We start from the raw sequence: 121,896 nt of genomic DNA, 5'->3' as shown, positions 1-121,896 counted from the left end.
GGTGAGTCAGACTGTGGCTCAAAGCAGAGTCTAGAGGCTCGCTTGAGGCGCATATGAATGTGCAGGGAGTTTCCCATCAACCCCTTCGGCTCGCCAGGTCTCCTAACAACACCTCCCACAGTCCTCCAGGGTTCCCTCGTCACGTGATAGGGGTGGTTCAGTCGAAGAGAGGAAAGCGGATGCGCAGTCCAGGTGGCGGGGGTTGCTACTCTTCTCTTCCATTTCCCAAACTCCCGGTCATGCGTGGTCTCGCGTGAGGTGGGCAGTATCTTCTCGCGAGAGCTAGGTCGGGATCCCTCCAGGTCCGCCTCCGTGGTGAGGAGGGGGAGGAGAAGAAGGAGGCGGAGGCGGAGGGAGGAGGAGGAGGCCCCGTCGCGGCCTCCGCCGCCGCCAACGGGGCTGTCCCTGTAGCTCCCGATGGAGTTTGAGGCCGTGAAGCCGCCGCCGAGCTCTGCCCCGGCGAGACGAGGCGCCTCCGTCGCCGAGCCGCGCGGTCGCGGGGCTCCCGGGAGCGGCCCTTAGCGACCCCGCCCGGGCCCCCTCAGGTAGGGCGGGGGCGGGCACGATGCGGCTCGGGCCCCAGCCTGGGTCCTCGGTCCCTGGCGGCCGGGCGGGAGACTGGTCTCAACCCGTGGCCTCTTGTGTTGTTGTCTCCGGTGCTCCGAGGGTTGGGAACTGAGGGCCGCACCTGACACCCGGACGGGGCCCGGAGTCCCTGGCCGGAGGAGGCCCCTCGCCCCGGTAGGGCTTTTCAGTACCGAGCGCCTGGCGCAAATGGCCACCTCCCGTCGACACCGGCCGGGGGGACGCTTCAGCCCCAAAAGAACCCATCCAAGCAAAGGGCAGGCTTCCCTCCCTTTTCTACACCAGTTAGTACGAGCGGGGTTGAAGGGGGGTCCTCTAAACCAAGTCCTCTCCTAGCTTTTCGGCTCTCTGCCCTGCGGCTTCCCGAGATGCAGGGATGGTGGAAGCGACTGAGTGTTAAATAGGGACCCCGGCCAAACAATGCCCTGGGAGGGCTTAACCTCCTGGGAGGTTGAGGGCCGGACCTGAGTGGTTGCGGAGTGGTGGTGACGGAGCAATGGCATGAAACAGCCAGAGAATTCTGCTATGGTTTTCTTCTTTCCCTCTTTCATTTTTCCTTCTTGGGGGAGCCTCTTAAGGAGACTCTTCCACCATCTTAGAAGAATGGTAGAAAGCATCTTTGTTTCTCAGAAGCAGCTTTACTTTTCTGTGTTCTCAGCTTTCAGGAAGGGAGAAGATGGGGGTAGGTAGCTGTCATTTCCATCCTTGGAACCACAGAACAGTTTACGATACCGGCAGACAGAACCTTGACATCAAAATAGTCTCAAGTAATCACTGACATAAAGTAGATCTCGTTTCATGATTCCTACCCTTCTTTTTTTAAAAAATAACCACCTAGGTTCCCTTTTAATTCCTACTCTCCCCTTGGCTAGGCCCCTTTTTAATTCCTATTCTCCTCCCACTAGCTGTGATTAGAATGACTGTATCCCAAATAAAGTGTTTAAGTAATCTTTTTTTTTTTTTTCCAGTTTTTGTATTTGTCAAACTTTTAAGTTCCGGTAGGAACTTTTGATTAACCTGAGAAAGTTAATGTTGCTACACTAAATTGATATACTCAAAAGCAGAGAAAGAAATATTTTAGTTCGCTTTTGTGTAGCCTGTTTATAGTTAAGCATATAAAATTTAGTTGTGGGTTCTTGAAACAGTAAGACGAGTTCATGGATTTTTTCAAATCTGTCGAAAGAGCTACACCACTGTTCTAGCATAACATCCTTTTCTTATGTTGTTTACTTCCACATTCAGTTCTTGAAGAAGTCGATACCATTATATCCTGTCAAAGACCATCTTTCAGTATTGCCGTTTTTGTTGATTTGGAAATTGACGTTTTCCAAATTTTGAGAGTTTGAGAAATAGCTGGAAGGATAAAACGTTAAACATATATTTTAGGCGTGTTTAGAAAAAGCAGATGTTATAATTCAAATTGGCACCTATTTGAGAATTTAATTGCAGTCATGTTCATTAGTGGATTCGTTGAGTTATTCTTGATCTGTTATTACTGTTGGGTTACCCTGACATGTAAAACTTATGTCCTTTGTTCATATGTTTTAATTATTTCACTTTGTGCTTTTGTAATTTGCTGTGTATTCCAGTTTGAGGAAAAAAAAAAATTCTTTTGGGAGGGAAAGCATTTTTGTTTCCCCAGAATTTTATATTCAGGAATACAGCTTCCACATTATATGCAATATCAAAGATCAGATCTCATACAATCAGATCTCATTATAATAAGTATTTGTTTATTGTTTTGTTTGAAATAGATTGAAATTTCATTTTCTGTTGATGGGAAAATGGAAGCACGTAGTAAAATAAAGCTAGCCGAAAATTTAAAATAATGTTGTAAACCTAGCCTCATAAATGTTAAGTAACATTTTTATGATCCTCAAGTTTTTTAGTTTTATGAAAACCTTCATAAGTGTAGATATCGCTTTAATCTCACATTTTTGATAAAAGTTAGTTTTGATTATTACTTTGTAAGTACTCTAGAGTTGCACTGTCCAGTACTAGCCAATAGCTACATGTGGCACTTGAACACTTGAAATGTGGCTGGTGTGAATTGAGATGTGCCATAAATGTAAAATACATGTTAGGTTTTGAGACTTGGTCCAAAAAAATAAAAATAATTTATAATTTCTTACAATGACTACATGTTGAAATGATATTTTGGATAAATTGGGTTAAATAAATTATCATTAAAATTAATTTCACGTGTTTTTCACTGCCTTATTGTGGCTACTAGATATTTTAAGTTACTTGTGATTCACATTGTATTTCTACTGGACAGTGCTGTTCTAGAGTATCCCTACTTTTCCAAGAAATAAATCATCTGAATAGAAGTAGACATATGAAAGCCAAAAGTTTCCTGGTAGATTATCTTCTTATAATCAGAATAACCAAAAGGCTAAAGACTTTGATGATGTGATGGATGAAGTTATCCAGTGGTCATTGTTTAATAGGCATAAGTGAGTAAGTTCTGTCTCAAGAAAGTATTTTTCAGGTTGTCATGACTAAAGTAGTAAAACTTTATTGGTTATATTAATTAAAATAGAAAATTATCCCTTTACTATTCTAATAGAAGGCATTGAAAGTGAAATGTCATACTGATTAAAAAACTGAGTTCAACAACATAGTGGATTTTAGAAATAAAACTTGGGTCATGTCTTTTCTAACATACACTAAAGCACATATAATAGCAGTCTTTAAAATGGTAATTCATTTCCTTTTTTCCAGTCCTTGTTGTATGTTTGAATGCTGAGTTTTAGAGCTTAGAGATTATTTTCATTGGTTTTGTTAGTTTTATAGAGTAAGATCTAAATTGTACCTATGATGCTTTAAATAAAATTTTTTAAGTCCAGAACTACTGTTCTTAAGGTTTCTGAATTGAGAAGTGCTGTTACAGTCCATTAAAGTAGCTTAAATTTCTCACATGGGTGAACTAAAATGAAAACAATGAATGTTTTAATTAACAGACCTGAGCCCTAATGTTTACATCTTCATAAAGAGAAATGTAAAATGCTTTATTTTTTTATTATACAGTAGTAAATGAGGCATAAACCTTAACCTGGTATTTTAAAATCAAGTTTCATAGACCTGGACTACTTGCATAATGTCATGGTAGACTAGTAACAGAAAATGAAAGTACTTAGCTGATTAGCAGTTTGCTTTTAATAAAGCAATTTCTAATTTGCATCATGTAAGAGATGTCTATTACTCTTCCTTTTTTATGAGTTTGTATTCATAGCAAGGAACTTATAGCCTGAAAACTTCAGTAAAAATCTGTTTAAGGTCTCTCTTAGTGTTTCTCACTCTTAGGCTTTATCTTGTTGTTCTTCAGTTTTAGTAACTGAAATTACTTAATACAAATAGTTTAATTTGAATTTAACTTGTTTTTCTTAAGTAGTCCCTTTATATATCTAGAGGTATGGGCTTTTAAAGCTATTTTATCTCAATTTGAGGTGTTTGGGCAGTATCTTTAGGCTGGATACTTACTTCACTATTACATATGAATGTTATTAGAAATTTAAATTTCTGCAGATTCAAAAAATTGCTATGTATGTCTTGTCATGATTCATTTAAATACTTTTAAAAAATAAATTATAAAAACAGGCTCTTTTCATTTTTGATAATTACAAAAATATTTTCTAGGTAGACATTTACTAAGTGCTTTTGAAAGGAATGAAAAGTCAATTTTGTCATCACTAAACATTTTAGTGTTTTAGACAAAATTTTGTCTATTGTAATCAAGGCATCTAGAATATATTTACAGTGGTACTAAGGAAAAACATTTTAAAAGGTCAAATCATTTCTTAAGGAAAGTTCAGTTTTAATTTTTCTGTCAGAAAGTTAGAATCTGACACATAACAGAAGGAGAATTTGGCATATTTTTTTCTTTTTCTTTCAAAGATATTAGTTTGATTTCTACTAGAAATTAAATTTCTCAGTATTAATTATATGAAAACATCTGGTGTTCTTAAACCTAGTAACACATATGGGATATTATAAAGTGTATTCTGGAATAATTTGAAACCTTCAAAATTAGGAGGTGAAAATATGCAAGATAGCATTTTTATGTTCAGTTCAAACTTAATGGCTTTTCATCCCTCACTGATTAACTTTAATGTAAAGCATTTCAGGATAATCTTGGAAAACTAAATAAGGAAAGAGTATTTGCTGCTAGTTTCCTATTACCCAGTGGCCCATGATACCCTCACCCACAGAATTAGCATTTCCAAACAGGTGGCCATTATGAAAAAAATAGATGCAGTGTCTTGCTTTGATAAACATTTTATCAGTTCAAGTTATTAGCTAGATTAGGACTCTCAGTACTAGATTTAACATAAAATTCATTGTTCCTTACAGGCCTTTTCCTTGTACAATTCCACAGTCCAGAACACTGAACATTAAAAACGTTGAATAGTTTGAAGGTGTGATGTGTTCACCTGCTTAGTCCTCATCTCTAAAGTTAAAAGCAAGCTGTTTTTAAGGTTGATGACATTCATAGATGTGGAAATGTGAGAGTGTAATGTGTAAAATAAAGTAAATATAACTTGCATGATTTGGCTAGTTTGAAAATAAAGTTATTAGATACTTTACATTGGAGCTGTTTGAGGAAAAGTTTGTGTAGGGTGATTTTTACTCAGCAACTTCAGTCTTTCATTTTTACCAAGATACATTTTAAAACCTTAGTTTTTGTGAACATAAAAGGCACAATAAAGGTTAATAGAATACTTCATTTGGGTGTGGGGTTGTTTGAGAATCAGTTACATACTTTTTTATCCTGAATCTTCCTACATTTTTAAGCATATAATTTCTGTGGTACTCATATATTTGTGTTGGTAAACATTCTTATGAAATAAAAGTCTTGGCTGTTTAATTGCCCTAAATACCTAGATTTCTTGTTCACCAGAAAGCCTCTGTTAGACTTATGTTAAACTTAAGTTAAACTTAAGTTTTGAATTGGAAGATGCAGAAAATTGGTGAATGTAGTGTTCAAGTTAGATATCTAAAGATTTTAAATTACATGTTTTGATACTGAATATTTTAGTTTATTAAAAGTTACAGAGCACTTTAATCTTAGGAATAAGAAAAGAATCACTGTCATTTTTTCCCCATGTACCTTTTAATCATATGCATATATAAAGATAGAAATTTATGCAGTTGACCCTTGAATAATGTTGGGATTAATCCACATATAAATTATATTTGTCCGTCCTATCCGTGGTTCCTCTGCATCTGTGGATTTAGTCAATGACGTACCATGTAGTACTGAGTCTTTACCGTTGAAAAATACCTATGTGTAAGTGGACCTGGGTAGTTCAAGCCTGTGTTGTTCAAGGGTCAACTGTATTTTGCTGTTTTTCTATTTAGAATTATCAAATAAGAATATTATTTTATTCTTCTACATCTTGCTTCTTGGACCTGATTGTTTTTGGTTTTGTGTGTGTGTGTGTGTGTATCACTGAATGGTATGTTTTGTCAAAAATACTATAGGGAACTACATTCAATTCACCAGGCTTCCCTGGTGGTTCATAGATGGTAACGTGTCTGCCTGCAGTGTGGGAGACCCGGGTTTGATCCCTGGGTTGGGAAGATCCCCTGGAGAAGGAAATGGCAACCCATTCCAGTATTCTTGCCTGAAAAATTCTATAGATGACAGAGCCTGGTAGGCTACAGTCCATGGGGTAGCAAAGAGTCAGACATGACTGAGCCACTTCACTTCACTTTCAATTCAAGATTTGTCATTTCTTCTTTTCTTTCCTATTTTTTTTTTTATAATTTGGTACTATTACTTTAAGGTTAGCATTATTCTTTCATTTGTGCACAAACAACTCTGTCATTACAGTTTTCTTTCATACTTTTTTAGTGCCTTAGCCTCATAGTGACGTCCTTACCAGAGAGTTCCTCTTTTGTGAAGCTGCCAACTTGAATCCTCCACTGATTTGGTCATTAAGGTGGCAAAGCTGTTCCTTCACTCCTGATTCATTGTGATTTTGTTTGGATCAATACTTCCAAAGTTCACTAACTCTTGGATCATAATACATTTGGTGGTAGTAGATATCCAAGGGAAACACTTAAAAAAATTAATTCTAAAAATGAAATTGTAAAAATTCTAAAAAATTCTAAAATTGTAAAATTTCATTTTTACAAAATGAAATTATAAAAGTGAAATTGTATGAATAGTTAATCTGCTTATTTGACGTGGTCATTAAGAAAAATACATGGAAGCTTTCATGAGCAACTGATATAAATATGTTTAGTTGAAAGGAACACTGTTAGGATATTGTTTCTAGCCACAGAGTTTTCAGAAATTTAATTAATCCAGCAAATAGATGTAAAGAAAAGATGTTAAAAGTGTATAGAATTATTCAGAAGTGTTCTACATTTTGAAGCTTGATGGTTGACTTAAGCAGTTAACCCTTGAAAGGTGAATGATGAGTATGTGGTTAATTCTTACTTTTGTCCATTTCCAGCTTACAAAACACTACACAGCAAAATAATGATCTGCTAGACTGCTAACCCGAGCATCCAGCTTCCACAATGCCTGTGCAGGCAGCTCAATGGACAGAATTTCTGTCCTGTCCAATCTGCTATAATGAATTTGATGAGAACGTGCACAAACCCATCAGTTTAGGTTGTTCACACACTGTTTGCAAGACCTGCTTGAATAAACTTCACCGAAAAGCTTGTCCTTTTGACCAGACTGCCATCAACACAGACATTGATGTGCTTCCTGTCAACTTCGCACTTCTCCAGTTGGTTGGAGCCCAGGTAACCTTTCAAGATTTTACTTATTTGATATACATAATAATAGAACTTTGTTCATTAGGGGATACAAAGTATGATTCGGGATATTCAAGGCATAAAAAATACTCCACATTTGCATTATTCTGCAAATGATTTTCTTTAGATAATGTCATAAATCTTTATGCAAAACTAGAAATTCCATTTAGTTATATATGTCTTTGTATTCACTACTGTGGTCAAAACTTATGTTTTTAAGTGATTTTGGTGGGTAAGAAACATTTTTGTATAAGCATGTATAAGTATTTAGTCATTAGGTGATATGAAAAGAAATATAATCAAAGCTTTAGCTGGAGATCGACCATCTAGATAAAACCCTTAAGTGGAGGTTTTTTGATGTTCCTTAAAACTTCGCCTGATTTTTAGGATGATATTATAATAAGAAAATAGATCTATGTAGGTATATGTACATATATAAGATGTATATATAGAAAACTAATTTCTAGAGTGTCAGTAACAAATTGTGCAGTTTCTGCTTTTGTGCATATGCTATAAAAAATAACATTTCTTATTTATCATTTTACTGAATCAGCAAGACCCTAGATTTATAAAAATTTCTATTTAATAAGGGCCTTCTTCATTTTAGGTATGCTGGTAAACAGTCCACATCTATTATTATCTTGTCATAGCTCTTCAGGTAGTTATCCCCATTTTACAGGTGAGGAGGAAGATGAAATTCTGTACATCATGTACTACATATTTTAATACTACAATTTTAGTACTACATATGAAAGCAAGAAAGTAAGGATTTTTCTGATTAATCACTTCTTAGAAAATTCAGTGAATTAGAATACTCCATTCTTTTAGTGTCTTGATATTTGAGGTTTTTCTTTTAAAGCAGTTTCTTTTCACTATTCATAATCCAGTTAGACTTTGTAAAATCAAGACAAATATATATTCAACAATGTGTCATAATTAGCAGTTTTTTTCTTAAGGGTGCATAAAATAATGGTGCCTCTTGCAGGCAGTGGCATCTTAGATCCAATAAATTACCACAGATTATTTGTAATAATACTAAGCTATCATTTAATTAGCATCTGCTATAGATCAGGTGGAGCTTCCCTGGTAAAGGATCCACCTGCAATTCAGAAGACCCGGCTCAATTCCTGGGTTGGGAAGTCCCCCTGGAGAAGGGATAGGCTACCCACTCCAGTATTCTTGGGCTTCCTTGGTGGCTCAATTGGTATCCACCTGCAATGTGGGAGACCTGGGTTCGATCCCTGGGTTGTGAAGATCCCCTGGAGGAGGGCATGGCAACCCACTCTAGTATTCTTGTCTGGAGGATCCCCATAGACAGAGGAGCCTGGCGGGCTGTAGTGCGTGGGGTTGCAAAGAGTTGGACATGAATGAGCTACTAAGCACATGGCACATAGGTCAGACACTGTGGTTTTCTTTTACTTAAACATGTTCTCTCAGTTGGTCCTTAAATTATTTTGCAGATCTTTACGTGACTTCCATTACCTTTTCAGCCTCAGCTCCTGCACTATCCTCAGTCTTTCTGCTTAAGCCACTCCAGCCTGCTAACCAGCTGTCACATACACCATACATATTCTCACCTGAGGGCTTTTGCTCTAAGTGCTGTTTTGCCTAAGATACTCACTTCTTTATTCAGATGTCATGATTCACAAGGAAACCTATCCTGACCACCCTTGTTCAAATTGTAGTCCCCCTCCAACACTCTCAAATCCCCCTTATCTTGGCTGTATAATTTTTGCTGATCATCTTCTATCATGCTATTTAATTATTTTTATTTATCAGCCATGTGTTCTCTTTACTAGAATGTAAGCTATGGCAAGAAATGTTTTGCCTGTTTTGCTCACTGATAGATGCCTAGTGCCTAGAACTGCTTGGCACGTGGTAAGCACTCCGTGAATATAAATACTTGTTGGATTAAACTGAGTTTTCATAATGGCACTATGAGATAGGGATTTTCATCTTCATATTTCAGGTAAAGAAACCATGACTTGGAACAGTTAAATAATTTATTAAAGATCACTTGTAGAAATTGCAGAGCTGCCCAGAATTTTACCCAAGCTTTGACCTTGCATTGAGAACAAGGTGGGACAGATCATAAAAAATATAGTAAGTTATATAGGAAGAAGGTGTTAAGGGGGGAAGTTCCCCCTTTTTTCCTACTTTTTATTTTGACATGCCTTTTTTTTTTAATTGCAGGAAGCAGTACACAGAGAACCTGTATGACTTTCTATAGCCTTTCCTAATGTTAGCACTTTTCTGAGTTATAGCATTGTTATCCCCAAGGAATAACATGGATACAGTACAATTAGTTACTGCCTTTTTTTCCCTCTCAGTAATTCACCGAATCCGTACTGTTAAGTATGATATCCTTGGTTCTTAGAAAGCAGTTTGGCTAGGTACTTGGCTTTAATTTTACTTAAACTTGTTTGATGTATTGTGTCTGTATTAGAAGTTTATACTCACCAAGATTATCATCAAATGTAAAGTTAACAGTTGCATGAATTAGATGAATGTATTTCTTCAGGTTTTTTTTTTGTTTTTAGGTACCAGATCATCAGTCAGTAAAGTTAAGTAATTTAGGTGAGAACAAACACTATGAGGTTGCAAAGAAATGTGTTGAAGATTTGGCGCTCTACTTAAAACCACTAAGTGGAGGTAAAGGTAAGTATTTTTATGGGTGAGTAGGCCTTGGTAATACATTAACTTTGAAATACTTGATGTTGATACCCTATTAAATAATTTTTAGTTTTGAAAAATGAGATTGCTTGGAGAGATCATGGACGTCGTTTTGATTGAGAACACTATACTATTTTCTGGAGATAATATTGCTATTAATTTAAGATTTCGTCAGATATGTTGAGATTTATACATTTTTTATATTAAACTAATGGTGCCATAGCAGAATTTTAGCTTTAATGAATCCTAAGACAATTTCATGTATTTATTCAGTCATTTATTAAATTTTATGGAGCACTTATAGTGGCTAGGGTCTTCCTGGACCTCATAGTCCATTGATTAGATGGGCAAAGAAGTGCAGTAAGTGCTGTGACAGAAATGGAATTCTGTCACTCCATCTTCAGTAACTGGCAAGTCATAGGTGCAATAAAAAGTTGAGTGAATGAATTAATCAAATATTTATTTTGAATGTGCTCTATGTTTTGCACTGTCGGATATTTTGGACATAGTGACTTCCTTGAGAAGTATATCCTATCTACCTCATTCATTCATGGAGCAGATACTTAAAGAGCATGTAGTCAGTACCAGGCACTTACTGAAAACATTTAGTAAAAATGTCTGCCCTTATAGCACTTACGTTTTGGAAAAAGAAAGTATAGTAAACAACAAGTATAGTAAAAACATTGCATAGTATGTTATAAATGATATTTGCTGTCGAAAGAAAACAATACAGTTAAATGGGTCAGAGATGTCAGAGTGAAAAAAAAAAGATGTCAGAGTGAGGGGAAAAGGGTGGGTTGCAATTTTAAACAAGGTGATTAGTATAGACCTTGTTAAGATGGTAGCTTCTGAACTTGAGATGAAAGAGATGAAGCGGTTAACCATGTAGGTTCCTGGGAAAAGACCGTTCCAGGCAGAGGAAATAGCAAAGTCCCCAAGACATGCCTATTATCTTCAAAAAACAACAACAGGAAAGTGTGCCTGGAGCAGAATGTGTGAGGGTATGGGGTAGATGAAAGCATTATGGGGTAGAAGAAAAATGGTGAGACCAGATGATGTACAGACTTGCAGCCCTTTTTAAAGTTGAGCTTTTATTCCGAGTGAAACTGGGGAATTACTCTAGAGTTTTGAGCAGAGGAGTGACATGATCTGACTAATGGTGAAATGGTCACCCTAGCTGCTCTGTTGAGAATTCAGTGCAGAAGGACAGGGTTGGGACCAGGTTATTGGTTAATAGGCTAATGGGACAGGGTTAGTAGCAGTGGAGGTAGTGGAAAGTAGACAGTCTGGATGATTTTTGAGGGTAGAGTCAGAAGGATTTCCTAAATTACTGGATGTGGGGCACGAGACAGAGAGCTGAGTCAAGTGTAATTCTTGAGTTTCGGGGCCTGAGCAGCTAGAAAGAGAAGTTACCATCAACTTAGACAAGGAGTTCTGTAGGTCAGTCAGGTTTAGGTAAGAAGATCAAGAGTTCAGTCTTAGTTATGTTGAATTTGGTTATATCAAGTCTTCACTCAGATGCTATTGGGTAACCAGTAAATGTATGTTAAGGAGTAGGTATAGGAGCTGTAATTTTGGGGAGTCATTAGCATAAATAGTATTTAAAGCAATAAGACTGATTGAGATTACATAAGTAGTGAGTATAGAAAACAATAACTGGGTCCTAGGCCGTTTAACATTAAGAAGTCAAGAAGAAAAGTTGAGATCAGCAAAGAAGACTGGAAAAGATGAAGGAAGGAAAAAATTAAGAGAAAGCGGTGTTCTGGAAGCCTGATAAAGAATGTTTTTAAAGAAGTTAGGAGTGATCTGTGTTGAGTGCTGTTGAAAGGTCAAATAAGATGAGGATTGAGAATTGACCACTGATGTAGCAAAGTGGAGGTAAGTCTTGTCATGAGGAACGGTTTTGGTCAAGTGATGGTTGCAAAAACTTGATTGCAGGTTTTAAAGATTGTAAAGCAAGGATTTGGAGATAGTGAATATAGGCAACACTAGAGGATTTGCTACAAAATGGAGGAAAGACATGGTGGAAAGGGGTGGTGGTAAAGGGATGAATGAAAAGATTTATTTTTAAGATGTATAAAATAACAGCATGCTCTTCTTACTGTATGTTGATGCAAATGATCAAGTAGAAAGGGAACAATTGATGTAGGAGAGAGGGAACAATTGCTGGAGCAGTATCTTTTAGTCAAAAAGGGAATTGGATTTAAGGTATTGTCCTGGAGCTATGTTATATATGTCTTGAATACAGTAAAACAGAACAAAAGTGTTGTTAATCGTTACTTTTAGATTTAACTTTTCATTTATTTATCTCCAAAATTATCTTCAGTGGTTTTAGTAAAGATGAAGAATAGACTTAAAAAAACCCAAATTGTTGTCTTTTGTGGGACACATATAACCCAGAGAAAAGAATACCCAAATAACATTTGAGGTAATTGAAAGTTAGATTCCAGTTACCGCAGAATAGTAATTAACAGGGACAGAACATTCATTGTCAAAAATGAAAGTACCTTATAAGGAACTCACTAGAAATTGTGGCTTAATAGTTGAATACTAGGTCTTTTTATTAAATAGATAATGAAATTGACTTTTTTAATTGAAAAAAACTGTAGTTTCCCTTTTCTTGAAGGTGTAGCTAGTTTGAACCAGAGTGCACTGAGCCGTCCAATGCAAAGGAAACTAGTGACACTTGTAAACTGTCAGCTGGTGGAGGAAGAAGGTCGTGTGAGAGCCATCCGAGCCGCCCGGTCGCTTGGAGAGAGGACGGTAACGGAGCTAATACTGCAGCACCAGAACCCTCAGCAGCTGTCTGCCAACCTGTGGGCTGCTGTCAGGGCTCGGGGATGCCAGTTTCTGGGGCCAGGTAAGATCGCTGTCTTACTGGCTGTCAGGGCTGGAGGGTGCCAGTTTCTAGGAGTAGGTAAGAATGCTCTGATTTATACATACAAATTTTAACATAATGAAAGATAAACTTTTTTTTTTTTAATTTTTATAATAACCACCCTACCTTGGGGTGCTTGACGTGTTTGTATTTGCCGCACTGGGTCTTCATTGCAGCACACAGGCTTTCTCTAGTTGCAGCATATGGGCTTTTCTTGTTGTGCAGCATGGGCTTAAGTTGCCCCACAGCATGTGGGATCTTAGTCCCCTTTTAGGGATCAAACCCATGTCTTCTGCACGGGAAGGTGGATTCTTAACCACTGGACTACCAGGGAAGTCCCAGCTAGTTTTTATTAATCATAACTTATATGATGAACAGTGCTATAGGATTTTTGAATAAATTTCTTGTCTAATTCTCAACAGTCTTTAAGTGACACAGATCCAACTTTACAAATTAGAAAACTGAATTAGAGAGAGGCCTGATATTGCACAGGTAGTAAGTAAAGGAAAAGTAAACTTTCTTTTTATGAAAAATATTAAAAGTTCATGATTGTCTTTAAAATTGGGGAACAGAAAAATTATTAGAAAAAATGAGAATCACCAGAGGATGTTTCTTTTTTTTTTTTTTTCTTTTTTCCATTTATTTTTATTAGTTGGAGGCTAATTACATCATTACAGTTTTTGTTATACATTGAAATGAATTAGCCGTGGATTTACATGTATTCCCCATCCCAGTCCCCCCTCCCACCTCCCTCTCCACCCGATCCCTCTGGGTCTTCCCAGTGCACCAGGCCCTAGCACTTGTCTCATGTACCCAACCTGGGCTGGTGATCTGTTTCACCCTAGATAATATAGATGTTGCAATGCTGTTCTCTTGAAACATCCCACCCTCGCCTTCTCCCAGAGTCCACAAGTCTGTTCTATACATGAGTCTCTTCTTCTGTTTTGCATATAGGGTTATTATTACCATATTTCTAAAGTCCATATATATGTGTTAGTATACTGTAATGGTCTTTATCTTTCTGGCTTACTTCGCTCTGTATAATGGGCTCCAGTTTCATCCATCTCATTAGAACTGATTCAAATGAATTCTTTTTAATGGCTGAGTAATATTCCATGGTGTATATGTACCACAGCTTCCTCATCCATTTGTCTGCTGATGGGCATCTGGGTTGCTTCCATGTCCTGGCTATTATAAACAGTGCTGTGATGAACATTGGGGTGCACGTGTCTCTTTCAGATCTGGTTTCCTTGGTGTGTATGCCCAGAAGTGGGATTGCTGGGTCATATGGCAGTTCTATTTCCAGCTTTTTAAGAAATCTCCACACTGTTTTCCATAGTGGCTGTACTAATTTGCATTCCCACCAACAGTGTAAGAGGGTTCCCTTTTCTCCACACCCTCTCCAGCATTTATTGCTTGTAGACTTTTGGATAGCAGCCAGAGGATGTTTCTTTTATAGTTACTATCAACTGCATTCTTTAAAAAAAAAAATCTTTACCTATACCCAGGTTATGAAGTACTTTTCTGTGATATCTTATTGTTTTACCTTTCTGATTTCGAACTATATAGGCTAGGAATAATTTATTTCTGTGAAGGAAACTTTTTAGGTGGCACTGGGACTACTGGATAGACATGTGGAAAAAGATAAAATTGGATGTATTTCTTTTTTTTGCATGAACGTATTTCTTACATTCCCTAGCTACATAAATTTTAAGTAGGTTAGAAATACTTATGATTAAAAAATAAATTATATAGGTAATAAAAACTTAAAACTCAACATTCAGAAAACTAAGATCTTGGCATCCAGTTCCATCACTTCATGATAGATAGATGGGGAAAAAGATGGAAACAGTGACAGACTTTATTTTCTTGGGCTCCAAAATCGCTGTGGAGGGTGACTGCAGCCATGAAATTAAAAGATGCTTGCTCCTTGTAAGAAAAGCTTTGACAAACCTAGACAGCGTATTGAAAATCAGAGACATCACTTAGCCGGCAAAGGTCCATATAGTCAAAGCTGTGGTTTTTCCAGTAGTGTATGGATGACTGTGAGAGTTGGACCATAAAGAAGACTGTGCACAAGAATTGATGCCTTCAAACATGGTACTGGAGAAGACTCTTGAGAGTCCTTGGACAGCAGGGAGATCAAACTAGTTAATCCTAAAGGAGATCAACCCTGAATTGGAAGGACTGATGCTGAAACTGAAACTCCAATACTTTGGCCACGTGATGAGAAGAGCCAACTCTGTGGAAAAGACCCTGATGCTGGGAAAGATTGAGGGCAGGAGGAGAATGGGATGACAGAGGATGAGATGGTTGGATGGCATCACCAACTCAGTGGACATGAGTTTGAGCAAACTCTAGGAGATGGTGAAGGACAGGGAAGCCTGATATGCTGCAGTCTGTGGGGTTGCAAAGAGTCAGGTGTAACGTGAGTGACTCAACAACAAGAAAAGTGAACATAAGAGTGAATTTCTTTATAACCTAGAAATAGGAAACACTCTTTTCTTTGACTCTGAATCCAGAAGCAATTACAGAAAAGATTGATATTTGACTATATAATTTTTTGAAATTATAATAAAGCCCCATAAGAAAACTAAAAAAAAAAAAGAGAAACTTGGGGAAATATTTATATAATATCACGTACAAGGGGCTTATATAACTAACACATAAGTGTGTTGTGCTTAGTTGCTCAGTCATGTCTGACTCTTTGCAACCCCATGGACCGTAGCCCGCCAGGCTCCTCTGTCCATGAGGATTATTCTCCAGTCAGGAATTCTGGAGTGGGTTGCCATGCTCTCCTTCAGGGGATGGGATCTTCCTGATCCAAGGGTTGATCCCAGGTCTTCTGTATTGCAGGCAGATTCTTTACCATCTGAGCCACCAGGAAAGCCCAATATATAATTAGGTACTTGTAAAAACTCAGAAGAAAAATACCAACAACCCAATTAAAAAATTGACAATCCTAGATTGTATTTACTAGTCATACTGTTATTGTTATTTTGAAGCCAATTAGGATACAGCATGGAAGTAGTTACATTAATGCCATCAGAAATGAAGATTTTTGACATTTAAAAAGAGATATAAGTATGAAATCAAATAATTTATGTAAAAAGCCTGCATCCTTAAATTTTAATTGGCAAATAAGTACAGACTCCTTTATTTTTCTTTTTCTAGAAAATAAGTATTTCCTAACTGTCCACTGTAAAGGCTTGAAAGGAATGAATAGCCCTAGCACCCAGATAGCATTTCATACTCAAAAGAAGTAGGGCTCTTTGAATAAATGTCTTATCCTAGTTCTAGGGTAGAAAAGTACAAGATGAGCCTGGGAAGTCTTGTGCTAAAAAGTAAAAAGCTGTTAAAGACCATCAGAATCTTGTCAAAAGGACACAGTTTGAAAAGGCTCCCACTGGACAAAAGTGGGACAATTTGAACTTCCAAATGAATAATGACTATAATAAATTAAAAAACATAAAATGTGTAAAAATTCATGATCTTGTAGTATTAGTACAGAAAAAATTAATTGGTTATCTTTGGCAGTTGCTACAGCACCAGCACATTATGCTAAAAATTGGAAAAGGAATAGAAAAAAATCATGCTTTATCTGCCTTTTTAAATTGCTTTCAAGACTCAGATGTATAGAACAGACTTGTGGACTCTGGGAGAAGGCGAGGGTGGGATGTTTCAAGAGAACAGCATTGAAACATGTATATTATCTAGGGTGAAACAGATCACCAGCCCAGGTTGGGTGCATGAGACAAGTGCTCGGGCCTGGTGCACTGGGAAGACCCAGAGGGATCGGGTGGAGAGGGAGGTGGGAAGGGAGACCGGGATGGGGAATACATGTAAATCCATGGCTAATTCATTTCAATGTATGACAAAAACTACTGTAATGATGTAAAGTAATTAGCCTCCAACTAATAAAATTAAATGGAAAAAATAAAAAAAATAAATTGCTTTCAAGGACAGTTTCTCAGAATTTTGAGGGTAAGTTTCTCTTTTAGCAGAGTTCTAGCTAATAAATTTAGGGAAAAAAATGTTAAAGTTAGAAAATTAATGGATCTAGGTAAGAATTACTATTGGCTGTTAAAACCAGTAGATGAAAGGTTAGTAAATGCAAAAGGCCTAAACCCAGTGATGAATCTTGATATTACTAAAAGTGAGACATCTAGGTCTTATATACATCTCTATATGATACACAGAATAAGAAGTATGCTTGACCCCCCAAAAAGCCCCGAAAAGCTAAAGGGAAAATCTAATCAAGTCTCTAGTTTACATGAAATAAGGAGGATAAAGGCATACCATAAAAAAAGCACAAAATTAAAATGAATTGAGAATGTGGGATATTGTTTAGAAAAATGATTGTTTCTGCAACCAGTTATTTTGTTCTAAATGGGAGGGTGGGAGAGTGGGGGGAAACTAGTACAGGTTTTTCTTGTTAAGCGTGAAGACATACGAACCAAAAGCTACATATGGACTTTGGCTGCATACTCAAAGAAACCAACTGTAAGAGGAAATTTTGAGACAGTGGGAGAAAATTCAGCATGGATTGGATATTAGATGATATCAAGGAAATACATTTCTTTTTTTAGACATGGTAATAGTGTTATGTTAATTTTTTAAAAGTGCTTACCTGTTAGAAATACATAATGAATTATTTAAGGATAAAGTGCTATGTTATCTTGGATTTACTTCAAACCACTCCAGCTAGAACAAACTAGAAAATTGAGTAATGAGTAGATGAACCCTTACTGAATGCATGTCATCTCTACTTTTGTATATGTTTTATTTTACATAATACAGTTAAATTGAAAAATAATTTTGAAAATTCAGATTTATATATAATTTGAGAATGCTGCCTATGGATATTTCCTCATGTTTATTTACCTTATCTAAGAAGCACTAGGTGGTGTGTTGGTTTAGTCGCTAAATTGTGTCCGACTCTTGTGACCCCATGGACTGTAGCCAGCTATCCTCCTCTGTCCATGGGATTCTCCAGGAAGAATAATGGAGTGGGTTGCCATTTCCTTCTCCAGATCTTCCTGACCCAAGGATCCACATCCTCTGCATTGCAGGCAGGTTCTGAACAGTGAGCTACCATGGAAGCCTAAGAAGCGCTAGACTAGTTATCAGATATCCTGTGTTCTGAAACTCAAAAAGATAATAAATAGCACAATTATAAAAATGGACCAAGGGCTTAAATAAATATTTCTACATAGAAGATACATAGATGGCGAAAAAGTACATGAAAAGTGCTCAGTGTCATCAGTCATCAAAGAAATGCAAATCAGAATCACAATGAGATAACCATTTCATATCCACTAGGCTGTCTGTAATTTAAAAAGTGGGGGAAAAAGTGTTAACTGAGGATGTTAGGGAACTTGGGAATGTAAAATGAGGCAGCCCCTGTGGAAAAACAATTTGGCGGTTCCTCAAAAAGTTAAATGTAGAATTACCTTATGATCCAGCATTTCCACCCCTAGATATATACCAAAGGAACTGAAAACAGGTATTCAAACTGATTTGTGCATGAATATTTATTTATAGCAGCGTTACTCAGAATAGTCAAAAGGTGGAAGCAATCCAGACATCCCATCAGTTCTTATGAATGGATAACCAGTATGTGGTATATTTATAAATACTGTATTATTTAGCCATAGAAAGGATTGAGATACCAATACATACCACATGTGGATGAACTTTGAAAATGTTACTTTACGTGAAGGAAGCCAGGGAACGGGTCACATATTCTGCATATGTAAACGTCAGTCCATAGAACTAGACATCAGGCTAGTAGTTGCTGGAGGCTGCAGGGGTCAGTGGTATGGGGAGCAACTGCTTAATGGTTATTGAGTTCCTGTCAGGTGATGAAGATGCCTTAGAACTAGATTGAGTTGATGGTTTTATAGCATTGTGAATTGTTTACTTTAAAATGGTTGATTTTATGTTATGTGAATTTTACCTCAATTTTTAAAAAGTCCTTGTTTCTAGTTAATAATTGTGTTGCTTACTGATTGTCAAACTTGGCCTAGTCACTTAACTTTTCTAAGCCTTGATGTCTCACTTGGAAAAAGAAGGGATTTGATTTTTAATTTAGATTCTCGGTAATCTTTCAGTTCCATTGTTTTCATTGAGGACCAGTATATTTTTCACTTTTTAATTCTAAAATAATTTCAAATTACCCAAAAAGTTACAAGAATAATGCAGAGAATTCCTTTGTACTCTTTATCCATATTCACTCCTTTGTAATATTTTGCTCTATTTGTTACATAGTTCACTTTCTTTCCTTTTTGAACCGTTTGAGAGTAGGGTGCCTATTTCATGCCCTCTTTACTGCTTACACTTAAGTCTTTTTCTTATTAAAAACAATACATTCATCAAATTCAGAAAATTTAACATTTGTTAAAACTCATATTCCAGTTTTGTTGGTTATTTCAGAAATATCTTTTATGGCATTAATTTTTTTCATTTTATGATTGAGTCTAAGATGATGTCATGTATTTATTTGTCACAGCCGTTATGTGACATGCAGGATCTTTATTTCCTCGACCAGGGATTGAACCCATACCCTCTGCAGTGGAAATGCAGAGTCTTAACTACTGGACTGCCAGGGAAGACACTATCATACCTCTTTTTACTTTCTTTAACAGTACCATTCCTCAGTCTCTCTTTGTCTAATGTTGCTGTTCTTAAAGATCACAGGCAGTTATTTTACAGAATGTTCTTAATTTGGGGTTTCTTGATGTCCTCTTATGATCATACCTCCCTGGCTGGGAAGCAGCACAAATTGATGCCTTTAGGTGTTGCATCATAAATCATATACAAAATACTTCTGACAGGCAAAGCAACAGTCTCAAGCATAAAAAAATTACCATTTATTTACTGTATGTCCTTCACATGTTATTTGTCAGAGTAGCTCTGTGAGTTTTATAAACAAGGGCCTTTTTCACTTCAACATTATGATTATCTAGTTAACTATTACAAAGCTGTAGAGGATATATTTTGTTTAAAATCTGTTTACGTGTATTCTGATTGGTTGTTTAGTAGGACATGTCTTTTCCTTGATTACTTTCTAAGTAAACTATATTTGTGTGTGTATGATGTTCTCTTTTTGTGCTAAGTATTTGCATATTGGAGATAGTGAACAACCATAAGCTAATATCCAAAGAAGTCTGTGTCAGGCATGATCTGCAGGGCTCCTCATTTATCATGAACTCATGTTCTTTACTTATAGCTATGCAAGAAGAGGCTTTGAAGTTGGTGTTGCTGGCATTAGAAGATGGTTCTGCTCTCTCAAGGAAAGTTCTGGTACTTTTTGTTGTGCAAAGACTAGAACCAAGATTTCCTCAGGCATCGAAAACAAGTATTGGTCATGTTGTGCAACTACTGTATCGAGCTTCTTGTTTTAAGGTAAGTAGCAAGCAACCATCTAAACATTGCATGCCTGGAATGGGTGTTACCTGGTCTAGAGGCTCCAGAAATGAAAGAGATAAAGGAGACTTTTCCTTCTGTATTTATCGCATCTGTTATATTGTAGATGTATATGGGTGTGCATGGGTGTAAGAGCACATAATGTAAAGGTGTCAGCAACACTATGAGGAAACAAGTTTGGTAAACTTGACTCTTAGAATAGTAAAAATGAACTGAAGAAGCCTAATTCATTTATATTTACCACCTTAAAAGAGATTCAGGAACCATACTGAAAACTTAATAAAAGAAGGCGAATGCTTTAGCTTCCCCATTATTATTTTTATCTCTTTCTCTGTTGTGATTAGATTAAAGCCTTTAAACTGAAAGTAGCCCATATGTTGTCGTAGGGACAATAGGAGTGTAACATTTGAGGATTGCCCACTATGCATTTAGATAATAGGGTTTTTGTCAAAGAGGGTCGGGGTGAACCCTAAGTTATTTCAAAATGTAGTTTCCTTGTCAGATAGGCTTATGGGTGATGACAGGTACTGAGAGGCCTGGAAAGAAGGCTGAATCCTTGAAGTTTCTTCATGATACAGGAATATAGGTTGCTGGTGAGGTCTTGAGCAAAGGGACCAAGGACTTGGAATAGAAAGGCCCATTGGCTTCTATAAAAGTAAAATTTCTGGATTTGAAACCAAGGCTTATTTAAGCTATTTTGCTGATTTTATAGCTCAAGAGTGATAACAATATAAGCAGAAGGAGGTTTTTTTTTGTGCACTGCTTAGTATGAGGTAACAGGTTATTGATGATGAAAATATGTTCAAATGAGTTATCTTCACAAATGAGAGTTGGACACACTCTGCCTGCTAGTTACAGTGCTTGATTGTGTCCTTAGGGAAACAATTGAAATGAATCTCTGGTTCTTCAATGTTTTTGGCTAAGCATCCAGATGACTGAGCTCATTTATCATCCTGAAGTGACCAGCTAGGTTCTTAAACTGTGCCTTATGGATTTAATGTTGTTTCTTTTCCTCAACAGTGTCATGCAGATTTATGGTTCATAATTGTCATCCATCTACAACTGCTCCTAATACCTGACATTTGAATAACACTCAGTTTAGAAAGAGATTTCAGTTTCATGCTCTCATTTCATCCTGTACTACTCCCCTATAGTTTAAAGTGTTAAAAGCAGTGTTTTGATGAATAAAAGGATATCATGCTGACATTTGCTCAAAGACCTCTCTCCAGGGACATTTACTCTAGTAAACTACAATGAGTGAGTCAGGGTCTTTTCCTTGACTCTAGACTTAGAGACCTGAATTTTGGGCATTCCTCAGAAGCAGAATCACAAATGAGGTCACATACTACATGTTATCAATTTTATTAACTTGCAATTAGAGGTTCAGCTCTTAAATGACTTTAATTCTCATGTTGTAGATATTTTCCAGTAGAAGATTATCAAACCTTTGCTTGCTTAGCATGGGGTCAGAGCAAGGGAAGTTGATGATTCCAGTGTTTAATGCACTGGTTCCAAAATGAAGATACACATCAGAATCGCCTGTGAGATTTTGCAGAGTGCACATACATTCCTGGTCCCATCCCTAGATGTTTTATGTGATACAAAAATACATCAATGCAACTTGAACATTCATACATACTTTTTAATTATGTGGTCTTCAAAGCCAGGGATTCTGGTTACTTGAAATTGTAGTTTTCAAAACTTCATGGGTGATTCTGATGGCTGTTATTAGAACTTGAATAGGCCAGGCTCTGCAAGCCACCTATAATACATACATCTTTACAGTTCAGGCGGACAGATGTTCATACTACCCAAGAGGCACCCTGTACCCTGCTGGTTGGATGAGTGTTACCACCCCCTGGTTTTTTAGGTTTCTTTTTTCTATGTTTTAGAGTAATAATTCTTTGTTTTGTTTCTTTAAGTAGATTATTTCGAGATTTCAAAGTTATACTCTGCTCTTTCCTAAGTAAAACGTAAGATCGTGTAGATTAGAATTTTGGGTCCCATACTTTTCTATAATATATTTATATATTCTCAAAGAGAATTGTGAATTGATACTATTAAGTTAACTCTCAGACTGATTTCTCAATCTTTATGTGCTAGAGGTCATATTACTGTTGTCTCCTGTGCCACCAGTAGCAACTGAGACAACCAGTGAGGTGGTCTGGGGATATTTTCGTTTTACTGATGAGGAAATCATCAATTTGAAGAGTTTGAACAATGTGTTCAGTCTTAAGTTTCAGAGCCTGTACTAGGCCTCAGTCAGTCAGTCAGTTCAGTCGCTCAGTCATGTCTGACTCTTTGTGACCCCACGAATCGCAGCACACCAGGCCTCCGTGTCCATCACCAACTCCCGGAGTTTACTCAGACTCATGTCCATCGAGTCAGTGATGCCATCCAGCCATCTCATCCTTTGTTGTCCCCTTCTCCTCCTGCCCCCAATCCCTCCCAGCATCAGGGTCTTTTCCAGTGAGTCAGCTCTTTGCATGAGGTGGCCAAAGTATTGGAGTTTCAGCTTCAGCATCAGTCCTTCCAGTGAACACCCAGGACTGATCTCCTTTAGGATGGACTGGTTGGATCTCCTTGTAGTCCAAGGGAATCTCAAGAGTCTTCTCCATCACCACAGTTCAAAAGCATCAATTTTTCGGCGCTCAGCTTTCTTCACCCTCCAACTCTCACATCCATACATGACCACTGGAAAAACCACAGCCTTGACTAGACAGACCTTTGTTGGCAAAGTAATGTCTCGGCTTTTTAATATGCTATCCAGGTTGGTCATAACTTTCCTTCCAAGGAGTAAGCGTCTTCTAATTTCATGGCTGCAGTCACCATCTGCAGTGATTTTGGAGCCCCGCCAAAATAAAGTCTGACACTGTTTCCACTGCTTCCCCATCTATTTCCCATGAAGTGAAGGGACCAGATGCCATGATCTTCGTTTTCTGAATGTTGAGCTTTAAGCCAACTTTTTCACTCTCCTCTTTCACTTTCATCAAGAGGCTTTTTAGTTCCTGTTCACTTACTGCCATAAGGGTGGTGTCATCTGCATATCTGAAGTTATTGGTATTTCTCCCGCAATCTTGATTCCAGCTTGTGCTTCCTCCAGCCCAGTGTTTCTCATGATGTACTCTGCATATAAGTTAAATAAGCAGGATGACAATACACAGCGCTGACGTACTCCTTTCCTATTTGGAACCAGTCTGTTTTTCCATGTCCAGTTCTAACTGTTGCTTCCTGACCTGCATATAGGTTTCTCAAGAGGCAGGTCAGGTAATCTGGTATGCCCATCCTTTTCAGAAGGTGGTCTGAATTCTAACCAAGTATCAGATTTCACATGGCCATTAGCAAATTTTATGGTTTAGGAATAAGTGTATCTTTTATTGTGAAAATTAACTAGCTACATACTTTTAGATAATTAGTTTCAGTAAGACATGTGAAACTCTACCTTTGAATTTGTTTTTTGTCACTTAAGTATAGATTAAAGCTGTAAAAATACCCTAATAATCTTTTTTGTGGTGCAGGAAATTTCTCAATTTCTTAATCATCAGCTGTAGTGCTAATATTTGCTTAACCATCATGTCCCTCTTCTCCTTAAAAGTTCTCAGTGATTTCCCATTCTCTACAGGATAATAGTCATACCTCAGAGATACTGCAGGCTCTGTTCCACAGCAGTGCAGTAAAGCAAATAATAAGAAAGCAAGTAATGAATATTTTGGCTTCCCAGTATATATAAAAGTTATGTTGCACTATACTGTAGTTTTTTAACTGTGCAATAGCATGGTGGGAAAAAAGTGTACATGTTTTAATTTTAAAATATTGCTAAAAATGCTTACTATTATCTGGGCCTTCAGCAAACCTTAGTCTTTTTGTTGGTGGAGGGTCTTATATCATTGTTGATGACTGACTGACTAGGGCAGTACTTGCTGAAAGTTGGAGTGCCTGTTGCAGTTTCTTAAAACAGCAGTGCAGCTTGCCCCATGAACTGAGTCTTCCTTTCACAGATGATTTCTCTCTGGCGTGCAGTTTACCCACAGCAGAACTTCTTTCAGAATTGAAGTGAATTCTCTCAAACCTTACTGCTGCTTTATCAACTAAATTTATGTATTATTCTAAATTCTTTATTATCATCTCAACAATCTTCACAGCATCTTCACCAGGAATAGCTTCTATCTCAAGAAACCACTTTCTTTGCTTATCTTAAGCAGCTCCATTAAAGTTTTGCCGTGAGATTGCAATAAATCAGTCACATATTTAGGCTCCACTTTAATTCTTGTTCTTTTGCTATTTCTACCATGTCTGCAGTTACTTCCTCCACTGAAGTCTTGGATCCTTCAGAGTCATCCATGAGAGCTGAAATCTTCTTCTAAGTTCCTGTTAATATTGATATTTTAACCTATTCCCGTGAATCACGAAATGTTCTTAGTGACATCTAGAATGGTGAATCCTTTCCAAGAGGTTGTCAGTCTACTTTTCCCTGATCCATCAAAAGAATTACTATCTATGGCTGTGATAGCCTTACAAAATGTATCTCCTAAATAATAAGGCTTGAAAGTCAGAATTACTACTTGATCCATGGGCTGCAGAGTGAAAGTTGTGTTATCAGGAAAGAAAACATTAGTCTTGTCATACATTTCCATCAGAGCTCTTGAGTTACCAGGAGCATTGTCAATGAGCAGTAATATTTGGAAAGAAATTTTTTTTCTAAGCAGTAGGTCTCATCAGTGGGCCTAAAATACCCAGTAAACCATATTGTAAACAGATGTGCTGTTATTTGGGTTTTGTTATTCCGTTTCTAGAGTACCAGCAGGGTAGATTTAGTGTAGTTCTTAAGGACCCTAGGGTTTGGGGGGAGGTAAATGAGGATTGGCTTCAACTTAATATCGCCAGTTACATTAGCCCCTCACGGAAGAGTCAGCTTGTCCTTTGAGCTTTGAAGACAGGCACTGACTTCTCTCCAACTGTGAAAGTCCCAGATAGTGTCTTTTAAGAATTTTTAGTAAGTAGATTATTTTTCTGTACCTTCTCCATGTTGTATCTGATAGGCTATAGGTACCTTCCCCTTCTAAAATAAAGAAAAAGTTGGTTGGGGGAGTGGTGAGAGCAAAGCAAATCTGGTGGGGTTTTTTTTTTTTCTCTTTTCTGTTTTTAGGTTACCAAAAGGGATGAAGACTCTTCCCTGATGCAGCTAAAGGAGGAATTCCGCAGTTATGAGGCTTTACGCAGAGAACATGATGCCCAAATTGTTCATATTGCTATGGAAGCAGGACTCCGTATTTCACCTGAGCAGTGGTCCTCACTTTTGTATGGTGACTTGGCGCATAAATCACACATGCAGTCGATCATTGATAAGGTTTGTGAAATTAGAGATGCTAATTTTATATCATTGTTGTTAATATTGATGAATATTTGAATCTTCTGAAGGAACTAAAGAGACAACCAGTTGGGAGATTCCTTACATATATCACAGATATCTTTTCTTTCTTTTTTGTTATTTTCTAACTTTCAAAATAAACTAAGGGAGGCAATAAGGTAGCAGATACGGGTATTGACATAAAAACAGCCTGGCTTACCAAGTCTGTCATTTATCTAGATTCTGACACCAGATAGCTAATAAATAAGTTTTCTATGTGTCTAATGATGAATTTCATAGGGCAGATTCTGAGGTGAAAATTTAATTCATCATTGATACTCCTACTATGGAATCTGAAGACACTTGAAAACCTGTTCAGTATGTTGACTGAATAAAAGCATTTGAATATAGATGTGTTATAAAAACCTTTTCATTTTCTTTTTGTGTTAGCTGCAGTCTCCAGAATCCTTTGCAAAGAGTGTTCAGGAATTGACAATTGTTTTGCAACGAACAGGTGACCCAGCTAACTTAAATAGATTAAGGCCTCACTTAGAGCTTCTTGCAAACATCGACCCTAATCCAGGTATGTGAGAATATAATTGCTTATGCTTTTTAAAAAATTATTTCCTATACACAAGAAATTTACTGCTAACGAATTTGTTTTCCTCATTTCATCTGCTTGGCGGACTATTTTAGATGCTGTTTCACCAACTTGGGAGCAGCTAGAAAATGCAATGGTAGCTGTTAAAACAGTGGTCCATGGCCTAGTGGACTTCATACAAAATTATAGTAGAAAAGGCCATGAGACACCTCAGGTAAGTAAAGTTATTTCTCTTCTGACTGCTCTTATTTCTAATGGAGCATGCTGAACATCTTAACAGGCTGTTTGGTTAATGGACTTCTTATGTGACAGCCCTGTCACATAAGTTTTTATTCTCTGTTCTTTTGAGAGAAACCTAAGTTTTAGTGTACCTGATAAATAATTCTAGTACAGCAGTAGTTTGGGGAGTGTCTTGAATATCAGTTCACCACAAGCTTTTTTGACTGGCTGTAGATCTGATTCCATCCAGATATTTTGCTTGATTTTTTCTTAATTTGGGGAAATTGTCACTTTTTTCTTATTTGCTGCCATTCCAGTGAGTTCATATTTGTAAATGTGTGGAAGTAAAGTATTTTCAATGTACTTTTGAAGGAGTTATTTAAGGTAAAACTCTTTATTCTAATAATAACATCCATTTATTAAATTATTATGAGACAGTCTCAGTACTTTACATAGATTATTTCTAATCCTCACAGCCACCTGCAAAGCAGCTGCTGTCCCCAAGTTGAAGTTGAAAGAGTTTAAATAACCTATCTAAGATCATGGTGGCAGTAAGTGACAGAATTGGGATCAAATCTACTCCAAAGTGATCTTTCCACTCTTGTGTCCTTATTCTATTAGAAAACATTATAATGTTCGAGTATTAGCTAAAAAATGAATATTTCATCTTAAGTTTACAGAAATAAAAATGATGTCTTAGAGTTTGAGGCAAATTGTAGCAGTCATGATGTTTTTATATTTTGCCTCATTATTTGTATGAACTTAGCTCCAACCCCTTGGAAGAAAGTTGTACTCTGAAGTTGACAAGTAAAATTGGTGTTTCTTAAATTTTAACTTCTAGGGTAATTTGTATTGTTCCTCTTGTTTAAGTAGACAAAGCTTACAGCTTTTTAAATACTTTTTGACATTGTTTGTTTGATTTGATAATTTTGAGAGATCAATGAGTTGATGAAAAAATCTTTTATTTTTGTGGGCGTTTTGTTGACAGATAAGTAATGCAACATTTGAGCTAGTTCCTGATGATCCTCAGAAGGAGTATCTAAAATGTCAGCTCATGAATATGTCACCTAACTCATAACAGGAAATAATGCAGTGGTAGTTATGTCAGCACAAGAATTATCTAATGTGAAAAAGAATTAAAGGTGTCATCATAAATTCTGACATCCCAAGGAGTGAGTAAGAACTGAAATCTTCATTTATCCGCATATTGATTTTCTTTTTGTAGCCTCAGCCAAACAGCAAATACAAGACCAGCATGTGTCGAGATTTGCGACAGCAAGGAGGGTGTCCACGAGGAACAAATTGTACTTTTGCCCATTCTCAGGAAGAGCTTGAAAAGTGAGTTAAGAGAACTCTATTTTATTTGGATTTAATTTTTGGTCATCATGAAAGTCATATAGAGTCAAAGTTTGTGATGAGTTTCAAAGATGCAGTTAAGTCCACATCATGGAATTCTTTAGATTGAAAAATAACCTCTTCTTTTGAAACCATACCTTGTTGCTTCTGGCAGCATAGTTAACAAGTGAACCTTTTTCAGGAATCTAATTTTAGACCATTGTAGAGCTAGAACCCATGTTTCCACTAAGCACCTGTGCAGAATGAAAATGTTCTTATGCTTAGAGTCTTATATACTCAGGTTCTATTGAAGGTAACAGCTGAGTCTCAGGTAAAATGGTAAAGCAGATACATTTTCTTTTTATGGCTTTTGGTCTTTTTAACATTTCTTTTCCCTTTCTCTTGTCCTATAGGTAATCCCTTTTCCTATGTGCAGTTACCCCAGACATAAAAGTAAATGGAGATAAACTGCAATAAATGTTGTCCAAGTTTTTGTTGTTTTTTAACCAAAACATTCATCATTGAGATCTCACCAAAAATTGATTCCAACCTTTCTACTGAATATCTGGCCTGCATATCAACTGTTAATGGACATCTCTCTTTTGTTTTTAGATACTTTAAATCCAATTTGAGCTAATTTTCTCCTCTCATATATTGATGTCTTCTCTTGTATACACCGTCTGTCTACTCTTCCCAGGTGTACCCTGTCTAGTCAGTTATATATGCCATGCTATTGGAATAATCTTTGTCAGCTTTCACTTGCTTGTCTTAGTCATCAAGTCTGTCAGTTCCTGTATATTTCTTGACTCTTACTTGTTTTTTCTGTCCTCATAGTCTAACCTGTCATCCCCTTTTCTTGATTCATAGTTGCCTCCTAATTATCTTATAGCTGTGGTTTTCTACCCTCAACCCCATTATTCCCGACAATAGGGACACTTGAAATAGGAATAGGAATTCCTGACAAAATAGGGGGCACTTTGCATTTAAGGCTCATTGCAGACAATTAGAAGCTTAGGAATCCCTGTGGATAAAGATAAAGTCTGCTCTGTGACCTGCAAGTCTCCGTGTCATCTACTTACGCCTGCTTTTTTGGGGGGTGGGTAGCCCCATAACGTGCTGTATGTAGGGTCTTAGTTCTCCAACCAGGGTTCAAACCTGTGCCTACTACATTGGAAGCAAGAGTTTTAACCACTGGACAGCCAGGGAAGTCCCCCGGCCTACCTTTTTTACCTTATCTCTCAATGCTCCCCATTTAGGAGACCACCTTTGGGAAGCACTTAAACTTAGAAAAGTTGGAGAAGAAATTATGTGATTTCATTGCCATTATACTTACAACTGGTGCCCAACTGAAAATCCCTTTTCCATCTTATATCTTCAAATTGGCTTCCTATTCTTTATCTCCAGTTCCTACTTTAGAACTTTATTATTTCTTGCCTGAACTTATAATAGTAGTAGTAAAAATAAGCCAAATTAATTGGTCAGATTTTGTGCCAGGTGCAGTATTTAATGTTTCATATGTGTGTGTTTACCCAGTTTGTCCATTTTACACTATGTAGCTTTTTACATGCATCTCCCTATGTCTCAACCAAGATTTTATTTTACAAGTAAGTGTCTAATCAGTCCATCTTCTGCTTTAAATTCTTAATTGGTTCTCAGTATATTATTGCTGGTTCTGGGCCCAGTCTTGGTTTCCAGCCATACTCCACCTTTTGTGTTACTTTTTTAAGATACATCCAGTTTACTACTATACACTTCGTTCTTCTTTCCTTTGTACGTGTATTCACTCTATATCATATACTCTCCTTTTCTCTGGAGACCTCCTTTTCCTGATTGTACTCAGATAGCATCTTCCATCTGAAAACCTCTGTGACTTCCAGGCAGTGGTTAGTTGCTACCTTCACTGTGCTGCGTAGTACCCTATACCTGGTAACTTTATAACTACCAGTTTGCTTACTGTGTTGCATTTATTTATTTACTGTGTGTATTTTCACTGTACTTCATTTATTTATGGGTTATTCATCTTTATATTTTCTGAACCTAGCAAGTATCTGACATGTAAACTCAGTATATTTATGTTGAAAGAACAGATAATCTACAGTTTATGTTTTCAACCAGTTTCATACTCTGTTGCTCTTAAATAAAAAGGAGGAGAAACGGGATAATACAAAGCATTGAGGAAGTGAAAGATGTCATTATCCTGTTGGTTAAAAAAAAATGCATGTTGCTACCCAACTCAGACTTTTTGAGGATGGATCCTTTTTCTTAACTCACGTAATGTACCAAGAGGAATTCGAATGCAAATGTTTGTTTAACTTAATTTTTTACCCCAGCCTACTTTCTCTACTGTACATATCTCTAACCAAGCAAATGCCCCAGATCTCTCTTAATATTTATATGAGTATATTTTAGAGTGTAGGGTATCAGAATCCTTTTCCCAAGGATTACTGCATTCTGGAGAGTGACAAAAGCCTGAGGTCAACCATCTCAACAAATATATTTAAAAATGATTGTTAAGTGCTAGGTACTTATTTGAGGTACTTCTAGTGGTGAAAGAGGAACATTAAACATGTAAACAGATAATTTCAGCTACTGATAAAATGCTATAGTCTGAGGTGGAAACAAGGTTGGCTTGAGGTGGAAACAAGTTCAGGAACTAGAAAGACAACCAGTGTGTTGGGAGGATGGAGAATGAGAAGAATGGAAAAAGATAATGTTGGAGAGGTTAGGCGAGGGCAGATCATACTGGCTTGGTGGACACTGGCAAAGAGTTTGCCTTTTATTTTGGAAGCCATTTTAGTGTTTTATTCAAATGGAACAATGGGATTTTAATTTTGTCTTACAAATGTTATTCTGGTAGCTACATGAGGGATTGCTGCAGTGGTTCAGGCATAAGATTAGTAGCTTGGTCCTAGGATTATAGTAATTGAGATGATGACAAATAGCCAGGCTTGGGATATATCTTAGAAGTAGAGCTGATTTGACTAATGGATTGAATGTGAGGTATAAAGAAAAAAGAAGCAAGGATGACTCCAAAGTTTGGGGTCTTTGTTACTAAGTGATGTCTTTTATTGAGATAGGAAATGCTTGGGGGTAGAAAATCAGTAGTCCTCTTGGCCATGTGAAGTTTAAGGATTACTACACATTCATATAGCAAATATTTATAGAACACCTAGCGTGCACCAGGCACTGTGCTAAAGACAGATGAATATAAAGGGCAAAATCCTTTCTCTCATGGGGCTTCCACTGAGGTAGAGAAGATAACGTAAAGTGAATAAATGGAAAACATACTCTCTGGTGCTGATTGTGCTATGAGGAAAAGTAACAAGGTAAGGGGAGAGAGTGACTGAAAAGGGGGGGTATTTTAGATGAGATTGTCTGGAAAGGGATCCCAGACACTATGACATTTAAGCAGACACCTGAATGAAGCGTTGATGGACTGGAGAAGAAAAGATGATTATAGGAGTGAAGTCTTTTGAGAAGGCAGATGGGCTTGGGCCTGGGGTGCGAGTGGAGATATTGACCTGAGTTCAGAACAGTAGCCCTTCATCCCTTATTTTAGGTGGAATGTGTAGTTACAGAAGCAGGAAGGTTGGTGGAATTAGTGATGGAAAGATAAGTAACTCTCCTCTGGTGTCATCTATTCTCTCTCTCAAGTGGGAGGCAGTATCATCAGCTTTGATGGGGCTATGGAGAGTGAAAGGGAAGAGGATGTTAGACATGAGAGTTAATTTAGTAAAGAAGTATATTAATGTATTGCTTGGCCATTTTAAGTGATTGATCATAATTTTGAAATGAATCTACTCAGCATGATTGCATGATTTTTCTCTAGCAACAGTCACCTACTTGAGCAGGCACAGAATAAGAGAATAAGTAACAAATTGGATTGGGGCTTTACCAGGTGAGTTCAACAAGGTAATTGGGCCAAGGGAGTTTAAGGTAGGGATTACTGGTAGATAATGGATTCTAAACTTGGTAAGGCAGGGAGCAAATGCTTGTGGGGGCTCCTTGATGACTTTAAAAGAATAGAGAGTAATTGACTTTTTCATCTGTGAGGTCCAGATTCCAAGTCTAAGTCGTTAGCTGCCTGGATGCCAGAAGTCCAGTATGCATCCCTATTTAACTTTTACTTTACTTTCTTTTGTTAAGGTTTTATTTCTCATCACTTCTTTCTTTTAAGAGACCCACAGTTAAAACTTTATTTTTCACCTGCAAGAGCAATCTTAAGGATATCTGAAGCTTTATCCTTTGAGAAAGGAAAGCAAGGAGCAGCTGGGCATTTTGTGCAGGAACCTTTGAGGTGAAGAATGCAAAGCAGGTTTCAGAGCAGTGTGTTAAGGAAAGCACAGACCCCTCCATGCCACCAAATTGCCTTTTTAAAATATAGGTCTGCCTGTTACCCTCCTTTTTCAAGAAGTAATCATTGGTTCCCCAGAGCTGTAAGGTGATATGTGTAAACTGGCTATAACCTATTGCTTTTTTTTAAAAATTTTATATTCTGTCACTCCACCTTTAGCCAGTCTGGTCTGGGAATACTTGTCTTTACTGAACTTTGCTTTATCTGTCAATGTGTGTGTATGGGAGAGATGGGGAGAAGGATTGAATAATGAAGCTGTTTATAGATACTGAAGGACTAAAAGGGAAACTATTGTGAAGGCATTGCTCATCACCAACACTGTTTATATTTAATTACCATATGTTTATGTATAACATTGGTATCAGATTAATTTAGTTATGTGTAATTACGACCCCATATGTGTATAGTCATCTTTCTATTCATATAACATAGTTGTTTACCATATTAAAGTATTGGTAGGAACATTCACTAGGACTATAATGAAATTTTTGTTGTATAAGTGGATATAAATTTTCTTAAATTGAATCCAGGATCAAATTGCTTTATGTATTAGAGTATTATATCAGCCCCAAATTTAATATCAGAAAAGCTTTTTTAAAGAAAGATCTTTAAAATCAGAAAAATCTTTAACCCAAATACTTTATACTTTAGTCATAGACTAATCTGAAAAATATAATACTAAATTTATATATCTTGGAGTTTAAGAATGAGTTTTGGGTTTTTTAATCTCTTTAAAATTATACGATGCTTTAACAACTTGGCAACAATAGAATTCTTTCAAATCTTGCATACTTTTTCATCTACATTCCCAACTAAGTTTGATGTTGGCTCTTTTCATTTTTCACATAGTCTACTTTGTATTCCAGTTATACAGGGTTTTTCAGAAAGATCTTTTTCTATTGCCTCAGAATGCTTTTTGAATACATGTGTACTTTTCTTGCTATATTAATTGTGTGCCTAAATACATGTGTTGTATGTATACATATGTGTATGAGAGAGACATTTTAATGTGCCAGCTATTATAGTTGTTTGATATTATTTGATATTTAGCTGAAAAAGTTTTTTTCAAAGCTATTCCTTCCTTGAAATTTTTTTCCCATTGCCCACCTCCCTCCGACCTTTTTTTAAACTTAGGGTAATAGTTAATGAAATATTTACTGATATGTTTATTGTTTTTGAAACAGGTATCGATTAAGGAACAAAAAGATCAATGCAACTGTAAGAACGTTTCCTCTTCTAAATAAAGTTGGTGTAAACAACACTGTCACAACCACAGCCGGAAATGTCATTTCTGTCATAGGAAGTACTGAAACAACGGGGAAAATTGTTCCAAGTACAAACGGAATTTCAAATGCAGAAAACAGTGTTTCCCAGCTAATTCCACGTAGTACTGACAGTACATTAAGAGCTCTGGAGACTGTGAAGAAGGTGGGGAAGGTTGGCACCAATGGTCAGAATGCTGCTGGGCCTTCTGCAGAGTCTGTAACTGAAAAGTAAGTAGTAGGTAAAAATGTTTACATGAGTAATTTAGCCTTTTTATAATTGCCTGAGTATTTTTATTTATCCTAAAAGAGAAAGCAGGTTATCAGAATTTTTATGCATATTATTTCATGTAGTAGAGATAGCACTAAATACCAAAAAAATTTGAGTTCTAGTCCTGGCTCTGCAATTGATTAGCCCTCTGACCTTGGAAATTCACTTCAACTATGGGTGTTTTCTTCAGCTATAAGTGAAGAAGTTGAACCAGAATTGAGTTTTTCACACCTTATTTCCTTGAACTTTAGGATTGAGTCCATAGAGGTGCCAGAAAGGAACTAAGTAGAAAACTAAGCAGGTGAGCTGCTTGAGCCTCCAGCCCCTGTTTCTATTAGAACAGTTCCACTCTGTGCTCTGTGATGGTGGGTAGTTGTTAAGAGAGACATCTTTGAAGCCGGATTCTGTGGGTTCATTTTGGCTCGCTCTTCTCTAGCTCTTTGATCTTAGGCCAGTTACTTAATCTGTCTTCTTCAGTTTACTCATCTATAAAATTGATATAATGATACTATCTACCTCGTATGTTGATTGTAAGAACTGAATGACTTAATACTGCAGTATGCTTTAATCAGTGCCTGCCACATAGCACTCACTAAATATCTGCGTCTATTATTATTATTATTGTTGTCGTTTGGGGTTTCAGCATAAGACTTACTTGGTAGAAAGGTTTTGGTTCTTTAAGAAAAAAGTTTTAAATTTTTCAAATTATCTAAAAAGTTACTTTCATCTCTAATGTCTCAGGCTTTTGTATTCTTTTAGTGTCTTAAAGTCTGAGGTAAAACATATTCAGATTATGTTGCCCATAAATATAGTCTGTCAGTATCTATTGTATGCCATATAAGGAAAAAGCATTATGCTGGGCACACAGTAAATTACTAATGATTTCAAATAATAAATGGATAGGTAGACATTTGTACTGTTTATTTCTGCAATTAGCTTGTGATAGGGAAATTTGTTTATTAAATGATTCTTATAGTCTTCCCTCAGAGAGGTCTTGGAAGAGATAGAGAACATTGTCTAGTTTAGCACATATTCCTTATACACTAATTCTGAGCTCTGCTTTTGGCACTCTTGAAAATGAGATGTATATCTGTGCCTTTAAGAAACTTATAACATAATGGGGGAGACAGCATTTACATAAGTGAAGCAATATTGGAGTTGGATCAAAGAACAGGAAAATATTATATTGCTGGGAGAAGTATGGGAAGCAGATTTAGATGTGTAGTTTGGCACCAGATTATGGAGACCTGTGTTAAAACATGCTTAGGAAATGATGAACTTTTGAAAGGTTTTGGCAAGGTAAAGTTGTAAAACCATAATGTCACTCACCATGAAAGAGTAAGGTACTAGTACATACTACAATATGGATGAACCTTAAAAACATTATGTTAAGTGAAAAGCTAGATACAAAAGCCATTATGGTAGAGTTCCATTTATGTGACTGTCCAGAAGAGGCAAATCCATAGGAGACAGAAAGTAGATAAGTAGTTGCTAGAGGCTGTGGCTGGGGGAACAAGGGAATGGGAAATAGATGCTAGTGAGAACAGCTTTCTTTGAGAGGTGATGAAAATGCTTCTGCAGAATAAGATAATGGTGATGGTTGCACAACCTTGGGAATACACCAGAAATCACTGAATTGTACACTTTGCAAGGGTAAATTATATCTCATTTCTTAAAAACTTTCAAAAATAAGAAAGTCTAAGTAAATAAATCATTTATTCATTGATTCAAAAATTATAAATCTTCTACTGTGTGCCAAATATCAGGCCAATTGGCATAGTTAATGAAAATGAACTAAATATACTCCCTACCTCTAAGTGTCTTCCAGTGTAGTTTGGGAAACACATATAAACAAATATAATATATTCTGAAAGGTACTGCAGTGGAGTTGTGTTCCAAATGTTACTGAAACAAAAAAAAAAAAATAGCAATAATTCTCTCTGAAGTTAATTGTGGAAAATTTTTTAGCAGTAAGGTGATGACACCTGAACCATTCCAAAAGTATGACTAGTTAGGAAGGAACGGTCTTGTCAATGGAAAAAGCAGCTCAGACAAAAGCATGTAGGTAAGAGGGTTGCAAGGAGATCAAACTGGTCAGTCCTGAAGGAAATCAGTCCTGAATATTCATTGGATGGACTGATGCTGAGCTGAAACTCCAATACTTTGGCCACATGATGTGAAGAACTGATTGATTGGAAAAGACCCTGATGCTGGGAAAGATTGAAGGCAGGGGAAGGGGATGACAGAGGATGAGATGGTTGGATGGCATCACTGACTCGATGGACATGAGTTTGAGCCAGCTCCTGGAGTTGGTAGTGGACAGGGAAGCCTGGCATGCTGCATTCCATGGAGTCGCAAAGAGTCAGACACGACTGAGTGACCGAACTGTACTGAAGAAGGTCTACTGTGAAGGAGAGCCTGGAATCCTGAAATTCATCTAGGATGTAGCTATAGTAATCTAGCTGTCTGGCCAGAATGAGTTTGAAAGTTAAATTTTCCCTTAAATCTGAATTTTTGGGATAGCTTGCATGATTTCACATGGCTTTGAACCTTGTCATCTAGAACCAGACATCCTGGAATGCGAAGTCAAGTGGGCCTTAGGAAGCATCACTATGAACAAAGCTAGTGGAGGTGATGGAATTCCAGTTGAGCTATTTTAAATCCTAAGAGATGATGCTGTGAAAGTGCTGCACTCAATATGCCAGCAAATTTGGAAAACTCAGCAGTGGCCACAGGACTGGAAAAGGTCAGTTTTCATTCTAATCCCCAAAAAAGACAATTCCAAAGAATGTTCAAACTAACACACAATTGTACTCATCTCACATGCTAGCAAAGTAATGCTCAAAATTCTCCAAGCCAGACTTCAACAGTATGTGAACTGTGGACTTCAAGATTTTCAAGTTGGATTTAGAAAAAGTAGAGGAACCAGAGATCAAACTGACAACATCCATTGGATCAGAAAAAGCAAGAGAATTTCAGATAAACATCTACTTCTGCTTCATTGACTACGTCAAAGCCTTTGACTGTGTGGATCCAACAAACTGGAAAATTCTTAAAGAGATGGGAATACCAGACCACCTTACCTGCCTCCTGAGAAATCTGTATGCAGGTCAAGAGGCAACAGTTAGAACTGGACATGGAACAACAGAGTGATTCAAAATTGGGAAAGGAGTATGTCAAGGCTGGATATTGTCACCCTGCTTATTTAACTTATATGCAGAGTACATCATGTGAAATGCCTGGCTGGATGAAGCACAAGCTGGGATCAAGATTGCCAGGAGAAATATAAATAACCTCAGATATGCAGATGACACCACCCTTATGGCAGAAAGCAAAGAACTAAAGAGCCTCTTGAAAGTGGAAGGAGCCTGAAAAAGCTGACTTAAAACTCAACATTCAAAAAACTAAGATTATGGCATCCGGTTCTATCACTTCATGGCAAATAGATGGGGAAACAATGGAAACAGTGTCAGACTATTTTTTTGGGCTCCAAAATCACTGCATGTGGTGATTGCAGCCATGAAATTAAAAGACACTTGCTCCTTGGAAGAAAAGTTAATGACCAACCTAGGCAGCATATTAAAAAGCAGAGACATTACTTTGCCAACGAAGGTCCGTCTAGTGAAAGCTATGGTTTTTCCAGTAGTCATGTATGGATGTGAGAGTTGGACTATAAAGAAAGCTGAGCGCCAAAGAATTGATGCTTTTGAACTGTGGTGTTGGAGAAGACTCTTGAGAACCCCTTGAACTGCAAGGAGATCCAACCACTCCATCCTAAAGGAGATCAGTCCTGGGTGTTCATTGGAAGGACTGATGCTGAAGCTGAAACTCCAATACTTTTGCCACCTGATGCGAAGAGCTGACTCATTTGAAAAGACTCTGATGCTGGGAAAGATTGAAGGCAGGAGGAGAAGGGTATGACAGAGGATGAGATAATTGGATGGTATTACTGACTCAATGGACATGAATTTTAGTAGGCTCTGGGAGTTGGTGATGGACAGGGAAGCCTGGTGTGCTGCAGTCCATGGGGTTGCAAAGAATCAGACCTGACTGAGTGACTGGTTTGACTTACTATTGTTATGAGGAAATCCTAATTAATTTCCTTCTTACCTTTATTGAACTTCAGAGTAAGCCCAGCACTGAAATACCTTTAACGTCTAAGCCGTTTGTACTTACTATTCTTATCTACAATTTCTTAGTTATTTTCTACATGTTGATACACAAATACACATGAGTAAGCATCTTCTAGATTAATCTCAGCTAGACTTAAAGGCTCTTAGTTATTTTCTACATGTTGATACACAAATACACATGAGTAAGCATCTTCTAGATTAATCTCAGCTAGACTTAAAGGCATCCCATATTCCTCATTGTTTATACTGTTGCTTTAATAGGGCTTCTCTAGTTTGAGAAGAACCCTCTAATCTAGTTGAGATGCAATGTATTGAATTCCTGCATCATTAACAAGATCTTTTTCTTCAGTTACCGCATATCTTCTTTCTGCCAGAGTTTGACTTCTTCAGAGGGTGTAAGAAGCCATGGTAAGATCCTCTGGAACTGATCGTGTGTGGTGACTCAACAAAAAAAATAATTTGTGTTTTCTTTTTTTTTGAATAAAAGAAAGCTTGTGTGTTTTGCATCAGTTTAATGAGTAACCATTTTATTGGTATTCTGTTTGTCCAGCAGATATTTACTGACTACCTACTATGTGGCAGGAACTTTTCCATTTATCCAACAAATATTTACTGAGTGCCTTCTATATGCCACAAACTGTTTACGGTCCTTGGGATCTAGCAGTTAACAAAATGGACAAAAATGGCCTTTCTTCATTGAGTTTACATTTCAGTTAATCTTAACTCTTAATAGAACAATCCTACCTGGAATTTGTTTGTGTTTTATGTTTTGTTTTTTATTTTTCACCCTCACCAAAATATGAGATCTTTTACTATAATCTTGTGAACTAACAGGGTAAGGTAGCAGTGAAATTCATTGCCTTATTTGTCACCTGAAAAACCTGAAGCGTTGTCTGTCAATGGTCACTATATAATTTTATGAAAAATTCCTACTGAGGAAGACTTAACAGACATAGGCAGTGATTTATCATTTTGCCTTTGTTAAATTTTCTTTCTAGTAAAATTGGCTCTCCACCTAAGACTCCTGTAAGTAATGTAGCGGCTACCTCAGCTGGGCCCACTAATGCTGGAACAGAGCTGAATTCTGTGCCTCCAAAATCCAGCCCATTTATCACTAGAGTACCAGTATATCCTCAGCATTCTGAAAACATTCAGTATTTTCAAGATCCAAGGACTCAGATACCCTTTGAAGTCCCACAGTACCCACAGACTGGTAAGTGATTTTAGATAAATCTATGAAAAAGAAACTACAATATAACATTTGTTGTAATAAATTAGTCATTTATTTCTATCTAGAATATCTACATTAAAAAATCAATCTTTTGGACTGCATGACCCTTAAGTTTTCTTCCTGTCTTAAGAATCTATGATTCTACATTCCAATAGTTTTAAGATTTCTCATTCCTATGAATCAAATATGGGGTTCATGGATGAGCATTAGTGAGTTTTATATATCCTCTGAAATAATATACTAAATGTTTGGTTTATATACACTTAAAGTATAATTTTGGAAAGACTGCACATAGCTTATATAGATTATGAAGGATGTCTTTAAAATGTGCTCCCCAAAAGGGTAAGAATCAATGATCTAACTAATTACTTAAACCAAAACCTGTGGCAGTACATGCCCTCGAAGGAAATTTACCAGGCATCTGTTAATAGTTCATTGTATGTTTTTAAGGAACAGTTTAACAAAATGTTGAATGTTAAGGATTTTCATATAGTGGTGTCTTGAAAGCATGTAGTATCTTTCTAATTCAGGGGTAACTAAAATTCAGAACTTATGTTATTTTCCCACATTAAAGGCTGCTTTAGACTTAAACCATTATAAGATGTTAAATTATACTAAAATTACATTAAATATTCCTCTTTCCAATTTTCAAGGATACTACCCACCACCTCCAACGGTACCAGCTGGTGTGGCTCCCTGTGTTCCTCGCTTTGTGAGGTCCAATAATGTTCCAGAGTCCTCCCTCCCACCTGCTTCCATGCCATATGCCGATCATTACAGTACATTTTCCCCTCGAGATCGAATGAATTCTTCTCCTTACCAACCTCCTCCTCCGCAGCCGTATGGACCAGTTCCTCCAGTACCTTCTGGAATGTATGCTCCTGTGTATGACAGCAGGCGCATCTGGCGCCCACCTATGTACCAACGAGATGACATTATTAGAAGCAATTCTTTACCTCCAATGGATGTGATGCACTCGTCTGTGTATCAGACGTCTTTGCGAGAAAGATATAACTCATTAGATGGGTATTATTCAGTGGCTTGTCAGCCACCAAGTGAGCCAAGGACAACTGTGCCTTTACCGAGGGTAAGTGATAATGGAACTAGGAATGCTAGTACAGCACAGTGGTTAAGAGTCTGTTGTCTGATGTTACAATATTTGGGTATATCCTGGCTCCTCCACTTACTAATTGTGTAACTTAATGGAATTTACTTGACTTCTCTCTGTCAGTTTTTTCACATTTGATGGAAATAATAGTAGTACCTACCTCATAAGGCTGTTGTGAGGATTAAATCAGAAAAAGCTCTTAGACTTGGACCTGATGCATATACATGCTCAATAAATGTTATGTTTGGATACGAAACTGATCAGAAAGTAAAAAAGAAATCTTCAAGATACAAAGACAGGGCCTATTTTTCCTATCCCCACATATATACATATGATTTTCCTAAACCAGAAAAGTGAGTGCTCAGATTTTAACATTATTTAAACCCTTTTGTTTAAGTGTATGGAGAATAGGCTAGGGAGACTTAACCTTCTGTATTCTTTTTTGTCCCAACAGTATAATAAATGTTCACATTATTTACACAGAGCATAGTTAAATTTATTTACTGCTCCCTAGATGATTAAGATTGTTTCTTTTATCCCCCCTTAGGAACCTTGTGGTCATTTGAAGACCAGTTGCGAGGAGCAGATAAGAAGAAAGCCAGAGCAGTGGGCACAGTACCACACTCAGAAAGCACCTCTTGTTTCTTCAGCTCTTCCTGTGGCAACACAGTCACCAACACCACCTTCTCCTCTATTCAGTGTAGACTTTCGCACTGATGTAAGAAAGAAAGGTTTTAATCACTTGATGTTGCAGGGACAGGTTAGACAACTGACTTCAGAGCACTCATTCAAGCTAGGGTTAGCTGTGTTGGATATTTTGCATTGGTTTGGTGGCAGTTGAGTTTAATTTAATAAACATTGAGTTTGTAAACTCTATGGCCAGGCATTGTGACACTGAAGACTGCTAACAAATCACGCTCCTTTTCCACAAAGAATTCAAGTCTTTCCAGCATTACAGTTCTCCTTATTTTTATAGATTTTATTTATAAATAAGATTTATACCCACCATTTATTGAGCACTTACTTGGCCAGGCACTGTGCTAAGCATTTCCATAATGTTATTTAATTCTTACAAAATCCTTAGGGGGCAGGTATTACCCATATTTTACAGGTTAGGAATCCTGCTCAGAGAAGTTAAGTAATTTGCCCAAGTAATAAATTCAGCCTATAAATAGCTTGGATTTGAATTTTGGTCTGTCTGAGGCATTTCTTCCTTACTTCACAAGAAGTACAGAAATGCCTACTATATTATTCATGGTGTTCTAAATCACTGTTAATTATTGTTCTTATCATTTCAAGACAGGTTTTGCACCAGGATTGTTTTAATGTACCCTGTTTTCCATATTGTGTATTTAGGACAAACCATTAATTTTTCTTTGAGTCATCTGGTTTATTCCCTATCCCTAGAGATACTAATATAAAAATTTTTTTTTCTAATCTTTTCATTAAACTCAAAAAATTTCAGCATATGCAAAAGGAGAATAGTAATAAACTCCATGTACCCATTATACAGTTATCAACTCAGCCAATCTTGTTTCATTTGTAGCCCCTCTTCCTACTGGATTATTTTGAAGTAATCCTAGACGTCATATTTTTCCATCCATAACTATTAGATTTTTAAAGTAGACATCATATTTTTAAAAAATCCTAAATAGCATATTTTTCCATCCATAAATTTGAATTTTTAAATTCATCTTCCCAGTCCCTTTGTCAGATCCCCAGGCTGGGAAGCCTGACCTGGGGCTCAGAATCTTCACAATAATGGGAGAACTTATTTGGTATTATTGTTAACCAGTTTGTGGGTCACTCATCTGGCTGGTATGGGATTTGATTTTATTGTGATTGTACCCTTCCTGCCACATCATTGTGGTTTCTTCTTTGTCTTTGGACATGTAAGGTATCTTTTTTTTCATGGGTTCTAGCATCCTCCAGTCGATGTTTGTTTAACACCTAGTTGCAATTTCAGTGCTCTCGCAGGAGGAGATGAGCGCATGTCCTTCTACTCTGCCATCTTGAACCAATCCCGATCCAAATTTATCTCATCAAAATTAGACTTCTTCAAAGCAGCTAACCATCTTGAGAAGAGTGTTGCCACTTGCTTAATACGAAAATGTATTTCTATGTATGTGTTTATGTATGTGTGTGTTTTCTTTTGCTTTTTTTCATTTTTTGGAGCACTTTGTACCATGTTAGAGGCATGCTGTAAATTGTTTATTGTTCTGGGTAGTGTCACTCCGGGGTTCCTTATGAGTTCTTAAAGGACAAACTGAAAAAAGAGAAGGCTTTCTGTTTCCTATTAAGACATAATATAAATACGTACTATTTGTAACTTATTACAGTTTTTGTGTTAGTTATTGAATGTTTAATTATTCACTATAAAGTGTTGTGAATTCTATAATAGTTACTTTATATTAGTTACAAGTTTGTAGTTTTAAATTTCTTACCAATTGCCTTTGTTTTTATTTTTCATTCTTTTTTTAACCAGTTCTCTGAAAGTGTGAGTGGCACAAAATTTGAAGAGGATCATCTTTCCCATTATTCTCCCTGGTCTTGTGGCACCATCGGTTCTTGTATAAATGCTATTGATTCAGAGCCCAGAGATGTTATTGCTAATTCAAATGCGGTATTAATGGTATGATTTGGGGGGCAAGGGTTATGCATGTTGATTCAAATTTTAGAATGATTGAAAGCTTTCGTCTTCATTTTGTTGCCATATACAGTAACTCATTTGTAAGCAGCAGTTATATTTAGGTAAGTCTGAAATAAATTGCACCTAGTGTTTAAATTATTTGAACATAGTGGAGTGTTTTAAAAATAGATGTTGGGTTTTCACTGAGATATACAGTTAATGTTAAATTTACCAGAGAACCTAATTTCATGTTTTTTGAAAACATTTACTTGTATTATTAGCTGAAGTAATTGCCCACGATCTATTTATTTTCTTTTATTTATACAGGACCTGGACAGTGGGGATGTTAAGAGAAGAGTGCATTTATTTGAAACTCAGAGAAGGACAAAAGAAGAAGATCCAATAATTCCTTTTAGTGATGGACCTATCATCTCAAAATGGGGTGCGATTTCTAGATCTTCCCGTACTGGTTACCATACCACGGACCCTGTCCAGGCCACTGCTTCCCAAGGAAGTGCAACCAAGCCCATCAGTGTATCAGGTAATCCGTATCATTAATACTTCACCTGGTATGTTCTAGCACTGTGCTTTATAATCCTCACTCTGTTAGGTATAGAACATGTCTCTCCATTTAACAACCACTGTAAACCTAGAGTTAAACGGCTTAGCCAGGAGAGCATGGCTAGTTAGATAATGTGGATTTTTTTTTTTTTGGAAAGTATACATTCAAATCTGTATCTAATTTTTCACTTTTCTGGTCATTGTTTCTTTCTACAGATTATGTCCCTTATGTCAATGCTGTTGATTCAAGGTGGAGTTCATATGGTAATGAGGCTACATCATCAGCACATTATATTGAACGGTAACATTGCTCTTAATTCTTTAGGATTCTCTATTCTCAGACTTGTCTATATTCCCAAAGTACAGATGGAAGTCCCAGTTATTCATGAACTGTGCTTTGCTAGTTTTAACTATATAACGAATTTCTGAAAGAAGTTTACATCTGGAATAATGATTGAAACTTTCAGGGTTGATCTGTTATGTAAAACATATATAGTATATAGCTATCATATAGTCATTACTTCTTTAGCTGCTTCATTTTGTAACAGTAAACATATTTCTCTTTAAAGGGACAGATTCATTGTTACCGATTTATCTGGTCATAGAAAGCATTCCAGTACTGGAGACCTTTTGAGCATTGAACTTCAGCAGGTAAGCTCTATGTCAGTCAGCTTTGAGTTTATTTTTTTAAAAAAGAATGACATTTAAAAGCTAAAGGCTGGAAGCTGACTCCTTTTTTTTTTCCCCTCTAGGCCAAGAGTAACTCATTGCTTCTTCAGAGGGAGGCCAATGCTCTGGCTATGCAACAAAAGTGGAATTCCCTGGATGAAGGCCGTCACCTCACGTTAAATCTTCTAAGCAAGGAAATTGAACTGAGAAATGGAGAGGTAAGGACACTGACCCGCTCAGCTTCATCTCTAGTATATGTGCTGTTTGCTGCTGCTGCATGCTGTTTTGTGCCATTGTTTAGTGCATTTTATGCCATTACTTAGCATGGCTTTTTCTGGTGGATGATTGCTTTTAAAATTTAACAGTAGCAATAAAATTGTAATCCCAGATTTCTTTTCTTATATCAGTCATTGAGATTCCAATTTTAATTTAAAAGGGAAGCCTGAGTTTCCACAGATGTGAAATCAGTGTTTTTCTTAATTACAGAGTGATTATACAGAAGATGCAGCTGATACTAAGCCTGATAGGGATATTGAGTTAGAGCTGTCAGCACTTGATACTGATGAACCTGATGGACAAGGTGAACAGATTGAAGTAAGTACCACAATTAGATATCCAGGAGGCTTTACTCCATTGGAAATTAAAGTACAGAACACGTTCCTCCTGAAGGATTAACATTTTATTTTCGTAGGAGATCCTGGACATACCGCTTGGTATCAGTTCTCAAAATGACCAGTTGCTGAATGGAACAGCAGTAGAGAATGGGCATCCAGTCCAGCAGCACCAAGAGGAGCCTCTGGAGCAGAGCAGACAGAGTTTAGGTGAAGACCGTGTGATTCTGTGAGTGTTAGACGTAAGATTCATAACCACTGGGCATAAGCCATGAATATTTAAAGAGAAATAGATACACTACTAAATTCATTTTTTATTTTATCCTATGAGGGGAAAACCTTACGTAATAAGGCAATGATTTGGTCATCTGGATTTCTAGGAGAGCAGAGGTAAATTTGAACTAGCAAAGTGCTTCATGTTAGTAGCCTGAAACTTGCTTTTTTATTGGGATCAATGTTTATTTTTATACTTGAGCATCAGGAGGATGAGATGGTTGGATGTCATCACTGACTCTGGACATGAGTTTGAGCAAACTCAGGGAGATAGTGACGGACAGGGAGGCCTGGTGTGCTGTAGCCCATGCGGTCACAAAGAGTCAGATATGACTTAGTGACTGAGCGATAATCAGGTTATACTTTCTCTGTCTGATAGGCAAGCATCAAAACTACAAAATGGAGAATTAAAACCTAAATAAAGGGTTTCCCTTTTTAAAAATCATGTTAGGATATTCTCGATCTTTAGTATAATTACTGCCAAAAATACGGGTTTATCTTGAATTGATAGTTTGTTGGCCTTAAATTAACCAATCTTCTAATTTTTTTTATTATAGTTTTTGGAAAATGGGATTTTTTTTTTTTTAGTGACCTCTGATTCGTTTTAGTGAAAAAGACATGCTGTTTCTAGGGTCTCTTAAAGTGTGTTATAGCTTTTATTCAGTATGCATGGTTACTCTTAAAAGTTTTCACTTAAAGCTGATTTGTTTTCAATGTCATTTATTTTCTCCCAGGGAAGAGCAAAAAACAATTCTGCCGGTAACTTCTTGCTTTAGCCAGCCACTCCCAGTGTCCATCAGCAATGCGAGTGGCCTACCCATCACCACATCTGTCAGTGTTGGCAACCTCATTCTGAAAACTCATGTTATGTCTGAAGATAAAAACGACTTTTTAAAATCTGTTGCAAATGGGAAGATGGTTAATAGCTGAAAGGAGGTTCATCTTTCAAATTTGTGACCATACCATGGAAGCATTTACACTAGCTTTTTATATATATAATATATATTATATAATGTATATTTTTTTTAAAAAAAAGATATTACTGGGGGCATCCATTTCCTGTGGACTCTTTGATACTTCAAGCCCTCTTGCATTAGCATTATGAAAAAAAAGAAAATTTACTTTACTAGGGTAACACGTTCACTTTCCAGAAGTGATTGGAATTTGGACATTTAACTTAAGCTTCAAGCAGCTTTTTATGAGTTTGTAGCAATCCGGTGCAGTAACTGAGCCATTTCCTATTTTAAATGGCTTGTATAGAAAATTAACAACTCAGTTATTAAACTAGCAGGATCCTACAATGATACATCTAGTGAAAGTAGACTTAATTAACTTATTTATTTCTATTTTATGTTTCACTGAGAGAAATTTCCATCTCATTCCAGCTGCTTTATTTATCTTTTTCATGGGACTTTGCATGGATTTTTTTTTCCTCTTATTTTTTTTTTAATTTTGAAGAGTGGAGTTAAACGTTCTTACCATAGAATTTTACAGGGTTATATACTAGCTTTCTTTACTGCATTATATGTAGGAGTGTGGTGCAGTGCTTTTATCTGTAGCATTTAACTTTTTTTTCAATTTTCCATTTTTCAAGAATAGTTTCTGCTTTGTTAATATTTATACACAGGCTACTTGTTGAAGTAAGTAATTAAATATATAACCAAGTGCCTAAGTCTTTCAGCTGATGTACTAGATATTAAATTCTCCTAAGTTATGCAGAATCGTTTTTACAATTTTGATAAATTATGCACTAATGTAATGGCAGTTTTTTAAAAATGCAGATTTAAGCCTGTACATTATTGAATCTGATGACTTGGCAAAAGAATCAGGTGCTTTCAGCTTTTTTGAGAAAACCCTGTATGTAGCGTTTGCACTGACTAACAAGATGGTATTGCTGGGTTTTTAATTTAATTAATTTGGATGTTCATTGCATTATCTTGGTTAAATATTGTTTATTGTTACTTCATGTTGGGGTTTAATTTTCCTTGTTTTCTGACTGTTAGGTTGATAAGACTATGAACCATGTAATAATAGAATATTGGCTAACCTTTATTCATACTTAAAAACATGAATGATTGCTGCCCTGCTAAAATGTGACTGAAAAGTGTTTTGACTTGGCATCTGAAAGTATGCAGTATGTTCAACAAGCTGTGCTCCAACTTTGTGGGAGATATTTTACAGAAACCTAAATTTCAGTCAACATTTGAAAACAAAAGCTGGGCATTCCTTCCTGGTGATCTTACCTATAGTTTGTGTCTTTGTTTTTCCCCCTCTTATTTCTTTAAGATTAGTTTGACTTTTATTGTTATTTTTTAATTAACTTCTGTGAAGTTGTTTACTCTGAAAATTGTACTGGAATATTTTAAGCCAAGCTGATCTTTCACCAGGTGTACTGTATGTAAGGGCTTTTCCTGCTAGCAAGATGCTTAAACAGGATCATGTTATTGGTCGTCTGAGCTATTTAGTTGTTTTACAAAACCACAGCATTGTATCAGATAAGATTTTGATAAAAAGTTTTGTGCACATTTCCAGGGGTGGGAGGGTTGACATTTCCCTGAAATTTCTTGATCAGAATGAGTAAATACTGGTGTTTGATACCTGTCTTAATGAACATGCTCATAAGGTGACTGATAAGTTGTAAATATACCTGAGAAACAAAGGGGTAGTTTTGATATTCTGGTGTCAGTATGGAAGATCTTACACATTTATTTAATACTCAGATGTATGAAGATGTTTGTTTGTAGCATAACAGCACAGTAGCCTTGACTTAGTTTCCTTTGGTTAGTACTGTATCTTTTTGCCATGGCCAGTGCCCCATCCCTACAAAGACATTTTATTTATTTCACTCTGTAACCTGAAATGAATAGGAACAAGAGTTTTAAACCATGTTACATTAACTTATTTCCGACATTATGAATTAGTCTAGGATATTACAGGAACATGATTGTTATATAATTTATATCAGAACCTTTCTATAAAATATGCGCTTATTACATTTGAAATGCTTCCAATGTACTTTATTTGCTGTTTGTATTTCCAAAAAGGATATGCAAACCAGTATGTCTATTTCATGGATATTTAAATAGTGAGATCTTCCATGTTGAAGGTAATGTATTTTTTTTTAAGATTTTAAAATTGCTATTTTGTTACAAAATAGAGACCTATTAACAGTTTGAGAGCTCCTTATGTGCCCTCAGGGAAAGAACCCTCTGTGCAACAGAACTACGCAAAACATCTTCAGCACGTTCTGAGGGTGAATATATACTACATAAATTGATCTTGTGTATTTAACCTTATCTTTTTAATTTTAAAATTGAAGTTTTGAAACTTGGTTGTGCTCTGCTGGAGGGGGTTGGGATAAACTGCTTAGGTGTTTGCCTACTTGTCCAGTGAAATTACATTTGCATCAGTGTATGTATATACCTGCCAACTTTATTGGTATGTCTCAGAACATTTATATTAAAATAATGCTTGTCTTGCAGCAGGTGATCCCATAAAACAATAATTCCCTGTTCTTAAAAACTTACTCTCTTCCTCACTAACAGCATAGGAATTGTTTCTGTGTAGGGATGATTCTGTATTGCATCCTCTATGTAGTGACCATCTTCTGTTTCTCATGGCCTGAAGTAAATTTGTAGTTAAAGACATTGGTTCTCTGCCACTTGAGAAGAAAGAGCAGTTTATCTGATCCTTCTTCTGAAAGGTACCTAATGGTATCATAGAGGAAAAAAATCACAAATCAGACCTAGAGTGTGACTTTTATATTGGGGGTATTCCCTGTCATTTGACCCTTTTACCAACATGTTTATGATGTACATATATTTGAAATCAAAAGATATAAAGCAGTAGGAGGGGAAGTTTGTAATGTCAACTAAACTGCATATGCAGTGTGGTCTTATTAGGAAAAAGTAGTCTGAGGTCTGGAAAGTGGGAAAATGGTGGGGGTTTTTTGTTTTGACTTTTGTGTTTTTTAAAACTTCTGGGTCACATTCTGAAGTTCATGTGCCTCATTCAGATACTATGATGTAGCATCAGTAGTTCTTTCCTTATGGTCCCATCTTATCTCACGAATCCTGAGAAAGTTACTGAAGTATTTTGTCTAGTTGGTACCTGAACAAAGTAGATTCCTTTACTTTCCTGCCATGACTTTCAATACCATCTAGTAAACCAGCGTCATGCGTGAAAGTTGTGCATCATAATTTTCAAGAGGAGGTACTTCGGTGAGTCAGTAGCACTGATACTTTTCCTAGTAGCTGTTTACTCTCAGAATGATAAACGAAACCTCCTGTACTAGAAATGAAATTTTCTATTTGTGTGGATCTGGTCACTTTCAACTCAAATTTCAAGTTGATTCTAAGTTTATAAAGCACATCTCAATTTTGTATGCTGCTTTGAGAAAATTAGAGGATGCACAATAATTTGTAGGAATTTAAAATGGGATCATTTAAACATTTGAAAATTTGTTTTAAAAAACCATCTAGCTTGCTTGTGCATTTTAGATGTTAAAGCCCATGTTGTCTTGTTAACAGGCGTGGAGTTTGTAATGATCAGATTGAGCATGTGATTTCAGCTTTGAATCTGAATATTTCTTCCCTAGTTGCTAGAGTCATTTTCTGAGCAGACTGTCACTAGTATTGGTGACTAATCATTCAAGGGGAAAGTTGCATTTGCAACTGTGTATTGCTTTCCTGGAAGAAATTTCCTTGTGTCTTAGTGAATGAAGAGTGTTGTTGGGATCACTTGCTGTAACTCCTACATAAGAACCCCTTCTGCAAGCAGAACACAAATGCACATGCTCAAGGAGTATCTCATCTTATGAATAAATCAAATAAATTTGCTAGTCATTCCTTTATACTAGCAGTTTCTTTGTATCCCTTTGCTGGCAAGGGAATACAAGGAGTCAAGGCCACCAATCAGAACACCCCACATTTGAGTGGAGTCCTATTTTTACTCCAAGAGCAGTTATTCCCCAAAGTCTGAAATTGGCAGTTTTTTCTTTTTTTAAATAAAAAAATTTTAAATCTCCTTAAACCAGTGGAACACAGACACTGGCTGCACTTAGTACTGCCAAAAGCCAAGGTCATTTGCATATATTCCATCAATCTGTCAAGAATTAGGCCTCACTTTATAACCCAAGGCATGGAAGTGCATGCATTCTCTTAGCTGGGCAAACAATTATACTGTAGTTGTGATACAACACATGTGGCTTTTATTTGTACTGCACATATCCACTGTACAGCCACTTGGGAGTATCGTGGTTAGCTTGCAGCAACTGCTGTCTGCATTTATACTGTTTATTGCATATTCTTTTCCCTGGAAGTGAAAGAGAAATGTTTTTTCTTGTTGCATTGATTACATTTTATAAATTTGCTTAGCTGGAAAGTTTGGGAAAAGAGGCCTGTTTGTCAATTGTACAACCGATTGTGAAGCTCTAGTGTGAATATTTTTACGTCTGTATTAGACATTTTCTTTGCAAATCTATTGTTCGATTGAAATGTAAATGAAATTAAAAGATGGTGTACACCCATCATGTAAAAAGCAGGCACCATCTCTAAGATGGATTTAATGCTCATTTTTAAGGCATATACTCAGCTTCTATTTAAAACTATAATTTAAAATAATTCTGTACAATGAAATGGGGAATATATATGGGAATAAATTCTATTCCATTTATTTCAATTTGAATTTCCAAATTGTACTGTTTCCCTTTGTGCTATAGAAATAGGATTAAACAGGGGAAGGCTAGGATTCATAAGGCCTGTATATGGGGGGAGGGCAGAGATGGATGAGGGTTGTGATGATAGTGAATAGCAAAGAGTGAATTCTGTGTGTTTTTGCTGTAGCACTGAAGTGAAGAGATATTAGCTTTGGCTGTTCACAGAATAGAGCATCATGATTTCCAGTGTTTGAGAGAAAATTGATGGAAAAAGTTTGCAGTACTTGACATGTATTTGCATGCACAAAATAAAATTATTTGTCCACCTTAAGAGTTGTTTGTTTAGTGTCGATATTAAGTTTGTAGTGCATTTTCGTTATCTTGACTTCCTTGGCAAAGTTTGCGGTTTCACCAAGCTACCAGGATACTCTTTGAGATTTAAATAATCACCTGCCTTATGCATTCATCACTGGTAAGGATCTGAAAGAAGTAGATAGGCCAGGGAGTTTGAAATACTCCTTAATTTAATCAGTCACTTTATTCATTCAATGTAGAGTATTTTCTATATGGAAGATGAAGACATAGATAATGCCAGCAGTTCACAATCTAATGGAGAAAATAGACTAAATACACAAATGATGAATCTGAAGTAGTATATTAAAGAAGTATGAAGACTGTCCAGGGGAACCTCAGAATGTAACAGAGAACCTCAGTGGATCTAGACACCATTTTTACTGGGCGTTGAATAGTTTTACTCATTGACTCAACTGATGAATTTTAACTCCCTGTCTCTGCTGGTCGGTAAGATTGAACGTCAGTGAAACAAACTAGCCCTTTCTTTTGAAGCTCTCAGCGTGCAACATGGGAAAAACAAATCTGAATAACCAGCTCAGTGAGCTGTTTTCTAGTATAAGGTATATGGAAACTCCAGAGGGGAAGTGATGGGGTGAATGGTAATGATAGTGAGCCAGAGGAATTGCTTCTTTGAGAAATTACCAAAGGCTAGACTTCATAGGCTGAATACATTTCACCATCCAGACCTAAATGGGAGAAAACACCCAAGTACCTACTCTACCTTCATACCAACCCACTCTGTATCCTAATAGTCCTTCACTGTAAATATTATGAGCCTTGTTTTATATTTGAGATGTTAAGAAACTTGCCCAAGACCTTATAACTAGAAAGTAATGGAGTCAGAATTCTGATTCAAGTCTTATTCTACCTTCCAGAGGTGGTGATGGTTGGAACCTATTTCAACCATAAGTGTTAAACAGTGGAAGGAGTGTTTGAGGAATAGCTTAACCAACTCTTAGAGCACTTAATATGTCCCAGACACAGTTCTAAGTGCTATAGGTATAATATCATCTCGGACCATTATTTTCACCATTTTACAGATGAGAAAACTGAGGCAGAGACCGTAGAGAATTTGCCCACGGTCACATAGTTAGATGAGGTAATTGGGGACCTCTGTGAAGGACACTGAATACTAAAGAGACTGTTAGGGAGTGTTGGAAGTTAGATGATGCGATCCATTTGAGGTTTTAGATCACTTTGGCAGTAGTGTTAGGTGAAGCTAGAGATTGACCAGCAGGGAAACAAGTCAGCAGTCTAGGTAAGAAGGGTTTAGACCATGGCCAAAGCAAGGATGGAAGGAAAGAGATGGATTTGAAAAGTAGGAGAACATCTTCACGTTATCATGGATTAAATCTGGCTTAGAATCCTGGACCTTATTGCTAAAAACGTCAATATTTGTGAAATAGGTGATTTTGTATAAGCCCTGGAGTGATCACTGAGATCAGGAAGAAGGGGAAGAACCATGGATAGTTGATGGAAAGGAGAGCAAACTTAGTGAAGGAAATAAAATTCCAAGAAAATTTATTTTCTTTATAATTGACATCTATTGAAGTAATTATTATGCAGTTTAACAAAGACTTTTTTTTTTATAATTGAGAAGTCCATAGTGCAGTGGTTCCAAACTTATGTGTATACTGCAGTCACCTGGGCGTCTTTAAATAAATCCCAAAGCTCAGAACACACCCCAGACCAAGTAAAACAATCTGAGGAGGTGGGATCAAGGCATTGGTACTTTTGAAGCTCCCCAGGTGTAGCCAATGTGCAGAACGGTTGGGAACCACTGCCATCCTGAATGGAGAAGGCAATGGCACCCCACTCTAGTATTCTTGCCTGGAGAATCCCAGGGACGGGAGCCTGGTGGGCTGCCGTCTATGGGGTCACACAGAGTCGGACACAACTGACGTGGTTTAGCAGCAGCAGCAGCAGCATCCATCATGAATGAAATGGGTTTGGAGCCTGTCTTAGCCCAAGTGCATTTGATAAATATCCATCATCAAGTGTTCAGGCTCAGGCAGTTTACAGATAGACTCATGCAACAAATATATTTTTGAGAATCTTCTAAAAACTGGGCATTAGGGATAGAGGATTGAACTAGTCCCTTACTTCATGAAACTTACATTATAGTCTAAGTACTGTGAACAGTTTTAGATAGGGCCATCTGCTGAACATCTTAACTAGATCTCTAGTAAATATCTCAGATGTATTAACATGTCCAAATCTAAAACCCCCAAACTGTACCTCCAAGTCTTCCCCATTTCAGTTATTTCTCCCTTGACTACTCGTCCTAGTCCAGCAGCAAAGCCTGTCAGTCCTACCTCCAAAAGAGATACCCAGAATTTGACCACTTCTCACCACTGAGGTCCAAGTCACAGTTATCGCTCCCCTGGACTGTGACAGCCTCCTGTTTTCCTGCTTCTTGCCTCCCTTCAGTTCTCCCCACAGCAGCCAGAGAGATCAGTTAAAATGTCAGCCTGATCTCTTCACCCTTGTGCCCCAAACCCTCCAAATGCTGCTCATCTCACTCAGGGTGAAAGCCAGAGCCTTTTCTTTGATATTTTACTCAAAGCCAGCTGCTTTGGCTACTGACTTCTTCAACAGGCCATCCAGGCCTGCTCCCATCATAGGGCCTTTACCCATGCTGTCCTCTGAGGTTAGATCGCTCGCTTTCTTCAGGTCTTTGCTTAAACGTCAACCTCACTGAAAATGAGATGAAGAGTAATGGGGGTGGAGGGCCAGAGTGCAATTTAAAACATATTTTTACCCAAGAGACTGGATGAGATCAACTGAAGTTTTTTGCTTGTTTGTTTTTAAACTTGATATACAGAAATAATTATAGATTCACAGGAATTTGCAAAAAATAATACAGAGAGGACCCATGTACTCTTCATACAGTTCCCTCAATGGTGGTCTCTTATGTAACTAGACTATAACACCAAAACCAGGAAATTGATATTAGTCACAATCTACGGAACTTTTTCAGATTTCACCAGTTTTCACATGCATTCATTTGTGTGTGTGTGTGTGTGTGTGTAGCTCTATTGTTTTATCACATGTAGGTCTGTGGAACCACCACAGCTGTCGATAACAGAACTGAAAAAAAACAATTGTTCTGTCATCTCATTGGTCCCTCATGTTACCTATCCCTTTATATTCATGTCTGGCCCCCTCCCTTACCCCATTCTCCTATTCCTATCCTTTGGTAACCACTGACCACTTTTCCACCTGTGTAATCTTGTCATTTTGAGAATGTTATATAAGTGAAATTACACAGAATATACCCTTTTGAGATTGGCCCTGTTCATGCAGCCTAATTCCCCTGAGATCCATCCAAATGGTTGCATGTCTTAGTAGTTTCTTCTCTTTATTGCCGAGTAGTATACCATGGTATGGACATGCCACATTTTGTTTAAACATTCACCCACTGAAGAGCATTTGGGTGATCTTTTGACTATTACAAATAAAGCTGCTATGAACATTTGTGTACGTGTCTTTGTGTGGACATTTTTTTTTTTTTTCTTCTGTTTCTAAAGTATTTCTTGAGCAAGTAGATTAGTGTACTTGGTCTACTTTGGAAGGAAATGAATAAACTAAATGGTTTTAACTTAAAAATAGACAAATTCCTGCAAAATACAATTTACCAAAACAGATACAGGATGAAAAAAGAAAACTGGAATAACTCTTTTACTAGTTAACCTTTTATCACATAACAAGAGTATCCTCAAATTTAGTGGCTTAACACAAAAACATTATTTCACAGTTTCTGTAGGTCAGGAGTCTGCACGTGGCTTAGAGGAGTACCCTGCTGTGGATCTATCTCACAACCTCGGTGTTGCAGTCTAGGTCTTAACTGGCTCTGTAGCCATCTCACGACTCTCCTGGTCAAGGGTCTGCTTCCAGGCTCCCTCCGCTTGCTGTTGTTAGGGTTCAGTTCCTCCTGAATGTTGGAATGACGCCTCAGCTTTTCATTGGCTGAAGCTTGCCCTCAGTTTTCCACCTCATGAGCCTCTCTGTAGGGGAGCTGACAATCAAATGGTAGCTTGGCTCAGCATACCAAAAGAGCCCGGAATGAGTAGGGGGTGGGGCCAGGTGGCATGAGCTATAAAGAAGTCACAATCTTTTTTCACAGGTAAGAAGTGGATTTATTTAGAAACACTTCACAGACACAGTGTGGGCCATTTCAGAAGGGCAAGAGGCCTCGAAATAAGGCATGGTTAGTTTTTATGGGGTGTGTAATTTCATAGGCTAATAATGAGTGGGAGCATTATTCCAACTATTTTGGGAGGAGCAGCGGGGTCACAATCTTTTATAACCTAAACTTGGAAGCTTATTTAACTTATATGCAGAGTACATCATGCAAAATGCCAGGCTGGATGAGACACAAACTGGAATCAAGATTGCCGGGAGAAAGCAATAACCTCAGATACGCAGATGACACCACCCTTATGGCAGAAAGTGAAGAGGAACTAAAGAGCCTCTTAATGTAAGTGAAAGAGGAGAGTGAAAAAGTTGCCTTAAAAACTCAACATTCAGAAAACTAAGATCATGGCATCTGGTCCCATCACTTCATGGGAAATAGATGGGGAAACAACAGAAAATAGTGACTTATTTTCTTGGGCTCCAAAATCATTGCAGATGGGGACTGCAGCCGTGAAATTAAAAGATGCTTGCTCCTTGGAAGAAAAGCTATGACCAACCTAGACAGCATATTAAAAAGCAGACACATTAAAGGTCTCTCTAGTCAAAGCTATGGTTTTTCCAGTAGTCATGTATGGATGTGAGAGTTGGACTACAAAGAAAGCTGAGTGCCGAAGAACTGGTGCTTTTGAACTGTGGTGTTGGAGAAGATTCTCGAGAGTCCCTTGGACTGCAAGGAGATCAATCCAATCCATGCTAAAGGAAATCAGTCCTGAATATTCACTGGAAGGACTGATGCTGAAGCTGAAGCTCCAGTACTTTGGCCACCTGATGTGAAGAACTGACTCCTCAGAAAAGACCCTGATGCTGGGAAAGATTGAAGGCAGGAGGAGAAGGGGACGACAGAAGATGAGATGGTTGTATGGCATCACTGACTTGATGGATGTGAGTTTGCACAAGCTCTGGGAGTTGGTGATGGACAGGGAAGCCTGGAGTGCTGCAATCCATGGGGTCGCAAGGACACGACTGAACTGACATGAATCTTCGAAGCAACATCCCATCAGTTTTGTCATTATTCCTTAGAAACAAATCACTAGGTCCAGACCATACTTAGGGACTGATATAGCTCCCAAAGACCCATACCTCCTGGTACTCATATTCTGGTGTGATCCCCTCACCTCTGTGTGGACCGGACCTGGTGACTTCTCTACTCCCATCAGGAGGTAAAAACCATAGAGGGGCTTTATGATACAAAAGAATTATTACAATCTAGTCAGTGAGTGACTAAAATATTAATGAAAATTCCATATGGTACCCTATGGCTTAGAGAGAGTAGCTAAGGAAGGACAAACTTGTCCTCCTAGTTTATTCTTACTTAGGTTTTCCAAATAGATTTTTAAAAAATGTTTATTCATGTATTTGGTTGCACTGGCTCTTAGTTGTGACACACGGTATCTTCAATCTTCGGGGTGGCATGCAAACTCTTAGTTCCAGCATGTGAAATCTGGTTCCCTGGCCAGGGATTAATCCCAGATCCCCTGCATTGGAAACACGGAGTCTTAGCCACTGGACCACCAGGGAAGTCCCAGTTTGTTTGTTTGTTTGTTTTTAGAATAAAACAGGGTGAGCATGTTTTGGTGGAAAAAAAGAAAGGAAGGACAAACTTGGAAAGGGGATCTCTTATGAAGACTTGGGGGCAGACCTCACTGGAGACCGTGAAGTTCAGCCCGCTGGGCAGAAGAGAAGTTTGCTGGTTTGCCCAACCTGGGACTGGTTAGGGACTGGTTACTGGCAAGCAAAAAGCAAGGTTCTGGACTGCAAGCAAGCCTGCAGAGGAAAATTGGCGCCAGTGCATACAGGAAGCCTTTGGCTGCCAAGGCAGGCAGGAGGAGCCCTTCAGGGCACTGGCTTCCCCGTTGAGAGCGCTGCAGGCCCCCTTAGTGCTAGACCAGAGGGAGGCTGCAGCATAACCACGTGTGCTGGGCCCGTGGCTGGGGAAGCCCTCCAGTGGATGTCCTTATGGCCGTACCACTGACCACAGCCCCTCCTCCTCCAGTGCCCACTACTGAGAACTTTATTGCGCTCACTGCAAAGGAGAGATGCATAAAGGAATTCTGTCCATTCTTACAAAGCAAGAAGAGTGAATTGAGAGCTGAGAGACAGATTATTTACTGCTACAGGAACCATTTTAGAAGCTGCCTGCCACAGCTGTGTTAGCTACTAAACAAGTGAAATTCATTATGAAAAGCTTCCCACAAAGGAAACTTCAGGCCCCCAGTGGTTTCCCAGGTGAATTCTATTAAACATTTAACGATGAAATAATGTCAGTTTCACAGAAGCTCTTTCAGAAAATGGAGGAGAGAACTTCCTAACTAGTTTCATTAGACCAATAAAACCCTGGTCTTGAAACCTGACAATAACTTCACAAAAAATTATAGCTCAATATCCCTTGTGAACACAGATGCAAAAATCCTTAAAATCTTAGCAAATCCAGATATTTATATATGTAAATTATGATCCATCATGTCCAAATAGGGTTTATCTCAGGAATGTAAGACTAGTTTAACACTTGAAAATCAATCAGTGTAATCCACCAATTTAATCAGAATACAGGTTTTATCTATTATTGCATGTGTGCTCAGTCGTGTCTGACTCTTTGAGATCCCATGGACTGTAGCCCACCAGGCTCCTCCATCCCTGGGATTCTCCAGGCAGGAATACTGGAGTGGGTTGCCATTTCCTACTCTAAAGGATCTTCCTGACCCAGGGATGGAACCTATGTCTCTTGCATCTCCTGCACTGGCAGGCATATTCTGTACCACCTGGGAAGCCCCGTATCTGTTATGACACACTCTCAAAATCTAATAAAGCTCTGTCTTGACTAGTTTATAGAGATTAAAAATGTATATGTAAATAAGAGAAACCCAAATATTTCTTTTAAAAAAGTATTTTGCTTCTTACATTTTAAATATGTGGGCTATTTAAAAAATATTGTTACTAAAATATTGTTGTCAAAGCTATGAAAGCAAAGAGTTTTCCTGATTTTCTCAGATGTTCTATCCAAAACCTTAAAAAGAAATTTAATTGCTTCTTAATGACAATCTAACATCTAAAGCAAATTTCAACTTATAAAATTAAAGCCTACACTAAAGATACCACTTTTAAAACTTAAAAAAGTATTATATAAGGAAGTAGCCCTCACTGGTTTTACATTCATTAATATAAAAACAAAAAGTTGCTTAGTCTAATTTCTAAATAAGAAAGACATATTCAATTGCCACAAATTGGCCCCACACTGACAGAGAAAGGTAAAGAGAAAGGTTATTTTAAACAATTCTCATACTGGTTGATGTTATCCAAAACTATTAATATTTCTCAACCTTTAATACTTTTATAACAAAAATAATCCAAACAACAGGGACAAATTTGTTCTAAATTTACAAAGATATTTATCTGGGAAGCTCAGTGGAGGACCAAGTCTTGTTTTATCTCCAGTTGATTATAATCTGGAAAAATGGTAAGGGTAGAGTAAGCCTGGGAACCCAGCCTCAAGACATTTAAGTATTTCAGTTACTTCAAAACTTTAAATATGTTTAATAATAGCTGGCAAATCTAGTTGGATCAAGATTTTTCCCTTGATAAAAGGCAAATGCTTTAACAGCTCATGGATTTTGTTTTTCCTACTAGCAAATACCTTCAATACTCTATGAATGAACAAAGACATTACAGGTAAAATGCTTCAAAAACTATAAATTACACATGATACTCTCGTTAAAAGGAAATGTCACTCTCCACATCACCCCTAAATACTGGTAAGATAAACTGAGTGGTCCTGGGGAATACCGTTCACTGACTCAGGTACACAGTCTTATTCCTGATGATGCAAACGACATCCCCAGCAAGCATACAACTGGATAACCCTCTATAATACAAAGAGGAGAACAAAAGAGATGAATGAAAATCAGTATTAAAACTGTACATTTACATTTATACTTAAACATTTTATTAGTTTTCTCTTACTCTTACCTTTTTACTTTTTGTTGATTCCTGTTTTCTGTCCGCTCAACTCTTTAACCTGTCTAATTTACTATTTGCAAAAAATTACAATGATAGCTATTCTTTCTGATTTTTAATTATGTTATCTAACTTTCAAAATCCTCTAAAATATTACCAACCTAAATATGTCTCCATACTTAACTGGCTTTCAGTCCCCCTAAGGAGAACTTTACAGGGTGGACCCTTCAGCCTCTTGGTATGGAATTCATGTTCTTGTATAATCCCTTCCCCTTGAGTATGGGCTGGATTCACTGGCTCACTTCAAATGAAAATAATATAGCCAAAGTGATGGGTGTAACTTCGAAGGTTAGGTTATAAAAGACTGATTTCTGTCTTAGTTTTGGATTCTCTGTTTCTCTCTCTCTCTCTGTCTTGGATTCTCTGTCCCCGACCCCCGCCTCCCCCCGCACTGTCCTCTCTCTCTCTCTCTCTCATAGATAACAAGGGCATTTAGAAAGCCAATGCAGGTGGAAAAGAAGGGGTCTGCCAGCAACCATGGAAGTCAGCTTGAAAGTGGATCTCTGTTGCCCCAACTCCCCACTTGAGAATAAGACCCCAGTCCTGGCCAACAGTTTGACTGCAACATTATAGGAGATCTTGACCCAGAGGCACCAAGCTAAGTCATGCCCAGAGCCCTGACTCACATACACTAGGAGATATGAATATTGTTCTGTCTCTCAATGTTGGGGTAATTTGTCCTACAGCAATAGATAACTACGCCGAAGCCTTTGACTGCATGAATCACAATAAACTGTGGAAAATTCTGAAAGAGATGGGAATACCAGAACACCTGACCTGCCTCTTGAGAAACCTGTATGCAGGTCAGGAAGCAACAGTTAGAACTGGATATGGAACAACAGACTGGTTCCAAATAGGAAAAGGAGTAGGTCAAGGCTGGATATTGTCACCCCGCTTATTTAACCTATATGCAGAGTACATCATGAGAGACGCGGGGCTGGAAGAAGCACAAGTTGGGATCAAGATTGCCAGGAGAAATATCAATAACCTCAGATATGCAGACGACACCACCCTTATGGCAGAAAGTGAAGAACTAAAGAGCCTCTTGATGAAAGTGAAAGAGGAGAGTGAAAAAGTTGGCTTAAAGCTCAACATTCAGATAACTAAGATCATGGCATCTGGTCCCATCACTTCATGGGAAATAGATGGGGAAACAGTTGCTGACTTTATTTTTCTGGGCTCCAAAATCACTGCAGATGGTGATTGCAGCCATGAAATTAAAAGGTGCTTACTCCTTGGAAGGAAAGTTATGATCAACCTAGACAGCATATTAAAAAGTGAGACATTACTTTGTCAACAAAGGTCTGTCTAGTCAAGGCTATGGTTTTTCCAGTAGTTATGTATGAACGTTAGAGTTGGACTATAAAGAAAGCTGAGCGCTGAAGAACTGATGCTTTTGAACTGTGGTATTGGAGAAGTCTCTTGAGAGTCCCTTGGACTGCAAGGAGATCCAACCACTCCATCCTAAAGTCCTGGGTGTTCATTGGAGAGACTGATGTTGAAGCTGAAGCTCCAATACTTTGGCCACCTGATATGAAAAGCTGACTCACTGGAAAAGACCCTGATGCTGGGAAAGATTAAGGGCAGGAGGAGAAGGGGATGACAGAGGATGAGATGGTTGGATGGCATCACCGACTCAATGGACATGGGTTTGGGTGAACTCTGGGAGTTGGTGATGAACAGGGAGGCCTGGTATGCTGCGGTTCATGGGGTCGCAAAGAGTCGGACACAACTGAGTGACTGAACTGAACTGAATAGATAATTAAGGCACTTACACTACACTTACTCACATTTCTTGGAACCTTAAAGAAACCCAAGGGATATTTTTTTAAAAAGGAATAAAATATGGGATTCATAATACAAACTATGGCCCTATTATTTTCTCATACATTTAGATAGGAATTGTTGCATGGTTTTAAAACTTAGACCAATTAAATTCAGGCAATAATTAATACTTACCAGCACATCCTCAGGACTAAAATTCTCATAAATGCAAGTACATGCTTACAACATCAGCATATGACCTGTATTTTGAACATATTTCTCTGGAAAATCCTGACATGAGAAGTTGAGAGAATTTTGATGAGGAAATTGGCTCAGCCAAGTAGAGGTGCTTACAATAGACAGAGACAACCTGTTCCCTGTACTTCACAGTTTTCTGTAGAATCTATAAATAGCTAACATTGTTTTCATTGATGCCTTGAGCCAGCCAGCTCCAGGGCAGGCTGCCTAGACTGACTGCTTTGCAAAATGCTAGCTTGTCAGTTTCCCTCTAGAAAAGCAGACAAGGCTCATGGTTTCCAGACATCCCACATCTCCCAGCTCTCTTTTATAAATCCTCCCTTTTAAAAGCTCTGTTGACAAGCACCTATTGATTCTCTTTCATATGAGTAAATCTGTTTGCATATAATTAACTTCTTCCATATTATTCTTTGACAGGGGTATACATACAAGGAGTCTATGAAAACGTGTCAAAAGGTTGAACCTGGGACATTCTCTTATTTAAAGGTCAGAAGCAAAGCAGTTAATGAGGGTATCAACGAAGTTGGAAAAACTAGAAGAAGGTATCCTTCAGAAAACCAAGAGAAGAAAGCCAGAATACTGGAGTGGGTAGCCTATCCCTTCTCCAGGGGATCTTCCTGACCCAGGAATCAAACCAGGATCTGCACTGCAGGTGGATTCTTTATCAACTGAGCTATCAGGGAAGCCCATCCTTCATGAAACCAAGAGAAGAAAGCGTTTCCAGAAGTAGGAATAACTGTCAAATGTTGCTGAGTGATTCTATCTAGGATTTGGCGACTTGGAAGTCACTAGTTACCCCCACAGGTGTGGTTTCAGTGAACTGGGGGCAACAAAAGCCTAACTGAAGTAGGATGAGGAGAGAATGAGGGATCTATTGGTTCTGGCTGTAAAGGAGATCAGAAATGAAATATGGTTGGAGCGGTATGGTGAAGGAGGAAAGTGAGGATTGATTTTCAAAAAAATATTAAGTTTTGGAGCATTATAGATAATACTTTCAGATGATTCAATTCAGTTCAGTTCAGTCGCTCAGTCATGTCCAACTCTTTGTGACCCCATGAATTGCAGCATGCCAGGCCTCCCTGTCCATCACCAACTCCCGGAGGCTACCCAAACCCATGTCCATCGAGTCAGTGATGCCATCCAGCCATCTCATCCTCTGTAGTACCCTTCTCCTACTGCCCTCAATCCTTCCCAGCATTAGGGTCTTTTCCAATGAGTCAACTCTTCGCATCAGGTGGCCAAAGTATTGGAGTTTCAGCTTCAGCATCAGTCCTTCCAATGAACACCCAGGACTGATCTCCTTTAGGATGGACTGGTTGAATCTCCTTGCAGTCCAAGGGACTCTCAAGAGTCTTCTCCAACACCACAGTTCAAAAGCATCAATTCTTTTGTGCTCAGCTTTCTTCACCCTCCAACTCTCACATCCATACATGACTACTGGAAAAAACATAGCCTTGACTAGACGGACATTTGTTGGCAAAGTAATGTCTCTGCTTTTAAATATGCTATCCAGGTTGGTCATAACTTGCCTTCCAAGGAGTAAGCGTCTTTTAATTTCATGGCTGCAGTCACCATCTGCAGTGACTTTGGAGCCCCCCAAAATAAAGACTGACACTGTTTCCACTGTTTCCCCATCTATTTCCCATGTAGTGATGGGGATGCCATGATCTTAGTTTTCTGAATGTTGAGCTTTAAGCCAACTTTTTCACCCTCCTCCTTCACTTTCATCAAGAGGCTTTTTAGTTCCTCTTCACTTTCTGCCATAAGGGTGGTGTTGTCTGCATATCTGAGGTTATTGATATTTCTCCCGGCAATCTTGATTCCAGCTTGTGCTTCTTCCAGCCCAGCGTTTCTCATGATTAAAAATTACAATAAAACATTATATATAAAAAGTCTCCCTCCCACTCCTGATTCCCATTTGAATTATTTCCTGTAAATTCTTCAATGCTTTTCTTCCTGCACACATAAGAAAATGGTATTATTTGTCCCTATTTTTATTGCAAAGGCAAGAAACTAATACATACATAATGTTCTCCATGTTTCTTTTTCTTTTTTTTTTTTTTTACAAACTAAACAATACATACATGCAACTGTATCGATAGGATAAACTTTCCAGAGTGGGATTGCATATGCTAAACGCACATTGATAGATATTTCTCAATTGCCATCCATAAGAGTTGTATCAACTTATACTCCTATCAGTCATGTATTTCCCACAGTCTCATTGAGTGCTATCAAACTTTTTTGATTTTTAACAATCTGAACAGTGGAAAATGGTATCCAAGAGGATTTTCTTTTAGAGATGAAAACTAGAAAAACAGAAAGAAAGCCTGAATATGCAGGGGAGAGGGAGAGGGAGAACCTGCAGAAGATTCCTTTTCTAGGTTGGAGGAGCAGAATCCACTGCATTGGTGATTCATTTCATAGACCCAGATGCAGGGGGTTGTTGGTACATTTTGAGGGTACAAGTCTCTACTGATTGCTTCTGTTTCTCACTTGAAATAAGAATTGAGGTCATAAGGTAATAAACCAGGACAGGGGAAGGAGTGTTGAAGATGTGAAAGACCAGGTGTAAACTGCTTTGCTTAGAGGGTAGGGGAATAGTCTGCCCAGGGTAACTAGGATTGTTGAGCAGCTCTGAAGACCCCCTTGAGATTTGCAGCCTTAAACTGAAAGTGAATTTTAAAGGAAAAGGAGCCTTCGTGAATGAAGAAGACCACTGCTTCAGGGAGATGTGAGAGAAAAAAAAAAAAAAGCAAAGCATTTATCTGGTGGCGGTTTAGTTGCTAAGTCGTGTCTGATTCTTGCGACCCCATGGACTGTAGCCCATCAGGCTCCTCTGTCCATGAGATTTTCCAGGTAAGAATACTGGAGTGGATTGCCATTTCCTTCTCCAGGGGATCTTCCCAACCTAGGAATCAAACCTGGGTGCCCTGCATTGTAGGCAGATTTTTTTACCAACTGAGCTATGAAGGAAGCCCAAGCATTTATCTAGTATTTAACAAATATTTTGGCGGACTCTCCTATATAGAGACTATTGCTGGGTGCTGGCTTGTCTCTTACTTTAAAATTTTTATTATCATTATTTTTGGCCACCAAGCAAAGTGTGGGATCTTAGTTAACTGACCAGAGAAGGAACCAGGGGTCCCCTGCATTGGGAGTGCAGATTCTTAATCACTGAACCACCAGGGAAGTCCCTGGCTTGTCACTTAAAGCATATCACAAGCATATTTAAGTTGGCTGTTCACAAAATCTGATTAAGGTAAGATTATTCACTCTGCAAACAAAAATACAAAAAGTTACCATAGGATCTCTTTATATGAACTTTTCCTAAATCTGGGGATGGGCGTTTTGACTTTTGATAGCCTGGACAAACAGCTTCTCATAAAAACACGCGCATATACAAATTTGCAGACAAATGCAGGTGGTTTAGAATCACAATCTCTCAAATTTTAGGGAAATAAAACTTACCTATATTTTAAACAGTGTACTGTTTTAGTATATTTTGAATGATTCAATTTACACAAAGCTTTCCAGGAGCTACTTCATGTTGTGTATTTGATGCCTCAGTAAGGGCTCAGAATCTGAAATGATTTTACGTTTCCAAAAAGTTTAAAAAATTGTATAGAGTTCCCCTATACTCTTCTCCCAGAACTCCCTGAAGTTTATATCTTACATAACTGTAGCTCAATTATCAAAACTATTGATAACAATACTATTGTTTCTTGATACACCTTATTCAAATTTCATCAGCTGTCTCATTCAAGTCCTTTTTCTGTTCCGGAATCCAATACAGGATTTCACTTTGCGTTTAGTTGTCTCGGACTTGACTTTCTTCTTTAATCCAAAGTGGCTGTGTGTTCTTGGGCAAAATTAATGTCCAAACCTTTCCTCTGTCTTACTAGACGTGATGTGATTAACAATCAGTAAAAATACATGTGGAGTGTTTTCGGACACGTCAAAGACAACGAAATTGTTCTAACTGCTCAAAGCTGGGCATATCTAGCGTGGCCTTTCGTTCAAATTAAAACAAAAATAAAGCAAATAGAAGAGTATCATGTTGTCGAGAAGTTTGTCCTAAAGTAGGACCCGTAGCTTCCCGCTCGACCGGCCAGGATGCGCTCCCTCTAATTGGGCAGCGTGTGTCCGCGCTGACGCAGAAAGGCTGCCCCATTGGTCCGCGCAGTCGGGACTCGGGCGGCTTTTCTCTTGGTGCTCAAGGTGCGGAGCCACTTCTCTTCCTCCAGCCGAGGGTTACCGTTCTTTCCGTAGTGCCATCCTGAAGGATCGGACTGAACTAGGCCAGGGAACTGCACTGAGGTCAGCCGGGAAGAAGCGGCGGGGATAGGGTCTGAGGTGGGAGGTGGCAGAGTACAGGTGGTCGGCAAGCCTGGACGAGATGGCCCGGTTGGCGCGGCCCCTAGACCCCTGGGGTCTTTGCCGCTTCCCGGCTCCCTCCGCTGGCCTCACTTCCCTCGGGATCCCCCAAGGTTCCGCGCCTCTCTGCCGCCCTTCTGCGGGCCCCGCCCTCGACTACTTCCTCCGAAGGGCCCCGCCTCCTCCGCGAGCCCTCCGGCGGGCCCCGCCCTCGGCCCCTCCCCTTAAGGGCACCGCCTCCTCCGTGAGACCTCCCGCGGGCCCCGCCTCTTCCCCACCCCCTCCGCTGGCACTGTCATCGCCGCCGCCTCCCCAAGGCACCGCCCTCATCGTTTACGCCTCCCGGCGGAGCCTCCTGTCTTTTCACCTTGCACCGCCTGGGCCCCTCTGGCTCTTTAAGTTAGGTTTGGTCCCATTTCTCTCACCGCCCCCCGCTCCCGGCTTTGCTCCTGCAGCCTTTTTTTCTCAGCCCTGCCACTTTGCACCCACCTCTTCGTCTGGCTGCCCGGGTCCCTGGGTATCCCCACAGATCTGGGCTGTCTCTGTGAACTTGGCAGATTGTGCAGAGGCCTCGTGCTGGGCATTGGCGATCTCTTGTTTTCAAGACCTCCCCGCCCGGTGGGAGAAGTCACTGTTACGGAGTCTTAACAGGGGCGTGGATGCCTGTAATCTAGGAAGCATGGTATTGCAGTATTTAAAGGAAGGCATTCTGGAGTTACAGCCCCTCCTGGTGAGATCCTCAGGCAGACCTGTGAGGGACTAAGCTGTACCTTTCTCCCCAAATGTCCCAGGCTTCTTCTGATGCAGAAGCTTGGCTCTCTCACCATGGTCCTTTAAACACTGGTGGTGTGGTTTAGTCGCCAAGTCGTGTGCAACTCTTGCGATCCTATAGACTGTGGCGCTCCAGGCTCCTCTGTCTATGGGATTTCCCAGGCAGGAATACTGGGATGGGTTGCCATTTCCTTCTCCAGGGGATCTTCCTGACCCAGTGTTGAACGGGCGTCTTCTGCATTGCAGGTGGTCTCTTTGCCAACCGAGCCACATTAGGACACTTAAACACTGGGGGGTTATTAAATCTTGCCATGGGCCCCTCTTTTAACCAAAGTTGGTAAGGCTTTCTAACCCTCACCGGGAAGTGGAAGGCAAGAGATGAATGAGTGATGGGCTTAGACAAGCAGTGTCTCAGCATCCCACTCTTGGTGCTGCTTTTTGGATTTTTTCCTGAGAATTCTTATGCAGTTTTTCAATTACAAGCAGTCTTGCTTGGTTGGTAAATCAAAAAGTATGTGGAGATAAAAATCTTGTCACTCTGTAGATTCCTCTGACCCACCACCCTCCTTCAGGGTGTCCTGTGTGTACACTGGTCAGAAGACAGTAACCCACACCTGCAGTCTCTTGGAGTTAGGAACCTCTGGGATCTGAGCCCAGCTCAACTGCTTGCTATAAACTTTTGGCAGTGAAACTTTACTCATCTGAGCCTCAGTTTTACCTTCTACAAAAAGAGCGTGATAAGCCCTGTCACAGGATCGTCGTGTGGATTTGCTGAGATCCTGCTTATGAAAACAGTCACTTTTAGGGTCTTATGAATAGTAGGATCTGAGCACAGGTGAGCCCCAACTCTTCAGATTCATGTCTGTCTGATCCAAACCAGCTCAGAGCCTGCTGTTGCCGCCCTCTCCCAGGCACGATGACGACCCTGGATGATAAGTTGCTGGGGGAGAAGCTGCAGTACTATTATAGCAGCAGTGAGGAGGAGGACAGCGACCACGAGGACAAGGACAGAGGCAGAGGTGCCCTGGCTGGCGGTTCCACGCCCGCAGACGCGGACTTGGCGGGCGAAGGCATCTCAGTTAACACAGGTACTGGAGATCCTGGGCTCTGGGAATAGGTTTAAAAAATGTCCATTAAATATGCATCAGAAGTCTCATGAACACGTCTCTAATTCCCGTTGCACATCTAGAGACAACCCAGTGTTACCATTTCACGGTGTTAGTATCTCACTGCGCGATATTAACAGTATGCATAGCAGTGTACTGATGATTCAATTAGCCTGGCCTGTGTTTTGAGTCTAGCTTCTCAAATGAATAGGTGTTTGATATCCCATAAATCATGGGTATGAGTATATTGGTAGTATAAATTCCTAGCCATTGCATATTTACACTTCTACATTTTATTATTTTCAAATTGCTGTCAGTTGAACTGGTACTGGTTTGTAGTTTAAGCAGGAGTGTGACAGTTCCCATATACATGACATTCTGCTGTGTTACCAAACTTTTTGGATAACCTGATGCCATCCTGATGGATGACAAATGGCACTTCACTGTAGTTTTAGTTTTTATCTTTTTAGAAGTGACAAGTCTTTTTAAAAAAATTTTATTTATTTTAATTGGAGGGTAGTTGCTTTACAATATTATGTTGGTTTCTGCTGTACATCAACATGAATCAACCACAGGTATACATATGTCCCCTCCCTCTTAAACCTCCATTCCACCCCTCTAGGTTCAGAGTGACGAGCCTGTTTTTCTAATTTTAAAGGATATGTTAATGTCCTCTGCTCATTTTCAAAATTGGGTACTTGGTCTTTTTCTTCTTAGGAATCTATATATTAAGGAAAATAATCTGTGGTTTGAGTTGCAAATATTTCTATTTTATTGTCTCTTGGTTTTTCTCTTTTCTTGGCAGAAAGTGGTTTTTTTTTTCAATTGTTATGTGCTTGAAAGCATTATTTTATAGTTTCTTAGTTTTATTTCTTATGTAAAAGGCCTTTCTCCACTCGAGGATTATTAAAAAAGACTCCCATGCCTTTTAAAAAAAGTATTTTTATGATTTTGTTTGTTTGTTTAACACTTAACTGTTGATTTATTTGGAATTCATTTTGTTAAGTGGTAGGACTCCAACTTAATTTTTTTCATATTGCTACCCAGTTATTTCAATATCACTTACTGAATAAGCCATCTTTTCTCCATTGTTTTTTGTTTGTTTGTTTGTTTTTATTTTATTGGGCTCTAGGGGATGGGATGGGGAATACCTCTGTAAGTTATGCCCCGCTAGGAAGATGTCCATTCTGACTTTCCTGGGATAGCTTTCAGAGCCTTTTTCTTGGAGCCGCTGCTCTTGCTGGCAGCAGCCTCTTCAGGTCCACTGCTGAGTGGCTCCTCCTTGGACAATTTCCGCTTTTTCTTGGGGACCCTCTTGTTTTCTGACTCATCAGGGTCAGTAACTGGTTCCTCTTTGGGAAAAGATTTCTTCCTCTTGGGAAGACTTCCAGTACCAGCTGTCTCTTCAAGATCACTACTAACTAGCTCTTCCTTGGAAAAAGATTTCTTTTTCTTGGGTTTGGAAAAAGAGACAGATGGGTCTTCCATTCCATTCTCCTGAAGAGCCTCCTGGGGCTTTTGCTTTTTCTTCTTTTTGGGTCTTTCATTTGTCTCCTCACACTCCTCCGGGGCACTGCTATTTTCTGAAGAAGCCAGGGCAGTTGCAGCCAGCCTTTTCTTTTCCTTCTTCAAGCATTTCTTCTCCTGTTTCTTGAGCTTCCTAGTAATCTCGGCAGCCGCTTCCTCTGCCTGAACCATCGCCTCCTTCATGACATCCAGATTCTTTCGGGGAATCTCTCCAGTCTCATAGAAGGACAGCCGCTCCTCAACTTGTTCTCGAAGCTTCTCCCCAAAAACACTGGTGGGCACCTCAGAGAAGCAATCGAGTCGTGAGGCAATACTACATTTTTTTTGCCAGGTATTGGGAGATGCGACCTTTATTCTTGACAGCTGCTCGGTCAATGAAGGTAGAGTGCAAAATGAGTCTGTATTTTGGGGTGTTACCCCTTGTCTTCAAGGCTCTGGAAACTTGGTCCCTTTGCTGGGCCCAGAGAGTCAATGGGTCAGACCCCAGGACTGGCCATTTCTCTGTTGTTTTGAAATGCCAGTTCTGTCTTGTACGAAATTTCTTCTTATATTTGCATCTTTGGCTGTACTTGGTAGCCTCTCCCACTGATTTGTCTTTTAACATCACAGTGTTGTTTTTCTGCTTTAATTACTCACCTGTTTATAACTGCACTGGGTCTTGGTTGCTTCGCAGGGGCTTCTAGTTGCGGTGCTCGGGCTTCTCACTGCAGTGGCGTCTCTGGTTGTGGAGCACAGGCTCTGGGGCCCATGGGCTTCAGTACTCGTGGCCCAGGGGCTTAGCTGCTCTACAGTCCGTGGAATCCTCCGGACCAGGGACTGAACCCCTATCCACCAGGGAAGTCCTCCCACACTGCTTTAGTTATTCCGTTATAATATGTTTTAGTATCTGGTAAGCCTGGGCCCCATACAGTACTCTTCTATGTCATTATTTTCTTAACTTCCGTTTCCTTACTTTTCCAAAGGAGCATGCACACGTGTGTAATCACATATTTTCATCAGAAATGCGTTAAATATATGGATGAATTTAGGGATAATGATGCCCTTGTGATGTTGTGTTCTCCTAGTCAGGAATATGGTGTTGATTTTCCATTTATTCAGGTCTTTCTTAGTGTTTCTTGGCAGCATTTTAAAGTTTTCTTCATACAGATATTTATATTTTTTTCCTGTGACGACAAATAAACCTTGACCTCCCAGTCTCAGTGTCTTGTGACAACAAAGGTTTATTTCTCAGTCATGTTACTTGTTGCCCTTCTGGATCACCAGCAGCCTTGCTTCTGCTTCACGTGTCCTGTCATCCCAGGAACTAGGCTGAAGGAGCAGCCTCTTTGGGGACACACTGTTCTCCTGACCAAGTGTGGAGAAAGAGGGCTGTTGGAGACATAGACGGCTTGTTAAGTTTTTGCTCAGAATTCAGTGGCCACAATAAGTCACATGGCCAAGCCTGCATCAGTGGGCTGGGGATACATGTTTTCACCCCAGAGGTGGTATTACAAGTCACGTGGTAAGGGGCCAGGCTATATAGCAGGGGGCCGGGAGGTTTGGGGTTAGTTTGAATAACAGGACAACCTGCCACAATCTTGTTATAAAAAGTCAGATAATACGGAAGTGTGGAAAGGAAAAAGTAAAAGTTCTCTCTCACCAGTCTCCTTAGATCTTACTTCCTGGATATACCCACTGTTAACAGTGGCCCTTTTTCTACATGCAAATATAGAGGTCATATAAATGTACATGCACATAGACAAATATATGTAAATATTTATACATGAACATGTAGTTCTTTTTCTAAAAATTGGAGGATCACACCGTGATATTGTTCTGCATTTTACTTTTTCTTTTTTGACCTAATATGTTTAGACACTTTTCATGGCAGGGAACCTATAGCTACTTTATTGTTTCCAAGAGTTGCTTTATTGTCCTTTGGGTAGATGAGTCTGAATTCATTTCACTCATCTCCTAAGATTGGGTCTTAGTGTGGCCCTTTAATTCTCACACACCGTCCTGCCATGGACATGCCTGTGTGAGCATCCCTGTGCTGTTGATGGAGCCAGCTCTGGACAGATGTGCCCTGGCCCCTAATTCCTTGCTCATCCTCGGTCACCTCCACGTTCACCCCCGACTCAGGTCCAAAAGGCGTGATCAATGACTGGCGCCGCTTCAAACAGCTGGAGACAGAGCAGCGGGAGGAGCAGTGCCGGGAGATGGAGAGGCTGATCAAGAAGCTGTCCCTGAGCTGCAGGTCCCATCTGGACGAAGAGGAGGAGCAGCAGAAGCAGAAGGCCCTCCAGGAGAAGATCAGCGGGAAGGTAATTAGCAGCGCCCAGGCCTCGCTCAGAAGCTACCCCTGATCTCCAGTATTATGAGCGCGGCACCTCCCACGTCTTGTGTAACATGTGTCGCTGTTGGGTTTACATCTCTTACGCTCACTGCTGGTCCCCCGCAGATGACTCTGAAGGACTTGGCGGTGATGAACGAGGACCAGGACGATGAGGAGTTCCTGCAGCAGTACCGGAAGCAGAGGATGGAAGAGATGCGGCAGCAGCTCTACCAGGGGCCCCAGTTCAAGCAGGTTTTTGAGATCCCCAGTGGAGAAGGGTTCCTGGACATGATCGACAAGGAGCAGAGGAGCACCCTCATCATGGTCCACATTTACGAGGATGGCATCCCGGGGACCGAGGCCATGAACGGTTGCATGCTCTGCCTGGCGGCCGAGTACCCGGCCGTCAAGTTCTGCCGGGTGAGGAGCTCGGTCATCGGGGCCAGCAGCCGCTTCACCAGGAATGCCCTCCCTGCTCTGCTCATCTACAAGGGGGGCGAACTGATTGGCAACTTTGTCCGTGTCACTGACCAGCTGGGGGAAGATTTTTTTGCTGTGGACCTTGAGGCTTTCCTCCAGGAGTTTGGATTGCTCCCGGAAAAGGAAGTTTTGTTGCTAACCTCTGTGCGTAACTCTGCCACCTGCCACAGTGAGGACAGTGATTTAGAAATTGATTGACCATCTGTGCTGGTGGCATAGACCTCTCATGGTTTGGGCTGGAAGACACATGTTCGCGTGTTTATTTTCATTCTTTTGTGTGATCTTCCGGCTTTTCCCCGTTCTTCATAGTCCCTTCTATGATATGTCAGGTCAAGAAATTCTCTGATCAAATCAGTGTGCTGAATCACCTTGTGGTTCGCCATGAAGTGACTTAACATGTATAAACAGGAAGCCAGGCTTTTGAACTGTTTACTTAAGATCCTCTAGCGTGACATCTCTGTTATTGTTTCCAGTCAATATTTACATAGCATCCTAAAGACAGTGTCCTGAAAATTGTCTTCAGATGGTCTCAGAGGTCTCTGCCAGGTCCGGGAGTATAATCCTATAGTTAGTGTGTTATTTGCAACATAAATACTACATTTTCCTTCATCAGTGATCATATTATATTCACATGTAATCAGACTCATCACCATAGAAGGCAGTTAAATTTTTTAACCCTAAGACCCTGTTCTCCCTAGGGTCTTGTTTAAAGGTTCTGGACCACATATGTTTGCCCCATCAACAGGGGTGACCTTTGCTGCTGGAGTCGATGTCCTGCTCAAGTGTTGTTAAGTCTACAGTAGGAGGAAGGATGGAGACGGGCTTCCCTCTTGATGCCAGAAGAACAGCTTGACTTAAAAATTAGAGCTGGGATGGAGCTGGGAAGCATTTTTAAAGAAAGATCTTTCAATAAGATACCCCTGCTCACCTTTTCTCTGTTTCTCTTTTATTTAACAAAGTAAAAAATTTTTTTTATTTGTTTAATGTAGCTTTTGTTAATTTTTTTAAATATTGGAAAAGTAACCAATATTTAAGAAAGGAAAATTTACCAAAATACAGAAGCAAAAAAATAAAATTAGAATACTCTCTAATCTTACTACCTAGGATAAAACACTATTAATATTTTGGGATATTTCCTTCCAAGGTGTTTTCTTTGTATACACAGACATTTTGTGTGTTTGTTGTTAAAGAAAACAGTGGGATCATTCTGAACATACTGTTTTATAGTATGGTCAGCTAATATATCAAATGTTTTTCTGTGTTACTAAATACTCTTTTACAACATTTTAAAGTTGCTGTTTATTCCAGTGTATAGATGTGCTGTAATTTGCTTGGTGGTTGTCTCTTAAAAACAACCTTTTAAGAGGTAGTTCCTCTTAAAAAGGAAAACAGCAAAGACTTTTTATTAAAAAAGTAATTGATGTTCATTGTAGAAAATGTAACAATAATTGTTAAACTAAAAAGATGTAAAAAGCCTTATAATTCCACCAACCAAAAATAATCCCTGTTATCATTTTACAGGTATCTTTCTGGTCTTCTTTCTGTGTGTTTATGATAATGATTGTCTTTTGAGTTTTTCTCCTCTTATTTTTTTACTTTGAACTATGTACATTGTAGGGTCAGGAAAAATATAATCTGTTAATTAAATGTTAATTTTAAAGTTCAGTTTTGCTTTTCCTGGCTTTTTAGGAATTGACTAACTGTAATAAGGTCTTGACAGTATCTCTTGTAGTTAACCAGAAAAAGAAATTGCATGGTTTTTTTTTTTTTAATTAAATAAGCTTATTGTAGAAAGTATTTGGGAAGTATAGAAATTAGAAACAGAGACAGCTGTTGTCAATGTTGTTGTTTATTTCCTTCCGGCTTTTTCAATATTTTTAGTAATATTGAGAGCTTATTGAATTTAGTTCTGTTTTGTTTAACTTAATGTGGTATCATAAATGCTTTGACACGTTAAATTCTAAATAAATAATTTTTAATGGCCTCATAATATTTCATCATTTGGATAGGCCATACTTTATTTAACCAGTTCCTTGATATTGGATATTTAGATTCTTAGCTTTTGGCTAAAACAAATAGCATCTTTGTATTTGGGGCTATATTTTGGATCATTTTCATAGTATAGACTTCTAGAAGAGGAATTATTGGGTAATAGAAATGTTTTAAAAGTTTTATAAGTCATCTTTGGTTCTCATTGGAAATGAAAACATGCTCTCCCAGCACCTTGACTTTGCCTTTCAAGAACAGAAATTCTGGGATAACGTGAATAGACATGGAATGGGGAAATCCTGTCCTAGGGGAAGTACAAACGGCACAGGCTTTGGAGCCAGACAGATCAAATCCTGTCTGTTCCTCACTGGTGTTGAAACTTCTGGTGAGGCACCTAGCCTTCTTGAAACTCAATTTCCTCACCTTGGCAATGGGAACAACAGTGCTTCATGGATTGTTCAGTTGTTTTCCATGTGTGATCCCAGAACTGCAGTGCCAGCTTCACTGGGGAACTTGTTAGAAATGCAAAATCTCAGGCTTCCCCCTGGACTAACTGCATCAGAAATTCTGGGAGTGGCCCAGCACACTTTTCACAAGCCCTCCAGGTGGTTCAAGTTTGAGGATCTCCAACCTGTTGATTAAGGTGAGTGACAGCAGCTGTCAAAACAAGGGCTCACTGCTGTTGTTTCCTTTTTTATTTGAGTAAGGGGCAGAAGGAGTTGAAACAGAAGAGCATTCAGGTCACTTCTCTTTGTTTACACTATCCTCCTTTTTGGTCATGGACTTGGGAGAAGGAATGAGAAACCAATACTTGTCTATTACAAATTGTCTCGGTAGTTTTCCAGATTGCACTTTCCTCTGGAATGAAAATCCCATGAAGGCATGAAATTTATTTTCCTCCCTGTGTATGGCATAGCCTCTATTCACTCTGGGACTAGGCTGACATTTAGAGGTTTGTGGGCAAGATAGAGAATCCTTCCATACCTCAGTTTCCTCATCTGAGAAGTGGGGATGAGTAACATGAGTCAATTCATAAAATACCTAGTCAACCTTCAAATAAGTGCTGTTTTTATGATCCCCAGCACCCACAACGGTGCCTGGCACTTGGTAAGAATTGAGTGTTTAATAATGAATATAAGGCACTGCAATGATGTAAAGTAATTAGACTCCAACTAATAAAAATAAATGGAAAAAAAAATAATATAAGGGCTCATTGAAGGCCACATCCTTTCATGGCAAGTAATATTTCAAAGATGAAACCAAGACTTTGCAGAGTTAAGTAACAATTCCAAGTTACACAGCTAGAGGGCAGGGCAAGGTTTAAACCCAGGCCTGTGGCATTCCGAAATGTATACTATTTCCATGATGCTTGTTCTTAGCAAAGAAAGCAAAATGATCAAATGTCAATAAAATGATCGATTAGAAAAAAAGAGTGGAGAGAACAGGTTGGAGGAGGAGAAACAGAATTTTTGGAAGCGAGAAAAAGATATGAAGCTGGGTGGAGACCTGGGCCTTCCAGGCCTACCTGTGTTTCACGTCAGAACCTTTTCTGTCTGGGGACTTCCCTGGTGGTCCAGTGGCTAAGACTCCATGATCCCAATGCAGAGAACCTGGGTTTGATCCCTGGTCAGGAAGCTAGATCCCACATGCCGCAACTAAAAATCCCACATGCCACAATTAAGACCTAGAGCAACCAAGTAAAAAACAAAAACAACCTTTCCATCTTGACTGTGACTATGACCAGCCATGTACCCCCTGAGGTGTCCCCCTTTCCTCCAAAAATTCCTTCTTCCCAAAGTCCCGTTACACCCCTGGCCACACTGCCACCCACATCTGGCTCTGAGTGGCAATGATCAGGAGTACCGTCAGCATGATCTCCAGTCCTCTCCCTGACCAGCTGTGTGCTGTTAGGTAAGTCTCTTCCTCTCCCTGGACTTCCGTTTCCCCTCTTGTAAGATGAGGTGTTGTGTTAGATGATTTTTTTTGAGATGTGTTGAGCTCTGAGATTTTATGAATCAATGAATTTTTAAGAAATCTACTGTCGTCATCATGCTATCATATTGCATTTGGTTTAATTTTATGAACAATGTAAAGTTTTTCCTAAGTTGTGAAATGTGAAAAGTCCCGGCGACTTAAATAACCTTGTCTCCTTTTCCCATAGGACAACCCCATCTTCAGTGTGGGTAGTTGCCTAAGTATTTGTTTACACATTAGACTATGAAGTCTCTGGGGACGGGGACTGCGTCTCATCATTTCTCTTGTCTGGTCTGAGATGACATAAGTGATGGCTGCTTAAGTGGGGAAAATCCCCATGGTTGTAATAGGCTGGAATTCACCACAGTAGGCTAGAAGACTATATGTTATATAACTTTTGGTGCAGACATGTTATATATTTTTGATCAGAGAGATTAAAATGTCTGCTCACTGAGACCCAGATAAGTTCAAATCAAGCCCTCAGCTCTGCTAAAGCCTGTAGAAATACTGGTTATAATCCAGTATGATCACACGGTGGCAGCAGAGAAAAGGGAACAAATAGTTTTTTTGTTTTCCTGTTTAATTAGAAGAGTACAGACTTTGGATTTGAGACATGTGGGTGATGTCTGGCACCATACACGAATCATTTTATTTTCTTTCTTTTTTTCGGAGGTGGGGCAGGCTGAGCAGCTTGTGGGATCTCAGTTTTCCCACCAGGGACTGAACCTGGACTGTAGCAGTGAAAAGTGGGAATCCTAACTGCCAGGTCACCAGGGGACTCTGTGAATCATTTTACAGAATTTGTTTTTAGGAAAGAGAATCAGTAAGTACTACATTCACATGATTTATTAATGAGTAATGAAGAAAACAAATATTGTCTCAGGAATAAACATACATACACTTAACTTTCCATTATGGTCAGTGAAGCCTGAGGGAAAGTTTGGCCAGGGAGAGAAGAGGGAGCACTGGTTTCCTGCCAGGCCCAAGTCCGGAGTCTCAAGGACCTGAGTTCAGGGGACAGCCTTCATGTCCAGATCCCAAAGCCCATGACTTCTTGTCTCTGCCTCCCTTGCCGGTAGAGATGAGAGTTACCAGCATGAGTTCTGACTTACTTTGTGCCAGGTCATTGTGCTAAACCCTTAGATAATTCTCATAACAACCCCAGGGAGATAGTATCACTCTCATTTTATAGCTAAGCAATTTGCCCAAAGTCAATCATCTAGTAAAGTCAGGACTTAAACCCAGAACTTGGAGTTCTAGAGTCAGGATCTTAGTACGCTCTAATAATGTTTACCCAAAAAGACTTCTGGAAAGAGATAAGGGGTGCTTGTCCAGCGACTGGTGTTAGGGGCTGAATTGTGTCCACCCCAAATTAGTATGTTGAAGTCCTAACCAAACCTCCCTACCCCCTGCCACCCCATGTGACTACAGCTGCAGACTATAGGAAGTAATCAAGGTTGAATGAGGTCATGAGGGTGGGGCCCTAGTCTGAGAGGACTGGTGTCCAAACCGGAAGAGAGCTCTCAGCAGAAACCAAACCTGATGGAACCTTGACCTTGGACTTCCAGCCTTTAAAACAGTGACAAATAAATGTCTGCTATTTAAGTCACCCACTCTATGGTATTTTGTTATAGTAGCCAAAACTAAGACACTGATCCCCGTGATTTTATTCAATAGTGAAGAGAAAAACAGGATTCCTCAGACTTATTTCAAAGGAGAGTTGGCAAGTATATGACTGTTATTAGCATAGCCAATACCATCTTACAGTTTTTCCTGCCCTTCAACTGACCCTACCCAGGACTCGATTGTTCAGTGAATCACTTCTCTGTTGTCAAGGGCTTTGTATGTAATAGATATTGTTTCATAATCATTAGGACCAGGTAGCCTCTGTGCTCTGTTAGTCCCCAAACAATGATGAAAATCTTCCTTGATGAGTTCCCAGGCCCTATGAAGCTAATTACTCATTCATAAATCAGAAAACTAAGATCATGGCATCCGGTCCCATCACTTCATGGCAGATAGATGGGGAAACAGTGGAAACAGTGGCTGACTTTATTTTGGGGGGCTCCAAAATCACTGCAGATGGTGATTGTAGTCATGAAATTTAAAGACGCTTACTCCTTGGAAGGAAAGTTATGACCAACCTAGACAGCATATTAAAAAGCAGAGACATTACTTTGCCAACAAAGGTCCATCTAGTCAAGGCTATGGTTTTTCCAGTGGTCATGTATGGATGTGAGAGCTGGACTATAAAGAAAGCTGAGCACCAAAGAATTGATGCTTTTGAACTGTGGTGTTGGAGAAGACTTTTGAGAGTCCCTTGGACTGCAAGGAGATCCAACCAGTCCATCCTAAAGGAGATCAGTCCTGGGTGTTCATTGGAGAGACTGATGTTGAAGCTGAAACTCCAGTACTTTGGCCACCTGATGTGAAGAGCTGACTCATTGGAAAAGCCCCTGATGCTGGGAGGGATTGGGGGAAGGAGGAGAAGGGGACGACAGAGGATAAGATGGTTGGATGGCATCACTGACTCGATGGACATGGGTTTGGGTGGACTGCAGGAGTTGGTGATGGACAGGGAGGCCTGGTGTGCTGCGGTTCATGGGGTCACAAAGAGTCGGACACAACTGAGCGACTGAACTACACTGAACTGAAATCCTAGGAATGCATGTCCTGTTTCCGAGCACCTGCTGGCATGCCCTATGTGCTTAGTCACTCAGTCATGTCTGACTTTTTGCAACCCCATGGACTGTAGCCCACTAGGTTCCTCTGTCCGTGGGGATTCTCTAGGCAAGAGTACTGGAGTAGGTTGCCATGCCCTCCTTCAGGGCTCCCATGCTCTAGGTTAACTATAAAATTGTCCCAATGCCCCCTTGATGATGCAGGGTTCAGCTTCGAGTGCTTCTGGATCCTTTTCTGCCAATCACACCTGGTGAGTAAGTTGCCCTACAATAAACTCATTTGTTGATTATTTGGAACTGCCTGCCTCACTTTTCAGTCTGAAGATGCCTTCTCAGTTTGGTGGGCACTTTTTGTTCCATCCGTGTCCTCCAACAGTAAGAACCACAGAAACCTCTTCTCTCCAGTGTTCCTCGTAACTGTCCATTGTTTCCAGAGTTGTATGTTTCCTTCAGCCTTTGAGTCACCTCTGAACATGTCCCAACCAGCTCTGACTTTTTTTTTTTCCATTTATTTTTATTAGTTGGAGGCTAATTACTTTACAGCATTGCAGTGATTTTTGTCATACATTGAATTAGCCATGGATTTACATGTATTCCCCATCCCGGTCCCCCCTCCCACCTCCCTCTCCACCCCATCCCTCTGGGTCTTCCCAGTGCACCAGGCCTGAGCACTTGTCTCATGCATCCAACCTGGTCTGGTGATCTGTTTCATCCTAGATATACATGTTTCGATGCTGTTCTCTTGAAACATCTCAGCCCCGCGTTCTCCCATAGAGCCCACAAGTCTGTTCTATACATCTGAGTCTCTTTTCCTGTTTTGCATATACGGTTATCGTTACCATCTTTCTAAATTCCATATATATGTGTTAGTATACTGTAATGGTCTTTATCTTTCTGGCTTACTTCGCTCTGTATAATGGGCTCCAGTTTCACCCATCTCGTTAGCACTGATTCAAATGAATTCTTTTTAACGGCTGAGTAATATTCCATGATGTATATGTACCACAGCTTCCTCATCCATTCATCTGCTGATGGGCATCTAGGTTGCTTCCATGTCCTGGCTATTATAAACAGTGCTGCGATGAACATTGGGGTGCACGTGTCCCTTTCGGATCTGGTTTCCTCAGTGTGTATGCCTAGAAGTGGTATTGCTGGGTCATATGGCAGTTCTATTTCCAGTTTTTTAAGAAATCTCCACACTGTTTTCCATAGCGGCTGTACTAGTTTGCATTCCCACCAACAGTGTAAGAGGGTTCCCTTTTCTCCACACCCTCTCCAGCATTTATTGCTTGTAGACTTTTGGATAGCAGCCATTCTGACTGGCATGTAATGGTACCTCATTGTGGTTTTGATTTGTATTTCTCTGATAATGAGTGATGTTGAACATCTTTTCATGTGTTTTTTTGCCATCCGTATGTCTTCTTTGGAGAAATGTCTGTTTAGTTCTTTGGCGCATTTTTTGATTGGGTCGTTTATTTTTCTGGAGTTGAGCTGGAGGAGTTGCTTGTATATTTTTGAAATTAATCCTTTGTCTGTTGCTTCATTTGCTATTATTTTCTCCCAATCTGAGGGCTGTCTTTTCACCTTGCTTATAGTTTCCTTTGTTGTGCAAAAGCTTTTAAGTTTCATTAGGTCCCATTTGTTTATTTTTGCTTTTGTTTCTAAAATTCTGGGATGTGGGTCATAGAGGATCCTGCTGTGATTTATGTCGGAGAGTGTTTTGCCTATGTTCTCTAGGAGTTTTATAGTTTCTGGTCTTACATTTAGATCTTTAATCCATTTTGAGTTTATATTTGTGTATGGTGTTAGAAAGTGTTCTAGTTTCATTCTTTTACAGGTGGTTGACCAGTCTTCCCAGCACCACTTGTTAAAGAGGTTATCTTTTTTCCATTGTATATCCTTGCCTCCTTTGTCGAAGATAAGGTGTCCGTAGGCTTGTGGATTTATCTCTGGGCTTTCTATTCTGTTCCATTGATCTATATTTCTGTCTTTGTGCCAGTACCATACTGTCTTGATGACTGTGGCTTTGTAGTATAGTCTGAAGTCAGGCAGGTTGATTCCTCCAGTTCCATTCTTCTTTCTCAAGGTTACTTTGGCTATTCGAGGTTTCTTGTATTTCCATACAAATTGTGAAATTATTTGTTCTAGTTCTGTGAAAAATACCGTTGGTAGTTTGATAGGGATTGCATTGAATCTATAGATTGCTTTGGGTAGTATAGCCATTTTGACAATATTGATTCTTCCAATCCATGAACACGGTATATTTCTCCATCTGTTTGTGTCCTCTTTGATTTCTTTCATCAGTGTTTTATAGTTTTCTATGTATAGGTCTTTTGTTTCTTTAGGTAGATATACTCCTAAGTATTTTATTCTTTTTGTTGCAATGGTGAATGGTATTGTTTCCTTAATTTTTCTTTCTGTTTTCTCATTGTTAGTGTATAGGAATGCAAGAGATTTCTGTGTGTTAATTTTATATCCTGCAACTTTACTGTATTCATTGATTAGCTCTAGTAATTTTCTGGTAGAGTCTTTAGGGTTTTCTATGTAGAGGATCATGTCATCTGCAAACAGAGAGAGTTTCACTTCTTCTCTTCCTATCTGGATTCCTTTTACTTCTTTTTCTGCCCTGATTGCTGTGGCCAACACTTCCAAAACTATGTTGAATAGTAGTGGTGAGAGTGGGCACCCTTGTCTTGTTCCTGATTTCAGGGGAAATGCTTTCAATTTTTCACCATTGAGGGTGATGCTTGCTGTGGGTTTGTCATATATAGCTTTTATTATGTTGAGGTATGTTCCTTCTATTCCTGCTTTCTGGAGAGTTTTAATCATAAATGGATGTTGAATTTTGTCAAAGGCTTTTTCTGCATCTATTGAGATAATAATATGGTTTTTATCTTTCAATTTGTTAATGTGGTGTATTACATTGATTGATTTGCAGATATTAAAGAATCCTTGCATTCCTGGGATAAAGCCCACTTGGTCATGGTGTATGATTTTTTTAATATGTTGTTGGATTCTGTTTGCTAGAATTTTGTTAAGGATTTTTGCATCTATGTTCATCAGTGATATTGGCCTGTAGTTCTCTTTTTTTGTGGCATCTTTGTCTGGTTTTGGAATTAGGGTGATGGTGGCCTCATAGAATGAGTTTGGAAGTTTACCTTCTTCTGCAATTTTCTGGAAGAGTTTGAGTAAGATAGGTGTTAGCTCTTCCCTAAATTTTTGGTAGAATTCAGCTGTGAAGCCATCTGGTCCTGGGCTTTTGTTTGCTGGAAGATTTCTGATTACAGTTTCGATTTCCTTGCTTGTGATGGGTTTGTTAAGATCTTCTATTTCTTCCTGGTTCAGTTTTGGAAAGTTATAGTTCTCTAAGAACTTGTCCATTTCTTCCAAGTTGTCCATTTTATTGGCATAGAGCTGCTGGTAGTAGTCTCTTATGATCCTTTGTATTTCAGTGTTGTCTGTTGTGATCTCTCCATTTTCATTTCTAATTTTGTTAATTTGGTTCTTCTCCCTTTGTTTCTTAATGAGTCTTGCTAATGGTGTGTCAATTTTGTTTATTTTTTCAAAAAACCAGCTTTTAGCTTTGTTGATTTTTGCTATGGTCTCTTTAGTTTCTTTTGCATTTATTTCTGCCATAATTTTTAAGATTTCTTTCCTTCTACTAATTTTGGGGTTCTTCATTTCTTCCTTCTCTAGTTGCTTTAGGTGTAGAGTTAGGTTATTTATTTGACTTTTTTCTTGTTTCTTGAGGTAGGCCTGTAATGCTATGAATCTTCCCCTTAGCACTGCTTTTACAGTGTCCCATAGGTTTTGGGTTGTTGTGTTTTCATTTTCATTCATTTCTATGCATATTTTGATTTCTTTTTTGATTTCTTCTATGATTTGTTGGTTATTCAGAAGTGTGTTGTTTAGCCTCCATATGTTTGAATTTTTAATAATTTTTTTCCTGTAATTGAGATCCAATCTTACTGCACTGTGGTCAGAAAAGATGACTGGAATGATTTCAATTTTTTTGAATTTACCAAGACTAGATTTATGGCCTAGGATGTGATCTATTCTGGAGAAGGTTCCGTGTGCACTTGAGAAAAAGGTGAAGTTGATTGTTTTGGGGTGAAACGTCCTATAGATGTCAATAAGGTCTAGCTGGTCCATTGTGTCCTTTAAAGTTTGTGTTTCCTTGTTCATTTTCTGTTTAGTTGATCTATCCATAGTTGTGAGTGGGGTATTAAAGTCTCCTACTATTAATGTGTTACTATTAATTTCCTCTTTCATACTCGTTAGCGTTTGCCTTACATATTGCGGTGCTCCTATGTTGGGTGCATATATATTTATAATTGTTATATATTCTTCTTGGATTGATCCTTTGATCATTATGTAGTGTCCATCTTTGTCTCTTTTCACAGCCTTTATTTGAAAGTCTATTTTATCTGATATGAGTATTGCGACTCCTGCTTTCTTTTGGTCTCCGTTTGCGTGGAATATTTTTTTCCAGCCCTTCACTTTTAGTCTGTATGTGTCCCTTGCTTTGAGGTGGGTCTCTTGTAGACAGCATATATAGGGGTCTTGCTTTTGTATCCATTCAGCCAGCCTTTGTCTTTTGGTTGGGGCATTCAACCCATTTACATTTAAGGTAATTATTGATAGGTATGGTCCCGTTGCCATTTATTTTGTTGTTTGGGGTTCACGTTTACACCACCTTTCTGTGTTTCCTGTCTAGAGAAGATCCTTTAGTATTTGTTGAAGAGCTGGTTTGGTGGTGCTGAATTCTCTCAGCTTTTGCTTGTCTGTAAAGCTTTTGAGTTCTCCTTCATATCGAATGAGATCCTTGCTGGGTAGAGTAATCTAGGTTGTAGGTTATTCTCTTTCATTACTTTAAGTATGTCCTGCCATTCCCTTCTGGCCAGCTCTGACTTTTAATTTAAATTTATTTTTGGCTGTGCTGGCTCTTTGTTGTGACGTGAGGACACCTCTCTAGTCGTGATGCGTGGGCTCCAGAGCATGGGCTCTGAAGTTGTGGCGTGAAGGCTTAGTTGCCCTGTGGAAGGTGGGATCTTAGACCCCTGACCAAGGATCGAACCCTTGTCTGCTGCATTGGTAGGCAGATTCTTAACCACTGACCGCCAGGGGAAGTCCTGGAAATCTCAAGTTTTATATGATTTAGGTCAGTGATCCTATCAATATGCCCCAAAGACCACCTGCCTCAAAATCATGTAGGGCGGTTATTCACAATGCAGGCCCTGCTGCTTCAGAAAGTTTGAGGGTGGAGAGTGGGATATACATTTTAATAAGCAGGCCATGTGATTCTAATGCATGGTCAGTAGATTTGGATAAGAAGCAGGTGAGGGGTTTTACTAGTCCTCATTTCAGCCTAGAGACAGATCTGTGCTAAAATAATGATTCCACCTCTTTCTAGTTTGGAGCCTTTGGCAAGTTACTCCTCATCTGTTAAATAGGCATCATAATGTGTGCTGCACAAAGTTTGTATGAGGATCAAGTGGTCCTCATAAAATGAGGATGAGCGCAAAGCCACCAGCCCCAAACCTGGCCTGTGTTTACTCAACCTCCTGCCTTGTTGTTGTGGCTTCCGAGGTCTGTGGTTACTCGATTTCGTGATATATGTGTGATGGTCATGATTTCACCAGCTGTCAGTTGTTCTGCGGTCCCTGGAGAGAGGAAGGGGTGGTGTCTGTATGTGTGTGGGGTCTGGCTACTTGCCAAATCGGCTGACTTGATCAATTTTGCTCATTTCATCTTTTCAGCCTTTGCCAATTTCAATTTCCCTTCCCACAAAGGAAGAGCCGAAAATGTTTCAGTGTTGAATCTAAGCTTGGGAGTGATTACGGAGTCCCTGAAAAGGGCAACCAAGAGATGACCCTGACTCGCTACAAAGAGAAAATGGGTCTGGTTGTGAGATCTAGAAGTGGGGGCCATGGCTTTTACTTCCAGGAGCTCTTCCTCCTATGACATAACTCATTCCCTCGAAGAATCCTGGTTAGATTGGCAGAGATGGTGGGGGTGGGGCAGAAACGTGCTCGGAACAAGAATGTAAATCCCCCAAAGCAAAGAGAGAAAGCAAGCATTCACTGGGAGCTCAGTCCTCAGGACATTAAAGGGGCTGGGATGTGCTCCGCTGGAGACAAAGACAAGTATCAGAAAACAGTTTTGGGAGCCTCATCAACTTGCTGTTACCATGTAGCACATCACCCCCAAAACTCAGTGGCTTAATGTCTTCATTCCTGGAAGCAACCTAAATGTCCATCCACAGAGTAATGGATAAAGAAGATGTGGTACATATGCACAATGGAAGATTACTTAGTCATAAAAAGGAGCGAAACTTGGTCATTTAGAGACGTGGATGGACCCAGAGACCATCATACAGGTTGAAGTAAGTCAGAAAGAGAAAACAAATATCATATATTAACAAATGCATGTGAGATCTAGAAAAATGGTATAGATGATCTTATTTGCAAAGAAGAGATAGAGACACAGGGTTTCCTTGGTGACTCAGTGGTAAAGACTCTGCCTGCCAGTGCTGGAGACACAGGTTCAATCCCTGATCTGGGAAGACTCGACATACCACGGAGCAACTAAGCCGTGTACCCAACTATTGAGCTCGTGCTCTAGAGCCTGAGAGCTGCAACTACTGAAGCCTAAGTGCTCTCGAGCCTGTGCCCAGCACCAAGAGAAGCCGCTGCAGTAAGAAGCCCACACACTGCAACTAGAGAGTAGCTCCCGCTTGCTGCAACTAGAGAAAAGCCCAGGCAGCAATGAAGATTCAGCACAGCCAAAAAATAAAATTTAAATAATAATAATAGTAATAATAATAAAGAGAAACAGAGTCACAGACATAGAGAACAAATGTGCATATACCAAGGGGAAAAGGGGAAGTGGTAGAATGAATTGGGAGATTGGGACTGATGTATATACACCATTGATACTATATATAAAATAGATAACTAATGAGAAGCTACTGTATAGCACAGCGAACTCTACTTAGGGCTCTGCGGTGACCTAAATGAGAAAGGAATCCAAAAGAGAAAGGATATATATATATATACACACACATATATATATATATATGTATATACATATAGCTGATTCACTTTGCTGTACAGAAGAAACTAACAATATTGTAAAGCAACTATACTGCAATAAAAATTAATTCAAAAAATATTTTCACTCTTGTGTCAATGGGACAGCCTGGGTTTGCTCTTGTGTTTGCAGGTCAGCAGGAGGCTCTGCGCTGCACTGGCTTCCTGAATCGCCTCGAGGACTGGAAAAGCTCTGCCCTGCGTGTCTTTCATTTTCTGCTGGGGGCCAGTGGGCTAGCTGGGCATGTCCTTCTCATGGCAAAGAGAAAAACACAAGAGAAAAAAACCAATATCTTAGCTTCTTTTCATGTCTATGTCATGCCTTCTGATATTTTGTTGGCCAAAACAAGTTGGATGGCTGAACCCAAAATCCCAGATGAAGGGCAAAGTTACATGGCCAAGGATTCAGGGATGGGTGAACTAGGGCCATTAATCACCAGTGTGATCCATCAGACTCACATCACCCTTCAGTGACTCCCCATCTCCATTCATTGCTCCCTCTTTGATGCTTCCATAGTACCCTGTACATCTCTCCTGGCTTTGATAATAATCTGTGTTCCTATTACGTATGTGAAGGCAAGGGCTGTCTATAGTCCTACTGCTCAATATATAATCATAACAGAGAAAGCAGAGAGCACAGACAGCAAAAAAAGGAAGAAAGTAGGAACACAAGCAACTGAAAGGAGAGAACGGGGCAGGCACAGAAGAGACATGAAAAGGATGAGTGGAGGAGACATCCCTGGTTTAGAGTGAGAGAAACTGCTGGCTGATAAACAGCTTCTTGAAATACTGATCCGTTCCTAGTATTCTAAAGCAGTCATTTTCACATTTAGAGAGTCTTCATGTTTTTATTTTTCAAGTCTAATAGTTGCATTTTCCCTGTGGCACCCTTGCATGAAAGAAGACTTGGATTATAGAAATTTTTTTGGTCTTTTCAAAGAAGTAATCAATTTGCCATTTATGATCAGAGCCTCTTTCACAACTAAGATCTCTCCAGTTGTTTTTTGAAACGAAGGTGGCCTTACATTATGATGCAGAAAGCCTGCACTGGAAGTGAGGCTGGAGAGGCAGACTCAATTCTTTTCTTGAAATGCAATTGTTTGTTTTTTCTGGATGACGTTGTTCCTAGCACTACCTATTATTGGCATAAAATGAAGGGTTAGTAATATCGATGCTAGGAGCATGAGCATCACTCAGTCGTCAAGGACTGTATCTCTATACATGGATTGAATAAGAATCCCGGAGTGGGTAGGCATACCCTTCTCCAGGTGATCTTTCTGACCCAAGAATCAAATCCAGGTCTCCTGCATTGCATGCAGATTCTTAAGCTTCTGAGCCACCAGGGAAAACCCACGCTAGGAGGGTGGGCTAGATTGATTCTGAAATGGCCAGAAGTCGTTTCTGGACAAAGTCAGGGAATAAGGTGGGTAAGGAGAAGTAGTTCAAAGTCCTTCTGAGGGGTGACCGCAAACCCACAAAGCTGAAGCAGCCTCCCTGGGTACCATCTCTTCCAAGGGAACTGCTTGGAAGTGAGTCAGTTTGTATACACTTATTTGCTTATGGTGTTAAAAACTGTTCTTTGTAGTTCATGTGAAAAAGATGCAGGGAAAATTCTTCAGTGGATTTTTGAACTCAGTGGTTTTTCTTGGCTGGGGATGGGAGAAGGTTTCATAGTTATCTCCCGGTCAATATCATCTTTTAGGGCTTCCTGAAGTAAAACAAGAAACCTGATCTAGGTGGGGGGTGGGGTGGGAATGGGGCCCAGGGACCCATAGGCCTATTGATTGAGGCTACTTATGTGCCCCCCACCCCCCTCTCTTGCCTGTTTTTCTGGGGGTCTGGAAGTAGATCAGGCATCATCTAGCCCAGCACCTGGCACATAGAGGATGGTCAATAACTATTTATTAACTTGAACTGAGTGGTGGTTTGTGGTGTGGTTGAAAGAGCCTGAGACTGAGTCAGGAGAACTGGGACTAAAATTGGCTGGTGGAGCCAACCAAGAGAAGCCTCCTCTCTTCTCTGAGCCTCAGTTTCCCTACAGGCATAGTGGGGGTTTCTCCCTGGGCTCTCATGAGACCTGAAAACACTTTTGACACTGGTTGTGGTCATCCTGTGGAAGGAACTGACCACGCTGGGGTAGAGATGGCATGCCTTGGTCAGAGACCAAGGTCAGAAGCTGGGCTGTGCTACAACATGGGCAGTGGAGACCACCCATCCAGGGATGGGGTCTCTTTGGGGGGTTGAGCAGGATAACCAGGTCAAGGCTGCTGGCCCAGAAAAAGCATTGATGATCCCTTGAGCCCCATAGGGCCCCTCTCTCCTTATGCTGAAGGAAAGAGACAAGAGGACAGATGAGATGACCTCAGAGCACGTGTATATCTCTGTGCCAGGTTCTCGAGACACCGGCAGAACTCAGGTGAGGTCCCTGATGGCCAGCAGATGACATACCTTATGTCATAGGGTGGGGCTGATGGTATGGACTGGGTGATGAGTATCACCACCAGTACTTTTCTGAAACTCCAGAGAAGAGTGAGGGGGAAGCAGGTTGTGGGGCTATTGATAGGGGAGCAAGGGTATGGCATCAAGTTGAGCCTTGGGGCGGGGGTGGGAGGATGGTGGATCAGGTAGACATGAGGATGGTCTCGTGTCCCTGCAGGGCCAAGTGGCAGGGTGCAGGAGGGCCAAGCTAGGAAGCCTGAAGGTCACCACTGACTCTGTGTGACCCGGGCAGGTCCCTTAAGCACTCTGGGCCTCAGCTTCCCAATTTACCAAAGTAAGGGTTTGGAATGGATCAGGGGCCCCTCGGGGCCGTGAGAAGGATGCATTGGGGAGGCTGAGAAGATGGGCTCCCTAGAGGGTCCCTCTGACCCTTACTCCTGCTTTCTCCCCTTCATTTTAGATAGTATGTTTCTGCATAAGATTTCATTGAAAAAAAAAAAAAAGAGTTGTGGTTTTTTGTTTTGTTTTCTAAAACCAGTGGTCCAAAGACCTTTAAGTTTTCTTTTAGATATAAATGGCATAGGATAGCAGTTCTAGGATCAGGTGGTGGCAGACTCATTAATGGGAAGTGGATGGGCCTGTGGATAACCCAGCCCTAGGACTGCTGTAGCCTGCAAATTCTTTCACTGAGGCCACCACATCGGGGATCTGGGTTCTGTGGGACCCAGTGAAGATACACCTGAAGGGCTTGAGCAGCAGAAGTGCTTGCTCTTGCTCTGACTCAAAGACTGAGCCTCCATTTCCTCATCTGTAAAGTGGCAATAAGAATACTTCCCTGGTGGTCCAGTGGTTAAGAATCCTCCTGCAAATGCAGGGGACATGGGTTCGATCCCGGGTACAGAAAGATCCCACATGTCAATGATCAACTAAGCCTGTGTGACACGACTACTAAGCCCATGCTGTAGAGCCTGTGCTCCTAAACGAGAGAAGCCAACGCAGTGAGAAGCCGGAGCTCTGCAGTGAAGAAGAGCCCCTGCTTACTGCAACTAGAGAAAGCCGGCATGCGGCAAGGAAGACCCAGCACAGTGAAAGCAAGGAGAAAGGAAACAAAACCTAGAATTAAAAAAAATATGTGTAGTGCTGACATATGATAAAAACTAAAAAAAAAAATACCCCTTCCATCTCTACCAATGCCTATGCCCTGTCTCTTCTCTATCTTGCTTAAGTTAATTTATCCATTTACACGGCATGCTGACTGCCTGCTCCCACTACAGAATGCCAGGGGGAGCTGAACAGACAGGATCATAGCAAACAAATACAAGAACAAAGGGTAAGAAAAATGGACAGCTTCAAAGTGCTCATGAACATAAAAAATACACTCATTTATTCATCTCAGATGCCCAGAGTATTTCCTCTGTGCCAAACTGGGTTCACCGGGTGAGGTCAGCCCTTGACATATGGGTACGTGAATTTTAGCCTCTGTCCCAGACAGATGAGAAGAAGTCAGTTTTTCGAGGAAACATGGTGATGTGATGGAAAACAAAGTGCCAGCACCACCCCCCCCCCCCCCCCCCCGCCCAGCAAGATCTGGGTAGCACAGCCTTCCTTATAGCTTTCAGCCCAAATACAACAAAAAATGGTGGAATGCAACCTCTAAGTGCCTGAAAGTGATTGTTAGAAGAGGGTATGGTATTGCTGAAAGGGCCTAGGTTTTGCCACCTAAAAATGGTGTAAACTTGGGAAAGTCAAATCTACTCTGAGCCCATTTCTTCATCTGTGAAACTAGGTCATAAAAATCTGCTTCACTGGTTGTTGTGGCATAACGTCAGGTCAGGCAAGGACCTGCACTACAATAGCCCTCAGAAAGGGATTGCCATTATCACAGTTTTGGAAGAAGCACAGAGCAGATGATGGCAGTCACGAGTGTTGCCGTGGGCAATGCAGTCCGTCCTTGGTGGGGTCCAGGCCTCAGGAATCACCTGCTGAGATCCTTCGCCGAGTGAAAAGGGCTCTGAGTGCCCCCTGCACATCCCGGTTCCGGAGGCTGTAGATGACCGGGTTCAGCATGGGCGTGACCACAGTGTACATGACGGTGGCCACACGTCCCCGCTCAGCCTCATACCGGGATGTGGGCCGGAGGTAGACTGCGATGACTGTCCCGTAGAAGAGGCCCACCACGGCCAGGTGGGAGCCACAGGTGGATACAGCCCGGAGCCTCCCCGTGGCGGATGGCAGCTGGAGCACCGCAGCTGCGATGGCCCCGTAGGAGGCGAGGATGAGCAGGAAGGGAGTCACCACCACTGCCGCGCCCTCAGTGAAGATGAGCAGCTGGATGTGCCGGGTGTCAGAGCATGAGAGCCTTAAGAGAGGCTGGTGGTCGCAGAAGAAGTGGGGCACTTGGTGGGAGGCACAGAAGGACAGGCGGGCCATAAGCAGGATATGCAAGAGGGAGTGGGTGTGGGACACGAGCCACGCCGTCCCCACCAGGGCTGTGCACATGGCCCGGGACATCCTTGTGGCATAGTAGAGGGGATGCCGGATGGCCACGTAGCGGTCATAGGCCATGGCAGCCAGGAGGCAGCTGTCAGTTACACCCAGGGCAAAGAAGAAGTACATCTGGGTCAGGCAGCCAGCCGGGGAGATGGAGCGGTCATGGGCCAGCAGGTTGGCCAGCATCTTAGGTACCGTGACAGAGGTAAAGCAGAGGTCAGCAAAGGACAGGTGGGCTAGCAGGAAGTACATGGGAGTGTGAAGGGCTGGACTGGCTCGGATGGCGGCCACGATGAGTCCATTACCCAGGATGCCTGCCACATAGAGGACCAAGAAGAGCAGGAAAAGGGGCTGCCGCTGGCTGGGATTTTTTGTTAGTCCCAACAGGATGAATGGGCTTCCTTCCGAAGACTCATTGGCAGCATCCATGGCTAGGCCCCTTCTGCACCTGGAACCCCAGGGGTTTCAGCCCATTGCTGAGTCATCTCCTCAGTGTCAAAGGAAAAGGGTGAAGGGCCACCGAGTTGCTCAAGGCTTTCTGGCCACGAGGGAAGTCATGACAGCTCTGTGGCTACACACAGATGTGACTGTGAGCAATTTCCCTCCCTGAGTCTTCTTCCTCTCCAGGTCTTAGGTTCCCCATCTGTAGAGTAAGGGAGTTGAATCAGGTGAACTTGAAAGCTGCTTCCAACTTGAATATGTTGTGATTTGCAGCAAAAACAGAACAAAAATATTGCCCAGGATGTGGACCAAAGAAGGAAGAAACACAAAAGAAAAGATGAGAGAGAGGATCAAAATCAGGGAGAGATTTGACCAACGGGTATTTATTTTGGGGAAAGGCAGGATGGACACGAAAACCAAGATGGAAGTGAGGAACTTATTTAAGAAATAAAATTCCAAACATGAAGAGTACATATGTATTGAAATGAATATAAATCGATAGCACCTGAATGCAAACTTGATGTTTTAGAGCACTAAGGATCAAAACAAGAACCCATCCCTCCCAAGGGCAGGGATGTAGGGATCTGATGATGTTGCTGCTGCTGCTAAGTCTCTTCAGTCGTGTCTGTGCGACTCTATGGACAGCAGCCCACCAGGCTCCTCTGTCCACAGGATCCTCTAGGCAAGAATACTGGAGTGGGCTGCCATTTCCTTCTCCACTGTTGATGTTGAGATGCCCAGATTGCCATCCACTGTGTCCTCAATAGTAGGTGATGGGACACAGCTGAGCAATATCATCAAATTCTGAAGAAAAAAGATTTTGAACCTAGGATGCTAGCCTAACATCATGCATGTGTGTGCTCAGTCATGTCCAACTCTTTGCGACCCTGTGGACTGTAGCCTGTCAGGCTTCTCTGTCCATGGGATTCTCCAGGCAAGAATACTGGAGTGGGTTACCATTCCCTTCTTCACGGGATCTTCCCAACCCAGGGATTGAACCCGAGTCTCTACACTTTTAATCAAGAGTGAGAAAAGAATAAAGAAAATAAGAGATTTGAAAAAAAAAAAAAAAAAAAGAACTAAAGAATCTGGATGTACACACCGAGGAAACCAGATCTGAAAGAGACACGTGCACCCCAATGTTCATTGCAGCACTGTTTATAATAGCCAGGACATGGAAGCAACCTAGATGCCCATCAGCAGAAGAATGGATAAGGAAGCTGTGGTACATATACACCATGGAATATTACTCAGCCATTAAAAAGAATTCATTTGAATCAGTTCTAATGAGATGGATGAAACTGGAGCCCATTATACAAAGTGAAGTAAGCCAGAAAGATAAAGACCATTACAGTATACTAACACATATATATGGAATTTAGAAAGATGGTAACGGTAACCCTATATGCAAAACAGAAAAAGAGACACAGATGTATAGAACAGACTTTTGGACTCTGTGGGAGAAGGCGAGGGTGGGATGTTTCAAGAGAACAGCATTGAAACATGTATATTATCTAGGGTGAAACAGATCACTAGCCCAGGTTGGATGCATGAGACAAGTGCTCGGGCCTGGTACAGTGGGAAGTCCCAGAGGGATCGGGTGGAGAGGGAGGTGGGAGGGGGGACCAGGATGGGGAATACATGTAAATCCATGACTGATTCATGTCAATGTATGACAAAAACCACTACAATATTGTAAAGTAATTAGCCTCCAACTAATAAAAATAAATGGAAAAAAAAGAAAAAAAAAAAAAGAATCTGGATGATTCTCAGTATTCCTAGAAAACTCTTCCCATGAAATCAAACACTTACAGAATCAAGAAAATGCACAGCCCTTTATGGGAAACTCGTGCAGACAGGTGGATACACCTATCAGATGCAGGGACTTGACAGAAGCATTTCAAGGCTTCCAATTTGTTCCTGTCTGAATCTCACTGCAGAAATCTTGGATGATTCTCTAACAGGGGTCTTAAAAGGATAAGGGTTTTAGGACAGGTTTCCTGAAGGCTATGTTGAGACCAGCTCTGCATCCTTATCCATTAAAAGAAAATAAAGACCCTCCCTACCCTATTGTCTTCCTTTTTCTCCTCCACAGAATACGAAGAATCTTTTGGCTTTGGATCCCTGGAGAACATTGTATTTTTCCCCCTCGATTATGTCCCACCTTCCACGAAGGTAAGAGGATCAAGGTGAGTGGTAAGGATGGAGGGGGGAAGTCTGCTTATGAAATGGCTTTTTTGGAAACTTGAACTACTGGAAGCCTGCTTATGAAACGGCTTTTTTGGAAGCTGAAACTACTTAAACTTGGGAACTGACCCAAGTTTAAGCTACCCAGTCTATTCTTCCCAGGTATTCTGTGAAGGTAGGCTGAGCTATGCATGTGTGTGTCAGTCGCTTTGGTTGTTTCCAACTCTTTGCGACCCCATGGACTGTAGTCTGCCAGGCTCCTCTGTCCATGGGATTCTCCAGGCAAGAATACTGGAGTGGGTTGCCACGCCCTCCTCCAGGGGATCTTCCTGACCCAGGGATAGAATCCATGCCTCTTATGACTCTTGTACTGGCAGGCGGGTTCTTTACCACTAGTGCCACCTGGGAAGCCCTCTAACCTGAATTTAAATGGGTCTCAGTAAACATTCAAATACACTGAGCTGTTGGCAGAAACATTCATCTATAATTACAAACACACTGGTGCAGGTATGTTCGGCCTCTAGTTATGCTCTGCAAGCACACAGGCATGACCGATCATGTACAAATATGTGGACACAGACATCTAAGTAAGAGACGAGCGTAACCATGAGATCCATAGATGCAGATCATCCTTAACATAAACTGAATGGGGAGGAAGGTGGGAGGGGGGTTCAGGATGGGGAACACATGTAAATCCATGCTGATTCATATCAATGTATGGCAAAAACCACTACAATATTGTAAAGTAATTAGTCTCCAACTAATATAAATAAATGAAAACAAACAAACAAAAAATAAATAAACATAAACTGAGGGTCCGGTGCAATCTCAAAAAAGCACCGAGGCCAGAGGGTGACGCTCATTCACAGACTCCTGCTCACGGAGGCTCCTGGTACCACCCACAGCTCCGGAACCCATGATGCCCATTCATGCTTTCACTGATCAAGTGGTCTGCCTCAGTTCTCCACCACTGCCTCTCTATGCCTCCTTATCACTCCCCATCACACAGTCACATCTTCCGCTTACAGCTCCAGAGGCCCAGGGCCTCACCGCTTCCCACACCAGTCTCCTGCCGGGCACAGCAGAGATGTGGCACCCTAGAGGAACACGTTCATCTACACACTGCTTCCCCTCCCCTAAAGATGACACGGTGGGGCAGCGATGGCAACGCACAGTCTCAGCCTCACACCAACAGCACCTGCTCTCACAGTCACACGAAGAGCTCACACCCCCAGCCAAGCTCAAGAGGACAGAGGCACATGCTCTCCAGCTTGGCCCCTTGCCCCAAGTGTACCCTCTGGCTTCTCCACATCACAGGAGGAGCAGCAGCGGGGACCAGGTGTAGCCTGATGCTGAAGGGTCTGGGGAGGGAGTTATTGGCCATGCTTACGAGGTTTGGGGCCTTGGGAGTACCTTAGCTTCTCCCAGAGGAAACACCCTTCCCCTGGCCCCCGTCCCTGGGGTGAGAGGCAGTTCGGCTCTGGGACTTGTTATCCTTACTCTCTGGGGCCCAATTTGACCAGGGAAGGGGTGGTTGGTGCCACCTCTAAGTCAGGGGTCCCCCAGGAGCCCTGTGCATGGTGAAGCTGCTGCTCCCTGGTCCTTGTATTGTGGGGTCCAGAGCCCCAAGCCTGGGGTTTGCAGCAGCAGTTTCTGGAGCCAACCATCTTGTCCCCTCAGCTGTTGCTGGGGCTTCTTGCAGGCAGTGTAGGAGGATGGGAGCATTGTGCCTCTGGGGACTGTGGCAGTATGTACACCTGAGTGACTGTGACGTGTGTGTGTGCATGTGTGTAGGATTGTATGCCTGTGTGTGGACAGAGTGAACATGTCTCTGACAAATGAAACGTGTCCAGGAGCTTGAGTGTGTGTCTGCATGTGCGCTGTATGTGTGTCTGAGGAGGGCAGTGACACCTGAGGGTGTTTCTTTGTGCATAAAGGTTTCTGATAGGGAACTGGCTCTGTGGTGGAGGGGCCATGTGTTCCTGTGTGTGTTTGTAGCCTTCCAGACGGGAATGGCTTTGCATGACTCAGCACTGGAACAACCATGAAGTGTGATTTTGAACACAGCAACTTCCATGGTTCCCTACTGCCTATTGAATAAAGTCCAAATTCCCCCACCTGCTATCCAGCCCATGGGGCGTCCTTCCCATCCCCAGATTTTCAATCCTCAGACTTCCCTCCACCTCTTTTCCAATACACCCATCTCCTTGCAGTCTGCTGTGCCGTCAGAGCTTGTGTTACCTCTGTGCCCTGTGTATGCCCGTTTTCCCCATTGAATGTCCCTTTCCCTCAGTTCCCACCCAGCTACAGGGCCCAACTGGTTCTGGGCAGGAAGTGGCTCTAATCAGTCTTCCCCACCCCAAACCTGCTTTTGTCCTAATTGCTTGTCTTATGAGATGGTGTTGAAGATAGTTTAAAAGGAAATATCAATATTTGATCAGAATCGGGGAGCTTTCCTGGGCATCTCACTTTAGGAATGAGGATCTGACTGTATCTTAACCTTTATCCTCCAGGTTGGGCTCTGTTATTGTCTTCCAATGCCTTCCCTTCCCTCTTGTTCCTTTTCTTTTTTTAAAATTATCTATTTAATTACTTAATTTGGCTGCGCTGGGTCTTCATTGCTGTGCGCAGGCTTTCTCTAGTTGTGGTGTGTGGACTTCTCGTTGCGGTGTCTTCTCTCATAGGGGAGCACAGACTCCAGGGCACACAGGTTTCAGTAGTTGCCGCACATGGGCTCAACAGTTGCGACTCTCAGGCTCCAGAGCTCAGGCCTGGTAGTTGTGGCACATGGGCTTAGCTGCCTTGTGGCATGTGGGATCTTCCCGGATCAGGGGTCAAACTGGTGTCCCATGCATTGCAAGGTGGATTCTTAACCACTAGATCATCTGGGAAACCCATTATTTTCTTATCTATCAAGTTGGCCCAGCATAGCAGTCTGAAACTTCATATTTTCTCCAGTGGATGTGTAGGATTGATGTGATTATCGTATCTGGCTGTTCCAAGGATGCTAAAAATGTGGAAGGACCCATGGACACCCTGTACAACCAAGATAATAGAAGGGCTGTATGCCTCTGGAAACTTTCCCTTAATTGTGGTGGGAACTGTATGTCATAGAGCCCCCAAAAGAAGAAGAGACCACAGAGGAGCTTTCTGAGTATAAGCCACTGAACTGGGGGCAAACCTTCTATTCTCATTCCCACAGGTGCCAACTCTTCTGACAAGGTCCCCAACCATTGTCGTGGCACATGAGTTATCATCGTGATAGGAGGCAAGAACTGGGAAAGGATTATAAAACCTCGTGGTGGGAGAAGGGGTTTTAATTCATTTAAGCCTTTGTCAAATTGTGCTGAGTTTGAGCTATTGTGCCCTCTGCTCTCAACAGACAGAGTCATCAGGAAATAGGGTGATCAGCCATCCTGATTTGTCCAGGACAGAGGAGGTTATTTGGACAGGGGATTTAAAGTTTTAAAAACTAGGACAGTTCTGGGAAAATCAGGACAAGTTTGTGATGCTGTCAGGAAACCTATAAAATTCTCTATGGTTTGAGGAGACAGTATAGTTCACATCTCTCTCTCTCCATTAGTCTGGGACCTCCAACAAGATGATAGTTACTAAGGAGAGACCTGCTTCTGGTAACAAGGGGCATCACCTCCCCAGGGAGCTGGGATGAACCTCCAGCCTTCCTGCAGTCTAAGTTCCAGCAGCTGATTTCTCCTTGAAAGGAAATTGGAGTGGTGAGACCAGCCCCTGGCTGAAGCCCAAGGAACACACTCCATGGGGCACCTATATGGGGATGACAATGAAGCATTGCTTGAGCCACCACTGGCCTTATCTCAACCATAATCAGGGAGGACTGGAAAAGGGAACAGACAGGAGCTGACATCTACTCTGGCCAAGCTCCGTCTCTCCTTGGAAGCACCTCCTGTAACTTCTGGGGTCCACTCCTGTCCTGCTCATGCATAGAGGGGCTTCCCAGCAGAATGCAGTGCTTTGGGCCTTGCTTATGTGTAACTCAATTAGATAAAGAAAATCTGTCAAGATATAAACTCTGGGTAGATAAAAATCTCAAGAGTACTGGATCTGAAGGGCCCAGAATGACCTAAAGCTTGGAGGACCATGGTTGCCTTTGTCCAAGAAGTAATGGCATTCCCTCTCCTAACCCCAACTCTGTCTCCAGATGTTGTGGTCTTAACACAAAGCAGTCTACCCTACCTGACCGTGTGCATATCTGAGCAAGCTCATAACTCTCAATGAAGCTTGAATGCACCAGTAGTTAGCTCCTACTCTTATGCTTTAAGGAACATCATCCATTTCCATAACCCTAAATATATCTCAAATTGAAGGTACCCCAAATGTGTCAGTTTAATACTCAAAATACTCTTTGTATGCCTAATTCTCATCTAGTTCTGAACCTAGGCTAACCGTAATAATAACTAGATTGCGACTTAAACTTATCACAAACATTATTCACATGGCAGCTTAACTTAAATCTAACAGAGCTCTAACACAAACTAAGCTCTAACCCAAATTTACTCTACCAATGAGAATAAAACCTGAATTCTAATCTTAAGTAGTCTCTCCCTCTAACACTAGCAATAAAATAGTTTTAGTATTTCTTTTTTAAAAACTGAAGTATAGTTTATTTGCAATGTTATGGTAATCTCAGGTGTACAGCAAAGTGATTCAGTCATTAATTAATTGTTAGTTGCTCAGTCAGGTCCGACTATTTGCTGCCCCATGGACTATAGCCTGCCAAGCTTCTCTGTCCATAGAAATCTCCAGACAAGAATACTTTTGCAGATTCTTTCCTTTTATGGGTTATAAGAAAAATATTTGTAAACTTCTCTATTTTATTTAACTTATTTTTTTGCTATACCACACAGCATGTGGGATCTTTAGTTCCCCAAATCAGGGAATGCAAATGCAGTGGAAGCAGGGAAGTCCTTCTTACAAAATAGTAAGTATAGTTCCTGTGCTCCTTGTTGGTGTTTTGTTTTATATACAGTAGTATGTATATGTTAGTTCTAATATTTCTAAAAAGAGCTCAAATTTATTTGAACCCTGGCTCCTATATTTTCCCCAAATCTACTTACTATCATTAAAATCAATCCAAATTGAGCAATTTACATAATTTTAATTCAGTCCTAAGTTTGTCCAATTGATTTTAAATTCTGAACCTAACTCTGGCTTTACCCTGACTCTAACCTCAGTCTTAGCCATAATGTGAACCCTAACCCTACTCTAACCATAACCATAATTCTGATCCTTTCCTAATCTCTGTCACAGCCCTGAAGTAACCTAATCTTGGTCAAATTCTCACACAACTGTGGGATTTTAGGAATGAGATCATGTGTGTTCTCAGTTATCCTGAGAGATGGAATATGTGGCTTCATAAGGAAAGACATTTGCATACCCAGACCCCATTGCAGTCTTTGGCATGAGTGGGTTCTGAAGTTGCTCTCTTGGGGTCAAAGTGCCCAGTGTGACTCACTGGTCACAAAGGACTTTAGAAGAGCAAGGATCTAGAACACTTGCAGCCAGCACAGCTCTTATCTGGTGTTTCTGGGTATCAGCCTCTTGGAAATTCAAGTGGCAAATAAACCTAGTTACTGCACCTGGCAACATGCTTTGAACATGGAGGAGCCTACGGCAAATGCAAAAGCAAATTCACTTGATCTTGGTTCTGGCTGGGTCTAGAGGACCCCAGGCTCCCGTCTCCATCTGTAAACCTCAGTTTCTCCCCTTTCTTCCACCTCAAGGACAAGGGACACCCAGCCTGTGCCAGGGGCCGGGAAGAGCCTGCCTCATCCCTCCAGAGTCGGTCCTAACGCCAGCCTGCAGCCCTCTCACGGGTGCCTCTGCCGGGGACCGCAGCATCGGCTCCAGGTCCTTCTGAGCGCCTCCTGGACCTCTTTGTTGCGGAGGCTGTAGATGAGCGGGTTGAGAGCTGGGATGACAAGGGTGTAGAACACAGAGGCCATCTTGTCTGTGTCCAGGGCGTAGCTGGAGCTGGGACGCAGGTACATGAAGATGAGTGTCCCGTACAGCATGGCCACAGCCGTGAGGTGGGAGCCACAGGTCGAGGCTGCTCGCCACCGGCTCTCGGCCGAGCGCATGCGGATCACAGCTCCGGCGATGAACCCGTAGGACACGGCGATGGCCGAAAGGGTGGCTGTCTGGATGAAGCCACAGACGGCGAAGAGGAGGAGTTCATTGAGACTCGTGTCGTTGCAGGAGATGGCCAGCAGCGGGGGAATATCGCAGAAGAAGCTGTTCACCTCCCGGGAGCCGCAGAAGCTCAGGCGGAAGGTGAAGGTCGTGTGGACCACGGCGCTCACTGCCCCGCCCAGGCCGGAGGCTCCTAGCAAGACCAGGCACAGACGCCGGGACATGGCCGTGGTGTAGAGAAGAGGGTTTCCGATGGCCACGTACCGGTCATAGGCCATGGCTGCCAGCAGGCAACACTCGGCATCGGCCAGCCCTGCAAACAGGAACATCTGGAGAACACAGGCTGCGTAAGGGATGCTGGCGCGAGGCAACAGCTGGTCCACGAGCATCTTGGGGCCGATGGCTGAGGAATAGCAGGCATCTAGCAGGGAGAGGTTGGCCAGGAAGAAGTACATGGGTGTGTGGAGCTGGGCGTCTACGTGGATCAGCAGCACCATGCCTACGTTTCCCAGCAAGCTCACCAGGTAGACGGGCAGGAAGATGAGGAAGAGGGTCAGGCGCAGGTCCCAGCGGTCTGTGATGCCCAGGAGGATGAACTCAGCAGGGGCACCCCAGGCCCAGGTGAAGTTCTCAGGTGTCATTTTGCAGTACAGAGTCTGAGGAAAGACAAGGCAGGAGGGAGGTGAGGGAAAGGTCAGGACCATCACCAACCAGAAAGTACTTTGTACTGGGAACAGATTTGGGTCTGTCCTAGCTGTGTAATAAAATTGTGACGTGCGTGGACAAGCCACAGCACTTCTCAAAACCTGTCTTTAAAAGAATCCTTCAATTAAAAATAAATGCATTTAAAAAATTACCTTTTTAGTGCTAAGTCCCTGCCACTTCCCAGGTAGCTCAGCTGTAAAGAACCAGTGTGCCAATACAGGAGACTTAAGAGATGTGGGTTCAATCTCTGGGTGGGGATGATCCCTGGAGGAGGGCATGGCAACCCACTCCAGTATTCTTGCCTGGAGTATCCCATGGACAGAGGAGCCTGGCTGGCTATAGTCCATAGGGTCACAAAGAATTGGACATGACTTGAAGCAACTTACCACACACATGCTACAACTTAACCTCCATGAGACTGGGACACTTGCCTGGCTTATTCAATTTTGAATTCACAGTACTGAGAACATTGCTGAGCACATAATAATTGCTTAATAAATAAAGGCACACTTTGTTTTATTGCACTTTATCATGCTTCACAGATGGTGGGTTTTTTTTTGTTTTTTTAAACAAACTGAAGGTTTGTGGCACATTTTTTTTCCAACAGCATTTTCTCACTTTGTGTCCCTGTGTCATGTTTCAGTAATTCTCACAGTATTTCAGATTTTTCATGATTATTATAGGTGCTGTGATGATCTGTGATTAGAGATCTTAGATGTTACTGCTATGATTCACTGAAGGCTTAGGTGATGGGTATCATTTTTTAGCAATAAAGTATTTTAAAATTAAGGTATGTACATTGCTTTTTTAGACATAATGCTATTGCACACTTAATAGGCTACAGTAGAGTGTAAACATGACTTTCATATACCCTGGGAAACCAAAACATTGGGGTGATTTAATTGATTGCTATATTGGCTTATTATTGCGCTTGTCTGCGACCAAACCCACAATATCTCTGAAGTATGCCTGAATTTGTTAAATACATGAATGATGAATAGGACCATAGTGTCTGGACAAGGATTGAAAACCCTGTGACTCTATATGCATTCTCCTCTTCAGTTTCCCAAGGAGAAAAAGAGGCAATGAAATGGGCACAGTCTCTGAATCCAAAGGGTAGCTAGCTAGGTTTGCTGAGAGGACATCCTTCCATTGGAGTAAAACCTGGGACAGGAGAGAGCAGTGGCTGGCATCTGGGGGAGACGACAGGGAGTAGAAAGAATGGAAGACTTGAATATATTCCAGAGCTGGACTCTTCCAGAGCTGGACCACCCTGAGCCTCAGTTTTCTTTCTGTGTAATGAGGAAAAATTGCTGCAAGGATTCAATGGAATAATGCTTGTAAAACATCTCACACAGAGCCTGGCATATGGCAGGTATATACTGAAGGATCAATTTATTGATACCTAGCCCTGACACTGGAAGGAAGTAACTTCAAGGCAACTGGAGGTAGTATAAAATACTTGTTTTATACTCTTGTGCCTTTTCATGTGTTTCCTTTGCTAAGAACCTGTTTCCAGTTTTTGTGTTTGACAAAAACTGTCTCAGATGTAAAGCCTTCCCTCCTGATTCACATGACTCAGAGGAAACTATACTTCTCCCTACTTTGTGCTGGCTACACTGGAGCTTACATCCATCACAATGTATCACTATTCTATTGCATGTATTTTTGTTTTATTTTTATAGAATTTTTAATGACATGGAAAAAGCACATGATATAATGTTACATGAAAAAAGTTCAAAGATGTTAAACCACAAATTAATCTGAGAGCCAAAAAGCTACTGTATGTTCTTTCTGTGTGTTTGTCTCTCCTGCAGGCTTTGAGCTCCTTGATTCAATAGTCATTCAACAAACATTTACTAAGTCCTACTATGTGCGCAGTATGGCTCTGTGATTCATTTTTGTACCTCCAGGGTCTGGTACGTAATCAGTGCTCAACAAATACTGGCTGAATGTCTAAAATAGTGAAAAGAATATGAATTTTATCAGCATGCAGATTTGGTTTTAAGTCTGGCTTCCACACTTTCTGGTGTGCAACTTCGGGCAAGTCATTTCACCTTTCTCAGACTGTTTTCTCATAAAGTACATGTAATACCTCTGTTGGAGGGTTCTGAGAGGCAATAAACATGCAGCACTTGGAACTGAGTAAATAAATGCTCTTTCTTCTTCCTTTAAGAGAAGTTTAGATATTTGTGACCTACCTGTTGCTGGTGAGGATGCACCACTTGGGTGAAAAAAAAATTGATTATATCATACATTGGTGAGGTTGTGCTGGTGTAGATGTAAACTGGGAAAGTTGGAGGTCCCAAAAATGTGCATACCTTAGTATCTTAGTCTGCTTTAGCTGCTGTAACAAAGTACCACTGACTGGGTGGCTTAAGCAACAGATACTTATTTCTTGTAATTCTGGAGGCTGGGAAGTCCAAGATCAGGGTGCCAGCATGGCTGGATTCTGGAGAAGGCCCACTTTGGAATTGCTGATGGCTCTGTTCTTGATTATCCTCATACAGTGGAGAGAGAGATAGCAGGTTGTCTAATCTCTTCTTATAAGGGCATTAATTCCAGCATGAGGACCCTACGCTTAGGACTTTATCTAAACCTAGTTGCTTTTCAAAGATCCCACTTCCAAATACCATTACATTTGGGATTAGGACGTCAACTCAAAAGTTTTGGAGGGACACAAGCAATCAGTCCATGACAGCTAGTAATTCCACTTCTTAGTGTTTTGAAAACTCTCACATATGTACACAAGGAGACATGTACAAGGGTGCATGTTCTCCTGGACTATTTGCATTGAACTAACATTAGCCAAACCTAAATGTCAATAGACTTATGGAGGTTAAAAAGTAATAGATTTAACTTATATATATCAATGTAGAGAAATCTTAAAACCATATTGAGATTAAAATCATAATTTGTGGAAAACTGTATAGATTGACGAAAAAGCACAAAACAATAATATATGTTTTTATTTATATGTATATCAAATGCTTGTTGCTCCAACTAGAGATCAGGTCCCAGCTAAAGGATCCTAGGACATCTCAGAAGGTGTTGTATCCTTTGCCTCACCTCCACAATCAGAGCTGATCATTCTTATCTGTTAAGACTCCTTTCAGGATCATCAGTTTTTTCCCAGGAAACTTTATCTGACATCCAACAACCCAATCTCTCATTCTGGAACCCTGTTCACTGAGCTCTCTGTATTATAACCCTATTCTATCATTTGATAATTACCTAAATGATCTTCTCCCTCACCTAGTTGAGCATCTGGGACCATGCCTAATTCTTCCATTTATCCTTAGGGATACAGAATTTTAGGGATCTTCCCCTCCTTGGTGGAGTCACTGGGAAAGGTCAGACAGACTCCAGGCATAGAGAACTATGGGGTTCCAGCCCCACCCAACTACATGTTCCCCATGAAAGAAGTCAATTTGCTGGCTGAAGTTCTGCATCCAGAACCCAGTTGGTGGCAAACCCCTTCTGTATTACTGTCTGTCAGGTGGAAAGCAGACACTACTCACCTTTACAAAGTGAGGAGCACAGTTGCTTCCAGGGCCTCTCCATTTCTTCATCTGCAAACTGGGGACAATGAGACTTCAGGGCTTTTAAATTGCTTTGAAATTCTGGAATGCAAGGATCCCCAAACCTCAGTTAAGCAATTACTGTGGTGTGTGTGTGTGTGTGTGTGTGTGTGTGTGTGTGTGTGTGTATGTGCACAAAACATAGAGTGAATTTTCCATTAATTTCTCTCTGTTGCCTACTGCCCATGAGGAGTAATCCTGACATTCAGGGACATTCATTTTTTTTCCTTGAAGGTAAGAAAATGGAGCTCCAAAGAAGGGAGGAGACAGGATAGTCAGCTATTAAGGTATTGAGTTAGGGTTTGAAATTAGATCTAACTCCATCCTTTTTTTTTTTTTTTTTTTCGGTCTCTAGGCAGAAATATTAATTGTGTCTCTTAATAGATTACCAAGCTAGTTGCCACTGTCTTGCCTCAGTTTTCTCAGCTTTAGATTAAGCAGATTGAACCAGATCAGGAGTTCCCAGTTTGCTCTGTGGACCTCTGTCATTAGAATTACCAGTGGAGCTTTGTGGAAAAAAATGTATGGCTATACACAGTGCCCAGAAATTCTGATTTAATCTATCTAGAGCAGAGCTCAGAAACCTGTAGTGTAAAAAAATGTTCGGCTGATTCTGATATGCAGGTGTCTCTGGAACCCTGAGCATCAGAGCCTCTCCATCTTGAATGCACATACAAATCATGTAGGGATCTTGTTAAATGCAGGTTCTGCCTCAGAAGGGCTGGGGAGGGGCCTGAGAATCTGCACTTCTAACACCCAGGTGACACTGATGCTGCTGATCTGGGCACCAGGCTTTGAGTAGCAAGAGCCTGTGTCCTACTGGACAGCATTCCAGGCTCTGACATCTTAAGATTCTAGCTTTCTGGAGGGTTCTTTTTGCCTCTTCCTGCTTGCCCCTTCTCTCTGCTGAACACTTTGTTTTTGACTCATTTTCTCTTTCCAGGCCCCACTGTACGCTTGAACACATTTAAGTTTGGCAAGGCCAGAGTCCTGGCATTTTTCAAGCTGTGGTTTCCCCATTTTCTAACAAGCCCCAGTTCTTAGATCACTCCTCCTCAGCACGCAGACATTTGATATGCCTTGGTCCAGACACCAGCTGCTGTCACTGTGTCGGTGCGTGGTTATTGGATTGGTAGGACATACCTGGAAGGTGGAGATGGATGAGTAGTTCTGATGGAGCGACTTCAGTCCAGCCTTTGGGTGATGATGGCAGGGGAGGTAGCAGGGACATGCCCCACCCCAGACATAGGAACAGGGGGACTTATACTCTTCTTGGACCCTGGGGGAATCACCTCGTTCCCCCTCTGCTGACTCCTCTTTTCCTCTCTACTGTCCTGGGTTCCATGGGGACTCCCTCTCCACATCCTTTGGAGACACCATGAGAGCTGGTGGCAGGGGAATACCAGGGATGACTCACTCTTTAGAGCCTGGGGAAGTTGGAAAAGTTTGACTGAGTGGGTCCCCAGGCTCTGTGTGGGGAAGACACTCATGTTGCTTGTTTAGGGGAGTTTTCCCCTTCCGTTCTTTGAGACTCAGTATTTTTATGGTGCCTTATGGGCTTCTACACCAACACAAATTCTTCTTGTGAGGCTCCTTACATGTCACATTTTCCTCTTGCCTTGATTGTCCACCCTCTTTCTCGTCTACCTGAAAAACTCATCCTTTTAGTTACAGAATCAGCTCACACACCCCATCACCTTTTGCAGGAAGCCTTCCTGCCTCTGTGATGGAGCCATTCTTTCCCTCCATGCAGCTGAGATGCACCTGCGAGAACACTAATCCAAAACAGACAAGGAAACAGAAGATTGTGAGAGAGTCAATTCCTAGGAAGGTTGATAAGAAGTCCAGGGTCCCCGAGGAGGAGAAAGGGGTCCAGGGCCCTAAAGAAGGAGAAAGGGGTCCGAGTCTCTCAAGGAAGAGAAAAGGACAAACATTTTTTTCTACATTGCTTTGTCTTAGTCAATATAACAATGTATCTTGCTCAAGGATTTGTTTCTCCTTAGCAAGAACCTTTTATATACAAGAACAATTATATCTACTACTGTGGGCATGAGTCCCTTAGAAGAAATGGAGTAGCCATCATGGTCAACAGAAGAGTCTGAAATGCAGTACTTGGATGAAATCTCAAAAACGACAGAATATTCTCTGTTTGTTTCCAAGGTAAACCGCTCAATATTACAGTAATCCAAGCCTATACCCCAACCAGTAACGCTGAAGAAGCTGAAGTCGAAAGGTTCTATGCAGACCTATAAGACATTTTAGAACTAACATCCAAAAAAGACGTCCTTTCCATTATGGGGGACTGGGATGCAAAAGTAGGAGGTCAAGAAACACCTGGAGTAACAGGCAAATTTGGCCTTGGAGTACAGAATGAAGCAGGGCAAAGGCTAATAGAGTTTTGCCAAGAGAACGCATTGGTCATAGCAAACACCTTCTTCCAACAACACAAGAGAAAACTCTACACATTGACATCACCAGATGGTAAACACTAAAATCAGATTGATTATATTCTTTGCAGCCAAAGATGGAGAAGCTCTAGACAGTCAGCAAAAACAAGACCAGGAGCTGACTGTGGCTCAGATCATGAACTCCTTATTGCCAAATTCAGACTAAAATTGAAGAAAGTAGGGAAAACCACTAGACCATTCAGGTATGACCTAAATCAAATCCCTTATGACTATACAGTGGAAGTGAGAAATAGATTTAAGGGGTTAGATCTGATAGACAGAGTGCCTGATGAACTATGGACGGAGGTTCGTGACACTGTACAGGAGATAGGGAAAAGAAACGCAAAAACGCAAAATGGCTGTCTGAGGAGGCCTTACAAATAGCTGTGAAAAGAAGAGAAGGGAAAAGCAAAGGAGAAAAAGAAAATATTCCCATTTGAATGCAGAGTTCCGAAGAATAGCAAGGAGAGATAAGAAAGCCTTCCTCAGCAATCAATGCAAAGAAATAGAGGAAAACAACAGAATTGGGAAAGACTAGAGATCTCTTCAAGAAAATTAGAGATACCAAGGGTACATTTCATGCAAAGATGGGTTCGATAAAGGACAGAAATGGTATGGACCTAACAGAAGCAGAAGATATCAAGAAGAGGTGGCAAGAATACACAGAACTATACAAAAAAGATCTTCACGACCCAGATAATCATAATGGTGTGATCACTAACCTAGAGCCAGACATCCTGGAGTGTGAAATCAAGTGGGCCTTAGAAAATATCACTATGATGCCACAAAAAAAGAAAACTACAGGCCAATATCACTGATGAACATAGATGCAAAAATCCTTAACAAAATTCTAGCAAACAGAATCCAACAACATATTAAAAAAATCATTCATCATGACCAAGTGGGCTTTATCCCAGGAATGCAAGGATTCTTTAATATCCACAAATCAATCAATGTAATACACCACATTAACAAATTGAAAGATAAAAACCATATGATTATCTCAATAGATGCAGAAAAAGCCTTTGACAAAATTCAACATCCATTTATGATTAAAACTCTCCAGAAAGCAGGAATAGAAGGAACATACCTCAACATAATAAAAGCTATATATGACAAACCCACAGCAAGCATCACCCTCAATGGTGAAAAATTGAAAGCATTTCCCCTGAAATCAGAAACAAGACAAGGGTGCCCACTCTCACCACTACTATTCAACATAGTTTTGGAAGTTTTGGCCACAGCAATCAGGGCAGAAAAAGAAGTAAAAGGAATCCAGATAGGAAAAGAAGAAGTGAAACTCTCTCTCTTTGCAGATGACATGATCCTCTACATAGAAAACCCTAAAGACTCTACCAGAAAATTACTAGAGCTAATCAACGAATACAGTCAAGTTGCAGGATATAAAATTAACACACAGAAATCTCTTGCATTCCTATACACTAACAATGAGAAAACAGAAAGAGAAATTAAGGAAACAATACCATTCACCATTGCAACAAAAAGAATAAAATACTTAGGAGTATATCTACCTAAAGAAACAAAAGACCTATACATAGAAAACTATAAAACACTGATGAAAGAAATCAAAGAGGACACAAACAGATGGAGAAATATACCATCTTCATGGATTGGAAGAATCAATATTGTCAAAATGGCTATACTACCCAAAGTAATCTATAGATTCAATGCAATCCCTATCAAACTACCAACAGTATTTTTCACAGAACTAGAACAAATAATTTCACAATTTGTATGGAAATACAAAAAACCTCGAATAGCCAAAGTAATCCTGAGAAAGAAGAATGGAACTGGAGGAATCAATCTGCCTGACTTCAGACTCTACTACAAAGCCACAGTCATCAAGACAGTATGGTACTGGCACAAAGACAGACATATAGATCAATGGAACAGAATAGAAAGCCCAGAGATAAATCCACGAACCTATGGTCACCTTATCTTCAACAAAGGAGGCAAGGATATACAATGGAAAAAAGATAACCTCTTTAACAAGTGGTGCTGGGAAAACTGGTCAACCACCTGTAAAACAATGAAACTAGAACACTTTCTAACACCATACACAAAAATAAACTCAAAATGGATTAAAGATCTAAATGTAAGACCAGAAACTATCAAACTCCTAGAGGAGAACATAGGCAAAACACTCTCCGACATAAATCACAGCAGGATCCTCTATGACCCACATCCCAGAATTTCAGTAATAAAAGCAAAAATAAACAAATGGGACCTAATGAAACTTAAAAGCTTTTGCACAACAAAGGAAACTATAAGCAAGGTGAAAAGACAGCCCTCAGATTGGGAGAAAATAATAGCAAATGAAGCAACAGACAAAGGATTAATCTCAAAAATATACAAGCAACTCCTCCAGCTCAACTCCAGAAAAATAAATGACCCAATCAAAAAATGGGCCAAAGAACTCAACAGACATTTCTCCAAGGAAGACATACAGATGGCTAACAAACACATGAAAAGATGCTCAACATCACTCATTATCAGAGAAATGCAAATCAAAACCACAATGAGGTACCATTATACGCCAGTCAGGATGGCTGCTATCCAAAAGTCTACAAGCAATAAATGCTGGAGAGGGTGTGGAGAAAAGGGGACCCTCTTACACTGTTGGTGGGAATGCAAATTAGTACAGCCACTATGGAAAACAGTGTGGAGATTTCTTAAAAACCTGGAAATAGAACTGCCATATGACCCAGCAATCCCACTTCTGGGCATACACACCAAGGAAATCAGATCTGAAAGAGACACGTGCACCCCAATGTTCATCGCAGCACTGTTTATAATAGCCAGGACATGGAAACAACCCAGATGCCCATCAGCAGACGAATGGATAAGGAAGCTGTGGTACATATACACCATGGAATATTACTCAGCCATTAAAAAGAATTCATTTGAATCAGTTCTAATGAGATGGATGAAACTGGAGCCCATTATACAGAGCGAAGTAAGCTAGAAAGATAAAGACCATTACAGTATACTAACACATATATATGGACTTTAGAAAGATGATAACGATAACCCTATATGCAAAACAGAAAAAGAGACTCAGATGTATAGAACAGACTTGTGGACTCTGGGAGAAGGCGAGGGTGGGATGTTTCAAAAGAACAGCATTGAAACATGTATATTATCTAGGGTGAAACAGATAACCAGCTCAGGTTGGGTACATGAGACAAGTGCTCGGGCCTGGTGCACTGGGAAGACCCAGAGGGATCGGGTGGAGAGGGAGGTGGGAGGGGGGACTGGGATGGGGAATACATGTAAATCCATGGCTAATTCATTTCAATGTATAACAAAAACTACTGTAATGATGTAAAGTAATTAGCCTCCAACTAATAAAAAAAATACATATATATATATATATATATATATATAAAAAGAAAATATCACTATGAACAAAGCTAGTGGAGGTTATGAAATTCCAGTTGAGCTATTTCAAATCCTGAAAGATAATGCTGTGAAAGTGCTGCACTCAATATGCCAGCAAATTTGGAAAACTCAGCAGTGGCCACAGGACTGGAAAAGCTCAGTTTTTATTACAATCCCAAAGAAGGGCAATGCCAAGGAATGCTCAAACTACTGCACAATTGCACTCATCTCACACACTAGTAAAGTAATGCTCAAAATTCTCCAAGCAAGGTTTCAGCAATATGTGAACTGTGGACTTCCAGATGTTTAAGCTAGTTTTAGAAAAAGCAGAGGAACCAGAGATCAAATTGCCAACATCCGCTGGATCATTGAAAAAGCAAGAGAGTTCCAGAAAAGCATCTATTTCTGCTTTATTGACTATGCCAAAGCCTTTGACTATGTGGGTCACAATAAACTGGAAAATTCTGAAAGAGATGGGAATACCAGACCACCTGACCTGCCTCCTGAGAAATCTGTATGCAGGTCAGGAAACAACAGTTAGAACTGGACATGGAACAATAGACTGGTTCCCAATAGGAAAAGGAGTAGGTCAAGGCTGTGTATTGTCACCCTGCTTATTTAACTTATATGCAGAGTACATCATGAGAAAAACTGGGCTGGAAGAAGCACAAGCTAGAATCAAGATTGCTTGGAGAAATACCAATAACCTCAGATATGCAGATGACACCACCCTTACGGCAGAAAGTGAAGAGGAACTTAAAAGCCTCTTGATGAAAGTGAAAGAGGAGACTGAAAAAGTTGGCTTAAAGCTCAACATTCAGAAAACTAAGATCATGGCATCGGGTCCCATCACCTCATGGGAAATAGATGCGGAGACAGTGGAAATAGTGTTAGACTTTATTTTTTTGGGCTCCAAAATCACAGCAGATGGTGATTGCAGCCACAAAATTAAAAGACGTTTACTCCTTGGAAGGAACGTTATGACCAACCTAGATAGCATATTGAAAAGCAGAGACATTACTTTTCCAACGAAGGTCCATCTAGTCAAGGATATGGTTTTTCCAGTGGTCATGTATGGATGTGAGAGTTGGAGGGTGAAGAAAACTGAGCTCCGAAGAATTGATGCTTTTGAACTGTGGTGATGGAGAAGACTCTTGAGAGTCCCTTGGGCTGCAAAGAGATTCGACCAGTCCATCCTAAAGGAGATCAGTCCTGGGTGTTCATTGGAAGGACTGATGTTGAAGCTGAAACTTCAATACTTTGCCACCTCATGCGAAGAGTTGACTTATTGGAAAAGACCCTGGTGCTAGGAGGGATTGGGGGCAGGAGGAGAAGGGTACAACAGAGGATGAGATGGCTGGATGGCATCACCTACTCAATGGACGTGAGTTTGAGTAAACTCCGGGAGTTGGTGATGGACAGGAAGGCCTGGCATGCTGTGATTCATGGAGTCACAAAGAGTCAGACACGACTGAGCGACTGAACTGAACTGAACTGAACTGAGCAAGAACCTCCTGACTAATCTTGTTATCTTAAAACTTGTATACTGTGGGAGTGGGTCTGGTAAGATCTTTCTGTTGTTAGCTCTAATCCTGTTATCTGAAGATGTATGTTGTGGGAGTGGGTCTGATAAAAGTATATAAAGCCTTGCTAAGACTAGCAAGGGGGGCACTCTTTGTCCCCCTTCTGATGTCTATGTCAGAAGCTTTCTCTGTCCCTTTTTATACTTAATAAAACTCTGCTACACAAAAGCTCTTGAATGATCAAGCCTGGTCCCTGGTCCCAAAGCTAAATCTTCTTCGGAGGTCAGGAATCCGACATCATTCACCACAAGCTATCAATTGTGACTGATGCCGTGCCAGACTGGAAGCAACCTGAGGCCAGGACTGGACATGAAGTCAGCTCTCTGGAAATTAGATCAAAACTCTTGGAAGTTGACCCAGGCACTGGTGATTTTTAAAACCCTCAGGATTGAAAACCACTTTCCATGTTCATGTAGGATTGAGAACCATTCCTTAATGGGTGAGAAGGGGGCTGAGCCTGAAGGTGGAGCTGAGTAGCTCAGTCTGGGGAGAGTTGACGGCTGTGGGGTGAGAGCAATCTGGGATCACCTCAGTTCTATGGTGTGTCTTACAGCTAATCTCTCATTCATGTTGGCAAAGTGTTCATTAGTTCACATAATTAATATCTATTGCACTTTACTGTGTTGTGGGCTTAAGTTAAATGTCTTAACGATGCACCAAAGAGCCATAGTCCCCTTTCCCCTGGAGCTTGCAAGGAGTTAGAACTAATGAAACTGCATCAGGGATATGGGATGGATATCACCAGAACCACATAGTCATTCTGTCACATTAAATGATGGTGACTTACACCGACTGTTTGTACCACTCAGGTGTTTACTGAGTGACCCCCAGTGGGACCCAGTGATTGTGTGGCACAAATCTTCAGCTATGGCTTCTACCTGGGTCATTGGGATGCTACACCCTGTGTTTTACCTGGGCACAGGGTTAAAAAAAGTTGCCAACCTCCCTCTTCTCAAGGCCACATGGACACATTCTGTTTTCCATTGGTACAATTATTTGGCCACCATCCTTTTCCCCTCTATTAGCCTGGAGGTCATTATAACACACATAGAAGCCTTTACTAAATTCTCCCAACAAGTGTTTAATGGTAGCTGGCAAAATCTGTCTTTTCTGAACACTGAATCTAATGAGAAAAGCAATCATCTAAAACAGGATGGCCTGGACATTATTACTGCCTTGCAAGGAACATCCAGAGTGTTGTGTTCCTGTACCTGATGAGTCTATTAGTGTATCATTTTATTAAATCACACGAGGACACAATGGCCCTAGTGAGCTGATGTCAAGCTTAGGGGACTTAATAAATCAGTAGCTCAGATCATGGGGCTTTTGGTGGAAAAATTTGTTCCTTATTTTTTGGAATTATTATCCTAATGTGTGTTTTCTCTTGCATGTGCCTATACTGCTTCGGTGACATCTGCCTCCAAAACAGCCAGATAGGAACCATCCCCATGCAGTAAAGCCTCTTGCTGGACCTTTACAAAGTGTTCAAAGTACCCAATGCTCATAAAACCTGAACTCTGTAGTGGCTTTCGGGGAAAGGCTTTTAAAGACAGGGTGAGGGGACTTCCCTGGTAGTCCAGTGGCTAAGACTCTGTGCTCCCAATACAGGGGGCCTGCGTTTGTTCACTGGTCAGGAAATTAGATCCCACATGCCACAACTAAAGAATCCACATGCCACAGCTGAGACCCACCACAGCCAAATAAATAATAAATAAAAATAAATATTAAAGACAGGGTGAGGGAGAGGGTTGCTGTGTATGTGATCAGCTTGTGGATATTCTGATTGGTTGGTGGTGAGGTAATGAGGAGTCAGCATCATCAACCTTCTGGTTCCAATCTGTCTGGAGTCTCTGTGCTTGTGGGCGGCATGCAGTTAACTTTTTACACCTGGTGGGGGTTTCAGTGTCTGCAAAACAGCTTAAAGGATATGGCTCAGAATATTATCTATAGCCCTTGAGGAGGAACTAAAGATCCTTGACTTTGGTGAATGGTTGAATTATTATCATTTTGTCTGGCTTGATTGTTTTATTTCTGCATTTTCTCACTTCTCTGATTCTATTTATTTTTGGATCTTGAGGAAGGCCTAGGAGTCTAAAGATTTTCTACAAACAAGAAGCAGGCTTGTGGAGGAGGATGTGGCTGGGTGGGAGTTTGTCCCTGGACAGCCTGTTCAGGTACAGTGGGGGGAGGTCACAGAGAGGGCGTGACTTCTGATTGACCTGTGAATTGAACCTGATTGATTAGAAGCACTTCATCTCCTCCTCTGTCCTTGAAATATACACTCTGCTCAAGTGGGCGCCATTTTCAAGAGAGCAGTGAGAGAAGACTGAACACCGAAGGATTGATGCTTTTGAATTGTGGTGCTAGAGGACTCTTGTGGGTCCTTTGGTCTGCAAGGAGATCAAATCAGTCAACCCTTAAAGGAAATAAACCCTGAATATTCATTGGAAGGACTGATACTGAAGCTAAAGCTCCAGTACTTTGGCCACCTGATGTCAAGTGCTGCATCATTTGAAAAGACCCTGATGCTGGGAAAGATTGAGGGCAGGAGGAGAAGGGGGCGACAGAGAGTGAGATGGTTAGATGGTATCACTGATTCAATGGACACGAATTTGAACAAACTCTGGGAGATAGTGAAGGACAGGGAAGCCTGGCATGCTGCAGGCCATGGGGTCACAAAGAGTTGGACACTAGTTAGAGACTAAACAACAATGAGTGGATAATGTGTTGTTGAGAGCATCTGAACGGTGTGCATGTATGAACACACTGTTTAAACTTCTAAGATCCTGGCCAGCGTGGGTGGATATCTACTTCTGGCAACTAAGACAAGCCTTGTAAGCAAGTCCCCCTGCTTATTCAGAGAATTCCTGTCCTTCTCTGCAGCAGCTGAACTATGCTTTCTGTAAGTGCGGGGGAGGTTTGTGGAACTTTCCTATTCCCCTTTATTGTTCACAAGCATCTTCCCTATTTTTTTCCACTAATTATGTTTTGGCATTTGTTTATCATAGGCCTTGAACTGACATAATAGTTAAAAAAAATTTGGAACAGTTGTGAGTTTTGGGATTGTTTCTATTCTTTCGTTATTATGAATAATGCTATTATGAACATTCATGTACAGGCTTTTGTCTGAAGATATGTTTTCTTAGTTATATGCTGAGGAATGGAATTGTTGAATCATATGGAAACACTATGTTTAAGTTTTTGAGAAACTGCTGATGTTTTCCAAAGTGCCTATGTTATTTTAAAATCTCATTAAATGCAGGAGACCTGAGTTCCATCCCTGGATGGGGAAGATCCCCTGGAAAAGGGAATGGATACCCACTCCAGTATTCTTGCTTAGAGAATTCCATGGACAGAGGAGACTGGCAAGCTATAGTCACAAAGTACTGAGCAACTTTCACTTTCATTTTCACCAATGTAGAAGGGTTCACCCTTCTCTCATGCCTTGGAACATTTTGATATTGTCCATTTTTTAAACCATCCTAGTGGAGGTGAAGTGGTATCTAATTGTGTGTGTGTGTATTTAATTTGGCTGAGCCAGGTCTTAGTTGTGGCATGTGGCATGAGAGATTGAACCTGGGGCCCCTGCATATGGTGGGTGTGAAGGGTCTTAACCACTGGATCACCAGGGAAGTCCCTCAGTGTGTTTTTGATTTGCACTTCTCTGATGATTAACGATGCTAAAGAGCTTTCATGTGCTAATTGGTTGTTTGTATCTTTTTCTTTGGGGAAGCATTTATTTAGATCCTTTGTGCATTTAAAAATTGGGCTATTAGTCTTATTGTTGAGGTGTGAGAGTTCTTTATATATTCTTATACAAATATCTTATTAGATATGTGATTTGTATAGATGCTTTACCTTTCAGTGGGTTGTCTATTCAGTCTCCTGATGGTATCTTTTGAAGTGCAAAACTTGGTGATTTTGATGAAGTCCCATTTATCCCTTTTTTAATATTACTGCTTATGTTTTTGGTGTCATACCTAAGAAACCATTGACTAATCTAAGATGACAAAGATTCATTCTCACACTGTCTTCTAAACATTTTGTAGTTTTAGCTTTGACTTTGAGTTAATTTTTATATGTATGTGAAGTAAAGGTTCAGGTTAATTCTTTTGCATTTGGTTGTCTAGTTGACCCAGCACTGCTTGTTGAAAACAATGTTTTTTCCCCACTGAATTGTCCTGAATTGCAGCCTTATTAATAATAAATTGCCCATAAATGTGAAGGTTTGTTTGTGGACTCTCAGTTGTATTCCTTTGATCTTTATGTCTGGCCTTATGCTGTATGGCATTGTACTTTTAAAAATTGAAGTATAGTGTCAGGAAGCATTAACAGGAGGTTTCCTGTGTGCTGTTTTGGATTTGTCAGGAAACCTCTGGCCCTTATTAAATCCTGAATATTCAGGAATTAAGAGGAGAGGCTCGCCTTTCCCGCCTTTCCCGCCTTTCCCGTGGCTGAGGAATCCAGGCATTTCCGTTGTTAGTTTCTCATTATGGTGATAAGTACCCTCTTCTCTCTTTAATAGGGATTGCCTTGTGTTTTATAAGTCTGGAATTTTAATCTTTATCTTTGCTGAGAATAACTACTGAAAGGTTGCTGCTGAACGATAAGATGCGGGATTCTTGGCCTCCGGAGGAGACGAATTCAATCCGGGGCCAGAGACGAGGCTGGATTGCTCAGAGCTTTTGTGTAATAAAGTTTTATTAAAGTATAAAGGAGATAGAGAAAGCTTCTGACATAGGCATCAGAAGGGGGCAAAAGAGTACCCCCCCTCCTAGTCTTTAGCTGTATGTTATATAGTCACTCACAGTCTGTTAATGAAAAGAAAGGAATGTCATAAAATTTATTATTATTTTTTTTAAGGGGAATTAGGGGGAAGGGAGGGAGAGAGGAGGCCGGGGCTGGGCCCCCTCCAGAGAGCGCGGGAAGCGAAGGGGACTGGGAAGCTGGGGACCCGCCGTTGGCGGGCGGGGGCAAGCCCCGCGGTGTCGGGGGTGGATAGAGAAGACCGCGGCGCGAGGAAGCACCGCGAGGCGGAAGGGGAGGGGGTCTCGCGGGCCGGAGAAAGCGAGAGGGCGCGAGCCGGCTTGGCGCGCGTGCGCGTCGCCGGGGAAAGGGGAGGAGGAGGAGCGCGCGGGCGGGTGTCATAAAATTTAGAGTGGCACCAGATAATTTATCCCTGGCCATAAAATGATTGACTTGAATCTTGTAGAAGGGCAGAATATCAACAAATAGTTCCGTTTACATAGATTAGGGGAACAATCCCTGAGTAAGTAAGTTAGGCCGTTTGGCGGAACCAACTTGAAGATAGAGTCTGGGGTTCATTAACATAGCAAAAGACAACATTTCCATAAGAAAAAGAAATGTATCGGTTAACTCAAGGTTTGAGAATAGTTAGCTTTAGGTGAGACCAGGTGTCATGGCAACACAGCATGTTAAGAGAAACCTTCTTTTAAATTTGTATAGAGAAGGAAAAACAGATCGCTGGTTTGTTTCTTCCTGCCGCTTAAGAGAGACAAAAATCTCTGGCACGTGCACCCTCTTTCCTCCGTTTGGAGACCCCTGGCCTTCCTGCCTGTTACCCTCTCACTACCTTGTAAGACAGTATATATGCCCACACCATGTTGATTAAAACACCTTTGCTCCATCAGAGTTTGGTCCCCATGTCTTTCTTTCTTTCTTTCTTTCTTTCTTTCTTTCTTTCTTTCTTTCTTTCTTTCTTCCTTTCTTCCTTTCTTCCTTTCTTCCTTTCTTCCTTTCTTCCTTCCTTTCTTCCTTTCTTCTTCCTTCCTTCCTTCCTTTCTTCCTTTCTTCCTTCCTTTCTTCCTTTCTTCTTTCCTTCCTTTCTTCTTTCCTTCCTTTCTTCTTTCCTTCCTTTCCTTCCTTCCTTCCTTTCCTTCCTTCCTTCCTTTCCTTCCTTCCTTCCTTTCCTTCCTTCCTTCCTTTCCTTCCTTCCTTCCTTTCCTTCCTTCCTTCCTTTCCTTCCTTCCTTCCTTTCCTTCCTTCCTTCCTTTCCTTCCTTCCTTCCTTTCCTTCCTTCCTTCCTTTCCTTCCTTCCTTCCTTTCCTTCCTTCCTTCCTTTCTTCTTTCCTTCCTTTCTTCTTTCCTTCCTTTCCTTCCTTCCTTCCTTTCCTTCCTTCCTTCCTTTCTTCTTTCCTTCCTTTCTTCTTTCCTTCCTTTCCTTCCTTCCTTCCTTTCCTTCCTTCCTTCCTTTCCTTCCTTCCTTCCTTTCCTTCCTTCCTTCCTTTCCTTCCTTCCTTCCTTTCTCTTTCTTTCCTTTCCTTTCTTTTCTTTCTTTCCTTTCCTTTCTTTTCTTTCTTTCTTTCTTTCTTCTCTCTCTCTCTCTCTTTATTTCTGGCTGATTCCCGGGAGCGCGGAAGCCGGCTGCATAACCTAGGGAATATTAGCCTCTTTCCTTCTTTCACTTTCTCATCATCGACTCCGGACCACCAGGTTCCGGTACATTAAAGGACCAGCAGTATAGTTGCTATATGATATTATGTTACAGATGTACAATATAGTGATTCACAATTTTTAAAGGTTTTACTTCATTTACAGTTATTATAAAATATTGATTATATTCCTTGTGTTGTACAACATATCCTTGTAGCTTATTCTGTATCTAATAGCGTGCACCTCTTGATTCCCTACACTTTCTTCTCCCACTGAAAACTACTAGTTTGTTTTCTATATCTGAGTCTGCATTTTTAAAATATTTAATAGTTTCTTGTATTTTTTAGATTCCATATCCAAGTGATATCATATGATATTTGTCTTTCTTTGTCTGACATTTCACTTAGCATAATGCCTTCAATGTCCATCCATGTTGCTGCAAATGGCAAAATTTCATTTTTAAAAATAACTGAATAATATTCCATTGTATGTGTATACCACATCTTCTTTATCCATTAATCTGTTGACAGACACTGAGGTCACCTCCCTATGTTGGCAATTGTAAATAATGTTGCTATGAATACTGAGGTACATGGATCTTTTTGAATTAGTGTAGAATTCAAATCCAGGAGTAGAATTGTTGGATCACATGGTAGTTCTTTTTTTCTTTTTTTGAGAAACCTTCATGCTATTCTCTATAGTGGCTGTACCAATTTATATTCCCACCAACGGTGTAGAAGGGTTGATTTTCCTCCACATCCTAGCCAACATTTGTTATCTGTGTTCTTTTTGATAATAGCCATTTTGACAAGTGAGAGATGGTATCTCATTGTCCTTTTGATTTGCCTTCCCTGATGATTAGCAATGTTGAACATCTTTTCCTATGAAGTGCAGCATTGCCTTAATTACTGAAGCTTTGTAGTAAGTTTTGGAATCATGAAGTATGAGTCTTTTGACATTGCTCTTCTTTTTAAAGAATGTATTGATTATTCTGGTTCCCTTGCATTTCTATGTGAGCTTTTGGATCAGGTTGTCATTATCTGCAAAAAAGGTGTTGTTCAGTTGCTCCGTCATGTCTGACTCTGTGACCCCATGGACTGCACCCTATCTGGATTTCGACAGAGATTGCATTGAATTCAAATTGTTTGTTAGTTTTAATAGTTTTTTTGGTTGATGTTTTAGGAGTTCAAAAGTCTATAGCACCTGTCATTTGCAAGTAGAAATAGTTTTACTTCTTTACAATCTGCTGCTGTTGTTGTTTTAGTCACTAAGTTGGGTCCATCTCTTTTGTGACTCCATGGCCTATAACCTGCTTGGCTCCTCTGCCCATGGGATTTGCAAGAATACTGGAGTAGATTGCCATGCCTTCCTCACCCAGGGATCCAACTTGTATCTCTTGCATTAGCAAGTAGATTCTTACCTCTGAGCCACCAGGGAAGCCCTCTTTACAGTCCAGTTGCCTTCTAACTCTTTTTCTTACTTAATTGTGCTGACTGGAGCCTCTAGTACAATTCTGAATGGAAATGGGAAGAGTGGCCATCTTTAGGACAGAAATAGGAAGATTAGATAAATGGGTAATGATGCTCACAAGAAAAACAGATCATATCCAGGTGATTAAAGTGGGCTAGTGTGAGAAGCTACTTTTTGCACATGACATGAAACTTACCCTGTGTGGGCCTGGAGTAGAGGAAGAAGCCACAGAGGGGAAAATAATGCTAGAGAGAAAGGCCCTGAGGGGAACTGTGTATGATATATATGAGTGAGTGAGGGCTCAGACATAGTCAGCATCTTGTTTTTAATAATTATGGGACAGAAAATGGAGAGGAAACTCTTGCAGAGAGTGAGAGATGTGAGGGAGAGAGCCACTTCAACATTTATTATCATTCTAAAATCATATACTGTTTCACTAAAAAAAAACCACGCTGCCTACTAAAAGCCACTAAATTACAAACTATAAAAAGGAATTTTATAGTATATGAATTATATCTCAATAAAACTGTTGTTAAAAATAGTATCATACTGAAATATAAAAAGCAATTTATTATTCACATGAACTGCATAGGGAAGGATTTTCCAATGATAACACAGGCTGAAGAGTCATGAGGAGTGGAGAAGGAAATGGCAACCCACTCCAGTACTCTTGCCTAGAAAATTCCATGGATGGAGGAGCCTGGTGGGCTACAGTCCATGAGGTCGCAAAGAGTCAGACACGACTGAGCGACTTTTCACTTTCACTCTCACTTCCTAAATACAATGGTGGTTCTGATTATTGCACTTAAAACTGGGATGTTGAACTATATTTTCAGTATTCTGTTAAACAGTAAAGTACTGTGTAGATAAAATGATATTAAAAAAATATTGTTACCAAGTGTCAAAAAAAAGAGTCACAAGGAGGATTATTTTTATTAGTTTCATGTAGGTAAATTGAAAACTTATTTATGTCTAAAAATCCAAAAGAAAACCGAAGGATGAAATGGTGATTGGGAAAAGGCCTCAATATGAGTAGTAAAGTGTAAAGTTTAAATATTTAATATAAAAAAGACTTATGCAAGTCTTTAAAATAGTCAAATGACACGAAGAAATAATTGACAGAAAAATAAATAAAATGCATTCATGGATTTAAGTAAACAATCAGTAATCCAAAACATTCAAAGAAAAGAAGTACTATTTTTTTCACTTATTATATTTGTGACAATTGAGTAAAAAATTGGAACACAAAGAATACAGAGAAAGGAACATTCTCATGGAACAGTCAGTTGGGATGTAAATCATTAACAGTTTTGTAAATTTTTATTATTATTTTTTTCCATTTATTTTTATTAGTTGGCGGCTAATTACTTTACAATATTGTAGTGGTTTTTGTCATACATTGACATGAATCAGCCATGGATTTACATGTGTTCTTCATCCCGATCTCCCCCTCCCACCTCCCTCTCTACCCGATCCTTCTGGGTTTTCCCAGTGCACCAGGCCCCAGCACTTGTCTCATGCATCCAACTTGGGCTGATGATCTGTTTCACCCTAGATAATATACAGAGTGAAGTAATCCAGAAAGATAAAGGCCAATACAGTATACTAACACATATATATGAAATTTAGAAAGATGGTAATGATAACCCTATATGAAAAACAGAAAAAAAGACACAGATGTATTTTTATTATTTTTATAGATAGTTTCTTCATTAAAAAATACATCCATTTATTTGACCATGCCATGTGTCATGTGGGATCTTAGTTCCCTGACCAGGAATCTAACCCATGAGCCCTGCAGTGGAAGCATGGAGTCTTAGCCACTGGATCTCCAGGGAAGTCCTTATAAACTATTTTTGCAACATATTTCATGAGCCTGAAAAAATTTTCACACAGCAATTCCACTTCTTAAAATTTATTGGAAGGGCATGGGAAAATCTATACATATAGAGTTTATTCACACTGATCTTCATAGCATTATTATTTATAAAGTTAAAAATAATTAACAGAACTAATTACCCCCAAATGGAAGATTATAGACAGTGTGTTGAAAATCAGAGACATTACTCTGCCAGTTAAGGCTATGGTCTTCCTAGTGGTCATGTACAGTTCTAAGAGCTGGACGGTAATGAAGGCAGAGCACCAAAGAATTGATGCCTTCTGACTGTGGTGCTGGAGAAGACCCCAAGAGTCCCTTGGACTGCAAGGAGTTGAAACAAATCAGTCTTAAGGGAAATCAGCCCTGACTACTCATTGGAAGGACTGATGCTGAAGCTGAAGCTCCAGTATTTTGGTCACCTGATGCAAACAGCTGGCTCGTTGGAAAAGTCCCTGATGCCAGGAAAGATTGAGGGCAGAAGGAGAAGAGGGCATCAGAGGATGAGAATGGCTGGCTGGCATCACCAATACAATGGATATGAACTTGGGCAAACTTCGGGAGTTGGTGAGGGACAGGGAGGCCTGGTGTGCTGCAGGCCATGGGGTCACAAAGAGTCAGATATGACTGAGCGACAGAACAACATGACAGGGGCTTCTGCTATAATATTAATTATGAGAATGCTTATAAAAATTTAACAATAGTGTGGAAACATTCATGTTTTAAAATTACGTGAAAAATCATCATCTTAACAATGTAGAGTAAATGTATAGAGAAAAGGATCATAAGAATTTGCATAACACATTCTTTCAGGAAGGGATTTGAAAATTTTTCCTTATATTTTAGACATTTACTATAAACACATAAATAATTTTTCAATTGGAGAAAAAATAGACAACAGTTTAAAAAATGAAAATAGCTCACAGCTAACAACAACAATTTAACAAAGATGACCATCATATCTACTACTGTGGTCAAGAATCCCTTAGAAGAAATGGAGTAGCCATCATAGTCCACAAAAGAGTCTGAAATGCAGTACTTGGATGCAATCTCAAAAACGACAGAAACGATCTCTGTTCATTTCCAAGGTAAACCATTCAATATCACAGTAATCCAAGTCTATGCCCTGACCCATAATGCTGAAGAAGCTGAAGTTGAACAGCTCTATGAAGACCTACAATACCCTCTAGAACTAACACCTGAAAAAGATGTTCTTTTCATT

The 121,896-nt window shown here is 40.2% G+C and overlaps 4 protein-coding genes and 1 non-coding gene across 12 annotated transcripts; 3 read left to right on the top strand and 2 right to left on the bottom strand.

Moving 5' to 3' along the window:
- The first annotated feature begins 213 nt into the window (after positions 1 to 213).
- RC3H2 (ring finger and CCCH-type domains 2) lies at positions 214 to 50,929 on the top strand. Of its 6 annotated transcripts, none has more exons than XM_070452394.1 (21): positions 214 to 545; positions 7,050 to 7,347; positions 9,900 to 10,017; positions 12,659 to 12,949; positions 20,142 to 20,317; positions 25,485 to 25,685; positions 26,136 to 26,268; positions 26,382 to 26,500; positions 27,731 to 27,843; positions 33,379 to 33,687; positions 38,859 to 39,073; positions 39,745 to 40,178; positions 40,747 to 40,917; positions 42,685 to 42,831; positions 43,156 to 43,369; positions 43,606 to 43,690; positions 43,959 to 44,040; positions 44,142 to 44,276; positions 44,545 to 44,652; positions 44,750 to 44,879; positions 45,677 to 45,839. In XM_070452394.1, exons 2-21 carry the CDS (start codon positions 7,117 to 7,119, stop codon positions 45,703 to 45,705), a joined length of 3,441 nt encoding a protein of 1,146 aa, XP_070308495.1. In that variant the 5' UTR covers positions 214 to 545; positions 7,050 to 7,116; the 3' UTR covers positions 45,706 to 45,839. The 6 variants fall into 6 exon arrangements, with proteins under 6 accessions (XP_070308495.1, XP_070308494.1, XP_070308489.1 ...); XM_070452388.1 differs by having other exon boundaries at positions 215 to 545; positions 44,750 to 44,898; positions 45,677 to 50,929; XM_070452399.1 differs by having other exon boundaries at positions 216 to 545; positions 12,659 to 12,892; positions 45,677 to 45,802.
- Positions 25,948 to 26,058, top strand: LOC139031746 (small nucleolar RNA SNORD90). The gene has a single exon (XR_011484223.1). It is a non-coding gene; the product is annotated as a small nucleolar RNA SNORD90 (small nucleolar RNA).
- A 14,396-nt stretch (positions 50,930 to 65,325) lies between the features above and the next one.
- Positions 65,326 to 73,747, top strand: PDCL (phosducin like). Of its 3 annotated transcripts, none has more exons than XM_020872098.2 (4): positions 65,326 to 65,502; positions 67,211 to 67,418; positions 71,085 to 71,266; positions 71,404 to 73,747. In XM_020872098.2, the coding sequence occupies exons 2-4, from the start codon at positions 67,247 to 67,249 to the stop codon at positions 71,953 to 71,955; spliced, it is 906 nt and encodes a 301-aa protein (XP_020727757.1). In that variant the 5' UTR covers positions 65,326 to 65,502; positions 67,211 to 67,246; the 3' UTR covers positions 71,956 to 73,747. The 3 variants fall into 3 exon arrangements, with proteins under 3 accessions (XP_020727757.1, XP_020727756.1, XP_020727755.2); XM_020872097.2 differs by having other exon boundaries at positions 65,327 to 65,502; positions 67,242 to 67,418; XM_020872096.2 differs by having other exon boundaries at positions 65,329 to 65,403; positions 67,242 to 67,418.
- Positions 73,748 to 89,899: 16,152 nt separating this feature from the next.
- Positions 89,900 to 90,850, bottom strand: LOC110123867 (olfactory receptor 1K1). The gene has a single exon (XM_020872147.2). It carries the CDS (start codon positions 90,848 to 90,850, stop codon positions 89,900 to 89,902), a length of 951 nt encoding a protein of 316 aa, XP_020727806.2.
- Positions 90,851 to 98,895: 8,045 nt separating this feature from the next.
- On the bottom strand, positions 98,896 to 99,858 carry OR5C1 (olfactory receptor family 5 subfamily C member 1). Its single transcript, XM_020872061.2, has one exon. It carries the CDS (start codon positions 99,856 to 99,858, stop codon positions 98,896 to 98,898), a length of 963 nt encoding a protein of 320 aa, XP_020727720.1.
- Between the last annotated feature and the right edge of the window lie 22,038 nt (positions 99,859 to 121,896).

This window comes from Odocoileus virginianus, chromosome 2, assembly GCF_023699985.2.
Source record: "Odocoileus virginianus isolate 20LAN1187 ecotype Illinois chromosome 2, Ovbor_1.2, whole genome shotgun sequence".
NCBI classification, from domain to species: Eukaryota; Metazoa; Chordata; class Mammalia; order Artiodactyla; family Cervidae; genus Odocoileus; species Odocoileus virginianus.
The sequence above is the reverse complement of the archived record's forward strand: the minus strand, read 5'-3'. Positions and strand labels throughout refer to the sequence as shown.

Excerpts from the sequence above, each read along its gene's own strand:
- PDCL (XM_020872098.2), top strand. The coding sequence starts at position 67,247 with ATGACGACCCTGGATGATAAGTTGCTGGGGGAGAAGCTGCAGTACTAT. Across the intron at positions 67,419-71,084 it reads AGGCATCTCAGTTAACACAG|GTCCAAAAGGCGTGATCAAT; the intron begins GTACTGGAGATC and ends CCCCCGACTCAG. Across the intron at positions 71,267-71,403 it reads AGGAGAAGATCAGCGGGAAG|ATGACTCTGAAGGACTTGGC; the intron begins GTAATTAGCAGC and ends GGTCCCCCGCAG.
- OR5C1 (XM_020872061.2), bottom strand. The coding sequence starts at position 99,858 with ATGACACCTGAGAACTTCACCTGGGCCTGGGGTGCCCCTGCTGAGTTC.
- LOC110123867 (XM_020872147.2), bottom strand. The coding sequence starts at position 90,850 with ATGGATGCTGCCAATGAGTCTTCGGAAGGAAGCCCATTCATCCTGTTG.
- RC3H2 (XM_070452388.1), top strand. The coding sequence starts at position 7,117 with ATGCCTGTGCAGGCAGCTCAATGGACAGAATTTCTGTCCTGTCCAATC. Across the intron at positions 33,688-38,858 it reads GCAGAGTCTGTAACTGAAAA|TAAAATTGGCTCTCCACCTA; the intron begins GTAAGTAGTAGG and ends TTTTCTTTCTAG. Across the intron at positions 43,691-43,958 it reads TCAGCACATTATATTGAACG|GGACAGATTCATTGTTACCG; the intron begins GTAACATTGCTC and ends TTCTCTTTAAAG.